At 45.2% G+C, this 121,896-nt stretch overlaps 4 protein-coding genes across 10 annotated transcripts; 1 reads left to right on the forward strand and 3 right to left on the reverse strand.

Moving 5' to 3' along the window:
- Positions 1–16,506: 16,506 nt before the first annotated feature.
- On the reverse strand, positions 16,507–18,084 carry GP1BB (glycoprotein Ib platelet subunit beta). Its single transcript, XM_083873626.1, has one exon. The coding sequence runs from the start codon at positions 17,936–17,938 to the stop codon at positions 17,348–17,350; it is 591 nt and encodes a 196-aa protein (XP_083729752.1). The 5' UTR covers positions 17,939–18,084; the 3' UTR covers positions 16,507–17,347.
- Positions 18,085–23,752: 5,668 nt separating this feature from the next.
- Positions 23,753–63,222, reverse strand: SEPTIN5 (septin 5). Of its 5 annotated transcripts, XM_083874126.1 has the most exons (12): positions 63,117–63,222; positions 62,973–62,983; positions 31,139–31,235; positions 30,543–30,629; positions 29,870–29,993; positions 29,641–29,775; positions 28,849–28,966; positions 28,382–28,483; positions 27,391–27,487; positions 25,992–26,127; positions 24,375–24,477; positions 23,753–24,073 (listed from the first exon to the last, which is right to left on the reverse strand). In XM_083874126.1, the coding sequence occupies exons 1-12, from the start codon at positions 63,157–63,159 to the stop codon at positions 24,017–24,019; spliced, it is 1,110 nt and encodes a 369-aa protein (XP_083730252.1). In that variant the 5' UTR covers positions 63,160–63,222; the 3' UTR covers positions 23,753–24,016. The 5 variants fall into 5 exon arrangements, with proteins under 5 accessions (XP_083730252.1, XP_083730254.1, XP_083730253.1 ...); XM_083874128.1 differs by lacking the exon at positions 62,973–62,983 and having other exon boundaries at positions 63,117–63,137; XM_083874127.1 differs by lacking the exons at positions 62,973–62,983; positions 63,117–63,222 and adding an exon at positions 42,456–42,520.
- A 2,882-nt stretch (positions 63,223–66,104) lies between these two features.
- LOC310916328 (septin-2) lies at positions 66,105–121,097 on the reverse strand. 3 transcript variants are annotated; one of them, XM_083873794.1, is made up of 13 exons: positions 121,034–121,097; positions 96,251–96,302; positions 95,072–95,171; positions 93,546–93,632; positions 92,824–92,947; positions 88,225–88,359; positions 87,634–87,751; positions 82,971–83,072; positions 82,015–82,160; positions 80,920–81,003; positions 79,957–80,014; positions 73,495–73,588; positions 66,105–66,904 (listed from the first exon to the last, which is right to left on the reverse strand). In XM_083873794.1, the coding sequence occupies exons 2-12, from the start codon at positions 96,275–96,277 to the stop codon at positions 73,520–73,522; spliced, it is 1,050 nt and encodes a 349-aa protein (XP_083729920.1). In that variant the 5' UTR covers positions 96,278–96,302; positions 121,034–121,097; the 3' UTR covers positions 66,105–66,904; positions 73,495–73,519. The 3 variants fall into 3 exon arrangements, with proteins under 3 accessions (XP_083729920.1, XP_083729918.1, XP_083729919.1); XM_083873792.1 differs by lacking the exon at positions 121,034–121,097 and adding an exon at positions 101,095–101,209; XM_083873793.1 differs by lacking the exon at positions 121,034–121,097 and adding an exon at positions 101,095–101,209 and having other exon boundaries at positions 66,105–66,907.
- On the forward strand, positions 110,268–113,895 carry CLDN5 (claudin 5). Its single transcript, XM_083873734.1, has one exon. It carries the CDS (start codon positions 110,342–110,344, stop codon positions 110,990–110,992), a length of 651 nt encoding a protein of 216 aa, XP_083729860.1. The 5' UTR covers positions 110,268–110,341; the 3' UTR covers positions 110,993–113,895.
- Positions 121,098–121,896: the final 799 nt, after the last annotated feature.

The raw sequence follows: 121,896 nt of genomic DNA on the forward strand, positions 1-121,896 counted from the left end.
AATCAGCCCTTCCAGATTGATTTGCCACCCTCCAGCTTACAACAGATTCAGCCCTTGGCCACCCATAGCAATTTTATATACACTTTGTTTGTTAGGGTGTCACTAGGCTGAAGGAGCCTTTTCCCTGACCTGTCTTGAAACCAGCCAACCTCAGTAAGAACCCTACAGTTCCTCACCTGCCTCAGTGCATGTAGGTGTGCATCATTCACTGCATCCCACATTTTAGGTGCCAAAGAAGAGCACTGGCCTTGGCATCTGCTCTGCAGGCCCAGGAGGTATGCAGTGAAAGACACCTGCTTTCAGGCTGTGGGAACAACCCTCTCAGGTCTCCATTAGAGAAGGCGATGACAGTTGCACTTATACAGGTGACCGGGTTTCACCCATAAGAGACAGGCAGAAGGATGCTTTAACCAAGGGCACACCAAAGCAACGCACCTTCTCTTGGCTAACCCTGCCTTCCTGGTCCTTGCCATCCACAGTGAGCTAAGGGTGATCCCTGAGGTAGAGCAACCAGTTCTGGTGGCAGAAGCTTGGCTCAGAGCAAGAGCCAGAACTTGCAATAAACTGTTCTTTATAAAAGCACTTTCCTGCATGTTTTCCCTTTGGTGGCACTGCAGCACCTCCCCTTCCCAGGTGCCCTCTCCTGGACTGGACCTCAATTAACTCACAGCCTCAGGCTATAAATCAAGTCAATAAAAGGGGCTGTAAAATAAACATGAACAGATCTTCCCCTTTCCATTCAAACGTACTGAAGTGGCAAAGGCTTTTTCCAAGCAGAGCTTAGACACTTCCCTGGCCTCACAAGAGGGAATCCAATGTGCTCCTACATTAATAGAGGTGACCTGGTCACTGGGATGCAGACAGTGCTAGGAAGTGCCCTGTGGCTTGGAGGTCAGCCTCAGGTCGCTTATTCAGAATTTCCATGGGGTGGACAGTTCTAATTTACAGCTCACAAGAGTTGGAAAATATTTTAGAGAGGGAGGTTAAATAAGCAATGTTGTTGGGTTTTATTAAAAGGCCTGGCCTACAAGAATATAAAAGCACACATTTCATCCAGCAGACCTACCTGACACCTCAAATAAGGAAGAAAAGTAGATCTTCAGCACCAGAGCCAAAATCTGCTCCAAGGGATGCCCAGGAGGTCAGTAAAGTTGGCTGCGTGACACTATCAACACAAAGGACTAAATTCTGCTGTCAAATCAGCAGCCATGAGAACTGTGACCTTTTCTAATAATTTGCAAAGAAAGAGAACAGAGGATATATAAACTATTGTTATTTGTAGTGCTCCAGTGTCTAAAGCTTCCAGCTGAAAACAGAGCCACAGCATGGCAGGTGCTGTAAGCCAAAGTGAGAGAAACAGACTGTTTTGAAGTAGTGGAATCCCTGTAGGCATGAGGGGGTGAGAAGATAAAGCAAGGAGAACAGAGCTTTGGCCTGGTTCTCCTGATCCACCCAAGGCCCTGTATACCCTCACTGGGCAATAGAGCAGGATAACTCTTCAAAGGCTGTTGGGTGGGAACAGTCTTTTAAAGTAAAAAGACCCAGTTTAGGGAAAGTTCTGCCTTTCAACCAACTCTCCACGCTGACCAACAGTACAGCAGCCTCACTCATCTGGTCTACAGAAAAGAAACCAGCTTTATTACTCCAAATCACTGCCAGTTCCCTCCATGCTCCAGAGCTGCATCAAACATTTTTATAGCCTTAAAAGCCATATGCAACCTTGAAATACATTACCCACCTTCCTGGGTCAAAACCAGCAAAGTAACAGTAACTCCCCAAATCTTTGCACTACCACACCCTTTGGAAATCATCCATCTCCCTTGTAGCTCATAATCCAGCCCCAGGGAGTGTCTAACTCATAAGAAGACTGTTTGCTTGGAGCTAAATCCTCTGCATATTATCGTTAAGAAATGGATGAGGCAACTGTAGCCTGTTTTCTTTAGCAGAGGGTCAAAAGCCTGTTCAGAACTGAGCTGCTCCTTGCATTAGGGAGTGAGTGACCATATGTGCACACACCCACAGTGGAATGAGAAGGGTTAAAATCCTTAGGTCTGTCCTTTTGTGGCTGCTCTTTCTGTGTTATTGTTGGTTGGAAAAGAAGTGCTCATTCAGAGAAGCAGGTGAGATCTTTAGAGTCATGAGATGGATCAGAAGATACAGAAAAAAAGAGTTCAAGAGAAGAAGAAAAAGCTGAAGGGGACTGAAATCTTCATTCAAGCCTTTGTCTCTCCTCTATAAATGGGGAACTGTGACAATGCTCCTGTAGTTTGTCCAGTTAATTATAGAACAATACAAGGACCTGGGCTGTGATGGATTGGTGATTTACAAGATAGGAGTGTGAGAGCAGAGAATGGCAATTACACGAGTGCTTCCACACTGCTGTAGGACAGTGTTTGACTAAGGAACAGAATCCCTCCTATCTGCCTTCCCCTGATGATAAAAGCTGAATGCCTCACAGGCCCCGGTAAACAACAGAGTTTGGCTTCACTCAGTCTGGACGGGATGCCCGTTATCCTTCCCCCCACCCGGTCCTGGAGAGGCACCTAGGGAGAAGGTGCAGCCCTGGCAACTGCTCCCCTTTCCTGCAGGGAGTAGATGCCCAGGACCAAGATAAGGATCACTGAAGTAAGGCCACAGGCAGTGGACAATGGCAGGGCTTGGGCCACAAAGCCATCCATCACCTGGGAAACAAAGCTGTTGTCAGCAGGGGCGGCTGCATCCTCCAGGCATGTCAGTTGTCGAGTGAGTTGGATGACAGGCACGTCAGGGACTGAGGAGGCCTCCGGGGAGGTGCCAGGAGGAGAAGAAAGACCATACAGTGATTGTCCCTACTCTACACCAGTGCCAGGAAAGGGCACACTGCTTCACAGATTCCTTCCAGGTGAAGAAAGCATAAATCTCTTGGTATCAGGTTTGATTTTTCTTAACTGAAGTACTTCTCCACTAGTTGAGATTGCAGCCCTTTTCCTTGGCACAAAGGAGTATTGTAACTGCACTAATTAAGGCCCTTCATATTTTCTGACCAAAAAATCCAGGCTCAAAATATTTTTGGATTTTTTTTCCCCCGTTTTCTGAATAGTGTGAACTCTATCTATAGTCTCTGAGTACCCATACATGAATCCCCACCTGCCTACAGCTCTGATACAAGTTTGCTCCAGTTACCCTGTCAAAAAATAGAGGGACATTAGAGAGTAGTGATGGTTCCACAGAGGGGCTGCAAGAGAATGGAGCTGTAAGGTGGTATAACATCTCCTCCACACCTCATGCATATCTCACACCATTACTTAGAGCTTGCCTGAGGAACAGTTCATCTGATGAGCCCCTTCAATGATTCCTCTTATTTCAGTTGGACTTCCCAACCCACTCATGCCTAATTGCCCTTGTAGACAAGCCCTTGCACAAGTAGCTTGGTATATCTGCAGTTCCGCCAAATGATCCACCTTGAGGGAATAAGCAAATTTCCAGGTCTGGCTTCCACATGAAAGTGATACAAGAAGAGCCTTTCCGAGTTCAGTACTGGCCAGAAGACAAGAATGAAACACATGTTTCTGATCATTTCAGAAGCTCCAAAAGAAGTCTGGTTCAGAGAATGGGCAAGAGTTCGAAGGGGAAGAAGGGAAACATGTGTCCTATTTGAAGTGTAAGGTCTCATTTTTTTATTAAGCCATCTTAGCCACTCTTAACACATGCACGTGAAGTGTCAGCCCAGGGCAACGTGCAGAGTAGTTCATGATGCACGTATTAGAAGTTAAGACATCCCAGAGGCTGGAAACTGCTGAATTCAGCAATGTGGTCTGAGCTCATTGTAAAGAAAGATTAAAATGAAGATGAGAGTCTGAATTTGGACTCACAAGTAACAGGGCTTAGACCAGGGTACATCTTGAATCATAGGCTGGTCTCTCTCCTTTATTTCTCTTTGTTGCAGCTCCTGAGACTTGCCTTCTCTGTGTCATGTTCGGTGACTTTTTGCTTATTTTTCTGCAGTTGGGAGAGATGCCACAAACCTGGAGCTGGGCCCTTCCACCCATTAATCAAAAGCTACAAGTGCTCTGCAGGGAGACAAAACCTCTGTGTGTTTTCTCTGATATTTCTGGAGCAAGGCATGGAGGGCAGGGGGCTGGGCCAAGGACCCCTAGTTAGATTAACATTTTATTCAGAGACCTATTAATCAAAGTCAAAAGTGGCGTGAAGCAGCACCAAGGGAGAAAAATAGCTGGACAATCAAGGCCCTTTCAAAAAAAAAAAAAAAAACCCAACTAACCACCCAACAAAAAAACCTCCTCAGTTTGTCCTGATTTACTGCAACTCACTCACAGAACTAGGTGGGAAAGGGGGGATTTGCAGCCTCTATCCAAACAGGACTGGACCATGCAGGTAAATTCTGGCTTTTTTCACTTTAAGCAAACAACTCTCTGTATCCTGCCCTCAGCACCAGTCAAAAAGGTCCCTATCTTTCTTTCTCCAGAGCATAACGTGCTTTCATGCAAGCTTATACTTTTTAATTATTATTTTTGGAAGACTGCACAATTACACTCCTTTTTCTTACAAGGAAAGACAGGCCCAGTTAACGGGAACAGGTCTGGCCAGCGTTCTGCAGGGCCTTTTGGAGAGGAGATAAATGACCTTAACAGCACAACACGGACGGGAGTCACACACTGAAGTGTTGGGAGCCTGAACAACGCCGTGTTTGTTCCCTCTGGCACCAGCATTAACTCATCGTGAGACGAAGCACAGGGACACAGGTGGTACAAGCCTGAAAACACAGAGATGCACTGGGCACAGTGCAAAAGGGGTACTTTGTTTTAAGACAGAGATCAGCCAGGGAAGAATTCAACCCTCAACTCTACAGTTTGCCTCAAGGACAGCCACTGAAACTCTGCATGACTCAGTGAGTCCAGTCCATCCCTGACTTCTGTCTCCTCAGGCTGTTGGAGGATGGTACCTCAAGGACCTCTGAAACCTCAAGGCACAGAAGGGAATTGGACCCCATAACCCCAAAGGGCGATGGCATTAAGAGCATTATTCTGTAGGGGCTCAGCCAGTAGAAGCACATAAATTAAACAGTTACCAGAGAAAAACCTTGTGCCTTCCTCTGAAAGTGGGGCAAGCCTCCTGGAAGACAGAGGGCAAGGACTAAGCTGGACAACCACAATTTGACCAGTCATGTGAAGCAGTTTGTGGGAATCTATAGCAGCTGCCTTATACAAAGACATCTTTGCCACAAGGAAAAAATGGGGAAAACTCTATCCATGCATTCCCTGCCCAGGAAAAACCAAGGCATCTCCAGCAGCTTTGGGTTGGTTTTCTCCCATGGCAAGTTCCTTTGACAGCAAGCAAACTTAGGGAACTTGATCCCTTCTCTCTTCCTGAGGCTTCTGCCCCCTCCAATCCCAAAACACAAAGATATGGAGGAAGAAACAGATTTTTCCTGTACAGATACACAAGACGCCAGGCAAAGAGAGGCTTGTGGAATGCACAGCCCAATGGATCTAGTTTCCCAGAAAGACTGGCCTAGCCTTAGCAGAGGGTTAATTAACTCTGGCAGCTCAGGGCTGGAAAACGTCCACTTCATGCACTGCAGTGCCGGGCCACGGGTGAAGAGAGGGCCAGGCAAACCATAGGGGCAAAGGTCCATCTGCAAACACGTATCAAAAGCTTGGCTGGGTTTGTGCCTGGGTCCTGCGGGAGGAACACAAGAAAGATTTAGCCAATTGCTAGAGCCAGTGCAGGGTCTTGTGGGTGCAAGGGGAGAACAACAAAACCACAAAAGAGCTACAAAAACACAGCCATGCCAGGCGTAGGTGGAGATGCATTATCATGAGAGGCAGGCGTGCACTCTGCCCTCCCCTCTCTGGGCATCACAAGTGTCTTTGTACCTCAGCCTCCAGAAGAAGTGGCTGAGACCTTGGTGGGGCTTAGAGACACATTCCTCAGTGGGTGTTGGGGTTCACAAGTAGGGAAGCCAAGTGCATCACTGTGGCATAACAAAGAAATGAAGTTACTCCAAGGCCATGCAGACCTGATGAAAGCAGGATTTGGCTTCCCTTGCACACTCTGAAAGAGGACACTGTCCCATATCTCTGTGCACGCTTGAGTGAAGTGTGTTCAAGACAGGAGACCTCTGTTCCCACTGCTAGTTTTGCACACTGCCAGACTGCAGGATACATTTCATGGTCAACAAGAACAAAGTCAGAGAGATCTTTTCCCAGTGCAGCAGCTCCCAGCTGCATCACACATGAAAAAATGCCCTTGTTCCCTGTACTCCTCTAGCACCTAGGATCTGAGTACTTTGAGAAGACTCCTGGCAGCATTTCACAAGACTTCTGTGAGGTGGCAGCAGCTGCCTATGTAAGCCCAAGGTCTGGAGACAGACACTGCTTCCCAGACCTGTAAGACCAACTCTTCCATCCTCTGACTTACTGAAACCTAGAGGGAGCTTGGCAATTAGCATAACCATGAAGAACAGGAGAGCATGGTGCCTCTTCTCCAGTGTGCCAGTAATTGAAAAGGAAGCAAGGAAGAGCTACGTGCAGAAAATACACCTTGGGCTGTGCATCCTTCCCTCTTAATTCTGAGGAAGGTGGTGCAAAATGCAGGAGTGTTCCAGTCCCAGGTTTGCTTTATTCTGGGATAGCAGGCTCTCTTCCCCTGCTTCAGTTTCTCCATCTCTGCAATAGATGTAACAACTGGTATCCAGCTTGGCAAAGCCCTCCAAGATCCATTGATCAAAAGGACTTATATGAGATAGATGGTATCATTTTACTAATTATGTTCCTCACACTTCCTAAAACAGCAGGTTCACCACAAGGTGGGGAAAAGGAGGAACTGTACCTGAAGCTATTTTAAAGTGCCCCACCATCCAAAAGATAAGAGACCAAATCCTTTATGCTGTGTTAGGATAGAACAAGGAGCAAGTTGGGAGCTTACCTATCTGCCTGGGAAAGCTGCTGTGTAGCAAATTGAGGGTGAGAAATTAACACAGAATTTCTGTGATTCCTTGGCTTGCTACTCAAGATGAGTATCACAGCCTTAAATATTTGAGGGAAATACTAAACCTAAACAAAGGAAAGTAAGGTTCAAATTGAATTGTTTGCAAAGAATAGGGAAGAAAAAGAGAATGAACACAGGCCAGGAGGCATTGGACAAGCCAAGGAAAACATTTTGAGAACACCATGCCACTTAGTGCAGTCAAATGTATTTCAAAAGCAAAGAAATAGCTTTTCAGAAGTTACTGCATAGCCCAGCTGTAGGCAGGAGATATTCTGTTGCCCCTACTTTGAACCAGACATATCCTCTCCTTCTGCCCAGCATTTTTCACTCACAAATTTCAAAGCACTTGCAGATGTTCAAACCTAACATACTTCCAAGATTAACTTTCTAGATTAAGCTTCTTGATAACCCTACTCAATAAAATAGACTTCAGCTTTTTCCTTCTTCTTACAAAAGTCCTGCAAAAGCTGCTTTGCTATGAAGTATTCACGGCAGCCCCCAAGTTCTACTGCTCTCCTCTCCATCGCAAGTGCAGCAGCTCAAATATATTTAATGTTTTATGTACAACTTGGCATAGACTGACTTGGGTACAGTGACTCCAACAGAAGAGCCTGCCTCTTCTGTGATCTGAAATAGGGCTGGATTAGCCAGAAAGGTGGGAGGGCAGGGCAAGAGGAGAGAAAGCGAGTGCCCAGACAGGCAAGGGAATCCTGGCATTCCTCTCTGAGCTGTAACCAGATCCTCCCTCCTCTGTTATTCTTGCCACTCATTTTCCATTTGTAGGAATTGCTGAGGAGACAACTAGGCCAGCTCAGTAGGCATTGATTCAGCATTTGTAAATACTCAGTAATTGGCCCAGATCAAGCCCTTCTTGCTGGGAAATTGCCCATCAGCTCTACTTCTTCATTCTGCTCACTCCTGGTCTTTTCATGGTTGTGTGCACAGACTCCATCCTGAAGGCTGTTTGCTGTCAGCTCTGCAGTGAGGTTCTTCCTTAGCTGAGCAAGGAAACCTTTTCCAGGCAGTTCACAGGGGCAAACAAACAGCCAGCAGGGAATGCTTCCACAGACCTGCCAGGAACTCCTTTATCTTTGTAGAGCCCAGGTCAGACCTTCCTGGCTCATGAAAGCCAAGGGGAAACTGCCAGGGGGAGAGCAACCCATTTCATGCCATGAGGATCACAGGAGAACCCACTCGTGGCCCAAGCACTCTGCAGAATTGTCTCAAGAACACAGTGCCCCATGGCATAAGCCACCTCCCCTCAGCAGCAGGCCATGAATTTCTGGTCGTCGCACTGCCAAAGACCAGTTACCATTTACCCCATCCTCCTCTGCAAAGACACTTCAGCAGACAGAGCCTCCTGGTTGTGCAAGATACAAAGCTGGTGGAAATCATTCTGTGAACTCTTTTTTTAATATGAAAAAATAAAAGCTTGGCATGACCAAGGAACAGTTGGTAGATGCATCTATTTTTAAGACATGGATTAAAAATATATATAAATCAGCAGACTTGATTAGATATCTGTTTTCCAGTTAACAAATAGTGAAGCTACAATTTTTGGATTAGAGTTATTTTTCACTCAGAAAGTCAAGTGTGTTGCTATTAGGCAGGCCAGTGAGCATGAAGATCAATGCATCAGTTGTATGCTCTGGGTTTCAGCTGAATCGCTTCCAAGATAGATTTTTTTTCCTCTAAGATGGGAAACATCCGAGATAATTTCCCATCCCACATGGATTTCACAATTTCCCATCCCTGGGAACACAGAGTGCCTAGTACATGGGGCCCTACAGACATATACAGATAAAGGCAAGGCAAGGTAGGAATGCTGGAAACTCACAGACAAACAGGGATTGAAATTACATGCTAATTTTTCCACAGCTAATTAATCACTGGAACAAGTTTAGGGAATATAGTGCCCAACCTTCATCCCAATTTTCTTTCATTTTGACAGGACTCAGATGCTTTCTGTGGTTTTAGAAATACTTGCCTTACTGTACATAACTAATGTTACACTACCAAAACATGCATAATCCAGTGCTCTTGCCCCACAGCTGGGCCTCCCTGCACTGGATCTTCTTGAAGAGATTCCTCTTGGCAGTTTGTGTGCACAGCCCAGCACACGCCCCAGAGGCTGAACCCTGCCTTTACTGAAGTCAATGGCACAACAGAGCAGGGCTAGGATTTCACTCCACTGCCTCCAGGTTTCACAGGTTTTCAGCAGTTGCATCTCCAAATTATTTTTTTCCTGCACATCTGGAACACAAACACTCAATTATTGCAACACAGAGCAACTTACCCACAGCTGATTTCTTCCAGAGCATGAACACCACCACAGAGTTCTGCATTTACTGAGGAGCATTCTCTCAGATATACACACAGGAAAATGTGTGTATATCTCATTTATATCTCGTTATATATTTTAAAATTACAGACAATACAATGCCCTCTCATTCTCTACCTGATGTAAGCATATCTCTTTATTCCTCTCAACAAAGAAACAGAAACCAATCCAGTATTTTAATTTTTTGCTCAAATCCAGCAATGGACAGAATATAAAACACTACCTGATGTTTCTGTAGAAATTGCATGGGAATTTGCACACTGAAATTCACACACAGCACTTTGAGAGAGTTTTCCCTTCATTCAGGCAGCACAGAAATGACAATGCTGCTTCTTGTGTTCTTTGAAGTCTCAGAAAAAAAGGAAAAGAAGCAAAGGGATCATTAAAATGCCGTTTTTGATGGATAGTGGCAAGAGGGGGACGACAGGAGAGGAAGTAATCAAGAACACCAAGGTCTTGCTTTCAGAGCCTCCTGCACTGGATGATCAAATGGAATAAGTTTGGTGGGTGGTGGGGTTTGCTGCAGTTCAGCCATTAGATAGCCAAAGAGAGGAAAGCAGCAAGCTGTATTCCATGTACAGCTTGGGAAATGCTGGCAGCACTGGGAATGGTGTGGAAGAGCAGGTACCAACAGAATAGGCAGCAGCCCACAGCAGAGCTGAGGATGAAGGCAAGAAGGACAACAGCAGTCTGGTTGGAAGTGAGCAGCCAGCCCAGGCAGGAGGCTTGGGGCTGGACCTGGAGAGAAGTGTCTAAAGGCAGAAAAACACATACAACTGCACAGGGAAATTGCCCTCCACTTTGTAAGTGTTAATAGGGACAAACTCCCTACAGCACATGGGGATTTATGGACACTAAATATAAAGCCCAAGTCCCACTGAGTCATTTTTGTCGCAGTCCCCAGAGGAAAAAAAGATTTCATGTTTTTACTTCCCCTTCTCTCTCCCTGCAGGAATCAAGGCAGCTGACCTAATATGAAGATTCACCTGTGAGAGGTACAAAACAGCCTGGGGAAAAGCCTTCATTTCACCAGCAGGTTCATTCAGAGAAGATCACGACACAGCACATAAGGGGGCCATTGTTCTGGAATAAATCTCCATTTGAGCTCTGTTCTTTGGCCATGATCAATGGGAGGGAATTAAAGTCTCATCCTGGGAAAAAAAACCAGCCTGCTAACACTGTGTTGAAAGATCAGGTAATGGAGATGCAGAGCAAGTGTGAGCACCCACATAATCCTTTGGTGAGCTTGAGAATGCTGGAGGTAAAAGCTCCTGGTGAAAAAAGGTCCCCAAACACAGGCACATCCCTTATCATCCCCTGTGAGAGACAACCAAGTCAAGGGCTAGGAGTCCTAACAGGAGTTGTTGGTATTTCACAGTCCTTTGATCCAGATTTCAGATCCCCACAGCTCCTCCAAGGGCTGGGGCATTTAAATTCCACGGGTGCCTACACAGCTGCCTGCTCAGCCTCTGCATTTTGTCCCACAGATGCACAGAGCCAACCCCAATAATTTTGAGCCCTCTGTCCTTCTTAGTCCTGGGGTATTCTGGGAGCACTTACCTCCCACACATCCTCCAGGCACCTTCCCACTTCCAACAGGCACGTCAGTGAAAAAACACTATTCTCACCACTCAGTGATGATGGCAAGGGCTTTTTCTACCACCTGCCAAAAGATGGATTTCCACCCTCCAAAGCTCATGGTACTAAACACCCAGAGAGAACCAACCCTATTTCCAGCATGGCTGCATCATGACCACCTCCTCCCCCTGTCTCTGTTTCAGGCTGTTGTTTCAAAACAACCAGAAAAGGAGCTTTTAACGCAGTAGTTACTGGTTCAAGAAGCAATGTCTGCTGCTTGGGCAACTAAGTCTGCAGCATCCCTGTCAGCCTCTGGGCAGACACGCATCACACTTGCCTTCCCCCACTCCCAGGCCCAAATCCCATGTGTATTTTACTAGTCAAAGCAAACAGGAGATTAAAAGCGATTTGCTGCCCTCTCCCGAGCGAGCCCCAGTGACTGTCAGCACTGCAGTGGCTCTGGAGACTTTCCCGGAGAGAGCACAGCTGCTGCCGTGCAAAAGGAACAGCACTGATGTGGCACCAAACTGCTGTGACAGGGCAGGTTAGAAGTGATCATTGATCATCAGCTGTGACAGACGAGGATGGCAGATCAGCCACTCAGCCTGAACCATTTGGTATCCACAGAGGGCATTCCTGGCATTTTGCTTTTGTAACTCTCAGGGAAATCTTCCTCTGTGGAAATACGAGGAAGTACCTCCCAGCATATTCTGTTCTCAATAGTCACAAACATTGCAGAGCAGAAGCAGACCATGAGGTATATACAGAAATAGAAAAAAAAATTACTTGTAGATTTAATTTGTAGGGTAATTTGAGATATTTTTGGACTAAATCTGCTTAAACTTTTTATGTTCTCCAGTAGTGCTCTATCCTGTCCTTCCAGGGAGCTTGTAACTTTAGCTAGACATACGGGATGTACACACACACTATCTTCAGAAAAAAACACTGCAGCCTGCTGCTTTCAATGCACTTCCCCAAGATAACCAATCTTTTGCAGAAGCCTGTTATATTAAATTGTGCTCTCCATTAATGCCCTCCAAAATAAGGCAAATGAACCTGAGGGAGCCTTTGTTTTCTTATGCAAATATACACATTAAAAAAAACGTAAAAGCCACTTCTAAACATTTCTAAAATCTTTGTTTTCCCATGTACCTTAGGACAGATAATCTGTCCTATGATGTGGAATCAACACTGTTTTCTTGGCACTCTCTCTAGGATAGAGTCCTGAAGGGAAATGAGGAGTTTAGAGAAAGCCATGTAGCCTCATATTCATGACCAAGAAAAACGCCTCTCAGGATTTGTAAACAAAGCAACAAATCCCAGATCAGGCTGCCACCAAGGCATCCACCAAAAGTTCTCATCTGGGCACAGGCACAGCACACAGTTCTAACTACATGAGAGGGATGTCCCACACTTCTCCAGCTCTTTCCTCCATACTGTCCCCAAGCTCTGCCTAATCTCCAAGTGCTGCATGGATTGGCCTGTCCCAGTGACCAAGCCCTGCAGTGGGTGATAATGAGTTGTTGCCTGTGTGTACATGTTATAAACCTCTCAAAACCCAGGTGGCAATGAGTAAATAAAATCTAATTTGAACCCATTAAAATTACAAAGCAAAAGCAGAACAGCACTAGAGATTTAACGAGACTCCTTCTGCCACCAGAGGCTCAGCTCACAAAATGGCATCTCTGCCTTTTATAGGCTGAGAGTGCACTGGAGTCATTAATATTCATGAGAAGTCCTCATGTCCCTCTGGCCCCGCCCACAGCCCATAGGTTTGCCCATATTTGGATACTTAGCTCCGCCCAATGCCTGTCAATCAGTCCTTCCGTGCCTTTCATTGGTGGAGCCCTTCTCCTCTCCGGATCGGCGGTGAGATGTTTCCTTGCCGGGCCTCCAGCAATAAGTGTTCCTCTATTCCTGCTGCCTCTTGCAAGGGGCAGATATTCTCCCTACATGTTTTTACAGCCCTGTCAGCTAGAGCTGCCAGGCAGGAACCACAAAATGGGAGTGGAATATTGAAGGGAGAACAGAAAAGGGTTCAAAATTATACTGGAACATCAAAAGTACATGTCAAAAGAACTGTAAACCCCAACAAAACTTCTCCCCACCATACTCAACAACTCCTTCTCATTTGCATGTGCCAATCCCCACACCTTATTCATACCATCAGATGTGATATTTTCATTGCACACTGAGGGTGCAGAACCCATAAAGGTGTAAGCAGAACAGGGGCAGGTTCCCAAGGCTCACATGGACCCAGGCAATCTGTAAACAAGGGCCTGCAGCAATCTTGAGGCAAAACAGAACCGCCATATGGTACAGGGAATGTGGAATTATGGGTTACAATTCTCTAGGCTCTAAAATCAGTTTGCTTTGCTCTCAGGCCTTCTTTTGCTCTGCAAAACATGCAGAAGTCACCATGAAGATAACAAGGCCTTTGGAGGAAGAAAAAAGCAGTGTGCCTTCCCCAGTGTCACCCACTAACCATTTGGTCCTTCACTTAGGAAGGGCTTTTTAGACACCTCAGGTTTGGAGCTCTGCACCATGGAAGCTGCAAACACCTTGATCTGGTCTCCCAGGCTTCTTTAACCTGGTAACTTTCAGAGAAAGGAGCTGTTTGGAAGCATCTGAACCTTTGGCAAGGCAGTAGACCGTCCAGCAGGCCTGGCAGCCCAGCCCTGCCTGCCACAGGTTTGGATTGGCCTCGATACTAGAAAATTATTTGCAAAGCAGCTTAATAGCTTGTGTTTATCTTTGCCATATTTCACTGCTACTTCCCCCTCGAAGCATCTGTGCATTCTTGGACAGTGTCTCCCTCCAGAACCAAAGCCAGCTCTCCTTTCAACGACATCCCAGCAGATCCTCCACTGGGTAGCAGAGCAAGAAAGCATCTGTGACATGCAGATTCCTGAGCCAGGAGAAGGCAAGATATGCAGGCTCTAGATTTATGGATTAGACATGCTGCCATAGCACACAAATCACTCTGCATCCAGTGCAATTCATTATCACACTGCCGTGGCTGCTCACATTTTTCACAGGTGCAAATAACGCCAAAAAAGTTTTTTAATTTCCATGTGCCAAGACTTAATGATGCAGAGTCAGGAGCCCTCGTGCCTGCTCAGGAAAGCAAAACCAGAGTCAGCAGTTGTTCTGTCTCTCTGGACACACTGAGCCCTGAAGGTTTTCCAGCACCCCATGGCAGTGTTAACAGACTAAGCAGACACAGGGCTGGGATTGTGCCTGCTCCCAGTCCAGCCTCTCCCAGCAGCTGAACCTGTGCCTGTCAGTACCGCCCACATGCACCAGCAGCATCTTCTAACCCAGGGAAATTCAGCTAAAAATCTGTATGCAAACCTGGGGAGTCATGCTGTAATGCCAGGACACTCTGCAAAGTCTTGGGCAAGCAAAGGGTCTTGTACATCTTTTGCATGTATTAGTAAAGGAAAAGGACTTCAACAACACACATAAAATATGAAAATAACAGTAAAATTGAATAATAGAATGAGGAGGAAGGGGTGATGGGACAATAGTGGCTTGTGCTAGTTCCTTACACAGCTGCATCTTGATTCTGGAGAAAAGGACAAAGGGGAGGAACAAGTCAGAAAATGGGCTTACTATTCCTGTGGAAAGTTAGTTCCTCTGGGGTAAAAAATATTTTAAAAAATACAGCAGTACTTAAAAATCATATTTGAGAGCATTGGGGGCCTCATGGAGCACCAACTTGGACCCCTCCACAGAGGAGGCTCCTCAGTTGGACCTGTGTCTCTCCTTGGAGGTCATGGTTATGATGATATTGCAGGGATACTGGTGCAAGAAGTGCACTGGGTAAAGTCCAGCATGGTGCAATCCCCAGAAGAAAAAATAAATCTGAGCTGGGCCCCCATTTCCTTGGGTGCCTTACTGCCACACCCCTCAGGGCACTGCACACCCCCCAGGGCACTGCCCCACCCTGCCAGGGCACTGCACACCCCCCAGGGCACTGCACACCCCACCAGGACACTGCCCCACCCTGCCAGGACACTGCACACCCCTCAGGGCACTGCCCCACCCTGCCAGGGCACTGCACACTCCCCAGGGCACTGCACACCCCTCAGGGCACTGCCCCACCCTGCCAGGGCACTGCCCACCCCCCAGGGCACTGCCCCACCCTGCCAGGACACTGCACACCCCACCAGGACACTGCCCACCCCTCAGGGCACTGCACACCCCTCAGGACACTGCACACCCCTCAGGGCACTGCCCCACCCTGCCAGGGCACTGCACACCCCCCAGGGCACTGCCCCACCCTGCCAGGACACTGCACACCCCACCAGGACACTGCCCACCCCTCAGGGCACTGCACACCCCACCAGGACACTGCCCACCCCTCAGGACACTGCCCACCCCCCAGGGCACTGCACACCCCTCAGGGCACTGCACACCCCACCAGGGCACTGCCCACCCCCCAGGGCACTGCACACCCCACCAGGACACTGCACACCCCTCAGGGCACTGCACACCCCTCAGGACACTGCCCACCCCTCAGGGCACTGCACACCCCTCAGGGCACTGCACACCCCTCAGGGCACTGCCACAGGGGTTAGTGCTGGAGGGACACGGGGCACGGCAGGGAGATGGCAGAAGGAGACCCCCAAGTGTCGCTCACCTCAGCCAGGCCGGCCCCGGCACACACAGCCCGGGAACGGCCCTCTCGGCCCTGGGCCCGCCCGCGCTGCCCTGAGGGGACTCAAGGCCTCCCTCCATCCTCCCGCTCGGCCCCATCGGCACCTGCGGCCCCCTGGGCTGAGCCGAGCTGAGGCAGCTGAGGCAGAGAATCCCCAGGACTCCCTTTTCCCCCTCAGGCGGCCCCCAAGTGCCCGCACCGGCTCCTTCAGCTCCTTCCCGCCTCACGGGCTGCCCGCGGCCTGGGGCAGCGCCCAGCGGGCCGCTAGGGGGCGCTCGGCCGCCGCGGGGTCCGGGCACTGTCCCCGCCTGTCGCCTGTGCCACCACTGTCCCCTGCCTGTGCCGTGTCCCACCAGTGTCCCCGCCTGTGCCGTGTCCCACCAGTGTCCCCGCCTGTGCCGTGTCCCACCACTGTCCCCGCCTGTGCCGTGCCCCTTCCCCCCGGCCTGTTTGGTCACTGTCCCACCCTGCCCTGTCCCCTGCCACCGCAGCCCCCGGGCGAAGGGCTCTTCTCGTGGCTGAGCCCCATTTGTGTGTGAGCTGAGTGGGGAATGGAGCCCCCGGGACGCGGGTTTGGGGGCTGAAGGGCTGCAGCAGTGACATTCTCCTGCTGGTCACCCACAGCCTGCTGGCCCCGCCAAATGCCCTCTCCATTCCAGCTGCGTTGCAAAATAAACATCCACGCGGTGGCTTTAGAAGAAACTCCCTGTTTCTCCTGGCCCATGGTAGAAGCCAGCAGCTGCCAGAGTTTAACCCTACCATGCACTCCAGTAACCTCCCCACCTACCCTCAGGATTTGTTTTGCTTGGCACAAAGTCTGAGGGTGAGGAACTCCAGGGAGCACAACTGCATGCAAGATACCCAGTGCAGAATAGAAAAATAAGCCATTTGCATCATCATCATCATGTATAATTTTATTTCAATTTTGCTTTATTTCAAAAATAATTAAGGGACATCATAAACAGCAGTAGGCACATCAGTGGGGTTTGCAGTATGAATCTCTCAAGAACAGATCTCTCATGCCAGGTGCCAGATGCCATACAGGTACAGTCAAACAATTCTTGTCTTCAGGAAGAATTTCTCATAAAGATTCAGGGGCTCAGTCTCACTCATTTAAGTCAGTATTAAAACTAAAGTAGATTAAAAGGAATGCAGATAAGGTAAAATGTGTGGGCTTCTACATATGTCCTCCCTCCCCCAAAAGAACATTGGAAAAGAAGCATCAAGCAAGAAGATATTTCCTTTCCCTTATACTTGGGAAACTAAGGCAGGAGAAGACTAAATCTCTAGTCCAAAGCTCTTAATACTGTCTGTGGTAGTAGAAGGAAACTATTTCTCCATTGTCCTAGCTCAGTACTCAAACAGTTTGCTCTGTCCTCACCTGATCCAGCACAGCTAGAAGCATCCTAGGAAATACAGCTGGAATACTGTAGGAGGGGAGGGATTGAGCACTGAAGCCCCTATGAGCTTATGAGCTTTTGAGTCAGTTCTGGTTGCTGTAGTTTATGACTTCCTTAGTCTACCAAACCACTTCCAGCTCAGAAAGCAGTCAAGATCATGCTAAAGAATTTAAAGCATTGAAAAAACATGAGATTGATTCTTTAGGAACACAGCAAGTGTCTGATCAGTTCAAGTCCTGCTGCAGACTGTAGTCAGGATTAGATGCTATACTGAATTGTCCCCTCTGGGTATCACAAACTACAGGACTTTGGCACAGCATCCCCCAAAGGGAGGAGAGTCTTCTGTCTTGGGATGTTAATCATTGTTGGAGGGGTTTATGAAGAAGATACACAAGGGTCTACCTGATGGTCTAGTTCTCGGGTGGTGCTCCGGACTTCAGCGGTCATTCTCCGAAATTTCTGCAGGTAGACAATGATGAAGATAACCAAGATACCCTGAAGGAAAAGGAGGATGAAGAGAGAGATCTGAGAGAGGAGAGCCAGGCTGCAGTACCAGTGCTGGCATGTGGAGATGATCTCATCTTCTGTCAGGTAGGCGACGATCCGGCCCCGCAGGTGCTCCGGGGAGCTGCATCTCACATCCCTGTACAGGCTGCGGTTCTGCTGCCACTGGAGCCAGGAGCGCAAGTAGAGGATGTCACAGGTGCATTCCCAAGGGTTGCCCTGCAGGTAGACTACCTGGAGGCTCCTCAGGCTGTCAAAGAGCCCGTTGGGAATAGAGGTGAGCCTGTTGGAACCGAGGTGGATGATTTCAGCCGAAGGACGGAAAGCAGTGGGCAGGTTTTCTACAGTCAGGTTTTTGGATGAGCAATCAGTAATGTTGGTGGTGCACTTGCAGGGCACAGGGCACGTGGGTATCACAAGTGGGAGGAAGCCAAGGAGGGACAAGAGAATTCCACTGTTCATTTTCACCTGCAAACACTTTCCTGGTGAGATTGGATGAGGTGGAGACCAGACACCTCGCACTCTAGGACTGACACCACAGCCAAGGTCTTTTGTTGTTTTGTTCTGAGGATGTTTCTAAAGTTGGGTGAATTTGGTGTCCTCCACTGGAGACATGAGAGCTCTGAAAAGAACAGAGTTAAAAGAGAGCAAATTCTTGGTCTCTCACTATAGTAGAGGGAATTTTCATGGTCTTCCAACTCTGGATTTGAGGAGGGATATGAATACATGGCTACTGGAAGGCTTAGCTGCAGCCATCAAATATATTTTCACTAGTCCTCAGAAGTGTACAAGAGCTGCTTGTGTTCTTGTGTTTCAGCACTACTGGAGGTGCATTATCAGAGTAGCCAAGAAAATTTCTGTCAAGGAATCAAAAACTAGAATATGAAATTTCTCATGCCTTATCATAGCTCTGGATTACATCTGTAAGCAGATCTTAGTTTATGCAAATTGCAAGAGATTCAGAAATAAATTTACTACTACCATGAGTAAAAAATAGCCTTTCCAGCCTTGAAGAAAAGTGATAAACAGTCTTTGGCTGCAGAAAGGGTGTTGACCACTGATGATGGAGGCCAGTGGAGTTTTTCATGCTAGACACTGCTCCAGCAGCTGAATAATAACCTGTGCTGGGAGACATGGTCAACAAGCTTTTTTTATATTACAGTCTCATGCCACTGAACAGGAGCTTCTGTAACTTCTCCAGGAGAACAACTACACATATCTGCAACAAGGCACCATTTTTCTGTGCTTTACAAATTCTACTTGTCAATCAATTAAAAATAAAAAAGAGTAGAAAATAGCATTGTTGACTTACCAGAGTAGTTCAATCCTTGCTTTCTTGCTGGCTTTACAACACAAGGGAAAGGTCTGGAGGCAGTCCAGCCAGTGCAAGAGTGTGTGCATAGCTGCCTTCCCGGATAATCCCCTTGCAGCTGGCTGCCAAGATAAGGGTCAGGCTCATCCCAGGGACACCTCCCACATGAGGCCTTCCTGCAAGTCTGCTGCCTGCCACCGGAAGCTGAGGCTTCATTGAGCAAGCCTTCCAAGAAACAGGAGCTGCCAGTGCTCACAAGAACACATTTGCTGGGAGAGATGCTGCCAGTACTGCTAACTGTGATTCTGGGCCCACAGGCTCAGCCCAACAGAAAGGTTACAAAGTCTCAATGGCACAGTAACTCAAAATGCACTTCAGACTGGAAGGTGATGTTACTGGTTTGTACCCTACTCCCTGAGCACTGTGACCTTTGGTTTCCCATCTCACCAGGAAAACTTGGCAGACTGGTGACACCTAGCACTTTCTGGGTGCTGACCCTCAGGTTTCCCTTGAAGCAGTGACACAAATCTACTACTTATTAGTGAAATATCCACAGATAGACATGGTCTTCCAGTCCATCCACCTTTCCAGAGAAAGGTTTTTCAGACATTTGCATCCTCTCATGATTGGTATGGGGTAAAATATAACTCTTGGCATTTCAATGCCTACATCAAAACAAAACTAGCTGGATTCACAGGAAAGCCAAGAGACTGGGAAAGACAGTGCTCTGAGGAACTGCTCTTCAGGCTGCCAAGTGAGCCTTGGCAAGTGCAGCTGCTAAGAAAGACTGGCCACATGCTTTATTCAGAAGCTGCATTACACGAATACATCAGCAGGTAAGTCCAAGGGTCAAATCGACATTCAGGCAGAATCACATCTTCTCATGGCCATGGCAGCTTCACAGACATTTCTCTGCCATCAGCCTGACCAGGCATACACTGCATTCCTTAGCCTAAGGCCACCAGAATCACCTTGTGAAACTGTTACCCCATTGAACTCAACTCTGTTACATTGTACTGTGGACATCCTAGAGAGCAGAAATGATGAATGCTCTGCATATTCTCATGTTAAGAGAATTGAGGGTGCAAGAAATGGCAGAATGTGGCCCTAACCAAGGGAAATTTTTTATGCTCTAAAGAAAACAATTAAACTTTAAATTTCTACAAAATTGGAGCAGATAATTCCAGATGTTTCACTGTGGTGGGCAGGCAGAGTGGGAAAGAAATCTTAGGCTAACAAACTAACCCTGCAAGGCCTGTTTTCCACTTGGGAGCAGCTTGACTACTGTAGGGTAAGTTTGTTCAGCAAACTTACCTCATCTCGTGTTTGGTGCTATGTTTATTCACAGGGCAGCTGTTCAGGCCAGGTGTGGCATGGAGCTGATCTAGAGTCAGACCCATGGTGACTCTGCATGCAGCATGGACTTGGCAATGCTCTCCTGGCTACTTACAAACTGGATTTCCTGGGACTGGATCTTGCCCAGCTGACCACTGATGATTTAGACACCACTCCTAAGGGAAGCTTGAATATAGAAGAACCTTCAAGATCATCTTGCTAGCTTCCGGAATAAACAGGCCAGAAATCCCATGCAGGAAGCCTGCCTGAAACCTGCTCTGACTGAATTAGATAAAAGGAGAAATAGGGTCAGTTTTGCTCTCTCCTGCCCATAATGTATCACCAATGTTGCTGAAGTGAGATGAAAATTAAACAGAAAGAGGCTGGATTTTTGAATGTATTTATTTCACTGATCAATTCAGGTAGTAAACATTAATATTAATAACAATAATCATTTAATAAAATGGATATGTTTAAAAGGTTTTGTTTTCTTTGTTCACAATGACAAAATGTTCAAACAGAAATTTACAAAAAAATATAATTATAATAACCCAACAGATGGACAGGAAACATAGAGCCTAGGAATGGAGCAGGGGGTGAGGAAGGTGCATGGCAGGAGCAAGCCAGCATTAAAGCACAGCAGAGTTTGTGAGGAAGAGCAGGGAATGCCATGGCAGAGCACAAGGAGTGGGAGCCCCTCCTTTGAGGGGAGGCATGCAAGGAGGCAGCAAGGACTGCACAGGCAGGACCAGCACAGCAGCAGCACACAAGGAGTTCATGCCATGGATCCATCCTGTCAGGCACAGGGGCCAAGATGTACCAACAGCCCCAGCTGCAGCCTGGGATAGCTGTGGAGTGGGACATCATCCCTGCAGCCACTCACTCAGCAGGGCAAAGCTTGGCAGAGGCATGGGAATGTGCCAGGGGGTGTAGGGATCAGATGTGAGGCTGTGGAGGGTTGCATGAGGGGAGGTGGTAATTTACTTTCCTATCCACACTTCTCACTGCCAGAGCCACATGGCCAAGCTCCCTGTGTTCAGGAGTCTCTTCTCCACTTACTGTGAGAACTGATGCCACAGTACAACACACTCCTTTAATACACAGATTCCACCTTCCAGGCCAGAATCTGAACCCCTGATGTCCCCAAGAATCAGTCTCTAATCCCTTTCCAAGCAGTCCCTAAATTCTGGCACTCAGGGCAGGGAACCTCCTACACAGAGACGCGATTTCAGTGGTACCACCACCCCTCTGTAGAAGCCATCTCTGGTGCCTCACTCCTGTGTGTTTTTTCCTAAATGCAACTTGAACCATCTTTGCCAGCTAGTAGCTTCAGCTCTCTGTAGAGGACAGGTTTGTGACTGTTGACTTGATGTAGGAGGCATATGCACTGAGCTGATGGAGACTTCCCCACCTGGAGGGATGGACAGATCCACCCTCAGCAACCCTGCCTGCCTGTGACCAGTGTACCCTGTGCTTTCACCAGTACACAGCACCTCTGTGCACAGCCCAGCATGAAAGATGACAGCTGCTCTATGTCCATGCTAAAGGGAAAAGGTCTCCTTTATCTTTTAGGAATGAATCTGTTTGAAAGAGGAAAATCTCCAGGTGGACAGGGCTCATTTGGAACACAACATCCTCCTCACCAAGATTAGTGTAAGAAAAGAGGGGACAGGTACTTCAAGAGGTTTCCTTTTATGCTAGCACAGACAAAGCCAAGAACTCAGCTGTCCATCCTTTTGGAAAACCTGGAAGAAGGTCCTGTTTCAGGCTACTCCACTGCTCAAGTAAGCACATCATGCAAAGAAAGGTTATACTTCCTCTCAGGTGCTTTGGTCCTTCATGTTACTGAAGTCAAGCTGAATCCTTCTGCTCTCCTTGCTCTCCTAGGATGGCACTGCCACTCATGAGCCCAAAACAGGGAGCATGAAAAAAAAAAAACAAAAAAAAACCAACCCAAATGTTGTTGAACACTGCTCTTGCCCAGCTTGCACAGTTCTGTCAAAGGCCTTCCATCCTTACTTTGTCCTTCCACGTGGTGCCAGGGTCTCTCCCCTGCCCCTACAGCCCATGCTCTGGCTAAGGAGAGGCTCTGTACAGTGAATAACTGGAACCAGCCAACCTACTCACCACCTGGACAAACCCTGACTGGGACTCTAAAGACCATGGGAGGAATCAGACAAATGCAGTGCCCAGTAACAGAATGTAGGGGCTTGGCTATTCCTGGCCAACACTGTGCTTCGTACCCAGGGAGATCTACTGGGGAGAGCCAGAGATGGAGAAGCAGATACAAAAGGGGAAAGGGGACAGAGGAGTCAGCCAAGGAGCAGAAGGGCCCAGCCCATGGCTGCACTCCCTGGAGGCAGAGGGAAGAGCCAAGTGTCTCTCCCTCTAGCAGCCCTGACTCCTGTGAGTGTGGCAGTGTTGCTGGCGAGCCCTGCCCGGCACATCACACTGCAGGGCTCTGCTCTGGCTGGACTCAAGTTAAAAATACTGCAGGAAGCAAGAACAGAACAGGAGCTGCTGCCCAAAGAGTGCTTTTATCTCTGCCCAGCAGACCCACCAGCCTTCCCAGCACTAGGGCAGGAAGAGCCAGGAAATAAGGAGGGGGAGAAGGGATGAGTGCCTGAGGGAAATGCAGAGGAGTAAGAGCCAAGCCTGCTGGGCTGTGCTCAGCCTCACTCAATGATAGTCCTGCACCTGCCAGGCTGACCCAACTCCTGCCCACACAGACTGCCTGCAGATCTCAGATACAAGCCTATAAAAACTGGCCCTTTCCCCAGGAGAAGTTCAGAGCCAGCAATATGCTGGGACTACAAAGACTGGGGGTAGAGGATGGGTCTGCATTTGGGGTTGGATTCCTGCCCTAGGGTTTCTACCCCATCCAAAGCAGTCTTGGCCAAGTGCTCTGGATGCCACAGTGCTTTTCAGAGCAGACACTGAAGACACACTGCAGCTGATGACCAGAGCTAAACCAATGAAACACCCTCACCCAGCTACTGCAGGGCCTTAGGGTTCCTCTACCACTGCCTCCAGCCTGCTCTGAGAGGAAACCATGGCAGAGAAGGTGCTCACTCCCATCACCTCCTTGCAAGCAATAGCCAACAACACAACCTCTCTGCCAGAAAGATGTAACTGGGAACAGTTTTCTTCTAACCAGCCTTGAGGCACTCAGTCTCTTGCTGCTCAGTGCAAATATCCTGGAGTTTTCTTAATAGGAAGAACAAAACCAACCAACTGAACAAAAAAAACCATAAAAACCTGGACAGGGTACCAGGCACCTGAGCAGGTCAGTGCACAAAGAAACTCCCAGCCCCAGTTCTCTGGGCCAGCACTGTCCCCAGGCTGAGAAGCCCAAGTAGCGCAGGTCAAACTCACAGGAGGGTATGGCTGCCTTTACAATGCTTGTGCTGGCCCCAGACAAGGGGGACAGGGACAGGGGCACAGCACCTCAGTTGGGAGTAAACACTTACGTGCATTGACAGAGATACTCTATAAGTTTGTACACCAGAGGAACCAGGACTTTAAATACCAGAGCATTTCCAAACAAGAGATTAGTACATAGGAAAGGAGGATCTTTTTCTTATTTTTTTAGGATACCTTAGAGATGTCCCAGGCTAGTTTCTTAAAAAAAAAAAAAAAAAGAGAGAAAAAAAAGAAATGAAAGAATTATTATTTAAAAAGAAATACACATCAGTAAACTGTTAAGTGAACAGCCTCCTCCACAATCCAGCTGGTCGAAAAGCCAGCACTGCTGCTAATAAATTAGAGGGTGCGGGTGCAGCTCTTGCCCACGAGTCTCTATACAATAGGTAACCTTTTCTAAACGTTCACAGCTCTTGCCAGGTCTCAGATGGTCACTGGGGGATCCCCTCTGCCCTCAGGGTACCTGCCTCTCACTGATCCTGCATCTGCTGCTGCATCTTCTGCAGCATCTCTTGCATCCGCCGTAACTGCAGGAAACAGAAGAGAGAGTCAGAAAGGGACCAGTAGATCCACACTGTGGCAGCCCCTTGGAGCTTAATAACCTCAGGGGGTATTATCTCCTGCCTGAGGACAGAGGCACCTGTGTCTGGGGTGGAATGGAGCTATGTTTCCATGAGGGAGGAAGTCACAGCTTTCACACCCTGTCCTCCACCCCAGGAGCCTACAGGGGGACACAGGAGGGGGAAGCCTCAGGACTGCCTCTACAGGGCAACCCTGGAGAAACTCCTGGTAATTCAGCTCCAACAACCAGGCAGAAATGGTACTCACCTCCTCATCCTTCATCTTAATCAGCTTCTCTGTCTCAGTGTCTGGTGTTGGGAGAGGCAGGATAGGAATGGGGCTTTCTATCCTGTTGTCCTGAGTCAGCTTGCTAGAGAGATGGAGAGAGGGAGTAAGAGCAGTCACTCATGGTTCAGGATGACTGGCTTTGGTGTCACCACACACTGACTGTCACTCCCCATGGCAGAGCCACCAGCAATGCAGCATTACACACCCAACCAAGTGGAGGGGCCGTAGGGCAATCCAGTCTACAGCTGTGGCATGCACATGGATGGGAGGCATGGGACAGGCACAGCACAGCAGCATTGCTCTGAGGGCTGGGGTGCCCATGACTGCAGGTAGGGGACACAGGAAGGAGGTGATTTTCTTTCAAAAGAGAGGAGCTGTCATTACATGAAGAGGGAGTGGCAGTAGCCTAAGAGGTCTGAGCTGAAATTGGAACTTCAACATGCCACTTGCATGTGTTCACCACTTGGAGTCGCCATTGGCTCATTATTGAGACAGTTCCAGCACTGGAGCTCAGGCTCTCCTACCAAAACGAGTCTCCAGAAATTGCCCTGTGCTGGTTTTATGAAACTTGTTCACTGGCAAGGAACTAATCATGGCGTGAGAAACGGTACCAAACTGAAGCTCTCTCTAGGCATAGCAACCACTTTTTCACTCTGCTCTTCTTTTAATAGACACACAGCCTACCTAAATAGCAGCTGTGACACTGCTCACCCAGCTCTAGCATTTAACATAGTTATTTTGGGACTCCATATACTTGCTGCTGAAAAAAACAGGCTTGTCTGCTATGCAAAAGTACTGGGATACACTGTGTGTCAGGAGAATGTGCCAACCTGCACGTCGGCACACAGGCAGGACTGCTCCTTGCTGAAGCACAGCCATTCTGCTCTGCAACGTGGCAGCACAGAGCTACCCAGCCAGGGCTGGCAGGAAGTAAAGGGAATGGTTCACAACAGAGAGCCAAGACCTACTTAAACCCAAATTTTTTCACCAGTATATCAGTCATGGAAGGGAGAAGGAAAAATAGATGTCTCAAATGAGAAGCCTGTGAGTGTTCTCTCTTCTGTTTTCTGATCATTCTGACTAAAACCACAGAGCATCAAATGCAAAGGGAAGACAATGCAAAGCAATCTTTGGAGATGTGTTGTCTTACTGAATGCCTGGGCCCCATTGAAACAGCAGCATCCCAAGGGTTGTGTTATTATTTAGATGTAACTGCAGACCACAGAATGCATTCCTGTTCAGCAATGCACACAGCTATCATTCACTAGAGAGAGGGTTTATCCCATTTTATTAGGCTAGATGTATTTCATCCACTGCTAGAAACAGCTCTTCAAAACAATCTCCAGGCCTATTTCTCTATATCTGCATGGAGAATCCTGAGACAGGAATGTGGATTCTCAGAAGCATTCCTGCCTTGTGTTCAGGCTGTGGGAAACATGCTTGGATTTGCTATTTTAGTTCTCAGTGCCAGTCCTGGAGGCTGCAGCCCAGCAAGTCCCGAGCAGATCCACAGCCTCCTGAGCAATGAGCTGTTGTGAGAGCAAGCCCAGCTCCACAGAGGGTGTCAGACCCCTCCCACCAGAGGTGGGGACCCACCTGGTCATTTGCTGGATGCACTGAGCTCGATAGTTCTCGTAGTGGACATCACAAGTGACGTCCTTCAGGTCATGCATGTGTGTCCGGATCAGCATGTTCCGCAGCTTCACGAAGTCGCAGTGTGCCTGGTTTTCCACTGTGGAAGCAACAATGGGACAGTGCTTGGATATCACACCTCACCAGGCCTCCCCAGGGAGCCCCTTCTCAGCTCTTGGACATGCAGACTGGACTAAAACCCCACCCCAGGGCTTCTTCCTCATCATCCCCAAACACTGCCCTGGCACAGGCCTCACTGGTGCTCTGCACTTCTCAAGACTGAGGCCAGGCTGCTGAAGGCACTCTGTTCCCAGGACTTTTTCAGTGTAAAAGCATTAATTAGGCACATAGAGCAGAGCCCTGAGAGAGGATGCCATGTACATGGGATGTTATAACCACAGTGAGCACAGCTGGTGCTGGAGGTAAATTGCTTGTCTCATCAGAAATTAGGACTTATCAAAAGGCCCCTGTAGACAAAATCAGCCCCTGAGGGGCAAAGCCAAGAGCAGGCAATGGAGAGCTGAAAGAGCTGCTGCTGCTGCCATGGGGAGCCTGGCTCCAGACAGAGCTGTGGGAAGCACTGTGCTGCCGTGATGATCTCCTTTTTGCCTCTCTGCAGGGCTGGGGAAAACCAGCTGTATCAGGCACAGGGGTTCACAGAGTTGATCCTACTGCCAAATGCCAGCATCCCAACAGACACAGCCCCCTCTGGAACCACTGAGGGAGCAGAGCCAACAGCTGGCCAGCACAAGCAGCCAGCATCAGCCCATGAGTGCAAACACAAGCTTTTGGGATCTAAAGCTGCAAGGTCTTAAAGCAACAAACCAGCAAGGACAAATCAGCAACAGCAGCAAAAGCCATTCCAGGGTTATTCTGCCTAAGGGCTTTATGAAATTTCTCCCTTTAGAAAGGAAGAAAGTTGGAAACCAATATTGTGCATCAGCACAGCCTCCAGCCCACCAATTCCAGCACTTACAGGAGCAGCAGCAGAGGAGGGAGTACATGAGGGTTTATGATTGTTTGGCTGAGGGCAACAGCTTCTCCCCAGAAAATAAACGGGCAATGCCCAGCCTGCCCTGCTTAATAAGCCATGTCCTAGTGCACATTAAAGCTCAGGCATTCATCCATTCACACTGGAGCCTCTCTTCCTCATCTGCAATGGGAAGGTGATGGATATACTCCCACTAACACAGACCTCCTGAGCCAGTCCCAGTGCCTCAGTCTGTACCATTACCTTGTCCCCTGCCATGTGCCAAAGGTGGCAGTCCCAGCTCTCCCCTGCCATCCCTGTTGGAAATGCCTGTCTGTCCTTGCCCCATCCCTGCCTGCCCCTCCTCCCAGTGGTCCCAGGCTCCATGCTTACCTTCCACAATGCCCCAGGGGTAGAGCCGTCCACGGACGCGCTGGCCTTTGGCCTCCACCACCGTGTTACTGCCGATGACGGCAAAGGGAGCACTCTCCTGGAACGAGAGCACCGCTGAGCCCGGCTCACCCCGAGCTGCACAGGGACCCCTGCACCAGGGCCAAGCTCTGCCACAGCAGAACAGCAGGAGGAACGTGCTGGTAGGAGAGGCACAGGGACATCCACATGTGCCACAGAGCAGGGTGCCACAACCCAGTGGCAGAGAAAAGCCTAAAGCACTGGGAATCTACAGGCAGCCTAGTTCCCAGCCTGACCTCAGGTTTCCTGAGGGAAGCTGTGTCTCTGCAGGTGCCTGCATCCCTTCTTTAAGGGGAAGCTCTACAAGGAAGCCAGAGCAAAGAGGCTGGGTCACCAAGCAAGTGGGACAATGTACACCAAGAGCAGCAATGTACAGGCTGTGCTCCTCTCTGCTCAGAAGGGAGTCAAAGCCCATTGTGCCTCTCTGACAGGAGAAACAAGGCTGTGCTGCATGCACACACAGGCTTGGGAGGCAGTGAAGACTGGGCTGCTGAGGCCTCCAGGTATGCCTGTATGATCATGCTGTGTCCCCCAGTGCAACTAATGTGCCACAGTAGTGCCTAATCACTCACAAATCTCTCCTCCTTGCTGATGGCATCACCCAGAAACAGGTGCTCAGAACTGTTGTACAACCCAGCTTTCATCTTAAACACACAGGCTGGGGCAGATGGAGGAAAGACTGACACTGCCTGGAAGGAGAACAGAAGGGCTGTGGGTTCATGCCACACTTGACTTTATGCTACCAGCAAGGACATCAGCACCTTCTCCAGGCCATCCACCACATGAGCCAAGGCTGTTCCCTGGGCAGCACTAGCACAGGCCTCCAGCACAAGCAGGGCAGCTGTGGTTCCTTCTGGCTGACCCACACACCCATGAGCCTGATTCCCCAGACCCTGCTGAGCAGATTCCTTACCTTCAGCTCTCTGTCTTGCTGCTTGAACTCCTCATCTTCATCAGAGTCACACTCAGGAAACTGGTACACTTTAATGCCAAATTTGTCGATCTCTTCCCGGATCTGTGTCCATGCAAGACAAAACCAAAAGGATGTAAAACTGAACAATACTGAAATTGAACAAAGAAATTGAGCAAAGAAATGCTGGGTTTATTCTGTTTATGCTACCATGGTTTGCTATAGCCTACAGATGGCAAAAGGATTTGATGTTTCTTCTACAGTCAGCCTCTCTGCTGATTTCCCTTCTCACAGCAGAGCACAGCTGCAGCTGTATGTGCAGATACTGTGTATGTGTATGTGTATATATATATACACACACACACACATAAACACACTGTATAGACACATAAACACACATATCTATCTCCCCTCCCTTCTCAGCTCATCCCTGCCACTTAAGGTATAACTGTACAGAAAGAGCATCTCACCCTCTCTTTTAGCTTCCGGATCTCGGAGGGGATCAGGCAGTCGGCTTTGGCAATCAGGGGCACAATGTTGACCTTCTCATGCAGAGCCTTCATGAACTCAACATCCACAGGCCTCAGCCTGCAGCAGGGATGAGGGACACGGTTAGCAAAGACACACTGGGCAGCTCCTCCTCCAGCCTCTCCACACACCCAGCACAAAGGGAAAAGGGAAAGGACTGTCACAAGAGCCTCTGCAGGACCACTGGGACAGCCCTCAGCTAGGGCTGTACCTTCAGGAAAGCTGTCTCCAATTTTAGCTGCTGTCTCATACAGACACAGGCTTGGTATTTGCTTCCTTGCAGGCCAAATACTGCCCAGGCCACAGCCTGGGGTCTCCCTCCAGCTGTCCTGTACCACAGGCAACCAACACAGCCCCTTCAGCTGCTCCAGGCCAGGCTGACACATGAGCCAGCGAGGGGCAGGGACTGAAGGCAGCTTAAAACTCCATTTCCTACACATCAGTCCGGCTTAGCTAGATAGGAACATCCAAGTCTGCATGGCATTATTTCTCCTGATTTTCAAATCACGTTGTAAGACCTGAGGGAGATCTGCTCTGCCTATTCACAGGGAGTCTGTCCTGCCAGTGACAGAGAAGAGAATGCTGTGATGCTTAGCAGAGGGAGCACATCCAGACAGCTCCTCTCCTGTGCCAACAGCCCTGGCAGTGTACAAGCTGCTGCAGGGCAATCCTGGGGCACAAGGGTCTTCCCTCTGGACTGAGTCACACCCCAGGCCTGCAGTGTGGGCTCTCACCCATGCCCAAAGGGAGAGATGAAGTAAAGGCAGCAATGCACTCGGTTGTCCTGGATGTTCTTCCGGTTCAGGCCACTCTCATCACGGAAATACTGTTCAAACTGCTGGTCAATGTAGTCAGTGATGGGCTTCCAGCTGTTCAATCAAAACAAAATCATCAGTAGCGTCTCCTGTCTCCTAATGACTGTGAGGTAAAAGACAAAAAGGAAGGCAGCAGTGCCGTGCTCACCACTCAGTGTTGTTAACAGCATCTCCAAAGCCTGGTGTGTCCACTATGGTCAGCTTCAGCTTGACACCCTTCTCCTCAATGTCCACCGTGTGCTTGATGATCTCCACTGTCTGGTTGATCCTCTCTTTGAACAGGAGCACATGAGTTAAAGCCAGGCTGTAATGCTGGGGTCCCCACTGCACCCATGACAAACCAGCTCCCTCTTATCACTGAACACAGAGAGTAACACAGGTTTCAAAAAGCCCAGATCATGCTATAAGGAGCCTCAAAGGGGTTGTACTGCAGGAGGCCAGCAGCAGGCAGAGAGACTCCAAGAAGATACACAAACCTCTGAAGTGCCTGTAGCCCAGTTGTTCTGAACATTTTGTCCAGTCACTGGGGAAGGGGAATCCTTACTTACTATACTCCAGCATCCAAGAACAAAAGACAAATCTCAATATCTCATCCCAAAGGGCTACTGCTGCTCTGCAGCCTCATCTTCCCTTCAAAGGACAGAAGAGCCCTACGGCCAAACCATTTTTCTTGATTCTAGTGCCTTAGAAGACACAAAGGAGAGCAGAGCCACAAACCACAGGGCTGGGATCCAGTCAAGCTTGTAGTTGCTACTGAAGCAAGGAACCAAAGTGCTCGTTCTTAGGACAGTCCCATTCACCCTGCTTTGCCCCCAACTTACCCTCTGCATTGAGGAGCTTTCTGTCTTTGTAGAGGTCTGTCAGGAACAGGCTATTCACCAGCGTGGATTTGCCCAGACCAGACTCTCCTAAGTGACAGCACAAAGGGGAGGAGAAAAAAGCAAGCAACATGACCCACTAATTGACTTACAAATGAAACTTTGAACAAGGCTTTGAATCCTGAGCCAGAGGAAGCGAGAGAGACGAGCTGTCAGGAGCTGTTCATTGGCACTACATTTTTCCAGCAGTGGAAAGACTTTTCCTGCAAAATGTCTCAATCCTCGTACAAATATGATCTCCCAGCTCCCCCGTTCTCCCTCTACTTCCTTTCCCTCAGTCTCTGTTCGACCCTGCCTTCATCACCCAGAGCAGTTGGAGGAAAAGCTTGCTGGAGAGGGCTGTGAGGGGTCAGGAGGGCTCTGCTCCTCCTGGGGGAACTGCCACAGGCTGGGGAGCAAAGCAAGGCCTGAGACAAGGACCAGAACAGAGTGAGGGGAGGATCCAGGTGCTTTGGGAGCACCTAAGGGAAGTGAGGAGAGCTGGTTCCCTTCACATACCCACCATGTGGCCCAGGACCTCCATCCACGGGCAGTCTCACCTGCAACCATCAGGGTGAAGTCAAAACCCTTCTTCACGGATTTCCGGTGGACCTGGTTGGGCAGAGTGGCAAAGCCCACGTACTGCTTCTCATGGTCCTGTGGGGCAGAGGTGGATGGCAGCAGGTCAGAGTGTGCCACTGCTTCTGCTTGAGCCTCACACACTGACAGCAAGTGGGACTCAAAAAGCCCCTGGGGCAGAGCCAAGGGCTGGAGGAGAGGCCAATCCCTGCCCTGGCAGCAGTGCAGGGCAAGACACATACTCTTCTGGGCTTAGGGACTTGGCCCTTCCCACAGGTGGCACAAAGGGACATGTCCCAGCCACCGTCCTGCTTAGCTACACTCCTTGCAGCTTCCCACTACAGAGAGCACAAGGGGAAAGGCACATCCCACCATTCCCATCAGAGAGCACATCCTGGGCTGCTGCTGACAGACAGCTTTCCTAACTGCTTTACCTGCACAGTCATAGACCCTTCTCAGCAGGGTCACCAAATGCCACCTCCCTCCAGGTCATTTCCACATCCTTCCCACCAGAGGCATGTGTGCTACATGATGGAGAGCTCTGTAATTAGCACCTCGGGGCTTGCACTGTCCTGAGCCATGTCTAAAGGAAGGTACAATGGCTCAGCTTCTGCTTGACCTGAGAGGGGATTATTTCTTGCTGTGTCACAGCCACTCCTGGCTGAATAAGAGGAAATCCTGAGTAATCTCTTGTGTTATTTCTGAAGAGACCAAAGTTCAAGGAGCATGGGAAGTGGAAGGATGTGGAAATATTGATAATAGAACTAAGATGATTTTGGTGAGGGTATTACATTTAGTTACTGGAGTGTTACCTACCACCCAACCCGCCCCCAGACACAGCCCCTTGCCACTGAGTGTTCTCTCATAGCACAAAATCCACGGGCACCCCACAAGCATGTCACATACTCTGTACAAGCACACTAAGCCATTCACAAATGCCTGAGCTAGAGACAGAATAGATTCTGCATTTCAACATCATTGAGTATAATCATACCACTGGGATTCACACCACAGACATATCCATGGAGCCAAGAGTTCCTCAAAACTGGCCCTAGTTCCTATTCCATGGATGCCTTCAAGCCCATGACTGCCCTCACCCATTCTCCAGGGACAGCAGGGAACACCTCAGTTCATAAGTTTAACTATCTCCATTCCTGGGCCACACACTCAAAGAAATACAAAATATGAACCAGGGTACCGAGCTCAGGTCAATGCTGACTTGCACCTATTTCCACACTGCAGGTGGACAATGTTGCTCCCAAGCAGCTCTCTACAGCTGCATGTCCACCTGTGTGAGAACCCCTGGGCATCTTCAGTCTGATAGACTGCAAAGTTTCACTGGGAACACTGAGCAGGGAAGACGGAGAGTGTCCTCCTCCCAATTTATGACTGCTCTGGAGCTGCCTGCTGAGATGGAACAGATGTGGCTGATGGCCATCATGGCCCAAGGACTCTGTCCTTTAGCACTGTCACTGCCTTCTGGCAATTGGTTTGGGTCTGAAACTTGGTCATTTTAGCCCTGAGTGATTGTGGGTTCTGATCTCCCTCACCTCCCGTAGCTGAAGCAATGTTGTTTCACCACCCCACAGTCCAGAAAGGCAGGAAGGGACAGAGAAAATGAAATTAGAGAAAAGGGGAGAATTAGAGAGTGCCTGAAGTGCTCCCTTGGCAGCTGCAATGACTGATCTAAAAGGCAGTGACATCCCGAGCAGCAGCACAGGGAGACCCCACAGTGATGAGTGATGGCAGCTCTGATGAGCTGCATACAGCAAAGCAATGCCTGCCTGGGGGACACCACAAACTGCTACCCAAAGGGCTCAGCAGAGGGCAAATGAGGTGCACAAAGCAGAGTGAGAAAGGTGATAATTGCAAGGTCACAAAAACAAGGAAGAAAAGACAGCTTCCAGCCTCTGTCTCTCAGTACCAGAGCTGTCTCACAGCTGCTTCACTTCCTGGTAAAACACATCCATGAGCACAGCCAAAGTGGACACGTAACAGCCAACATCTCACAGTAAAAGGTCCAGTGTTTCCCAGCAAGCACCACAAATACACAATATACTTCCCTTTTGTGCTTCTCCTGCCCTGATCTTTACCAGACTTTGGAAAGAGTACGATAACCTGCTCTCTCCAGTGATTTGACATGTGAAATAGTACTAGTAATGTGCTAATGAAACCATAGCTGAGGCTTGGGATGTGTTTTTCTTGTTTTGTTTCGTTTTTAGCCTAGATGACTAAGGGCTGACAATGGAGACACTGAGGAGCTACGCTCTGGTGCAACTCTCCTAACTTCTGCCAGGTGTAACTGGCTGAACCTGATCTCATTTCTGTACAGCTCAACCAAGAGAGTGTGGAATTGCTGTACCTGTGGTTGCCTCCCCATAGCTCCCTGGAATCATGATATTCAGAATGAGCACATCCCAGCTGTGCAGGTCACTGCCCTTTACCCATGACTCATGCAGTCATTTCCCTTGCAGAAAGGAAGGTCAATGTTGAGTGCAATACCAACAGAGGAGCTTCCCTCACTATGGGGGGCAACCAGACCTGTGAGGGGAAAAACCCTATCCCCAGCCATGTCTCCCTCAGACCTGCCATGGATATACTGCAGAGCCCTGTCAAGAGTGAAGGCAAGAGATGCAAGGCAAGTTTCCCTTCTTATAACAGCCCTCTCTCAGGAACAGCAGCATGGTCTCTGCATCAGCCTTGACTTGTGGTTCTTCACTGTAAAGGTTCACATTTCACATTCCCTTTCAGACACTCAGTGTGTGTTCCTGTGCCAGTTATATTCAGGCACCATGGCAGGTATGTACCACCACCTCTGCCAGCATGGCAATATCAGCATGGCACTTAAGGAGCCCAAGTATCCTCCTGAGCTTGGTGTGGGCCTTACTCAAAACTCTACACCACTCACCACCTCCAGGTACTATTTACAGAGCAACCATGCATGGAGTGGAGGGGCCTGGGAGGGCTACTGACAGAGGCAGGGGGCTTTCTGGGTTATGAAAAGCTAAAATCTATTCATAGATCAGAGGCTTGGATGGAAGGAGTTCCTAAATACATCACAGCCCCCTCCCCATGCTCTTGACCCTCACAAGCCAGGTCCCATCAAGCTGACAAAAGCAATGACAGCTGGTTCCTGCACTGCGCTTCCCTTGGCAGCTCCAGCTGTCAGGAAAGAGCCTCAGCCAGCCAAGCGAGCGGCACTGTGGCACAAGGAGCCCCTCTCCCACTGCCTGCTCCATGCTGCTGCCTTTGTTCCTGCTAGCATCCCGTTACCTCGTGCCTGGGAACGTGCCCCACGCACCCCACAGAGGCCACCAAGAGCTGTGGCCCATCTTTGGGACCCTGTCACAAACCAAAGCACCCCAGGCCAAGCAAAACACGGCCATACTCTCCTTTGGCACACGCTTGCTGGTTCACCAGACATTACAGCAACATGTCACATCCTCTAACACCCGGCTGAGGTGGCCAGAGCTCCCCTGGCAGCCAGTGCTCTCCCTGGGAGTTCAAACCAGGCAACAAAGCCCTGGGTGGGCTCAAGCCCTATTCCTGTTGGGGGCGTAGAAACATTCAGGATGTGTTGCACAGAACAGAAGGTGTTCACCTTGGCTGTCTGCACCTCCAAGTACAGCCTCCATCACTCCTGTCCTTCCCAATTCCCTCCTCACATCTCTGGTGGATGTGCTGTTTAAACCAACCCAGATCTGACATGACTTCACCATTCAGCCTGGGGATAAAAGGGGCCTTGCTGAGTATATTCAAAAGGGCTAAAATTAAACATCATGGGACCACAGCAAATTTGAAGAATAATCCCTATCAAGCACTGGAACAAGCCCCAGAAGTGATGGAGCTGTGCTAGGACCCTGACGCCTCTGCCTCTTCAGGGGGAAGGGCCCCTCTCGGTGTCAGAGCCTCCAGCACAAGGATCCAGCTCCCTCCCAGGCAGCCCTTCCTCCAGCCTTTCCCCTCCGGCCAGGCACGGCCGCCACATCCGCGCCTGCACGAACCAGCACAGCCCAGCCCTGCAGGACAGGCAGACCCTTCGCTTCCTTTCATTGCAGAAAGCTGAATTAATTCATAACACAAACAGACCCCGAGGCATCTGCCACGGACATCTGCTCCTCGGGCCTGGGGCTGAGCACAGGAATATCGGCAACACCGCTCGCCCACCAGCATTTGCTGAAGAGAAGGAAAGCGGCCAGCAAAACACAGCGTTAACACGGTGTTAATTAACACAAATCGGACTGCGTGTGGGCATACACAGCGCCGACTCCTGCCCCGAGCCCCCCCACGCACACAAACGCCATTCAGACAGGGAATCACAGCATCGAATAACCGCACAAAAGCGTCGCGCGTCTGGCGGCCGCCACCGCGCCCCGGGCCCTGCGCCCGCGGGGCTGCGCCCCTCTGCCTGCGCCCGCCGTCCCTCCCTTACCGGCGTCTTTCCGCCCCTCTGCTCCTCAGAGCTCTCATCTTGTGCTGCGCGCGTCTTCTCGGGCACCATCCTCCCCCCTCCTGTCCCCGCTGCTCCCCGGTGCTATAAATACATCCCTGTACCTTCAGCTTGCCTGGGTGGCTTCGCTGTGCCTGCGTCCGCGGAGACAGCAGCCGCTCCACTAACCGCTCCTGAATAATGATCGAATCCATAACCGCGGCTGGCGGGACGGACGGACGGACAGCCACCGCGGGCCAAGGGAAAAACCCCAACCCATGTGTTCCCTCCCAGCCTTCGCTAAATCCATGCGGCAGCCCCCCCGCCTACGCGTGCACACACACGCAGGGCTGGCTCGGCTCGCCTCGGTGCCGAGGCGAGGAGGAGAGCCCAGGAGAGGCGAGGAAAGGCGAGGAGGATCCCAGGCAGCTGCCCGGGATTTCCTGCCTCCGCCTGTGCCGCGGGAGGAGCCTGCCAGTGGGGACAGGACAAAGGCCACCGCGGCCGCGGGCCAGAGGCGATGTCTGTCGGGATCCCGCGGAGAGGCTGCGCACGGAGCGGATGCTGCCCCTGCCATCAGGCTGGCTCCAAGTGACAGATGGGCCTATTCAGCCGCAGGATTTCTTACATACCCTGTCTGACGCGGCCCAGACAAAGGTTTGCTGGAAGAAACCTGCTCTCAGCAAAAATGTGCTGCTTCTGGCTGTGTGGGTGAAGGTCTCAAGGGTCCAAAACACACAAAAAACAGGGTTCAGATACAACCCCCAGAGAGCAGTCCTGCTTGACGTGGATCTGTCCCCACGTGGTGCAGGCTGATCTCCTGTCTAGCCCAGGCTCTGCTGCAGCCTCATCTCTGAATCCAACTGGAACAGCAGCAGATGCATTCTGGATTTTACAGCAACCATTCAAGGTCTGGAGACTTTTCAGAATAAGGAAGTATCTGTGTGTTCATTAGGCAGATGAACCCAACCCAACAACAGCCCAGCACACCAAAAATGTCATTCAAATCTCAAGTCTGGGTTCTGAACCCTTCTATAAGATATGAAATGCCTTCCAGCTTTTCTGTGCAGCCATAGGAACTGAACAGGAAATTATATAAAACAGAAAAAAACCTCCTAATTTCATATAATCATGCCATTCTGGAAACCAGGAGGTTAATACCACAGCATGTATAATGAAGTGACAGGAGATGACAGCACTGGTGGTGCTGGAGGAACCTGTCCCTTGCCCCACGGGTTCCTGAGCAGCTTTCTGCTCACCAGTGGGAAGGACACAGGCTGCAGCCATACTCCTGCCTCGCTCTCAGCCAGAGCTCCTGCTGCTTCTCTGGGATCTGCAGGGCTCCAGCAGTGACTCCACAGACTGCCAGACCAGCAGGGCCTGTCCTGGTCACCTTGGGCCACAACCCAGGGCCTCCACCATGTACCCCAAGTCTGACTGGCACCAAGTTCTGTTATAAGGTACTGAGTCACTATAAGGTCCAGGGGCCTGAAGTCTGGGAGCAGCTGTGAGTGTGCAAAGGAAAGAAGAGGGGAAAAAACCCCAATGTTCTACCTATGCTGCCATCCTGCAAGCTAATCAAGAGTGATGTCAGAAGCCACAGACACAAGGTCCTAAAGGCTGATAAAAATAAAAGGAGGAGAACTGGGAAGCACTCCTAGAGCAGGAAAACTCCTGCCATACAACAGTTGTCATAGGACACACCTGAAACCCTCCTCCAAACCATCTTGCTTCACTAGCAGCATCCTTAATTATACCCACTGAGTTTTGTTCCCAGTTGTTTCTGTGTGTAGCAGTCAAGCAGAAAGCCTGGACTGAGATCCAGGTGTGGCAGGAATTGCCACTGCTCAGAACAAGTCCCTGTTTGGTGGCTCTGCCCTCACTCTGCAGCATTGCTCCATTCCCCAGGGAGCTGACAGCCTTGCATTGGTCTTCCAGCTCAGTGGTAGGTCAGGCCATGCTCATGACACATCTTCTTCCTCCTAGATTCACCTAATCCTTGCTTTCCAGTACTGAGGGACTCTCCCCAGGGTCTGCAACTGGCACACAACTGAGGAGCAGTGATGGCACCATGCTGCCTGCACTGGGCAGCAAGAGTAGTGGCTTGTGGCACACCCAAGGTGCATCAAAACCTTCTTAAGATAACAGGAAGTTTCACCAGTCCTTCCACACCATAAACCACAATAGCTGCAAGCAAACCCTCTCCAACCCCCATGAATTCTCATGGCTTGGAAAACCCTTGTCTGAGGGCCACAGGCCACATGGCCACCAACCACAAGCATCTTCCAAAAGCACACGGAGACACACTGTGTCCCCACGAGCCCACTGCACCAAATCAGAACATTCTTTTGGGCTGGGATCACGGATGAAGTCAACAACGATTTGGTGGCGACAAAACCACAGTGTTGTTCGTGGCCCCAGGAACTGTGCTGACAGTGCAGAGAGGAACAAGGAACTACTGTCTCCCGAGTGCCGTGAGCTCTCACACATCACACATGCTCTCAGGACTGGCAGCCAGGGAGGAATTCCAGTCAGAAGGCCATGCCTGATAACTCAGGAAGCAGATTAGGAAAAGAAACAAAAAAGTAGGTCTTGGCTACAGAGATCATCTTAAGACTGAGTGGCCAATGCTATGGCTTCCAAAATGCTGAAGAATGGTCAGCTGGTCTCAGCCTCTCTTGTCCCTCCTAGAGATGCTCATCTGGCATCCTCAGAGTCACCAAACCATAAATGACAGACTCGTTTGTGTCCCTCAGATGTGCTGCATGACACACCCAGAGCTGTTGGCTCAGGCTGATCTGTGTCCAAACTTCCTAAAGCCCAATCCAATCTTGTTTTGCCCCTGTCCTTTCTGATCACAATCCTCTTGCCACACAGCCCTTAGAAATGCCCACTGTAAATCTTGGCCTGCCCCTCCAACAATGAATCTGATGTACACCATCCTTAAAAGAAGAAAAGCAGAGGACATCTCGTGCAGTGTGCAGCAGAGCTCAGCAGGGGAAAACTTGGCACTTCCAAGATGTAGAGCAAATCCAAAGTGTTTTCTTCCACTGGCACCTCTAAGCTCCTCTCCAGGCAGGTGCTCACAGCAGCAGCTCAGGAGTCAAACTGGCTGCAGGATCCAAGTTTATGAGTGTCAGAAGAGTCAACCCCAGTCTGCCCACCCCCAGCCTGCCAAACAGTCACCAAGGGCAACACAGGGATGGGGTGCACCAAGTCCTTCCCACCCCACAGCCCAGCTCTGTCAAACTGTGGAGAACAGCAGAGAAGTCCTCCACCTGCAGGGGAGCTGTTTTCTGGCTTAGGGACTGCAGTGCTAAGGCTCCATCCTTGGTGAACAACTAGGACCATGTAATGAAAAACTTCAGCCTGATCCAGACAGACACTCTTGAGCAGCACAGAGCCAGGCAACAGGGTCCCACCAGGGATGCACCCAGCCAGCCCGGCCTGCACGGAAACTGCATATCCATGGCTTGGCACGGTCAGCAGAGTCACGTAATAACAGCATTTATGTTTCTTCCTCTGAAGCAACTAAGCTATTTTCAGAATTCCCCACAGAAGGGAGATTTTCTTCCTGGCTGTTTTCTAGGACAAAGGGAAGGGCAGCTCCACAGAAGCTGTTTGCTCAAGCTGAACAGGAGCAGCAGCAGGCAGCAAACCCATTCCCAGCTTGGACCAGGGCAATGGAGGCTGAGGAACAGCCAATGTCCTCCATGCAGGTGTATAGCTGGGAACCTCCAGGGCTGTTACCACCTTCTTCTCCTGCTGCCTCCTCTCTCACTATAAGGAACATCAGTGCTGACTTCAGACAGATGATTCTCACGGGTATCACAAGTCTGAGCTCTGCTGCTTCATCACCAGCAGAGCTGCACACTCACCCTGAGGCTCCAGCTGACCTGATCCAAGGGAAAAAGCCTTGCTGATCTAAACTCCGATGAATAATTTAACCTCAAACTTGCAAGCAAGGCTCCATGGAAGTGGCTTCTGGGAGCATCACAGCCCTGATGCTTTAGCCTGGCTTCATCCTGTGATGCTCAGGAAAAAACAAGATACCAGACAAGAAATGCAGAAATCCCAAAGCACAGGATTAATCCCCTGTATGTTCAGTGCCACAAGCACAATGTGCACAGCAGTCTTTTCTTTTCTTTTCACATCTTTTCTTTTACCTATCCCACAGGTCAAACTTCTAATTTCCGCTCAAGGGTCACTGCTGCTTTGTCACATAATCCCTCCAGAAATGTATAAAATTCTATTTCAAAGGTATTTATGCTCTCTGCTTCCACTTGAAGTGCCTCGTGCTTCCCAAGAAGTACTGTGTGACTCATGCCATGCCTCCACTTCCAGCTCTTAAAAAAGAGCCACGACCGTAATTTGCCTCCTGCTTGTTTAAACTCGTGACTTGCTCTGGAGCGAGTTCACAGAGCTTCTCACACCCAGCTCCTCATTTAGGATAATGTGCACGATAGAACAAACTGGGCAGACGTGGAGCTGGCTGGATGTCTTCCAGCAGCCCCCTGGGTCGCTGCCCGCTGCTCTCTCTCCCCGGGAGGAGCCGTGGTGCGGTACCGGAGCGTTCCGCGGGAGGGCCGTGTCCGAGCGGGGAGAGCCCAGGCGGCTTCCCCGGCCAGGGCCACAGGGAAACCAACGTACAGCTCAGACCTGCCCTGCCCTCGCTGCTTCCTCCGATTGCGAACGCATCGGTTAGCACAGGACAGAGGTTTCCAGATTTAGCTAGTTAAGACAAAAGGAGAAACCAGGTGGTGCAGGAAGTTCGGCGGCAGTCTCGGCACTACTGCTGCTCATCTCTGCCTCCGATTCATCCTCCAGCTCTGCAGCACTAATCAGGTTTAAACAGCTGTCTGGCTTCTCATCTCAAAGCTACAGCTGGAAAACCAGGGAGAGGCAGAGCAGAGCCCTGCCAGCCCTGGAAACCCAAGAACAACGTTTGGGAGGCAAACAGGTACACATCACTCTGGGGTACAGAAGCTGGCTGGGCTGAGAGTGGTTTGGTGGAAGAGGATGGAAAATAATGGTGATTTATCCTCTGCAATAGAAAGGCACTGCTTCTTCCAACTCTTGGGTTCTCCATCCAAATGACAAGAACATCAGTTTTGGAAGTTCTTGATGCATGTTAAAATACATGAATAGGAAAAGGTTGGGGACAGGATCCTACAGAAGATGCAGTTTATGTTACAGGTAGTGGTCCCAATCCTGCGATCCTTACTCACCGAGTAGTCCCTTTGAGATAGAGACGACTGCTCACGTGAGTAAGGGATGCAGGATCAGGCCTGTCTACCAAAGAGGCTGAATCCTGACCTGGAGAGGACATCATGGCCTCTGAGCACTGTGAGACACCTATGCCTGGTCCAGCAGGAGCTGATCAAAGGGCATCACAGGGGAAAACAGTCCAGGCTGAGGCACCACACCTGCAAACAGCACACTGAGCACAGACCATGGAGAGCAAGGCAGTGGACAACAAAGGTGTTCCACTCAAGCAGAAATTCTCCTGATTCATTCCCAATTCACCCATCTCATGGATACTCCTATGCCTGCAATGAGATCTTTCTTAACCCTGCTGTCCTCCCAGCAGGCTCCTGAAAACCTCATTGGGAGAATGAAAGCCAACTGCCTTGGAAGAACTCCCAACCTCTATCTTCCAGCTACGATTAGCATAACTTTAGGAGTAGCTGATGCCCACCAGACAGGAAAATAAGCCCATTCAGCTCACCAAATAATTTTAAATTTCATTAATTAAGGGGGGAAAGGCAACTCTCTAAAGAACCTTCAGTTCTGGGAGGCACCCAAAGAGTGAAAAGCTGGCCTCAGACTCTGTGAGCAATAACTTTGAAAAGCTCTGCAGAACAAGGATGTAGAGGCACCTCCTTCTTCTTCCTAGGGGGTCTCCTGCAGGTCTTCCAACAAGGACTCAAACAACCAGTCTCCAGCCACACACCCTTCCTCCCTGCTGTCAGCTGCCTCTGCACACTCAGTAACATGAAGCAGAGTCTTTGTGCACCTTGAGACAGCAGAGGCACACAGGGACCCTCCCCTTCCTCCCCACCCTCACTCCTGGGCTTGCAGCCCCAGGCCACTTATCTGAGATGAGCCTGCTGAGACGGAGCCATGCACTCACCCTCCTCCCTTTGCACCAGCACAGCTCTGCCTGAGCTCCATCCCCACACAACACAGCCATACCTGGCTGCAAAGTGCTGTCCCTCGGAGCCCCACGGGCCAATGTTCCTGGGAAAAGCAGCTATGTGCCTTCCAGTCTGCCCAGGCTCACTGTGATGTGTGCTGGACCATCTGCTATCCCACAGGGGACCCCCAGGAGCCCTTTCCCAGCCCCACCATAAAAACAGTCTGTGCAAACGTCACTGCCCACATCAGTCTGCCCAGGGCTGGGCCCTGTGTCGGGACTAGCATGTGTCTTTGCAGATGGATAATTAGATTCCCTTTCCATTCCCTTTCTCCTCCTGATGGTTTCTCTGGCTAACAATTCCCCCGCAGCCCTGCACAATCCAGCAGCATTAGTCAGAGGTAAATTCTGCTCCCTTCCTCCCCAGGATGTTGTTCTTGGTTCAATATGAACAGCAGAATGAACTGCACGATGATTTGAGTGCTTCATTGCAGTAGCATTTGTCGTTTTCAGCCTGGCAAACACAGGCTTCCCTCCCATAGCTGCACCCTGTTCCTTTTCCCCAGGTGACACAGAAATCACAGCGTGAATTCAATGAGTGTGATGTTGGCAATTGGAAGCAATTAACTAATCAGCAGGAATACACAATCAGCTGGACTGGAGTTGCAGCACACCCCTATTTATGAGCAGTGGTGCCAAACACTCCTTTTGGGCAGGGCCTAAAGAAGCGTACCTGATTCTCAGCCATGGTGAGATGCTCTCAGAAAAAGATCATAACACCCTCCTGCAGGAAACCTGAGGAAGAGATGGAGCAATGATGAAATTGGGGTAATTTAACAGAGCTGTATCTCAGAGCTCCGAGAGAAGGAGAGGATTGTGTGCCCAGATGAAGTATCCAAATAGATCCTCACTGAGCATACAAGATTTTCTGCCCTCCCCTGCCACTAAGAAGTGGCTTTCTGGGAAGCAGTACTGAAACCTGAAGCCCTGATGGTTGCACAAGCATCCCCAGGACCTGCAGAGATGCACAGACACATCAGTTCCACCTGACAGAGAGGACTTATCCTGCAGGGATCCACAACTTTCCCAGTTTCTCACTCACAGGAGATGTACAGATGGAAGCTTTCAGAGACAATCTGTCAATTCTGTCCTCTTGTACCCTGTGCCATCCTGTGTTCTCCATGGGCAATGTCCTGAATCCATGCAGAGCATGGGGCTCACAGGCCTCCAGTGCAAACCCTTAAGACTTCCAGCAGCTCCATATCAGTACCTGGACTTGGTAGCTTCTATTCTGCACCTGGCTGCAAAACCCAAACTGCTGCCTGCTCCATGCAAGGGGCTTTGAAATGCCTTTCAGAAGATTCCAGGAGCTTGCAGCCTACTCTCTCCCCCGTGGTCCATGCCAGCCCAGTGCTGGCTGCCCACCAAGAGCTGGATGGAGCATTACCCAGCTGTGCCAGGCTCACAGGCCATGAGGCTGAGACACTGCAGCCATCAAGCAGTCAGTGCCTCTTGCACCATTTGCAGCCTGGCTGGGCTTCCCAGGGCTTGGCACACACCAGTGCCCACACTGCATCATGGTGGCAGTGAGTTCCCAATGTTCCCAAAGGGCATCACAGCCCCAGCTGCCTAAGGAGGTTCCCAGCACAGCTGTGCTGGGGGCCACTGGCACAGCTGTGGGACCACCCAGGCAGATACAGAGCCTAGCAGTTTGCTGCATGAATGAAGAAGAAAAGGTAAGGGCAGCAAGGCAGCTGGGGACCAGGATTGTTCCCCACTTGCCTGTGGTTGTGCAGCCATCCAGCATTCACATCGGCTCCTTGTACCCTGCCATGGCAGACACTGAGGTTGTGCCTGGGGGGCAGCTGTCAGAATAATCAAAAACAGAATCAAGAAATGCTTTCCAACACCTTTCTCTCCCCTTCTCCATCACCTGCTTGCTCCAGCAAACACCAAGCCTGGTTACACCTTTGCTGCACAAATCACCACTTCCCTGTGCCCTGCAGTGTGACTGGAGATTTATATTTTATGTGATGATGAGAGAAAACTTCAAGTCACTGAACATCTAAATCAAACTGTGCTGTCAAAGGGAATTTAAACAAAGTTTCTTCCAAGCTTAAGAATAATAGTCAGTAACTGCTGAGTGCTGCTTCTCCATATCAGGGAGATGTTGACCAGTACGGCCAAAAAAAGAATAGTTAGTCTGAGTTTGGAGTGAAACAGAGTAAAGAACCTTAAATGAAGAAATATCTGGCTCAGCAGAGATTGTGTCAGATACTAGAGGGCTCTCCATGCCTTTCCATAAAACAGGTGTGAATTGCAAGGTCTGGAACCCACAGTAATGATGACCACACAGATCATTTACCAAGACTGGTGGACACTGACAGGTCCTGGTGGCTCTGCAGTACCCAGATGAACACCCTGCCTGAGGCTGCCGCAGGACACAGCACAGCTGGCCAGGCTGGGGGGCCAGCTCAGCAATCTTGGTGCTCTTGTGACAGAGGGACAGTAACAGGCACCCCAGCACTGAGGCAGGAGCCCAGCAGAGCCCACCAGCACAGCAGCCTTGTCTGCTTCAGTCCAGCCCCAGACTTCATTAGCAGTTTTGCAGCAGTGAGAGATTCCTACTAACCGCTGAGATGGAGCCATCTGTTTCCATTTATGTGCTGGCTCACAGGAGCAGCTACACAGCAAAAGGACTCTAGAGAGGGTTTGCTCTCCTGAGCACACAGGGAGTGAACAGCCAGCCAGCTGGGACAGAGGCTGAATTCACCCTCCTTAGTGACCTAATACCTCCCCTCTGCAAAATGAACACCTGGGAGGCACTGCAGCCCTCCCCCTTTGATTTTGTGACCAAGCTCCATCATTAATCCACCTACAGGCCACTTCCCTGAAGGCACAGAGGACTTGCTCCCAAGCACAACTACACCAAATTACTGCTCTGCATGGCACCACAGCAGAGGAGGGGTTGATAAAGCTGTTCCCACATCTCTTGGCCTGCCCTCTGAAAGCCAAAAGGAATCTGGCACTGATAAGTCAGGATCCCTAAATTAACAGCTATCATGCCCTGTTTTTTTTTTTTTTTTCTATATCAGGGTCCTGCAGAAATCATGTTATGCAAAGAAATCTTTACCCAGACACCTTTTCCATGCATTCATTTTTATGTACACACTGCTTGGGCCAACCCAAGCTGTGTGTACCCAGCCAATGTACCCAGCTGCCCCATGAAAGAGCAAAACGTGCTAGTGGTGCCTGTGCAGCACAAAAGCACAGAGTGGAGATGAAAATGGCAGCAGGTACCACGGGAGGGTCTAGGCAGCTTCCAGAAAAGGTAGAAGAGGAAAGAGATAAAAACTGGGGACACCCTGTGTGATAAGGGCAATGTAAGTATTGGTCCTGTCTGGCAGCTGAACTTTGGGAGGACTTTGCCAGCTTGCTTTACCAGTCACACCTGCTTGGGAGGGAAAATAGTCTTCTTGCTCAACAGGAGGTTTCATACTATGAAACAGATTGCTTAATTCTTGGCAGTTTGTGTTCAGCAACTACCCTTTTCCTGTATTTGCTGCTTCCTCTCTGAGCACACATTTTTTCAAAGCCAGAAGAGATATCATACTCCTCTCATCCTGCCCATGGGCCCTGCAATTCCCTTCAGAGATTCTTTCCATTTGGAAGATCTGCTGCCTGTGGTGGACTCACAACAACAGCAGAGAGCAGCAGAACATATACTAAGTTCTCCTTTCCTTCACAACAAAATCTTCCTAGTCTTGACTGGAGAGAGCAGAAGTGAATGTTCCTAGAGAACAGAGTGTTCCTGGAGAACACTGCTCTTAGGTGAGAAAGGATGGAATATCAGGACATAGCATGAACAAAATGCAGCAACAGTAACACCCTGTGATACTGCAGTAGCAGCAACTGGCTGGACCAAACTGCCACAAAACCAAAATCTTAAAGCATCTTACACAGCTTCATGGAGGGATCCTTCCCAACATGATCTTGTCTTACTGCCCCAATCCCATCACCAGCTTCTCTGCCTCACTGTGGTTTTGATTATCTCACCTCCAACCACACCCCTCTGGAGAGGGCAGTTATGGATCACTTGGCAGCACCACCATGCTCAGCCCCCCAGCAACATAGCACTGATGCTGCAGCCAGAGGTGAGAGAGCAGCCAGACCTCAGGTCCATTCTTAATAGTTGGAAAAGAGCTTTCTCTGAAGTGTATCCTCCTGTAACTCATGTGTCTGGTGTAACAGCCCAAGCACAGGAGCTTCCCTTGCTTCTCCAATCTGCCTTTGCTTTGCTATCACATATTGTCAAGCTGTCCTGCTCAGCCCTGCTCTGCTGAAATCTCCCCAGGAGACATTTCTCCTCAAAGCTCCAGATAGAGTGACACTGCCATCCTGGTCCATCACAGCCCTTCCCCATTTGCCCTGAGGCCACTCCCAGGGACTTAGTACATTGCAGAGAGCACACACAGCTTCAGGCCACAGAACACAGGGCTGCTGAACCTGAGAGACCAGGGGAGCCCTGCCTCCTGCAGTTCCCAGCCCACCGGGTAAAGCTGTGCTCAGGCAAGCAGGATCTGCTGCCAAGACCTCCCCCAGAGAGGGAAGAAACCAGTGACCCTGCCCCGAATCAGGGGAGGCCCTGAGCAGCACGGCAGGGCTGGGCACAGAGCCCTGAGTTACCATCCCAGCTCCAGAGCTGACAAACCTCCCAGCAGAGGCAGTGCCTGCTACAAAGCCTCTTTTGTTCCTGACACACGAGCCCGCTCCGGGCTGCCGCCGGGACACATCTTTATTGTGCCCTCCTGACTTCAGCAGCAGGCAAGGCTTGGGGATAATGGTCCCTTTCTGGGATGCTGCCGGGGCTCACACACGCAGGCTGCAGATGCAGGGGCTGCCAAGGTCCTGAGCCCTGCCAGGGAGCCAGCACTGGCACCATGCATCTGTCACCACTGACAGCAGCACACACCTCTCCTGGGGCTCCCCTGACCAAACTCTTTCTCAAAGACATGGCAGAGCTCCTCTGTAACCCAGCCAGCACTTGTCGCCTGTCAGTGCACTTCAGTGTCATGGGCACAGCTGTGGGATGCTGAGCAGAGGGGGGAAAAGGGGCATTTTAAACACAAAATACCTGTTTTGTTCATGCACTTTGAGATTGTTCCATCACCTACAGGCATGGAGACAATTCTGAGGCAGGAGGAAGGAAAATCTGCAAACTCTTGTCCTCACTGTGACATGGTCACAACAGGATTCATTTTCAATCTCTGCTCCCAGTTCAACAGGGAAGAGGAGCAGAAGGGCTGGACAAAGTCTCTTGATAGATCCCAAGAATGGTTAAACTCTCCCTTTTTAGCAGTGGTGGGAGGGGAATTTATATCCAAGCAAGAGTCTTGATGCCACCTGGGACAAGGCCAAGAGAAAAGCAAATTCTTCCAGTCAATTTATCCCCCTTCAATACTGCCTGCCCAGCTACAGGGAGTTTCTGCAGCCACAGAGACATGAGAAAAGACTGCTTTTATTTTCCCAGCCATAGCCTACCACAGCCCAGCATCTCTTCAGCTGAAGCCAGAAGACAACTAGACTTAAGGGGAAGTGGCTGGACACCCCCACACAGCTTATGAGACAGCACTTGGAAGCTGTCCTTACTGAAAAACACGGACATTTACTGAAATCCAGAGCTGCATCTGGCAGACCAGCTCCAGCATGCAGGATAGAGCTGGGCTTGCTGGACACCAGCAGAGTCCAAGGACAACAGGCTCCATCTGTGCAACAGAAAATCTTGGCCACCTCAAAATAGCAGACATCAAGGCAGGAGGAGGGCTCTTTGCCATGTCAGGAAGCAGAATTATCTCATAGTTTCTGCAAGTAGCATCTGTGGTCTCATGTGCCCCTCATCACTATCTGGACCTGCAGCGGACACCCCAGCTGGCTCCCACCCCATGCTCCAGATCCTCAGATCTCCAGGTTTCTCACTGACATCTGGGGTCCTAAAAAGCAAAGTCTTCAGGAGGGCTCTGATTCCCCCTTTCTGCTGATCCACAGGGTCCTCAGATTCAAAGAACCCAGCAGGGACTCTTCCATCCATGCACATACCTTCAGCACCTTTCCACACAGCACGTGAGCACACTTACGAGTGTTTTCCAGCTGGGCACAGCTCAGCACCCTGCAGGACAGGGCTGGACCTTTCATCAGGAACTAACTGCTCTGATATGTGACATGTCCAGCTGTGTTTTTTGGACTCTGCTCTCCTTCCTACTTCCCCCCACTCTAGCCTGTAGAAAGATGAGAAAGATAAAACCCCCAGAGCCATTACCCACTTCCCACCCTCTCACACAGCTGTTCACCACTGGGCAGGAGGCACAGGGCTCTCCTGGAGCCTCAGCCCCTCGCCTGCATCACTCAAAAAGTATCATAAGCTCTGGCTGGGACTCCAAACACTGCTCCACCTCAGAGCTGGAGACAGATGAGGTCACCTCCAGTCTGAAATCACTTCCCTTCTCAAACTGCTCCCAAGACTGTGCCACAGATTAAAAAGACTGGGATGGGTGGGGAGGGAAACCCAAACCAATGGAGCATGTTCCCCATTAAGAGCTCAACACTTAATTTATCTCTGCCTCCCAGTCGACTGCCATCTGAACCCTCCGCCTTCCCTCCTTCCCCTACAAGAACAAACCTGGCAGAAACTGCTTTGAGTTAACAGCAGGGTATGGCACAAGCTGCACAGGACTACACTCAACCCCCAAATCCAAACCCAAGCAGAGCAGTGGGGAAGAGTCACAGCTTCGTGTTGTCAGATGAGCTCAGCCACACTGCTCTGCCTTGTGCCAGCTCCAATTGCTGACCTGCAGCTGCAGCAGCCCAACTCTTTCTCCTCACACACATAGGGCTGGAAATGGTTTGTACTGGCAATGCAGCACTGAACACCAGCACTACAACCCTGTGGTTTCTCCAGCACAGCCCCATTGGCTGGCCAAGGTGGCAGCAGGACTCTCCCACCTGGACCCGACAGCACAAATGCCTGAGGAACCAGACTAAGAAAGGAAAATGAAAATTAAGATCACTGGGAAGGGGGAGTCCTAAGGAAAAGAGCCTTGCAGTGGGCCACACTTGGCCAGGAGAAACCAGACTGACAGTTCAGTGGCATTCTTTTAAAAACACATTGACCACAGATGAATCAGTGTCCCATTGTTAGAAGCTCTAACCCGACCGCAGTACCCAGCAGTGCCTCAGGCAGTAACGGCCACCACACATCACTGTCATCCACACACACTCCTACACAGTTATGGGTTTTTCCTCTCACCCCAGACTTTGCTCAACACAGGAAGCCACACAGGTTTTGTGGGTCTCTTCCAGAATTCCCAGTCTTGCTGCCCTGGCAGCCATTGGATGGGGCCATTTTGTCAGCAAATGCAGCTGCTGTGATCCATACAGAATCCAATCCAGTTCACACATGCACGTGGCCTTGGCCTCACTGGTGACACAGCAGCCACTGGGCACGACCCCACAGGGTGATATGAGCTATGCAAATGGCAGTGTATAGAGGAACAAGGGGCAGAGCATGCTCAAGTGCAGCTATGGATCACATGCTGCATAATTTTAGACTTTCTTCAAGCAGATGGAAGACTGGGTTGCGTGTGCTGCCAATCCTGTGATAGTTTCTTTGGATCACACAACAACCTTGGGGCTGAACAGCAGGAGAAGTACAGCATGACTGCATTTCCCAGACAGCACTTTGCTCCTCAGCCTCTTTTCACATGCCAACCCTGGACAACAACCAGTCAAAACTGCAATGAAAAAGAGACCTTTCTTCCTTGTGGGCTTCAGCCCTTCCAGAAGCAGAGTGCACCGGATAAAGGGATCTCTCTCAACCCCTGGCACCAGGCACGGACCTGGGCTGTTCAGGTAGCTCCTCTTCAGTATAGACTAGGAATAAATACACTGCAGGACAAACAGGTTTCAGCAGATGAAGCAGCAGGCTGTTCCCACCTGGCTGCATTCCCACCCGCTTCTTTCTGCCAGTTCTGGGTTCACACCTGTAACTCAGTAAGATGCCAGCAGAAGTCATCAACACAGTGGGGAAGTGATTGTCCAACAGCCAGGCTGCCTTGCAGGGGAGATGAGGAACCACAGAGCAGTGCCTGTGAGTTCCCAGTGGGACAGCTCCAACAGCAGTGAGTGGAGCAGGGTGTGCTTCACACCCACTGCCCTGAGAAACATCAACCACTGCATGGAAGGAACAGGTCTGAAGTTGAACATTTGGGCTAAGGGGAATCCTGAGGCTCAAGTGCCTCTGGAAAGCTTTAGTTGTGGTGTGATTGACTCACAGGAGAGCAGAGCCAGTCCGTCATCAAAATATGCTGTGTATCCCTAAAAATCACGGCCTCCAGACAGAAATGCCTCTAGACAGAGCTGTTATATCCTGGGCTTCAATTCCACCACCTCTGAGCATAGAGAACTTCACTGCAAACACCCACACCTGCCCTGGCTGGGACAGTACTGTCTGCTGAGCCCTTAAGGATCCTGTGCTGGAGAGCACTGAAGAAGGGTCATGTTCTTCACCCTGCACCCAGACACCCTAGAGAGCTCCAAGCCATGTTTCTGTTCCCTGCAAAAGGTATCAACACTGCAAAAGATAAGAAAAGATCTGCAAGAGCAAAGCCTGTGTGAGTTTTCCATGCTATGATGAGTCTGGGTGAAGCAGAGACAGGCACATGGGAGCATAAGGCCTCAGGGCAATGCACTGCCTGGCTCCTCAGCCCTGGATTTGTCATCCAGAGAGCAGACTGCAGTCAGGTCCATGCTCCCAGGGAGCACATTCCTGTGTCAGGGTGCTGAGCTGGAGCACAGAGGCAATGCCAGGCACAGAGAGCCCGTGCTCAGCACACAAGACAACTGCCAGCCACACAAAGCAGCCAGAAAGCAGCACAGCCACTGTGATGAACAGTGACTATCCACTAGCCAGCTCCAGCCAGGGAGACACAGGAGGGGTTTAAGGAGAAGTCTGAAGGAAAATAAAGAGGACAATTTTCAAAAGAACGTGGGATGAGCTTAACAGATTAATCTGCAGTGGAACATCTCTGCTAAATAGGTCCCTAAAATAGGAGCAGAATTGTAAAAATTTCAGTTCCAATACAGAAAACAAAATGTTAAATGGGTCTGTTACCCCTGAGCACAGCCATGATCCTTTCACAGAGCTACAACTCTCACTGATTTTTTTGAGGCAAAGATGAAAGAACCATTCAGAGCAGCCTGGAACATACCTCTTGCAGTATTTTCAGTTATTTTCCTTCAGCAACCCCTTTCCTGGACCTAATCCATGGACCACAGCACATGAAAGGCAGCTGTAAGCCTGGCACCAGGTGTGTAAATGCTGAGGCAGCAGCAGCCTCCTCATGGGAGATGGTGAGAGCTCTTGCTACACAGCAACTTGGATCAGAGAAGGATGGTGGGGGGGAAAGCGGTGACAAGGCTGTTCACCAGAGCCAAATTCATAAAAATACAGGAGGTATCTAGCTCCTCAGTTTCAAAGGAGTTAGGCACTTTCATCTGTATTAAAAGAAGGCTGGCCCTTGGTTCCTATTATTGCAAATTGCCTAAAAATTTTGCCTTTTAAATAACTACACTGTACAATGGCCTTTGTGGAAAAGCTCATGTTTCAGCCTAGTGCCTTTCATCTCCACACCACCAACCCAGACCAGAGGAATGTGTCAGCTCCTTGGTTAATCCAGAATGTGCCAACAATTCCAGAGGCACTGCAAGCAGGATCACTTCATTTGCGGCAGGAACAGCCCACAGTCCTGGACTGGCACAGTGGAAAACTGTGAGGCTGCGGCCCAGGAGAGGCTCCACAGACACCACTGCCATGCAAACACTCAGTAACTGCCATCGTGTCACAAGGCCCCACTGAGCTTCATACTGGAACAAGATCAGAGCTGCTATTATCTCACAAAAATAAGGCACTGTATAAAATACTGCAGCCAGACCAGGCAACCCAATTTAACCAGAACAGATGTGGAATATGAGTATTGTCCTGACAAGGTCTCAGGGATGGTATTTTCTACTGAATTCAAGACTGCCATTTTGCCTCTCTCCTCATCAAAAATTACAGCCTTAGAAACAAGCCTTATCACCCAACTGGACTGCAGGAGACACACACTAAAGCTGTACATCTTGCAGAGGGTTATTAAAAGACAGACATTCAAAAGTGCATTCTCTACATCTCCTAAAATCCTTTTCACCTTAAGATAACAATTTCTTCCCTGAAAAACAGAGAAAAAGCAACCACAAAAGGTTAGTGTCCCAAGCTGAATAACTACTGTCCTTGCACCAGGACCACAGCCCAATCATTGAACAAACAGGGTTCTCCATAAGATCTGTTCTTTGCTGATAATATCACTGTGACACTGGTCTTTGCTGCTATTTCAGTCTTGATTTCCACTGTAAAGTTTATCCTGTCAGTCATCAATATACTCTCTACTTGCCCTGTAGAAAAACTGTTATCAGCAACTCACTAATACAGTCCTGATTGTAAGGAACAGATAACTGTGGAATCCTCCCTCCTGAGAATTTTTCTATGGTATTGCTGATTTCATAAATTTCTTTTTGGGCTCATCTGAAAAGAACAAAAATGGTAAAGTACATGAGATGTAAGATGCTAACAGAGCAGGCACTATAGCAGGTATAGCAGAGTTCATGAAGATGTCACCTTTGAGATGATTGCATTGGATTTCTGGAAGTCAGAACGAAACCAGATTAAAAAGATATTAGAGAAGACAGAAAGTCATTTGACTGTAAACGCTGTGGCTGTTGGACACACAAGGGGCAGCAACACGCAATGTTGGAAAGAACTTGGAAGCAATGGAGTGGAAAAAATTGCATTTGCTAGACTGTGTTTTCCTACGAGGCAACCCAAAGGAAATGGAAACAGCCGTGTAGGTAAGGAGAGGAGCAAGGCAGTGTGGGGAATGCTCCACACAGTCAATGGGTTAGCAGAGAGCAGCACCCTCATGCAATGTCAGCTCAAGTGACAGCCACAACAGGCCAAGAGTAATTTGTCACCCACAGCCCTTTAACGAGAACTGGGTGCAAAATCAAATTAGATACCCACGAATAGCTCCTAGGACGTGCAGCACAGCGTGAAGTCAAACCTTTGTATGTTTTAGGAATTCAGAGATAACTGTCTTCAAGCAAAGCCTGGAACACTGTCTTATACAAAATGAGGAGGGGTTCTCTTGGGCTTCTAGCCTGGGCTCTGACTTGCTAGGCCAAACAGCAATTTCTTGGGATGTATTTTCTGGGATTTATTTTCTCAGATTTATTCTTTGTATGGGTTCTCATCTCACTGCCCCTCGCAGGCTTTTCAGGCTCTTTTATAAACCATTGCCTTGAAAATAAAAAGCAAGACCTGCTTCCTCTTCTGAAGAAAACACATCCTGGCCTATTACTGCAGGATGCCAGCCAAGAGGTGGGTGGATGCCCTAATTATTTTATTTTTTGAAAAATAATGAAGAAAAATAGTTATTTGTCATGAAGGAAAATCCCTGATGAGCTAAGAGACAAACCCTAGGTACCCAATAGACATGGATTCACTGAAGCCACAAGGAAGCTCAGCCCTCCAGCATATGCAGGGTGTCTGAGGAAAAGAGCAGCAGTCTCATCCAGACATTTCCTGGATGTCCACTACCATTAGTGTCATGATAAATGGGATCTGAGTCCTCCAAAATGTCCAATATGTGCTGTGAGCTCTAACCTGCAGGGACACACTTCAGTACCAAACACAGCCAAGTGCAAGTTGCACCACAGGAGCAGCTGATGGGAAGAAGCATCCACGCACTTTGCAAAGAACCAGAAGATGGCTCATTAAGCTTTCAGACTAACAAACCCCATGATATCCCTCATTAGCAACCCCATGCACACACTGCACTGCTGCCACATGTGGGGCAGCTCCAATAACAACATCACTTGTTTACCAAGAGAACAATTCTGCTATTGCCTGACACCTGCCCATGACAGTGCAGCCACGGGAGGAGCAGGGAGATGTTCAGATGACACTGGGCATTCAAACGAGGCAGCAAAACGCCTGGCACTGGCTGGAACCTCTGAGCAGCTGCTGAGGACCAGCCCTACCACCTCAAACAGAAAGGCTTTCACTGACATTAATGAGAGCTGCTGCAAATAATGCCATCCCACAGCTCTGAGATGGCATGCAAATCCATTTGGGGACTGGCAGCTGAACAGAGCAGGCACTGAGGAACAGGAACACTGGGCTCCATCCAGTTGTTTCTGGTTTACTCAAATTGCTGTGAGATTCAGTGCTGTGAACCTGCTGTGAGCCAAGCATGGTGGGGCAGGGCAGATGAGGCTTATCCAGGCAATAAGAGGACACACTCCTGCTGCACAGTGATGGTCATCAGGGTCCCAAGCAGGTCCAAGGGGCACTACTGGGGTGTATGCAGCAAACAGCCTCTAATCACTGACCCCCGTGGGCCTGCTCTGAACCTCTGAAGTGTCAGCCCCAGGGCTGCTGCCAGACTAGAGCTGATCCAGAGGGTCCAGCTGCTCAGTGAACCTGGAGTGCTTCCCAAGCATATGCCTGGATTAACTGCTCAGTAAAAGCACCAAGTTCTGCTAAATTACTGTCCTCCCCAATACCCACCTCTCCCATAAACACACATACTGCCAAGGGCTCCTTTCAAGGGGAGGGGAGCTCTTTAAAGCATCTGAACAGCATAGGTATAAACCTTTGAATGAGACACAAGCAGTTTATCTTCTGCTTGCTACAGCTCCAGTGCACTGCTCCAGCTGCATCACAGAAACCCTCTCTTGAGAGTCGGGGCTGCAAGAACAACTGCCAGGAGACGAGATCATCCCTGACAGCATCTCTCATTGTCCCAATGACACAACCCTGCTCATCTTGGCCCTGTGCAATCATGGCAAGGCTTTGCTGCAGACCAGTTGCATCCCTTGAATTAACTCCTGCTGCCTTGATTCAGCCCACTGCCTACAAAACAGGGCAAATCCCAGCTTCTGAAGGCTCTGATGCTTCTTCCATTACTGTCTGATCCCAGCTGGCACCAGACTCTCTAAGCAGCAGGAACCTCTGAGAATCTATAGGATCTTAAAAGCCATAAATCTCCCTGACATTTTTTACAGCAGGCCTTGAGCAGAGGAAAATTACTATTGGTCTAGATGGGCATTTCCAGTACTGCCTACCCACATTTACAGTGATTTCATATGACTTGCAGAGACTCAGGAGAGCTTTAAACCAAACAGAAAACACAGCCAAGGGGACCGTGTGTAGGGCAGGCAGATGCCTTTGTGACTCACATTTCACCTGAATATATAATTAATGTAGTATGTAATTTACTTGAAAATAAAAGTGGATGTAAGACTGCAGGATCTAAAGAGACTACACTAGTGTACGTATCACAGCAAGAATGAGCTCAGTGCGTCAGGAAGGATTAAAATAGTTCCCACACTGAGGAAACAGCAAGAAGACATTACAAAAAGCTGAAAGCAAAGTGACTCGCTTGTGAAGTAACCTTAAAAATAATTGCAATACAAACTATAGTAGTAAAAGGCCTGGCTTGTGCTCTCATGTTCTCACAGCTTCATGCACAAGGGGTCTGCAAGGAAAAATGAAACGTAATCATTGGAGCCACACCTGTACTGCCACGGGCTTTGCCTCTCAGAAAGCAGAAGGAAGATGTTAAGCCCTTGGAGCCTCTTTTCCCACAAGCTGAGTGGATCTCTTTCCCCTCCTTGCTTCTGCACTGAGAACATCCAGAGGTCAGTGGGACGGGCTTACTCCTCATGGCCAGTCTCCAGGAGCTAGCACTCATGATCCTGTAGTTTATTTGCTCAGCCTGCACTCTCAGCTCCCAGTTTCCCTGCCAGGAGTCATTCTGGGAGAACGGCACCAACTGCCTCGGGTGGGGTCAGGCAGAGACGGGCTATCCCATCTCCACACACACACCCCGGACACACTGGATAACAAGCTGCAAGACAAATGGGGCACTCCCAAAGATCCCCGGAAGAGCAAAGGGCTGAGCTGCACAAAGCTCAGGTCTCCCTGCCCTTGGCACCCAGCGGTCTCACAGCACGGGCAGGGTCAGGCAACCGCTGCCCCTCTCTCCCCAGCAGGAGTCAGGGCAGGGCGAGCACGGCTGGTACTGCCACCAGCCACTGCGCACAGAAACAATCCGGATGTAAGAGCTGGGTGAACAACTGGAGTTAACTTCTAGTAAGGGCTTCCCACCTCTGACTGACTTACAACTACACTGGCTCACACTCCACAGAGCCTCAGGCTTGCATGAACCACAGCCCAAGATCCTCCGGTGCTACATTTCCAAGTGTTAACCCCGAGCCTCCCTCAGCCCAGGCTGCCATGGCACGGCACCAGGCTGAGGGCTCCACAGCTGTATCCAGAGAGGTCCCTGCCATCCTGAGCACCCCTGCCCTGTCCTTCCCTGCCCAGCACAGCTACATCCCTCTTCCAGAACTCAACTTCAGCCTCAACTTCTCTTATTTCTTTTGACTTCAGGAGTGGACAGTTGTACTCAAGCCAGAAACTAAACAATTCTCCTCCCCCTCTTGGCGTTACACCCATGCAGATGCTTGTGCAGGGTTTCACTTCCTCTTCAGCTCTTGGCCAACACTTGGCCAAACTTTGCTTGTTAGCAAAACAGTCCCTGCATCTTCTCAGCACAGTCTCCCTTCCAGCCACCCCCGGCACTTGGCTGCTGTGATGCTGCTGGGCACCAGCCTTGTGGGCAGGGAGTGAGGACTGAGGGAAGGGATTGTAGTCTAGAGCTGGTTGTAACAGATTTCAACTAATGCACTGGAAGTACAAAGGAGAAGGAATGAAGAATATTACCCCATTCACCCCATTCAGTCCTAAAACAAAGACAGCTCTTACTTAAGTCAGAAGCAATAGATCTGTTCCACTTCCTGCAGCCCAGCCCCTATGGTCAGTACTGTACATCCAAATCTTCCTCCTCAGCGTGGAGCGCTGCCTTCCACTGTTCATGCTGAACAGTGTTTCTGGAAAGCCAAGTCATGGATGAACAGCAGCACACATATATACTGATGAAGAGCATATGTTCTGGCATCTGATCCCAGCACCACACACAAATCCAGCTCCTGAACACTTCTGTGGGAACAAGATGACTGCAAACCTCTTCACAGCTCCAGGGACAAATCTCTGGGAGAAAAGGAATGTGTAACAGCAGACAAACATTTTTTTCCTGTGCTTCAAGGCTAACCACACTGTAGACATGCACACATGCACACAAAATCCAGCCCTTGTGGGAATTATTCCAGTATGCTATGAAACAACTTGCATACCCTTCACAAACATCTGAAGTCACACATGTATTAGGGGTGCCCCACATTTCTTCTATGAATAGAACATTATCCTGTGTGGTTTCACTGTCACAGGGAAACCTCTGCCTTGGGCAAGAAGGGGACAAACACATAGTGTTGGTCAGGGAAGAAAACTCTATAGGTAAGCAAGGAATGCACCCTCCAGTTCATGCTCTGCTATACAGGAGAAAGGGTAACACAGAGACCACTTGAACTGAAAGAGAAATGGGGATAGGAGAGGAGCCCTCTCAGCTTGGCCAAGAGGTATCTCAGCAAGAAGTACCTGAAGTATTAAGGATGGAGCTGAGCTCCCCAGACTTGGTTTCAGCACATATGAGCAGTAACTGCAGCATGATTATAGGGGCCACCACTGTGGGGTGTCCCAAAACAGAGGGAACCCCTTTGGACTGAACATTTTAAACAAATTTGGCAAATCTCTAGAGACAACAGCAGGCACCCACCTGGCCTGGCACAGCAACCAACCAGCTGGCTGAGATGGAATCTCCTCTGGATTTCTAAGATGTCCATTTCATTGGGTATTTAATGAACAGTGCCTTAGACTGAAACTGGGCAACATGGGTTCTAGAAGACACTGAACTCCAACAGTTGTTTCTCTCAACTTGCCGTTCCTCAACTTTTCCAGGGAACTATCATAACACAAGCTTCTTACATTTATTGCTAGAACCATCAAATGAAGAACAGCATCAGCCTGAAGCCAGTAACATTTTTGAGAGCGTAAGTGGCTGTAAGAGACTCCTTGACTTTGGAGACTGAAAGCACCCAGGGACTGTGTTTCTCCTTTGTTCAAATGGCAGCAACATTTCCCCCTCTGCAATTGCAAGCTGTCTTTTGCAAAGCCCCAGAAATCTGGAACCCAGCAGTTGAACAAGTGTCACCAGCATCTCTTGGGGTTAAATGAAAGTTGTTCCTACTTCCTTAACATCAGCAGGGATCAGGCCCTAGCATCTGTTGAACCTACACATTTTGTTAATGTGCCTGGAACACTGGAACAGCCCTGTACAACTCTCAAAAGTGCAGCAGAATTTTGGAGTTGCCCACAAGTAGCTGGGCAGGGAAATTGAAGTGACAAAAATCCTGTGAAGGAAGCACTTACTTCTCCTTTCCATAAACTGCAGATGCAGATTGGCACTTGCACCAACAGGGCTGAACCTCTCCCCTGCTCTGCACTCACATCTGTTTCATCCATTTGGAACATAAATAATTGAAGAGAGACACCACCAGCAGCAGGAGACAGAATCTGTGCCCAACTCTCCAGTGGTTCTGTTTCACCATAAAGTCCATGCACTGACCTCTTTTTACAGCCCTTTTCCAAGCAGCCAAGCAGACAAAGAAGAATTAAAAAAAAAAAAAAAAAAAAAAAAAAAAAAAAAAAAAAAAAAAAAAAAAAAAAGTGCCCAGGATGAACTTCCCTTCCCAGCCCAGCACAGCCCATCTGTGACACAGGGCCTCCTGCAGCCAGGCTGTTTGGACAGATGCACAGCAGAAAGACAGGTAGGGCTGAACCTCCTGACCTGCTGCAGTCCCACGGCTCCCAATACACTGCTCTGAGCACGGAGCCTCTGCCCAGCTCGGAGGGCAAGGGACCAACATTATCTTTTGAAATGGGCCAAAAAAAATGAATGAAACACACAAGGCTTTTCACAGAGAAGTAAAAGCTTCCACTCCTATGCTATGTCTGGCCAAGATACACTGGGACATCAGAAAAACAAGCAGGGATGTGCTGGTTTAAGAGTGTTTCCAGTATTTACCTCCAGATTCTGTGACTAATTTGCTACTCCCTTTCTGGCAGGAGCATCTTGGTAGCCAGGATGCATGACCAGGGTTGGAAAACACAGAGGTTGGAAGAGAACATTAATGTGGGGAGTCAAAGAGAAACAGCCTCACCCAGGGCAAGCTATGACACAGTGAGAGACTATCCAGCTGTGGTGAAATATCCCATTATACAGCTGCAAACATAATTTTGCTTTCTCCGAGGGAAAAAAAAAAACAACACCTCACCACAACCACCCCGAATTGACACAGAGCAGGAACACAGATTCATACTGCTACTCCCAATGACTCAAAGAATCACAATTACAAAATAATTGGTTTAATTCTGAGAAAATTAAAGAGTCAGTGGTAGTCTGTTCTCCTTCCAGGTTCCATACTTTTCTCCACAAGCAAGAACATTCCTCTAGTCACAAGACTACAAGAATTGTTATTGTAAGAAAAATATTTAGGTTAAAGATGGCAATGCCACAAAGGAACAGTGCAGGTACAAATCCTCCAAGCTACTCCAGCAGAGACTTTGGGGACATTCTATAAAGACTAAGCTCTGGTTATGGTCTTTGTTGTACAGTTGCTGTACAAGAGAACCTACCACTCCAATGATACTTCTCTCCACATGCTTCACAAAACTCACTTAATCAATTCCCCCACATAAGTATCTACATAGAAATTGAGGGTCACATTAGGTCATATTCAACCAGCTCAAGGCACAAAGAATCACCACTTTTCCCTCCTCTTAATCTGTTCTTGGTCATCAGCAGCTGCCTGCACCGGAGTTGTCCTCAGTGTGACAGGCAGTATCTACAACTACTCTGGGTGTCTCAGCTTTATACAGAGTGCAGCCTTTCAGGGGATACACTTTCCTGTAGCCCAGCTGGGCTTATTTCTCCAAAAGCACAGCAGAGGAAAGGAGAAGGCAGTTCAGCACACTTCAACAGGGAACTGGGGGATTTCCACCAGCCAGTGCTCTTTGATAGGCAAGGCTGGGGTTGAAAGTTGACCTTAAAAATGATGTTCTGTGTTGGCACAGTTGCTATTTTAGATAGAAGACATCTCTGCTGTTGCAATATCTGCTGTTCCAGGAATGATAGAAATCTCTGCTCCATTTTTATAAGAAAAAACCAAAGGAGTCTGAATGTAAGTTTTTAACATATAAAACCCAGATCCTCAAAAACTGAAACACAAAGGCAATGAATTCAGTTCTCAATGACTTGCACTGAAACCACTCCTCCAATCAAACTACTTTTGCACAGCATCTTCTCCATATACAGCCCCCCATATATATTTTTAATGGCAAGCAGACCACTTCAAAATAAGTTCAAGTAGAAAAAAAGGACTAAGCTGAATGCAAAAGGCACAGCCCTGTAATTTCAAACCCACTGAAAGAACTGGATCCACCAGATAGTCTCTGCTCCCACACCCAAACAACTTTGCAAGTTGATAGGGTGGGGAGAGATCAACTTGGGAAGGAGAAGTTCCCATCCTCCTGATTTAAAAAGAAACAATGACTTCAAAGAACATGAGATACATGAGCCTGAATGAGCAGGAGCCAACTTCAGAGACACAGCAAGGTAACACCCCAAACACACACACGCCAACACCACCAGCTAGGAGGTATGTTGGCATGTTCTGGAGGAGTGTGCCAGGACACTCCAGTTTAGCCAGGTACTTGGGAGCTTTCACCTTTACTCCTCCCACAGCAACACCTCTGGCTTTGGCAGAGCATCCATCTGCTGTACTTGCCCTGTCAAATTCTTGACAAATTGCTGGGTTTCCCCACATGGGGCCTACTCCTCTGCACAAGGGACATTAGTCATTGCTTCATTTCCTACCCAGCTTCAACCATGAGAATCTCTTAGTGATCCAGTGGTAAATAAATTGCTAGGAGAGAAACCATCCCTCTTCAAGAGGTGCTGAACTGAGGTATAATAAAACTGAGGAGCTTGATGTCACCAGGCAACCTGCCATAGAGCTCCACATCAGCCCAAGCTCTTAAACCACAGCCCTTCCTCTGGGAATGGTGGATGCTGTGCACACAGAGACCAGTACGAAATCTCCACTGACTTCAATAATTTAGAGGTCATTCCTTGGAAATCAGAGAGGTGGAGAATCTACCGTTATCTTTTCCTGATGAATGGCAGTAATTAGGAGCCCAATCTGCAAATCAGAGTACCCTGAACCCAGACAATGCATCAGCCCTGACCATGCTGTGAGGGAGGATGAACACGCATTCTTTGACACCACATTGTTCCATTCTATGGACTCGGTAGGTCATGAATATTATTAAGACTTTCCCAAAGGCAACCCTATTTACATGCAATGTATTTGTACTACCCTCTCAGAAGCTCACTTCATTTCCCAAATATTCATTAAAATATAGCTTTTATAATATTTTTTTTTAATTAATTCAGACAAGAACTATAGCTTTAGTAAATCCTTTAAATTGTTGTCTGCTGTCAGATGCAAGAAGACTGGAAAAAAAGCAGCACAGGAAGAAAAATCCTGCTCTAAATAGATGCTAAATAAAAATATTTTATGCTTTTGCGTGTTCACTTTAATAGATTGCTTTGTGTTCACAGCTTGGTTTCCCCTTTCCATCCACAAGTGACAGGGCTGGCCCAAATCCATAATGAACTGTGCTCTGTCATGCAAGACCCACTCTACACTGAGCATAAGACACGCGGTTACACACACGCCCCCTCCACACTGAAGGAAAGACTCCTCTGCCCCAGCAGGAACTGCACTGTCCTGCACACACAAGCCTCTTTGGGGCACAGACTCCAGCCCACTTTGCCTATGCAGTGTGACAAGAGCCTTCAGGAGTTATGCTAATATCTACAACCCTGCTCTGATCTCTACCTCGCTTCTTCCCCCAGGGAATGCACAGAAAGGAGCCTTATACATAACCCGCTTCCCTCTTGATTTAAAAACATGAACTGAAGAACAGCATGGTTCTGGGGGGGTCACAAAGCTTCTCCCCACTTCACAGCTTACACTAGATGTTCATAGTGTCAGAACACATTCTGGATTGCTTTCATCCAGAAATAAAACAAGACTTAACTACAATATTCACAAATAACTACAAAATCCTAGCAAAATTTCAAGTACCTTGGGAAAAATGCATCTGGTGATCCCATTATCCTATTACCCCTAGATTTACTTTGCTCTTCTCATCACTGTGATCAACAGCTCACAAAAATGCACAATGCCCAGTCTGCATTATATAGGGAAACACCAGCTCTTGCCATGGCCAGGTGAATACCCAAGCTGCTACAAAGCTAGTTTGCTTTTCTGTGGCCTGAAAAGGTTGTGCAGTATTAGGGTCTTAGCAGGCAAGGTGTTTGCTTCATACAGAATTGGAGCCTCAGAGAAAGGCTGCACCCAAAGGCAAGTGTAAGCCAGGCTGGGAATGGATGAGGTTCTTCCCATGCACTGCTCTGCTGTGTTAACCATCACCTCCATCCCCACCCACCCTTGTGAGACAGAAAGGCTCTTCCATTTACAGCAGACTTCCCTATACCGTGATGATGGGTGCTGGGGAACACACAGACCCTGATAGTCCCTCACCTAAGCATTCAAGCTCTGCAGGAGAGGATTCCTCTTCTTTTCAAACATCCTAAATGCCTCCAAATACCAAATAGACAACAAAAAAACCTGCCGATGTCATCTGATTGCATCACCCCTCCTCTCTCTCCAGGACTCAAAGGCATGTCTCCAAATAGCTATTAGCTTCGCAAAGCAAAACAGATGTTTCCTAACACCCAAATCCTGGCCGCCTGCGAGGTGCCGATGGGCTGCAGCACCAAGGAGCGGCAGGAGCGGGGCCGTGTCTGCGCATCTGTGCTGCGGAGGGGCGAGGGATGCGAGACGTGCTCCCAATACCCAAACGCCTCTGCCAGCTCCGCGCTGCCTTTCTCCATCCCAACCCGCTCGACACACCCAAAGGCAGCGACAAAAAAGAAACCCAAGCCCAAAGCCGGGGGGATGCGGCAGGCATGAGGAAACGCCCGTTTCCCGGATGAAGGCAGCCAAGCCGCTGTGCCCAGGTAGCCGCCGCATCCCCGCGGAGAGCCGCGCCCGGCGGGAGCACACCTACCTGCTTCTCCTCTGCGGGGCGGCGCGGCCAGCGCGGGATGCCCGCGGCGGGGAGCGGCAGCGGGGAGAGAAAAGGACAGACAGTGAGGCGAGAGGGACGCGCCGAACCGCGGGGCGGAGCGGCCGCGCGTCCCCGCCGCCTCACCTGGGTTCACCAGCTTGCTCTTGTACCGCAAGCCCGTGCTCATGGTGCCTTCCCCGCAGCGACAGCCGTGCCCGTGTGTGTGTGTGTGTGTGTGTGCGAGGGTGGGTGGGGGACTGAGCGAGTGCGAGCGCCGGGGCCGCCCCCCCGCCGCCGAGGGGCCGGGGCCGCCCGGGGCCGCCAATCCCGGGAGCCGAGCCCGCCCCGGGCCCGCCCCCGCCGGGTGACAGCCGGGCCGGGGGCTGCGGGAGCCGGGCAGGGCAACGGGACCCGCCGGCACCGGCCCCGGAGCGATCCCCACTGCAGCCCCGCCCCGCCCCGCGCCGGGCCGGGCTGGGCTGATGTGCAGAATAATCCCCCCCACCCGGGCGGGCTACACCTCCCCGAAGGTTTAAACACTATAAAAGGCAGCGCTCCGTGCTCTCCAACAGAAACACAGCACCCAGAAGGAGGAATATAGTATTTAAAAAATATACAAAACCCAAACACAAATGGAATAAATAGGAAACGTGTTTCCAGATTTAGCATCTCAAAATACAGTGGGAAGTCCTGAATCATACTGCAACCGTGTTGTGTGAAGTAGGAATGTGTGCTCTCTTTCCATTAAAAAAATTAAGGAGGCTATATCGGAGTAATTTTAGGTAAAAGCTGTCAGTGTAACTCTTTAAGATGAGGCAAGAGAGAACTTAAACGAAAAGCAGCAGTTGCACATGACATTAGAACAACTCATAGAAAACTCAACAACAGAGAAGGAAGGAGAATGGGATGTGAAGACTGAGGACACCCAGATCCTTCCTTCACCTGATTCCCTGGCTGCAGGGAGGGGTCATGTCTTCCCCATTTCGAGGACAGGCAAATTATCAGATCTGAAACTCTTCTGAACACGGGACAGGATAAGCTTGGCAGGGTGATGGCTGCATAACTGAAGGGCACTGCCCTGCCTGGCAACAAATCTGACACCAATGCCACAATACCAACTTTTCAAACCCTTGTAGTCATCACAGCATTTATCTTGGCATTTCTTCCACCTTCTTATTCAAAACATCTCTCATAACAAAACAAGGAGATACTTCCAAGGCTTGGCAATCCGAGGTACACACATTTTAAAACCGCATTAGCTCACTCTGAGTTCGCTTTTAGCCATTGATTCAAAGCATCAGAAAAAAATGAATCAGGTAATTGTCAGCAAATTTTCTTGTTTTTAAATGCTAGAAAGCCACAGACCATTAGAGATTCTGCACCACAATTAAAGGCACCAATGAGCCAATCAGCCTTTCATGAGTTGTTTTATAGTCTGCCACAGCGTTTTAAAACTAATGAAGACTGAAAGGAGTGTGGTCAAATGCTCTTTGATCCTGCTGAACAGTCATTAAAAAAGTTACATGTGGGCACTTCGTCTCAGTGCTGGAAAATGTCAGTCTGGAAAAGGCCAGGATAAAATTCAGAGAAAGAAAGGGACTTGTCTTCCAAGGCCCTGGCACTGCCAACACCTATGGGAGTTGAAATGCAGAGTCAGAAAGCAGAATCTCACCAGTATCCCCTATCCAGAGAGCTCCACACTACAAAGACTTGGCTTAACAACTATATATTCCCCCACTAAGCTGTTAAGTATTTTAACAAAACCAAGTTCAAATGTAACTGAAAACTAACATCAGTCAACATCAAATAAGTGGTAGAAAGCATAAAAAAAAAAAAAATAAAACTACATTGAAAGGAAAGTACTCACATATGGAATCAACAGCTCTACAAGCCTTTCTTGAACAATTATTAAAATAGATCTCAAATTTTGAGCCAAAATGCTCCATCTGGAATCCACAAACCCAAAGAAAGTACAGACTATCAAACGGTATTCAGTACCCCCAAGTAAAAATCTTTTCACCAAGGCTTCCCACACAAGAACTGTGAGAGTGACTTTAGGTGCCTTGTTCTGAGGAGAGAGAAAAACCTCCTCTGTTTATAACAAAATTAAAGACTAGATGCTTTTGATAGTGTGCTTCCCCATTGTCCTGGCTGGCTTTGAAAGGCAAAGCTTTCATACCACCTTTGCTCACAGAGCTAATGTAGCTTGTAACTAAGGTCTCCAACTGAAGTCTGAGTTTCTCAGGAGGGGTGTGGCTGTCCTGACTTTCACAAGCACAAAAGGACAGCACATAATTAAGAGGGTTGTAAAATATGATGCAAGAAAAACAACAAGGAAGGTGCAAATAAAAGCAAACAAATTATAAGAAAAACTTTGCCATTAAATCTCTCACCTTGGCCCTCTGGGCAGACATGGTTAAATTCAAATCTTCATAGAAATGGTAGAAAATTCGTGTGAATGCAAATCTGTCACTTCATTTCTTCTTTCAACTTCGTTATAGCAGCCACTGGACTAACAATGTAACGTCCATATTATGCAGTTCAACTCCAAGCAAGCCAAATATGCATCCCAGTGATGCCAATCATTTGTGAATCCTATCTGGATTAAACACTCATTGCTAGACAGCAAAATTAGGGGTAATCATTACATGAAAGACACCTCAATTTAGTACAGAAGACAAAGTGTCTCAATCCCATATTTGGAAAGTAATTTTCACTTGTGCATATATAAAACACACAGGACTACAAAAGCATGCAGAAGAGAGCTGCAACTCAGCAGTGATGTAAAGGAAATAGCAACATTCATGAACTTATGAAGTAAGGTGTGTGATCAGATTTTTCAAGATATTCACCCATCTAAAGACATCAGTAGGAGCCTAATGAACTTTGGAAAAAAAGTAGATGCGAAGCTTTGCTACCTAACTTACAGGTAAAGTATTCTAAAAGTTGTTCTGAAATTAAATCAAAGCAGTTTGCAGGTAGACAAATTTTAGAAAACACTTTCATATCCCAGGGTAAACATCACAATTCCTTTGAATATGCACTGTGCACAATGCCATTACAACATTTCATACATCAGATTGAAAAGGCAAAATAAAACAAAACAAGAAAAATCACCCCAAAAAGAAAATCAACGTTTTCCACATTCATACAATTTATTACAAAACTTCAATGAAAAGTGTGCTATGGTATATATAAAAAATCGGTACATGCCATCGCTCAGCTGACAGATAGAAATGCCTGTGACAAATTTCTGCCATCAATACTTGAGAGCTGAAGCCAAACCTCCAGAGGCATCCACACAAGTTGTTGGTGTGTGGAGTGTTTATGGTGTTTTAAGGCACGGCGATTTAGAAAAGTCAGCTTTTTCCAATCACTGGTGAATCATCGGCGTTTCGCACATTTTTTCATACATCACACAAATGCAAATCACCAGAGATGAAGCTTCAAAAGCAACAAAAGCACAGAGAAAGTTCTGGAAAACTGATACGATACATAATAACCTAAAATGGCAGGTGAGAGTTATAATACTGTGCAAACACACATACGTTTACTGTAAACAGGCCACAAAGTCTTAGTATTAACCACATAACCATTCAGAACAACCTAGCAGATAAATGATTAATTCCTTAAACCCACCACAATGACTAGTCCAAACAGTGTACTCTTGGCAGTTTCTGAATAAAAAGGTATAGGAAGGGTAATAAAACCACATTGGTAAGTATGAAGACAGTGTTACCAAAAGAATTTTAAAAAGATACACTATAAGTTGAATAACATTGATTATATAAAACAAGCAGTTTTACAACACGATCTTCAGACTTTGTGTTTGTTTTAACGCAGGTCTTGGTCTGTGGCATCCAGCTTTTGCATTTGAACGTTACCACTCGGGCAAAGAAAACAGAGCACCCATCCACTTAGAGAACCGTATGCTGCTGGGAACAAAAGTGGAAAACAGAGCATTAGAAAGGACAAACTGTCGGCACTGTCAGAGCCCTGGGGGCAGTGGGAGCCCCTCTGAGCAAAGCAGCATAATCCAGGGAATAGGGAGTTTCAGTTCCTGCAGCACAAGGACCTGCATGACAACTAGATCAGCTGAGCAGTTTGCTCCCAAATATTTATCACTTATAAATGAAAACTTATTTTTAGCTACATAGTTTCTTAGGCACCCATACCCTCCCTGAGCCTGCAAGAACACAAGGAGAGTGTTACAGCCCCTCTCAACAGTCCTGCACACAGCACATCGACCTTGGCCTCTTCTGTGAAGCATTATTGCTGCTGAGGGAAACTCAGCTAAACAAGGCTAGCACTGGGCAACAAGCTCAACATCATGCACAAACACTGCTAAGATAAAGCAGGAAAGCAGACATTTTTTTTCAAGCATTCATACAGCAGTGTTCCCATGGCTGAAAAAAAGGGATACTGGTCTGTAATTTCAAAAATAACTATCAGGTTTGGATATTTCTACAGTTACTTGCCAATCAAAAAGGCTGCTACAAAGAAAGCAGAATCCCAGCTTTCCCTGAAAGTTGGATCCTGCTTAAAAAGTTGTGTCAGATTTGGAACTAAGGGGAAAAAACTCAAATTCTCCAGCTCCCAAAATACTCATTCCTGACAGAAAAAGTTAGCTTAATCTACTAAATGCTCATCTGGATGGAAAAAAAAAAATAGGAATATACTAAAAAACACTGTTGTGCCAACTTGTAAAATACACTGTAACACTCATCCAGACTACAGTGGGGAAAAGGAGCAATGTGCTTTGCTCTTTGCCATTCTCACTGTGGGAGTTCTGTTCAATACACAATTCCTTCTCATTTTAAGGAGCCCATCACTTCTAATAACAACTAAAACAAGCAAGCTAGCAATAAGGCTAGCTAATTAGCCCATAAATTGCTAAACAAATTCAGTATTTAAAATCAACCTGTTGTGCTACACTGCTACTTCGAGTTTGAAAGAGAAACTTGGTTTCTGCCACTGCTTGCCTAACTCTAATCTGTTACAGAAGAGACCTCAAGAAGAAACTGTAACTCACATTTCAGACTCACAAGAAGACTGGAATTTCCAATAAACATAAAAGGCTTTGGTTCTAAGCACAGCTGTGCATTGATGTTAGCTACATTAGCCCACATTTTATAAGCTCGTAGAACACACTTGGGCAAAGTATGTACTTTTAACATGGATTCATTTCACTGCTCTTTCTTCCTCATCTCCTTGTAAGGCAATATTTTATGATACAATTAGGTTGATACTATTCTTGACAAGTCTGACCTCCAGTTTTACTAGACCAACCTCATAGTCCCCCATGCTCATTTCACCAACACACAGAGTTAACAAATGCCTCCATCTGCAATGTGAGTTCATACCATCATTGAACAAAGAGGATATTTCTCCAGTGTGCCATTAAAACAAAACTCTCTCAGCAAGTAGCATAACTAGAAAGTACCACACACACCTGCACCCTGATTGTGTGGTCACACAGCTCAGAATCCTGTATTTGTGGAGATTTTTTAACACCTTGTAAAGGAAATGGGTTTGTCTCCCTCTCAGCTCTTCTAAGAACACCACTACAATGCAGGGTGACTTGACACCTGTGTTCACTTCTGAACTCCAAAGGAGAGAAATTTACTTGATAAGCAGCTCCATTTTCTCACTCACCTCAGTTTGTCTTCAAATAACACTCATTTTATGTTTTAACTACAGCCCCTTGAATGTCCCATTGTCAGCAAGAACTCTGAGAAATGGCATCTTTCCAAAAGGCAAAGGAGTATTGGATGACAGCAGAGCTGTGCTGTAGGTTTTGACTCATTTTGTCACTGCACCCCAAACATTTTGGTTTTCTGGCGTTTCAGTCACCCTCTGTTGACTTCACTGCTTCAAGTTTGTTCCCTTTCCTTTGCTGCTCTGTAGTGAGACCTCATACTTCCTCACAGCAAACATCAGCAGCCAAGCTCACAGTAAGTTACAAAATTGGCCTTTGAACTCATTACCAATGCTCATCAGTTAAATATGTTAATAGGGGTGAAAACCACAGATTCACATCTACATACCAGGATCCAAGCTTCAAAACTATCAGAAATGTTCCTCTTTTTCTTTAGGGAAAAGTGACCCTGACACATTTTCAGGTTCCCCATGTTACTGCACAATTTCCAACAGAAGCCTGTTCTCTAAAGGTGAAAAAACTGTGCCAGCCCATCAATGCAGGGTTTGCTCAACAGCTCCACATTCAGAAGAGCTGAGGAGAGCTGGACACTGACAGCACTCTCCTGGTTTAGTTTCTAGCCAGAGAAACACCCACTGGCAGTGCCAGGCAGTTGTTCCAAACACTACAAATCTGCCCAAACTTCACATTCTCTAGGCTCTCAATTTCAGCTGCCAAAAAGCTACAACATCATCTCTACTTCCTCAAATGACATTTCTCATCAGATCAATTCAGCATTCAGCAGCATCATTTTAGAAGGCTGGTTGCCATGACAGTGCTTTGTGTCGTTCTGTTAAATGATGTCAATTCATTGGTAGAAAGAAAGAGCTGCTTGGTGTCTTCAGCACTGTTCTTATCAAGAACCAGAACAGCGTTAATGTGCTCAGGAGGCTTTAAAATACTTGTGTAAATCACAAGCTATACTAAAAGAATTTTCAACATCCTACAGATATTTTAAGTGCAAGATGCTTGGGTTTCTTTTTTGTCTGAATGTATTTCCCTAACTATAACTACATTTCCAGATGGCTATATTAGCATTCCACAGCCTGGCTTCTGTTACTGATTTGTCCCAATATGATCTTGAAACTGAGTGAAGACAGATAAACCAGATTTGTAAAAATAACAAGAGGAAAACAGATTGCAAAGAGATACACATTGAGAAACAGAGAATGAAAGGGAAGAAATATCCACCAATAACCATATCGCTGGGTACAATTATTTCAGCTTTTCATAATAATTGCTCATCTGAGATGGACAAGTTCAGAAACTAGTAAATATGCTATTGGAGTTACTGTAGGCTTATTTCAAAAGCATTTCATATTTGAGCACACAGATAAAAATAAACCTGCTTTAGGTTTTGCTACCTTATTCCACCCTTCCATCTTTCTATTCAATCCTTCATGTGAACTGTCAAATATAAGAACCAATAAGCTCCTACACTTTATAGCAGTGTCTTGTGTGTAACAAGAAAAAAAAAATCTGAGGAAGATTAGTAAGGTGAGTATATCACAAGTCAGGGTAAAAAATTCATTACTTCTTATTCTAAGAATATTCTGGTGCCTAGCTGTGCTCTCATTTCCTGCTCCACCTGCACTAGTTGCACACAGAAACTATTAAATGTTTAGAGGAAAGAGACAAAAAGCATAGGTCAACACACCTTTCCAGAGCTGCACTCTAAAGATCTTAATCACCACAATCTGTTCTCACAGGCTTTTGTCAGAAGCTGCAGTTGGAAACAGGAACAACCAGAGTGCCAAAATCATCTTCCTTTCTCACCTCTAACCCAGTCTCCACCAGCATTAATCTTCATTCCCTTTCAGGATTCTACTTCTCCACAGCAAGAATTCTGTCTGTCTTCTTTGGAAACTTTGAATGTATTCCCTGCATCTAATCTTTGCTTTTGTCACTCCCCTTATTCTTCTCATACTCCAGCCTTGAAAGGAAACTGCTTGAAGTGAATTCTCCCTTTGCTCTTTCCATAAAACCTTTCAAGATGGCCCTATTCAAAAGGAATCAAGCAAACCAGATCTTCCAGTCACCCCATCTGTGTAGCACTTTTTGGTAACACAGACTTGTCAGTCTTTTTGGCAAGGATTTGAGTTTAGCACTTTTAATCATTATGCAATGCTCCTCCTAGAAAACCCCAAAGCATTCAGCAATCTCCTCCCCACCCCAAAATATAACTGAAATCAGAAGTGGGTATTTCAGATATATGGATATTAACACATTTCATTACCCTATTGTTTATTCTCCAGCTCTTACCTATGAAGGTCTTTATACCATACCACACCTCACTTTTCCCAAAATATCTGAAAACATTTGTTTATCTGTGCGTTATGCAGGGGAAAATATTTTAAGGGACTTTTGAAGAAAACACAAAAATTAGATATGTATCCAAAATAAAAAGAATAAAAATATTAATTTTAATATAAACTCTCTGTTCATAAAGTCACATATTTTTTCTCAGCACAAAGTAAGGGTGCAAAAGAGCAATGGGAGGAGAGACTGTGCTTTCAGTAGCAAAGGTGATCCTTTTAAGTTCTTGTAAAACTAGAACCTGAGAGATGTTCAAGATAAACTGTGACAGAACAAAAAGATTAATACCAACTACATTTAAATTTGTTGGCAGTTTGTTCTGCTAACCACTGTGTTAATTACAAGTTTCCTGGTTTCTCTAGAAATTGTGATCTCAATAAAATATGGCAAATAAATCTGATGGGAATGGTGAAGGTTGAACTCATTACTCCTAAGTTGCAAAGTCAGTTAACACGCATGAGAGAAACTTCTCTAAGGCTAAGCTCTGGGTGAGGATTCCCTTCCACATGTTGCCAGGACCATACAGCAACACCCTGGTGTAGGAGGACTGCATCTGCAGTCCTGACTGCATACTGGCCAACAAATTACACTTAAAACCAATCTATCACTCTCTCTCAAGGGGAACAAAACCAGAAGTTCCAAAGTCTTTCCTGAAAGCAATCTGTCAAACATGATTTCCACAGCAGCTGCAGAAATGTAGCTTAGCAAATTCCAAAGTAACAGCAGGACCTCCATGTATGAGGATCTCATTCAAATCCTTCTCAAAATCATCCATACTCAGTATTTCAGCCTAATTAACTTGACCTCCTGATTTAGTTCAAATCACAACAAGATCATGGGAACACTCAGCTAAATCTGCAGTCTCCTGCTCAGCACACAGAGTGGTCCAAGCTGCACTCCAGATTAGCAGTGTGAGGTATCTACAGAACATTTCCCTTGGACAGACATGAGCACGCTCAGAACTCTGTTTACTTACGTAGCCATGGCTGCAAATTCAGCCTGGGACAAACCATGCTCCAGTTCCTTTTTATAAAGGCCATATCCAGTATTGCCAGAAGCTGTGAAACACAGGGGATCTGGAGCCATTTCTGGCTAACCATTAATGGGAATACTACATCCCATCAGCCCTCAGATACTGATTTCACAGCAAAGCCAGCATCTAGGAACTGAGGAAAGAACTCTGAATATATTTGTACCCCTTGCCATCCTCTGCTCTGCCAACAACAACTGTGGACAAAGGTGGATTTATGGTGGTTTTTTTCTTATTGAGTATCAGTTTGAAAGTGTCATGGGATTAAATATGATTTCTAACTTCTATAAAGAACTGAGCTCCTTAGCAAAAAAACACTAACAATCATTTATACTAAAAAAGTTTTCCTACACCAAATAACCATTTCCACAAGCGGTAAGAATTTGGCCACACGACAACAAAGTCACAGTGAAAATTTGGAACCTTCAATTCAGACTATAGTATTTAACAATATTGAACAGGCTGCAAAATAACCAGCTCCTGGCCAGGGAATGAGAGCTTTCTGTCAGACACTGCCATCACACACACTGTGTGATCAGCCACAAAATTATCCTCAGTGTTTAGATTTCCAACTCTGAGAAAACATATTTTAGTATGGAAGTTGGAAGACGATGCAAAGACTCCCCTATCTGCAACAGTTGAGACTGTGACAGTAAGAAACCTGAGACTGAACTACTTATTTCCCCTAAAATACTTCACTCAAAAATAAGAGTGCACATACCAGTAAAACCATCAACTTCTGCTTAAGTGAGAATCCAGTGAATAAGTTTATTTCTTAAATTATTTTTTTCTTCTTTTTATGTAAACAGGAAGACTGAAGGTTCAAATAAAGGCAACAAAAAATCTCCTTATTTTAGGCTTGGAATGTTGGCAGCTGACACAAGGTCATAAGGGATAATATAATCCATTTTATTCAAGCTTTACATTCCACAAGACCAGCAATCACAACTAGAGTATTAAACTGAAGTATTAAGCAACAAGACTCCTCATATCCTTCCATTTTTTGTTCTTGCATTTAAAATAAAAATTCTACCAGAATAAAGAATGAGTATTTGCTACAGGAATCTTCTTCTTCATTCACTCTGATGCCCCCTAATACATCACACATGTCATCAAGAGAGTCTGTATTCAGTACATCTGATCAAAATTCTGTCTGGCTCTTTGAGAAAACTGTTACAAACTCAGCAGCCTACACACCTGACTAATATGTTTTGTTTACATATCCAATTAACTTTCTGAGTAGCTTGTGCTAACAGAAGCAAAGCCTGGTGATCCAAAAGTAAGGCACTGAACAGAAGTATTTATAGGTCTTACAAACAGCTGGAATGTAACACTGGCAAATATCTTTTCTAGTCTACTCATGACAGCACTTTTTTTTTCCTGTTAAACACAGTAAATGCAAGCCCAAAGTGTAAAACTAACAATAATCATGGCCAAAATCTTATGTGAGAGGTGAAAACAAGTCAGAAAAACAATACCTGATGCATTCAGATGTGAAGCACCTTAATCATCACCAGGCTTCATCCTCATCTGGGCCTGCATCTGGGCAATCATCTCCTGCATGCGGCGCAGCTGCAAGAGAAAGACACCCAAGAGTTCACAACAATTACAAGAGAAGCCCAAAAATCCAGGAAACCTTAAAACATTTCTTTTCCATGGTAGAAGACAGATCCTATTTTCCTCTTCACAAACTGGAAACGTTCAATGATTCACATAAATGAATACTTTGTTTGCTCCATCTCATATTCTTCAATTCAGTACATCTAACTTTCACAAAAGATTTTTAAGAATACTTACAATGAAAATTAAGCAACAGAATCCAAATCTTTTGAAGCCAGCTTTGCTTGCAGACCTCTGAATCAACATTTAACTGATAACTGCTCTGATACAGGTGCTCAAAGTACAAGATCATGTAGGAACATTCAACCTATGACAATCAGAGAACTCTGCAAATTTTTAGCAGCACTAACAGCCAAACATGGAAACAAGATTGAAAAACTATTTACAAAGAAAAATAGAAAGATGTTTATAAAATTTGGAAAGCCAGACTAAACATATTAAGCACCAATATTTTTTACATCTAAACAATTACTTTTCCTGGAAATAACTGTCTTCTTAAGGCATTTTCTTATAACACTTAAAAAGCTGGTTTCCATCTCATAAATGACCACTTTTACATAATGCTTTGTTGCTGGTTGTTTAAAAAAAAAAAAAAAAATTGGAACAAATGTCCCTAAGATAGAAGAAAGAACGCAAATACGGATTTTCAAAGTATATATGCAAATACCTCTAATTTGCTTTACAAATGACTGGGTACTTCCTTCCAAAGGCAGGTGGGGAAGCTCCACATACAGAACTACAAGAGCCCCATTTTACAAAGTGGGAAGGAAATGGGCTGCTATTTCCATGCACATTGTATAACCTATGAGTCCACCTCAAACCAGAGATCATGTAAAAATCTGAGGCTTGCATAGCAAGTTCTCTTTTTTTAATTATGTAGAGAACTGCTTTTTTTTTTATTTTCAGGGGGAAACTAACTGAAAAAGCACTCTGTCTGAGCAATTATACTCCATTTTCATCCAGCCAACCACATTAACTATTGTGATCCTCGTTACTCCACCAGGTTCAAAAGAACCTGAGACAAATGCTTCAATACAAGCCTATGGTGTTGAGCTGTTGTTTTGTTTTGTTTAAAAAAGCCCAAATAAACTGAAAGAAACATCACAGAACAAGAAAAACTAACTACAGGTGCCTACATCACTTTTTCTTGCCTGCTCTCAGACACAGATCTAGGAAAGAATAAGAAATGAAAGATTAACTAAAGAGTAAAAAGGATTGCAGCACAGCCAGCAGTACCAGAGCTTGCCTAAACTCACTGGCTTATGTATTTATCCTCTTGCTGCAGCAGCACAGGGTTCAGGAGAGGCTAATTCAGGTTCCTGTGACTGCTGCAGAGATACCCTCTCACAAAGAGAGATTCACACAGAACAAATGAGATACAGCTAAGTCTGTAAGGATTATTATAAACCCATCTACATCTTTCTGCTAAGTACTTAAAACAAAAAGCTTCTGATCAAGAAGATGGCATAACGCTGCAGGAAGGAGGAAAAAAAAACCCAGAAAGTTCTCAAAATGAGTGCTGCATTGATTTCATGATACAAGAAAAAAGAAAAGCTTCAAAGATCAACTTGTAAAAATGTAAGACACCTGGTCTTTTGAACTGCCTCTCTGCAGATTTACCACTGGAATGAAACTAGCTTTCTGGAAGCTCTCCTACTTGAGCTTTCCCAAGAGCACTCCAAGCTGAGCCATGAAACATTCCCAAAATAGAAACCATTCAGTAATCGTAGGGGGAGATACTGCTGCACACGTATTATGGTGACTGCTCAAATGCAGAATTCTGCTAATAGCCAACATCATATTTTAAGACTTAAATACAGCACTGGGAATTGTATTTTCTTAACTTTAACTGATAAAAATATGTCCATAGCACAAAATAAATCAGATGCTGCATATGACACAAATATAATGCAGCAAAAAGCCCCAGGAAAGCTATTCTGTTCCAACGTTAAGATTGTAGATTTTCCTTTTCCATCCTCATGTGGTGTTTTTGAGACCTACTGGTGAAGTCCAAGTCTTTTCCATTAGGCAAGAAATGGCAAGTTTCTGAAGCTATTTTAGAATAATTCAGTAGAAAAACTTTCAGGCACAAGGCCTGTGAAAAAAACTAGGCACATTGTAAAGTTAAAAAAGAGAATCAAGCTTTATTGTGCTCAAGTAGTAACCATGCCAGTCTCTTCAACAATTCCTCTTAGAGTAGAGGACAGGACACAAGAGCTGTTCCTCCACATTACACTACAAACCAAAACCAGCTCATGTTCACCTTACTGGACCTACTAAATAGACACAAAAAAAAGTTCTGTTCTTAATAAAAGAGAATGTAAAAGAATCACACCAAAGACTGAAATTGATGTCATGTCAACACCTGCGTTCCCTTTGCTGCTGGGGACTGCAAGCATCAAGGGCAGAAAATGACTTTGATCTTTCTCAGCAGAAAGTCCTCTCGCTTGCAAGATCAGCATTGATATATTTGTGCTCATTCCCTAAAGAACGGATGCTACAACATGACAGCATAGGGCCAATGCACATTGTGAAAAGGAAGCTAGGAAACAATGTTTGGAAATCTGTTAAAACAAATAATTCCTGTGAATTCTCAGATAACAAAAGGCAAAAGAATAAACGTAACCTTGGTATAAATGCCCCTTAGTTTACTTATGTCAGGTCTACGATCCAGTTCAAACGATCATATAACTACTGCAGCAAACCAGAAAGGAAACAAACATTTAAAATGAGAGCTAAGGTTACAGAGTTAGAAGTCAACCATACATCTCTTTAATAGCTTCCACACCCATAGCAGAAACCACAGACACACAGCTCTACTCTACCTCCAGAATTTCATCACAATACCAACAGACACTATTCCTGTAAACAATGGGAAGGGCTTCTCAGTGAATAACATGCAGGTGTCACAAGAAGAGAAATATTAAGAAAAAAACTATTTACTTCCCACTGATATGTTTCCCCTCTACCAAGTCTGATTATTTCTGCCCATGCCTTTACATAAGAAAGGCATAAGTGAAGAGGCTGCAAGAATAAGGGAAGATGGAAAACTGCAAACAGTGGATTTTCTAGTGAATGTTCCCCTAAGAGCTCTTTTGATTAAAAATACTTCCAATACCAAAGAACACAAGAAATTTTGTTAACTGAAGACAAGAAAAATATTCCTGACAATTTGGAAATGAGGCTACCATTAGGATAAATGTCTTCCACAGGACATGTTGACAGAGAGAAGAAGTTACCCTGGCCACAGTCATTGCAGTACATGAGCAGCATGTGCTGGTCCTTCAAAAAACAGCTAAAAACTACCAAAAAAAGCAATTATAAAAAAAGAAAAAGCTTTTTCATTATAATTCCTCAAGGGTTCCCATTGCTAACTGGGGTTTTCTTCTTAGGAAGTTCCCCAGGACTAAGACTGCACACTTCACAGGGCAAGGCTGAAGCATTCTGCCCACTGCACTGGGCAGTAACATCCCACAAGATAAATTCAACTTCAGACCTGGTTTTACTTCCCTCAGATCTGCAGGTCTTCATCAGCAGTCATGCTGCCTCTTCCCATAAAAGTTTGCCCCTTCTCTTTGAAGACAATGCTTTCCCAAAGCCCAGCAGCAGCAGGCAGTTACCTGCACACATCATTCCCATCCTCACCCCCCACTGCTGCTCCCCCTCCTGACTCCCACACCAACCCAGGGCCCTCTATCTCATCTGCCAAAGGGTTACAACATGTTCAGAAAGTGGAAGGACAGAGAGAAAACAACTTCAACATTGTGTTCATTCTACAATACACAGCCCAGTGCTGACCAAGTCTACTGAAAACAGAAGCATGGACAGATTTGCCCAAAGTCTCAGGGTAGCTCACTAAAGAAACCCAGAGGTGTTTATTCCTTGCTGTTTTCATGTAATCACAGCCCTAATATTTTTTCTGGAAGTACTACCTCTCAAAACCTTGAAAGGTTTTTATTAACAAGACATTTTCAGAGCAGGAAAAATATGGCAAAAAGCTACAAATGTAAAGTTTGTGCCCACTTACACTACAACATCAAAATAATCTGTTCTGCATCAAACTTACAGTAAGGAACAGGAATATCTTTATGCCTATTTTCACTTTCCAGCTCTAAAAAACCAGGTCATCACTTGCAAATGAGCAAAAGCACAACCAGACTAAGCAATAAATCCAAAATGACAGATTAGCTATTCCAAATTGGCTGAACTGGGGACCACATCCTTTGGCATAATAAAAGACCATTTAGCAAAAGTGATGCCTTGATAAAGATGATCCTGGCACTAGTTCAAGCATTCATTCCTTCCAAGGTTATATAAACCTCACAAAACTGTAAATAGAACATCAAGCACCGTTACTGATGGGAATGCAGAACAGGAGGGGAAATGGATATTTGTTTTCTCTGTGAAGGCCATGGAATGCAAGCCCATTTCCTCTGTGCCTCTTTCCTCAGATTTTTCCCAGTCTGAACCTTAGGGATGATTTGGAGATGAACAGACTTCATACCAGCTTATCTACAGAAGATTCAGCAAAGCCTCTTGATCTCTTTGGAACAATAGAATGCAGAAGTTAAAAATGTATTTGTTTTTTCAAGTTCTAACCTAATCCCCCGCAACTTCAGCAGCAATTATTCCGAGATGATTAGCCCCAGAGGAAACTTTCAAAGATTGTCCCCTGAGAAATTCAAAATTTCATCCCTTTAGCCATGTTATATAAAAGACACGTTACATATTTATATACTGGTCTATTTTGACCATTTTGTGTCAATGCATAAATAGAATATATATATGTGCATATATATAGTGCCTGTCATATCAACAGTTTCCAGGAAAAATATTTATAGGAGACTTTTTTTCAGATATAAGTCTTAAAACAAATAGTTCTACCAGGATACCCAAGACTTTACTTAACTACTAGGCATGTACAATTTACATAGTTCAAATAACAGGAGAAACAGCAGTTACAACTTAAATTCTTTAGGTCTCCTTGTCTGCTTGGAATCACTAAGGAAAAATAGAAAAACAAAAAACATTTTGAAAAAATGCTCTTGACTTTTTTGAAGCATTCAGTACTGCTGGCTATCAGCTGATGGGCTCCTGTTGCTTTGCACATGCCCCAGTAAATGGGAGGCAGTTAATTTGTGTACATAGCACTTGCAGAAGTTCCACTCTTGTATGTGCACAGCCATCAAGTGTACTTATGCTGCTGAAATGCAGTTATAGAGTGATAAATATGCAGCTCACTCAATCTCCAGTAATTCATATTATTAACTACTAATTATGCTGGTAATCAGCTGCTTCTGCACTTCCTTTAGGAAATTTTTTGCTATTTATATCAACATGCCAGGGTTAGCCAATAGCTAACCAGGGTTAGTTATTTTTAAATATGGATGCTATAAGAGAAAAAGGAAATGCACAGACCAAAGTAAATTTCAAAAATTTCCATGTATGGGAGTCAATCTTCCACCTCAGAAACACATAAAACTGCTTGTAGTTTTTTATTTTTTATTCCAAATCACTGCACATGTGAAATTATCTTTCCAGTCATGCTTTCCTGCAGTTATGGACATGGATCCAAGCTGAATTGGATAAAAGAAGGATAAAGAGAAAAAACCCACTATCTTACAATTGGCAGCAAGTCTTCAGTTTTCACACTTTAAAGTAGTAAAAGCACTGGCAGCATATTGCTAGAATTTAAATACCAGGCTAAAAATCTCTGAGTCTTTACAACTTCAACATAAATATACTAAATTAAAAGGCCTAGCAATAACTTGGAACCAGAGTGAGAAATCAGTTTGAAAACACCAAATCCATAAACTGACAGGCGCAACAAAAATACTATGATTTAAGTCAAGGTTAAGATGAAAAAACACATGTATTAATTACATTATGGGATTTTAAAGATTTTTAAGAGCCTGTTTCTACTCCATAGCCACAAGACATAAGAATAAATTTACTGGTACTGTGCTTGCAGTGAGCACATGCCCATCTGAAGTGACATGAGCCTGTCAGTATATTCCACCACAGCATGTGTAGCTGACAAACATAAATTGATTTCAATACTTAAAATAGCAAACACCCTTATGGAAAATTAGCAACTAAACAGGAAGTGATAAACATTCTGCACCAAGAGTGCACACACTACCTCCATCCACAATGCAAGTGACTGTAAAACACTGTAAGGGCAACTCGTATGGTCAGGTTAGGTCTGTCTTTCAGCTCAACCCAAATCCTACCTGCCACAGGCAGTAGCTGATGCAGAAAACTAGAATTGGAACACAGTATGTTATATTGAAGAACAAGTTTTAGAAACTTCTTCTTACCTCAGCCTCTTTCTGCTGGAGGATTCTATCCTTGTCTACCACTTCCTCTTCAACAGGCCTATTGAAGAAAAGAACACATTGACAACATAAAATATAGAAGTAAAAATCTCCAATAACAGATTCAAGACTCATATTTCAATTATTATAACATCAAAGTCTACATTCTTCCATACAGGAGAACATAGGACATTTTTAAAAGCATGCTTCCCTTTTGTAAAAGGCCATCTTTACCTCAGACTCCTGCTACTCACTCTCCATTTCTTAAAATTTGATTTCTTTACTGCTGTATGGATTATTTTGTTTTGCAATTTACTTTAATGAAGAGATTTCCTTCACTATCTATCCATGGTACAAAAATCAACTACTAAAAAGCTGTGTAGGCTATTTCCTTTCTTTTTTAACATCAAAATCCTTTGCTGAATACTTGAAGAACAAGTGGAATGTGGACAAGAGTAAGTTGCTATCCAAAAAGATGTAGCAAAGGTAGATGTAGATTTTTTCCATTAAGTTGCTAAGAATTAAAAAAAGAGATAAAAAACTCCATTTAAATAAAATCAGAAAAGATTGTTTGGTCTAAACTTCTCTCTTTAGCTACATATGAAGGAGCAAGAGAAGCAATACCTCCCTAAGCAGATGGACTGGGACCGATTTAAATTTGTCCACTAGTGTTCATTTTCTTCAAGCAGACATCATTACATAAAACCTATCTTGCCTGCAGGCACCTTCTTCCTGCACATTCCAATTAAAAGCATAGAGAAAAAGGGATTTAAGCTGTTTATAAGCACATCACTTTGCTATATAGTATTCCTCTTTGAGAAGAGCATTTCTTACAAATTTCAGAATTCCACAGACTGAAATCTCATCAGAAACTATTGTTTACAGGTGGGATTAGTCAGGAGGAAGGGAAGTCCCCTGTCAGTGGGCAGTGAGGAGCAGCAGAGCCCAGGGGCAGCACACACTCACTTGCCAGTGCGTTTTAGCCTCTCGGAACGGAAATTCTCGTAGTGCAAGTCTTGGGTCACCTCCTGCAGGTCCTGCATGTGTGTCCTAGAACATGCAAAAGGCATTGAACACTTGTCATCCTCAGCAAAGCAAAGAAAAACACCCTTTAATCTTCTGTTTATGTTTTATCTAATGGATGTATTTACCAGAAAAGTAAATCCTTACAGACCGAGCCAGCCAGAACTCTACTTTCCAGTTCATTGATCTTTAATTCATTCCTAAGTGCCCCACCAATATTATTCAAAGACCCAAAATATGCTGTCTTTGTCTTGGTCAATAATTACTTCAGACAAGTTGTTTATACTAGTTTCTGCTGTGTTAAGAACCTGGCAAAGACAGTTATTCAGAAAGATACTTTAATTCCAAAGGTACTTTATAACTCTTAAGTGCTGTCAAATATAATTTGTAACTGGGAACTAGGTGGAGCTGCTTGGCTCACACCACAGCTGACATTGCTTAACAATTTCCACTTGCCAAAAGAAAAAAGGAAAACCCGCTTGCTTCTAATGCCCAGCAGAGGGCAATCCCTGCCCGGTGCAGACTGAAATTGGAATGACACAACGGAATTCATTTCCAACAATAGCAAAACATCGTTTTTAAAAATAATCACTTAAAAGCATTTACGCAGGCAGAATATCCGTATCGGCTAAAATCATAACGGGGTGGGGTATCACATTTAACAAAGGATCTCCCATACTGCCAAGAAAATTGCACTTTGCTTTTGGAATATTCTTCGCTTTGAAGAGTATTTTAAAAGCCTCTCCACCCCACCAACTGCACTATAACAAAACATCATTTGGTAGGTACAGGCCATCAGATCAGTTCTCATAAGGCATAGAACCATCACATGTATCTGGCAACATAAAATAGAGAAAATATTTTCTGAATTCAGAGATCAGAGGGTACAGCAGGAAAACAAGCTGCAGGGGACTAAAATGTAACTCTGGGCTGCCATCAGGGCTAGTTTTAAATTAAGGAATGAACGTTGCTATAGGCTTTTAGTCATTGTGGCAGTGACGTCACCACAGGAGATGGGATCATTTTACCATTACTCACACCAGCATTGTGCGCAGCTTGAGGAAATCATTGTGCTCTGGATTTTCAACTTCAACAACTCCCCAGGGATACAGGCGGCCTCTGATTTTTTTCCCCTTCACCTCAATAAGTTGATTGGATCCAATAACAGCAAAGGGAATGCTAGCCTAGTTGAGTCAGAAAAAACAAGTTACTGCTTTGATTTTTGGCTGGTTAGTTCTTGTATTTTGCTTTGTCTTTCTTTTAAAGAAAACACAAAGATTCAAGTAACAGGCAAGAGAGGGGGAAAAGAAATGTTGACAAACACTCTACTAAAATCCTCTCACACCAGAAAACCAATGGATCCCATTCTAGGCAATGCAACCTCTCCTATGAGCACCTGTAGCTTTGTTAGGATCAATTTGTTTTAACAGAGGCCCAGAAGGAAATGACGCTTCACTTTAGGAACACTTGACTGCTGTTCAAGTACAGTCTGGGCATAATGTGTCATCTGACATAACATCATGCATGGAGAACAGCCAACAGAAACAAACTTCAGATGCAGAGTGAAGTAGCTAGAAAGAGAATTTCAGACACATTCTTCAAACACCTTTGCAAGCACAAAGAGGAAATTACTTCAGTAAAACCTTGATTATCTGCTTTAACACGAGGCAAGTTGTTAATTAGTACAGCAACCATAACACACAATCTCTCTCCTTGCTCACATGTTAAAACGTTTGAGTCAGAAAACAGACTGCAAATAATAGTTCATGGTGAACAGTGGTTTACACTTAAAGAGAAAAGAAGAGAAACTCCTGACACACTACACTTGGAATTCTGATGAAGCAGAGACTGGAATAAAAGGGATTATAATTCAGAGCCAACATACAAAGGAAACTGAATTTTTTGACACATTGTAAAAGGAATAAAGTACCTTTAGGCATGTTGTAGATTGAAGAACTACAGCAGCAAAATAATAAACTAGGAGTGAAACTTGCCTTTAAAACTCTAGTTTGTTCTTTAAACTCCTCATCTTCATCAGAATCTGCATCGGGGAGCTGATAAATCCTAATGCCATGTTCAGAAATCTCATCCAGAACCTGAAGGTTTGCAAAAAAGAAAGAATAGTATTCTTATTTCATTGAAGAGGTATTCAGTTAAAAATATATGAAATTGATTTGCTAGTCTGTAACAAATAGTCAACCTGACTCAGTGTCCAAAGTGCAAAGTAACACAAGCTTGAAGATTTTTTAAAAGGCATAAAAGATGAATGTATTTAATATATCAAATAAATCATTTAAAAATGCCAGAAGTTTTACAAGGCAAATATAGAAGCAAAGTGAGGTTAACATGAAAAAAGAGTAAAAGTAACAAGAAGGAATTCATTAGTTACAGAATCAAAACCATTCACCCCATGTCAAAGTACATTTTTGTGTATTTGATATGTTCAAAAATGTAGAAGACAGTGTCTATTGTTTCTTGAATCAAAAAAGATAAAAGCTTATTATCCACTTAAACTGGAGAAAGTCATTAAAAATCCACTAAGAAAAAGACCCTGTTCCTCAACAGTTTTCTTTGCATTAATGTCTGAGGTTAACATAAAAAATACAGTATCTGTATTCCTGGGCACATTCTTTTCCTAATGAAATCACTGCAGGGGTGAGCAGCCAGCATAACTCCAGGTCTTTGGCAGCTTCAAAAGGTGGCACAAGTCAATTCCTTTTTCAAAACCAAAGAGAACGTTTCTGCTGCCACACTACTGAACACACTTAGGACAGCTCTTGTCACTGCATCAAATGTACTTACAAGTTACTTTCAGTAAAGGAAGTGTGGTGGTATGAGGAGAGCATGAAGAATGCTGAGATTCCACAGTGACTCTCTCCAAAGGGATCTTGGGTGTTTCAGCAGGAAAGGAGAACTGTGCAAACTTCCTACAACAGCAACTGTAACCCCACCAACAGCACCTGAACTAAGCAGCTGCCCTGCTGAATGAACTCTCAGCATAGACAAAGTCTGGGCAAATTCAGGGAGAGTTTTAAAGTAATGATAAAAATGTTCAGAAGAGCCTGTGTAAGGACTTGTGATGCTATTACTGCATATACAACTGGAGATTAATTTGGTAGCACAAGCAGACTTCAAATAGAGAGGTCTTAATGAGCCTTCTCTGAGTATTGTTGGGTTCCTCCATCCTCTGTCATGATGGTAACCGACAGCTACAGTAGAAATGAAAATTGTCCAACCAGAACTGGGTTATTAAACAGGTGTTTGAAAGAAAACAATTCTCCAGACCATTAGCAGAGGAAAGACCATGTATGAGGCACAGCTGTTCCCTGAGGATGTTTTCCTGCCAGGTACATAAACATCCCCCGCACTCTCACACGCGCTCACGCTGAGTAAACGAGCCCAACATTTTATAGAGAGAAAACAAATCTGGGAGTAAGTGTTGCCAATGAGCAATTAAGATATTCACACAATGACATTTAAATCAATCGATGCTGTTACTGTTTTGCAAAATGAAAGAGACCCGAACTGTCACCAAATGACAACTAAAGATGCACAGCTGGGATGGGTGGGGCAGCACTGCAGTTCGATGCCTTTAAGTAGTTGCATAAAACAAGAAAGCACATTTAACCTGGCTGAGATCTTTGAGATAAAATGCAAGTGGAACAATAACGGGAAAGCAGACAGCAAGGGGTGCTAGAATAATATATTACAGCTGTTAAACCTAGTGCTTTCCTGAAAGGAAAAAGAATTGCAATAAAAACAAACTGTATTTTATGCTCCTAACAATGAAACAGCATTTTGCTTCTTCAAATCTGAATTTTATTGGCCTCAGAGGATTCTGTGTTCCTAAAGATTAGCCTTCCCATGGGAAATTAAAAAAAAAAGTCAAAATATTAGTTCCCCTCGCATGAAGTCATTCTTTTGAGCATGTTTCCTTAGCAGCCTTGCATGGCACAGCTTGTGAAGCTGTCGTGCATTTCTTCCCACTCAAGAGTTTTAAAAAATAACTTTGAATTCCAGAAAGCCCAAACAGGAATTACTCCAAGCTGGGTTTCCTTTGCAAGCACCACAAGCTAATCTTGCTGCTTAGTCCACAGCGGCAAAACAAAAACATTTTACTTCAGATTGACGGCCAAATGGCAGAAACATCTAAAAAAAGTAAGACTTCAAGCTGCGTCAGCAAAGCAGGACTTTGATTCCTATTCTTGATTAGAGACTCTGTTGGCCAAGATGCTTTGAGTTAGAACAATATACAGTAGCTTTGATTTTCAAAGCTTTGGAAGCACATTATACATTTGACTTAATATAAACTCAGTTTGCAGTGACCTTTGCCAGCAGTATAAAAATAATGAAAACTTGTTTACCTGCTCCCTAACCACTCCCTCAGACTACAGATGCCCTTGATCTTGTTGGACTTAGCCAGTGCATGAATGTGGTGTCCATATGTCTAAATCCAGACTGTTTTAGAGGTTAGTTAGTTAAAAGTTAAATTCCCAGGGAAATTGATTTTAAAATATTTAATGCTCCACTTAAATGCCTCCCTCAAATCTTTCAACATCATTCTGCTCCCAAATGCTGAATGAAAAAGTAAGCAACTGTGAACACTGAGCCTGAAGCACACTGCTGAAAGGGTGAATACAGGAGATTTTATAAAAAGTAGCAGCTCCACAAACAATGTGAGATAAAAATCTTTCACAAAGTCAGTATAGTAACAGAAAAGGAAAAGCAATAAAACCTGCACAATCAGCCACATTTTTGCTTTATGATTTCCCTAGGAGTTCTTTCAATTTGAATGCAATGCACCTGTTGTTACCATATAGTATTCGTGGAGGAACAAAATTAAAGCTCAAGAGCCTGGACAGAGTTTCTTCCAGCAAGATCTAAAGGTCCTTCTTGTCTCAATGAATGAACTTTTTTAAATTTCCTTCCTCCTTTCACCTGGTTCATCATAAAGCTGCTCATTTCTGTACAAGTATCTCCTCCCCTCTTCAGTGGATGTTTGCCTGCATTGCAGACAAGGTTTGTACAGTTGTAACTGTCCCCACTTTTAACTTTCTCAGCTAAGAATGATTCATTCCATTTCTTGGGCAAGTTTTATAAAGCTACATCACTGAGCTTTATAAAACACATCAGTAATGCCAGCAGCACCTCACCTTGTGAAAATGAAGTTCTTCACGTGCCCACAGAAACCATGGCCCCACCTGCCACTGTAGCACTGGTTCACTCAAAAAAGCTCCAAACAAATCCTCTGAATTTAAGTGGAGTTCAGCTAATGTGCTGCTTTGCAAGCATGATTTTATCTATATGATTTTCCCAGTTAAATAAAACTGTAACCCATCTTCAAGAAAACAGAAAAATATTCCCAGCAGGAACACCCTTGGAATAAAGATTTAATAATCATTCTAAAGGCCTACAGGAAGTCACAGAGTCACAATCAAATTGTTATGCCCTGCATGAAAATACAATATAAAAGATATCTTAGCATGAAAATGTTTACTCTGGTGTAAAATACAGACTGCAATGTAGAGGTACTAATTATCCCTACACTACTAATGACTTACTTAAGGGGTAAATCATTAAATTAGTAAAAATTCATAGGCTTTGGTGGGTTCAAACCTGTTAATTTTACAAATTACTGTGCTGGTTTTGAGTCAATTGAACCTGACAAAGCTTGTGATCTCAATAAATTTTACTGGACCACCTCTAAGCATACATAATACAATCACACCACCTACCCATTCCTTTAACAAGGTGCACAAAGTCATTCTCAATCAAAGAGAATAAACCAGAACAAATTAAATATTTACATTCATTGCTCAGATGATGTGATAAAATGGAAATTCGATTTAAGGTTTAAGACTTGTTCAGCCACAAATATTGACATTATTCCACTGGATTCACTACAATGTCATATCTGGCAAAAGCTGGGCTGTCTCGGAAAGGTTTGTCAAAAACCAAAATTTCAAGATGGCAAGTAAACCTTGCAAAGCAAAGAATGATTTTAGTACCACTGTCTGGAAAGACAGACTGTCTTCACTGCAACCCTGAGTATGTCCTGGTGTTTCAGATGAACAGATAACCCAGCAGGAAAAATGCATTATCCCATAACAACGGAGCCACAAAAGCATCCTGCTCACATATTAACCCAACTGTCCTGTCTCTGTATTAGCGTTTTAGTTTGTATCACAGGGGCACTTATTTTAAAAGTTTCCAACCAAATTTTGCTACAAACCATGCAGCAGAGTGCACAACCCAAGTACCTTCTGTATGAAACTGAAGATATGCTCTTAGAACACACCAAATGCACTCCCAGCACTAAGGGACACTCAGGGCACTGCTCTCTCAGAGCATCAGGAACATCTCCACTTCTCTCAGAATTATCTGAACGTTTGTTACAAACCATGTTGCTTAAAACCTGCCCTACTGGGTGCACTGCTCTGCTAAGATGAAGCCAAGAACAGCCACATTCTTAGCAAGTGGAACTGGCAAAGCACATCAGACCTCAGTGAAGATTTCAGTGAAGACACTTTAGGTGTGAGATGGGAAGATTAGGTCCTTGGTCAATACCATTTACCCCTCTCCAGTTTGATATTACTTTATATTTGGCTTTAACATCATACGGGTTGCTCTGTTCTCATGATCGAGAGTTAGACCTACTCTTCTCTTCAGCCTCTCCCTCTCCTTCAGCGTCAGGGTGTCAGCCTTGGCAATCACAGGGACAATGTTGACTTTTCCATGAAGAGCCTTCATGAATTCTACATCTAATGGCTTCAGTCTGCCAACAAGCAGGGAAAAAAAATTAAAATAGGCATGGGGTCTTGTGTAATTTGTTTCATAATAGACTAAATGTGTTAAAAATTATTTATTTCAAGTGTTCACATAAACAGTATTTTCATAATAAATTAAGCCATTAAACTTAATGCCCTCGCTTATCAATTTGGTTGTGCAAAGTTTAAGTTGTAATTAGAATTGTCACTATATAATGAAGTGGATATTAAAAGCATTTCTGTTTCTGGGTGATAAACAATGCCATTTATCTGACTGCCTTGAAATAATATTAAATGCCAAAGGGGACAAAGCAAAGGAGAGCACTAATCTCCACAGACTGTTTTAATTGCACTGGCTAACTGACAGGTTGCTAACTCAAATAACACTACTGCTAAGTTACCAGTTCAAGTAATGAACAGATTTATGAACTGTTATGAAAGTACAACACCCTAAAACACAAAAGCTGGAGCTTTTTCTTACCCATGCCCAAAAGGAGAGATGAAGTAGAAGCAGCAGTGGACTCTGTTGTCTATGATGTGGCGCCTGTTCAGACCACTCTCATCATGTAGGTATCGCTCAAACTGGTTGTCAATGTAGTGGATAATTGTTTTGAAGCTGTGGTATGGGAGGGGGGAGAAAGAGAGGCATCTTACATCAGCTTTAAATAATAAGGAAAGAATCATGAAAAGATAAGAACAGAAGGAGAAACATTGTTATTAAAAACACCACTGTTACAAAAAATTCAACTTCCTAGCATTTTATATGATACTGAGGAAAAATATTTTGATAATGCACGAGGGTGTTTTCATAACAACCACCAAGTGTCAACTTATGCCTAGAGCCAATTTCAAGCGCTACTCTGTTCACTGGATAAAAAGTTCAAGTGCAAGCTCAGAAAAAAAATGCTGAGACAGCACAGGAACAAAAGATTGAGGGTTTTTCTGCCTTTTTTTTCTGGGGGTAGGGGCTGAAGATTTGTTTTTAAACCAGTTGACAAATGACATATCCCGGATATCCTCTTGATTTACAATCCTGACCCTAGAGCCAGGTTTCTATAGTTACCTATGAAAATTCTGGTATTCCAGTCTGTTTGAATTAAGTACAAATACATTTGCAAGTCATGCACTCAAGCACCACATGATTTATTAAGCTATTTTTGTTACCTTACAGAATTCTTTTCTGTTGGCAAAGAAAAATAATTCCTACTTAGTTCAAGACAATTTAAAATATTCCTACAAAGAAGTAAATGAGCACAAAATCTGATCACATAGATTAATCAGGCACAGAGAGTAGTGACCAGAGAGAGAAAAGAAAACACATAACTGAGATAGTTTTAAGCTATTCCAGGGTATGCAGACACCTGCAAACACCATTAATATAAAAGAACACTTTGTATGACGTACTGTAGGGGAAGGAAAATGAGCAGCTGACGTAGATAAGGTTAGACAGATCAGTGTGTATCGTGAACATGTCTTAAACTACTTGAGAAAAAACTAAGCAGAAAGCTTAACTTGAGAAATAGGAACATCCATATTTCTTCTGCTGAGAAAGCACAAAGTTGATGAGATACATTTAAGGAGGAAACAGCAGATACAGAAAAGAAAATTAATAATTTGGAAAACTAACACAGAATGCTGGTAAACACTGCAATAGACAGCAACATCTGACCAAGGGCTGCATGGCTGAAAAGGAGATAACAAAAGAAAGTAACAACAATGATGGAAGAGATCCTGGAGGGAATTTGATTCTCCAAAGCTAAGTAAGCTTTTGGATTGAGAAGGAATAAATCCACAGTAGAATATATATACACACATTTAAATCCTTGCAAGATTTGGCTGTTCTAAGTCATACTACAGAAGACAACAAAGCAAAAGATGGAATTTATTGGGGTTTGACTTTGGTGCTACTGATTAGGAAACAGCATCTTAATACCTAAACATGCTGAAACACATCAATATTGTTTTTGCTCCTGTTAGTCTTCAATACTTCTCTTAGCTGGTAAAAGGTAACGGAACTGAAGACACACAAATAGTAGGACAGAAACCAAACACTAACAATGGGAAAGAACTATCACACATTTCTCTGGGAATGTAATTAGTTTACGTGCAGTTTTCTAGGTCTAACAGCTCTAATTTTCCCTATAAATATGGTGTGAGTGTCCTGTACCTCCTGATTTCCGGGAAACACCTGGCTCACACCACAGTGCTGTCACTGCTTAGGAGATAGCACATCCTGTATTGTAACAGCAAACAACACAAACACTGCATTTGAGCCCACTGGGGGAAAATGAACAATATTATCAAGCTGCCAAAACCCACAAAATATAGTGTTAGTCAGTTTAAAAAAAAAGAAAAAAAAAAAAAAAAAAGAAAAAAAAGAAAAAGAAAAAAATAATTTAGCAGCAGCCAAAGAGCAGCTATTAAAGAATGACCTGTGGCGCTGCAAGCAAGATGAAATCAAGAGTGTGATCAGCAACATCTAACAAGTTCACCTGTAGTCTGTTTTTGTCAACCACTTTTTTGAGACCAGACATCAAAGCAAATCTAAGTACCTAAGCATTATTTTTTCCTCCCCTGATTAGATCCCCTCTCTTCTCATAAAAGATGTTATTTTAAGGGCACGCTTCTCTCATGACCCCAATGTGCTCACACATGGAAAGATGCTGAACGTGTCAAATCTCCCACCATAAAGAATTTTGCTGTTCTCCAAACATACCCATAAACTGACGCCACGAGCAATCCTAGGCATGGGTATGATTCTAGAATACAGAACTCCATCCAGCACTAAAGCTTCCCACAAAATCTTAAAAAAAAAAAATCACCACAGTTAACTGTGGTTCACCCCCAACTTTCCTTTCATAAGTACAGCATCAAGAAAACAAGAATTACTCTGCTTCAGAAAATGCGTTGCACTAAATCTACAACAAATCATTTCCCAATCCAACACTGTTGTTTTTCCAGTCCAGTAGGCCTCCTGGACACACTCCTAGTAGCACAAAATCCTTATCAGCCCTTTTTCTTTGACACAAAATACACAAAAATTTACCTCAGCTCCCATCCATGAAAGTCAAACTCTAAAATTTAGCCCTTTCATCAAGGCACAGAGGCTAAAAGCAATTAGGGAACCTACTCAGCAGAAAGACAGTTGAAACATTCCCAGCCGTTGCTGCCTCCTAGAGACACCATGCCAGTTTGATTTATCTGTGTTCAAAAATAGCCTTAGTAAAATTAGTCACCTTGAAATACAAATCACCTTGAAAGTCCCAAAAAAGAGGCTTTATATATATTTTGGATCATCGTCAGCACTATCTACCAGTGAACCTTGACTGCAATAATGGTCCTTAACACAAACATAAGTTCAAGAACACAAACTTGCTCTTTTCTCTGAACTACCAAGGAAGGAAGATGGTTCCACTGGGTTAGTCCTCACTTCAATTCAAAACAAAGACTCTGTCCATCCAAGTCCCTGAGACATCCTGTAAAGATTAACAGACTTTGTCAAAATGACACTTGCCATGGCTGAAAGGCTTTTCATGTGACGTAACTAGACTAAAGAGACACCATGAACTGCATCTTTTTATTTTGTAAGTTGCAAGTACTATTTGTTCCTGTAGCCTATTTGATGTTTCAGATTTGTCAAAGAAAATTCCATATAAATTGTTCTGCTCAGGTCTGAATCACCATGGAATGATTCTGTTCAGAAAACCTCCAAAGAGAAAGGGGAAAATCCAAACACGTAAGTCTCTAAGAAACATCTGAGCAGAATAAACAAAGGGCATTAGAACACAATCAACAGGAAGAGCTCTCTACAACACAATGCACAGGCTGCAGAGCTCTCAGCTCCAGCGGAAGGAAGCTCTAGTCAACAGTGCACAAAATAAGCAAGACCATGATGCAGCCCAGAAAGATGGCTTTGTGTTATTCCAAAAGTTCCGTTTTTTTCAACTTACTAAAGTAGGAAAAGTGGGAGGAAAAGAAAATCTCACTAGAGCTTCACTTTCAGACTTTCATTTAGTGTATTCCAGAACTTCACTGCCTTCACTTTTGCTCTGCTCCTACATCTACACCACAGAAAGGAGCAAAACCATCTGATAATAGGAACACTGCAGACACATTATTCTGTCAATCAATCAAAGATTGCAAAACATTCTATTAGCATTATATATGTCTATTTTATCTGGTCTTATTTTATTTTTGCTGGTCTTTAACTTATAGTGCAGGACTCGAATCAACCTGTATTAGCTTTATGCTCCATTTCTCTGCACACTGATCCTTGCTTGCCTTGGGATTACCACCACCACTACCAAAAATAAAGTGTCAACAAAATTAACAACTAAGAAAAATAAATATTGTTAGCACTTCCTAAACGACAACCATGCGAAAATTCAAAGTTTTAATCCACTGAAACTAGAAGCATCCCAGTAATGATATCTCATATTTATTTGGAAAAAAATCATCAGCTTTCCGCAGTTAAAGAGAATTACCTGAATGCGATTATTTGGAAATTACATTTATGAACTCAGTAATTCTAACTTTGTTACAAATTGCCCCATTCATTTCTAGCTGCTTTAAAAATTTCTTTCTTCATAATCATTATGCTAAAGCAATTATGTATATTTTCCAGTGTATCTGCTGACAATTATTTCATCCATTAAAGATTGTCAGTTGTATTTGGGCCAGAGAGAGCAAGTGGTAACTTCATCATAAAAAAAACACCAGTTCTACCCAAATTGCTGGTAGTACACATAGAGGATAGGGAATGAAAAAAACTGTCTTAAAAACATGGAAACTGGATGGGCCAGAGACACAGAAAGTAGAAGACACAGTTTCCCCCCACCAGAATTTTGTCCTGTTGGAATGTCCATAGAGACAAAAAGCTGACTGCGGTGCTCAGAGGAACTTTTTGAAGGAGAGGCTGTTAATTTTGAAGCAGAATCATAGACACAGCCTACAAAATTTTTAAAACCATCAAAAGTGGTTAGAAAATTGAAACTGCAAGTTGTAGAAAGTACCAGACCCACTAGAATAGTGTTTGTGTAAGACACACACTCCATGAACAAAGCAGTATTTGCACACATACCAGTCCTGGCTGTTAATGGCATCTCCATATCCTGGTGTGTCAACTACAGTTAAACGCAGCTTCACCCCTCGCTCCTCTATCTCTACTGTAGAAGCTTCGATTTGAACTGTTCTCTCTATTTTCTCTAAAATAAAGGAACATTTGGATTGTTATTTGCCTATCAATTCCTGCAGAGACACCCACAGGAGAGAGCAATAGAGGAGGAACTGCAAGCTCAAGTGTGTTGTAACCTGCATGATATAAAATATTTTATCAAAATACACAAAGCAGAATTTAACATCACGTTTTGTTGTAAGTAAACAAGAAACAATGAACTAAACCATGGGTTTACTTATGACAATATGCAAAAATAGAATCATAATACTCAAAAGCAAAACAGATTCTTTGTCAAAAGGTTATTTACATCTCTAACAGGGATTTAAGACACTACAGACAAAAAGCAGTAAGAAGAAATGGGGATTAGAGCAAAACCACATTTAGGTATATTGATACCTAAAAGGTTTGGGAGCTGGTTTTTTTAAAAGCAACTGATAAAGAAACAAAAGTTGTCTTTGAAAGGAAATCCAAATAAAAAAATGGCAGCTCAACAAAATATAATTTAGAAAATTTAAATACAAGATGACAAAGTGGTGTAATGGGTGAAGAATGAAGCAATATTAACAGAAAGAACATGAAATTTTATAGGGTGAAGTGTGCTACAGGAACTGCAAAACCACATTTACCTGCAGCTCCAGGAATATAACGTTCTGGATAAAGATCAGTCAGGAACAGACTGTTAATTAAAGTGGATTTTCCTAAGCCAGACTCACCTACAAACAAAATAATTCAGGTTATTAAGCATATACACTTTTACTCCATGATTTTTAAAGCACCTTGTCTTTTTCCCAGCCCACATTATGGAGGAAAAATAATTTGTTCATCAAGATCCACCCTAGCTTTTGATATAAAAACATCAAAGGTTCAGCTAAGCACTTTGAAAACACCGGAAAAACAAGTCTCCAGTGTTTTCATAAATGTTACATGAAAATTTTAAGTTTACTGTAACAGATGTCACAATAAAAGCTGAAAGGTCATACAGCACTTGGACTATAGATCTAGAGATAGTTCAGTTACTTGAGGGAAATTACAGCTTTTTTCATTTAAACTTACAAAATCAGGGGCTGTAACTCTCCTGCTGAAAATTTTTGAAAGCTTGAAGGTTTTCCTAAGCTAGAAATTGAACCTGCAACACTGCTGGGAAGATGAATGATTAAAACAATCCCAAACTAACAGTCAAGTTTTGCACCCTCACAATTAAGCCCATATAGGTTCTATGAAAGTGAAAATCATAAAGCAAATTATTCAAAATTCACCTGAGAAGTTTCATGATTCTGTAAGTTCAAAAGACACAAATTTTGTTCTACACCTAAGTAACGAAGTTAAATGTGTAAATTTAACTACTATATCTGAGTTTCAAAAAAATCACTTGTTTCCTAACTCAAGGAATCAAAGGAGTCAGCATTTAGACCAAATGGCTGTATTTATTTTAGATGCTACTAACCTGATATTAGAGATGAAAAAGCTATATGTATTTCTCATCACAATCTACATGACACAAGAACTCCAGAATTATCACAAATTACCTTACAAACACTGCTGAATACTGTCACCAAGTAATCCACCAAATGGTACTACAGAGCACATTTTCATTTTTCACTAACTGCTACAAAAGGGTGACAGTACTGTGGACTCCCTCTGCACATGCACACCATTAAACTGATTTAATGTAAACATAATTCAACACTTGGAAGAGCTTTGTGCCTAAAGGACTCTCCATCAAGAGACTCAGAGGTGCTCATTGACAGAACAGGCAAATTACAGGTTTATCTCTGACACCAGAGTGAGTCAGTACAGAACAGCAGAAAACACAACAGCAGCATCACCATTTCAACAGCAAGATACTCACTGTGGGCAGTCATGCCTTCAATGGGGAAACCAGAGTGAAAGAAAGATTAAACAACTACCCTGTCATCTGACCATGAATTAGGAGTGCAAAAACGTCCTGTTGGCTCCAAGTCATCATCTTTATTCACTATAAATATTCCCTCCTACTAAACATGACAAAATAGTAACAGATGTAATTAGAAAGTGCACAGAAGTTCAAAGATTTTTCTACTGTTTAAGTCAATTGCTAAGTAGGAAGATGTATGCATCTATGTGAAAGAAATGTTGATCTTGTATAACAGTCAAAAATACTTAAAGAACTCACCAACCACCATGAGTGTGAATTCAAAGCCCTTCTTCACAGATTTCCTGTGAACCTGGTTGGGCAGATTAGCAAATCCCACATAGCCAGCCGAGTCGGAAAACTGACAAAAAAACAAAGGTTGAATATAAATGAGATCCCTTTCCCCCTAAAAAGCTGAAAAAGAGTTTACTTGTTTCTACACAATAAAGTGCAGGGGTATATAAAACACTAGAAAGAATAGAGATTGAAAGAATTTTTGCTGCAATAGCAAGGCAGACCTTGAAAAGGCTCATTTACCAAGCAGGCTGATATAAATAGAAATCAGATAAGTACGCAAACAAGTCTCCCCTTGGATAAAATAAAAATAAAAATCTGTAAGCTTGCAAGAACACACTATTATTAATCTTTAATAAATAAATACAGCACAAAATAAAAAATTCTGTTCAAATTTGGTGTCTGCTGCTACAGTCTTCTATAAAAATAATGGATATGCTTACAGGTAAAAACCAAGAACATTGTACTAATGGGGGGATTACTGAGATACAATCACACAGAGATGGATCATTTGCTTGTTAAGTAGTTCACCTATCTTCACAATCTTTACTTTACAACACAAAAGCAGGAAAAAGAAACATGCCTGCTGAAAAACTTACCAAAGAGATAGAGCTATAAACAGGGCAGTCTGCTCCACCATCTGTTACCCATTGACTGAAAACCTAATAGGAGCCTAAATAAGAACTGCAGCCACCTGATTTAGGGACCTATGGGCTACCTGGAACCAAATGTCTTCTTCACAGATGAGTTTATGATGAGAACAGGTTTTTTACAATGCCATACACTTCCAGTGATGTGGGGGGATACAAGGGAAATCACTTAAAAGGTAATTATTTATTTACTAACAATCCTTTTAAAGCCCATCCAGGTGGGCAAAAACATTAGAAATGAAGGTTTGTTGTATGAAATTTCCATAGGTGAAGGTACCATTTTAACTTTGTAAGCAGAGACTGAATATCTGGTGAACAGCAGAAAGTCTATCACTAGGATCACATACAATCTTTATTTCTACTAAGCAGTTACTTTTAAGAAACACATCTGAAGCAATAATTCATTCACAATTTCAGCACTGCAGTAAAATTACAAATATTTTCAGAAGTTGAATAGAGTCTAAACAAAATTTTGGCTACACAGCCATCTCTTTACCTTTACTTTTTCACCTGACTGAGACATGTTTCTTCACTTCAAGTTTCAGACACTGGAAGAAAAAAAAAAAAAGTGCATGTCAGCTGACTTGAAGATCACATTACTTTCAATTTGAACTGATAAATTGCATGTAATAATTTTATTCTAGTAGAACAAAGTGTCACATACTCAAGGAATACCAGAACAAACAAGCCATAATCAAAATGTCTTCCTTCCAAAATAAATCACAGGAGTACTTAATTTAAATACTTCAAAATTTTAAAACAGAAATATTCCTTTAAAGTGCAAAATATTAAAATTTAGTATCATAACAAACTTTCACCCATGCTGTCTTTATAGAAGGATGGTTCACAGACAGGCGAGCGTAATGCAAATGTTGTCCAAACATTACATTTGAGAATTATTACCATGTCCAAAAATTCTCATGAGAACAGGACACCTACATGATTCCCAGGTAAGGGTCAGAACATAACATCATTTTCAGCGACTTCAAAGTGCTGTTGCTGGATAGGACACTACACTTGGCTAACCCACGCTAGACACAAAAATTCATGCCAGTGTGAAGGACTATCAAAAGAGATTTGTTCTTCAGTTTCAGACACCCAGAACAGCGGGACTTTGGCAAGCCCTTATCTCTTTACTCAAGGATGTTAGCTGTGCTATAGATTAGTTATCAGGGCAATAGCAAGGCCCTTTCATTTAGAGCAGCCCCAGAGCAGGGACAGGAAACGCAGAAGCGGCAGGAGCACTTCACAGCTTGCTTTGTTGACAATGCAGCTCTCGGCCTGGGGAAGCAGGGAAGTGACCTATGCAGGCACCTGTGTGTTCAGACTTTCCTGTTGGGTAGCACGAGTCATTTTAGCAGGACACAGTCCAGTTTCTGACACTGGCAGTTTGACGGTCAAATCCTGGCAGAGATACACCAAGCTCTGGACTGAAGGAAAAGTCGAAGTTGGCGCAATTGCTGCTTGGAGTTTTAAAGAAAACAGATCTTCAGATCCCATGGGATTTCACTTGCCCTGCAGCAGGCATTTAAAACCCTGGCAGCTGTGCAGGTACCAGCTACCCTATGAGCAAGGAAAGTTGTTTTTTCCCTCCTCCAACTACTTTTCCCCCATACACAGCTCATTTGCTTACTAATGAAAGTCCAATGCATCCATTGCCTGGAAAATAGGGAGGTCCTGATTCTAACCATCTTCTGTCAGCCTCTAACTGTGTATTCCCCAAAACATTCTTGAAAACATCCCTTAAGAACAGTTTTGAAAAACAGAGCTTACTTTCCTTTGACCAGCATGCAAAGGCTCATTCCAGCCTTCAGCCAACCATTGTCACAGATCCTTAAAGACACTCACAATCCCACGGACAGAAGTAACTCATTGCTCTGTTGACATCTTGTTTCTAAGTTTGGAAACCTCTGTTGTCACCTTGTCAATAAAATTAGTAACATAGTTCAAGAATTTAGAAAAGCTCGTAGTTACTGAGTGCCCATGCAGATATACCTGAACCATTTCTCACAGTAATGCCAGAGGAGAAGTCACCCAGGCCCACTGTCCATAGATAAAGGAGAGACAGGGGAGTGATTTAGGTTTTAATATGCATGGCAAATTCCCTACTTCTGCTTTCAACTGACAGTATAGTCACATCCATTGTAGCATTACTCAAGTTATTTGATTAAAAAGCAGAAGAGTCAAAATTGTTGTCAACTGATTATGACACATTCAGCTTCAAAATTAGCCCGTCATCTCATAAAGAACATTTCTTTTCATAAAACCATTTGTTCCACAATTGCAGCTTACAAAATCTGTTTCCTACAAGGCAAACCACATCACCTTGTCTCTTACTCTGACTGCAAAGTTGCTGTAGCCAAAGCAGCAGCCAGGAGCTCTGATCACATCATGACTGCAGCTCACACTTTGAGTTAGTAATCTCCCAAGGTCTTTTGTTAGAATAGAAATGTGCGAGCTAAAAGTTACCTCAACAACAACAAACCCCACAGAAACACCTGCTGTTCTACAACACCTAAGGCACCGGGGTTCATCTGGGAGCTCACTTGCTCAGCCTTGACATTTTGCAATTCCTAATACTGCCCTCAAGAGGTTTCCTCGAAAATCATTCCACCAAACAACTTCCCCGGATGACCACGTGCTGCCTTCCCGAAGCTCTACCACACAGCACAACCCAAAACTTTGGACTTAACAAAACCTTAAATCTTCTTCCAGCACCGAAGAACCACAGCACTGTCAGCACTGCTCACAGGTGAGAGCTTGGCCCTGGACCAGTCCCCGCTGCGCATCAGTGGCCACAGAAACGCTCAGCTCTGTCTGCACACAGCTGACTCAAACCAAAACAACACGAAGCTCAGTCTCTGATAACACTCTAGGTAGTTCCCACACCTGGAAATTGTAACATCTAATTTCTTATCAACTGTCCTGAACAAAATGTGTGTAAAATCCCCAAACTAAGGCAAACCAGAGCAAGAGCTGTATCTGTTCTGTTCTCTTTAGATTTTCAAAGTACTCTTTCAATCAGTATGAGATAAGCAAAACAGCACATACAAAACAGCTCAAGGAGAAAGGAAGAGATAAGATACATCTGCAACAACTTGCAAAAAGCAGTGAAACTTTATCTGTAAATAATGCTGGGCCATACTTAGCAGGCCTAGCAGAAAAAAAAAAAGAGACACTGTGCTACAGCACAGGAATGTCCAAATCTGGTTTTGAACAGTGGATAACATAACAAAGTTTCATTTTGGATTCCAACAAATTCCTATCCTGAACAATATGATGCTGGCAATGCAAAGGAGCAAAGTGCCACCAAGCTCAGCTGCAGCTGGAACATGCCATCCCACCACCCTCTGTTAAGAGCAGTATTCTGGTGAGAGAGAAAGAGAGGGGAAGGAAAATGGGTCATTTCCTTTGTTCCTGTCAGGATGCAAGAAGTAAACTGTGAGGAACAGGCAGACTGGGAGCTTCTTAATAGGAACCAGCACAAAGAAAGCACCACTGAACATGTACAAAGAGCGTGTCCATATAAGGATATCAAACAACATTTTTAAATAATCACTTCAGAGTGACCTTACAACCATCTCGACAAGCAGAACAGCCCTCCTGATTTCTCAAATGAGGCTTCTTCCTTTCCATCAGAGGCTACAGAACTCAGATAATTTTTTTTTTTTTGCAGTATTTAATAGCCATAAACAGGAGTAAAGACTTAAACAGGTTTCCCAGTGCTGGAAATGGTCTCAAAAACATCAGCATTCTGAACTTCTCAGAACTCAAGCAGACAGAAACATCAAGATATGTCAGTAAAACAGTAGTAGTTGTGGTTTCTCACTAAAAGAACAACAAAACCCAAGGAAGTGTTAAATATTGAGTCACATCAATAATAATAGAAAAAAAATGCACAATTCTGTGACTCATAGTGCTAACAAGTGTGTCCAGCACAGCCTATTCTGTATGTCATGCTTTGTTCCTGGCATGTTCTCACCTCCACTGCGGGAAACCCCCTCCCCTCACTCCCTCTAGATCAAAAACCCCAGGTGATTTCATTTTTCTTCATTAGAAATATGAATGCTCTTTTACACACTAACCATTCTGCCTTACTCTTATTCAGGAAAATGACTGCATCACTTCCACCAAAGACAGAATTACAGAAATTGCAACAACCCACCTGTGACCTTTGCAGACAGACCACACTAAGTGTGAGCCACTGCTCTGGCTTGGAATTGATGTTCACAGCTTGTAAGGTCTACAGACTTCCTTCTGGTATTGTATTTGAACCAGAGAAACTGTACAGGAATTACTACTGGAGTGCATCAAAATTTGGAGCATCCCTCTGACTCTACAGCACACATATGCACAGCAAAAGGAACAAGGGCTGAGTTCAACCACTTGTATGAGCACTATTCTTAAAAGGTCAAGAAAAAGCAATGCACGAACCTAAAGCTCTAATCTTAAATAGTTTATTTAAAGTTCCATTTCAATGCTAACATATGACTCTAAACAACTTCCTTTCATACTTTTTTTTTTTTTTTTTTCAACTAATACAGTTACTTGAAGCACGTAAAGGAGGCAGTGATACCGTTTTGTAAATGATCAGGTTCAGGGATGATGTTGCTCCTATGCAAGCAGCTTTTGACAGTATTTTTGCCGTGTTACTGTGTCAAAAAAGCACTGTTAAACAGACCTATAATTGTGAAAAACTGGGGCTTTTTAAAATTAAAAATATAAGCATATTAGCCACGATCACCCATCAGGAAAGAGGCAGCTCCGCCTCACACCCACAGAGCTTAAATATAACCGTGTACAGTCCGCCAACGCACAGCAGACTGGTAAGTTTGCATTTAAATCATTCCCAAGTCGTGCTTAAAGTCTCACGATACCGTGAAGTCTCTGACCCACATGTGAACAATAATTAAAGACAAAAAAAAAACCCAAAAAAGTAAAACCCGGGTTAGTGTGTTGCCAGGGCAGGCCCGGGTCGCCCCGAGCAGCCGCGCTCCCACGGCGGGGGCCGCGATTTTAAAAGCATCCGAGGAATGCCCAGTGGAGACAGCACTTCCTGCTCGCATCTCCGGCTACCCCAGCACCGCGCGGCCTTGTCCGTATCTCAAATTAATCCTTGCCTCGCTTTAAAAAAAAAAATAAAATCAAGGTGTGCGCGAAGCGGCCCGACCGCGGCGTCCCGGGGCTCCTGCCCCCCTCGGGTGTATTCTCCCGTCCCCACAGAGCGGCCGCACAAACCCCGCCGGCAGCGGCGGCGGGCGGCAGGGCCGGGGCCGTGCCCGGCGCGGGGAGCCCGCACAGCGCTGTGGGCGGGGGACGCGGCCCCTTCCCGCCGCTCACCTGAGGCCGCGGCCGCTCCCGCCGCCAGGCCGCGATCCGCCGCTCCGCCCCACGGCCCTCCCGCATCCCACCAGCCACCTCGGCGGAGCGCCCGCCTACCCCGCGCTACTCTATGGTCCGGGGCCCTGCCAGAGACGGCAGAGAGAGGCGGCTCCGGGAGCAGCGAGAGGAGGGACAGAGCGTCCTCCGCCCGCCCCGCCGGGCGCGGCCATGGCGGCCCGTGGGCGAGGGCTGCCGCCGGACCGTGTTCAGAAGTGCCACATCTACACTTAATGGTTTGGCTTCTGTTTTCTGCCCAAACGTCGTTGTGTTTTGGGATTGCTCCACTTACAGCGGGTTTTAGCGTTACTCCTCAGTGCAAAACTTGGTTGGTGTGATAAACGGGAGGAAATCGAGTTTAAACTTTGTGCTGTTTGACTGTAATGCAGCGTGCAACACCAGCCTGGTTGGTCTGCAGATCCTCATTCACACATGAAGCAAATTCCTGTCCCGAACAAAAGATCCAAGGCGCTTGTTTTACGTACCCTGTTCTCTCCCCAGGCTTTCCCCCCGGATCTGTTCCTGTGGGAGCCCTGGTCGCTCGAAGGGCCGAAGGGCCGAGGGCGGGTCTCGCCTGCAGCTTCTCTGAGGTGTCAAACCTGGAGTGCAGCTGGTACCCACAGTTAGAGTACAGAAACAGATCGCTTTCCCACATGAAACAGTGATACGTAGTCCAAACTCTAAATGCAACACTGTCAAAACTAAAACACATACTGGCAGAAGTACTAGAAAGGCTTTTTCTGACATTCCAGTGGCGAGAACTGTGTTCAGGAAAGTTCCTAGACTTCCATCCACACATTTTGCGAGGGCAGCTTGTATGTGTGACCTAGCAGCAAATCCTTTGACTTAACATTCTGAAGACCAAGAGACATTTCTCTTATGCCTGTATTCCCATCCATTAAGGAAACAGGGTTGCAGCTCACAACAGGAAAATGTGGAAGTGAAACAAATGCCCCTGAAGGCAGACTGGCTTTATTTGTGTTATAAATGTATATTATAAAATTGGCTTTTCACAAATATTAAGGTGAATGCTGTATGTATAATAACTTTGCTGTAAGGATAGAGTTATTTCTGCTATTAGCAAAACTTAGACATGGTAGTGGGATAGCTGATATATAGTTATAGTTATGGTTGTAATTTGGTTGGGATAACATCCAGCAAACATTTGGGGAGCACCCTGCTGCTGACATCAACATGAACCATCTGTGGAAGATGAGGACCAAGGCCCAAGATGCAGGTGATAACAAAGACACAGCCAAGAAACACACGTGTTCTAAAAAGGAGGACCCAAGGAGGAACCATGCTAAACAGTTCCTAGAATATGGAAACTAGTTTGAATATGCAAGACTGATGCAATATAAAGAATATTTAAAGAAGGCCTCTGAAATAGCAGGCCGTGCACTTGGCTGAATGCCAAGTCACCCAACCTGGCCTTACTTTGCTTTTTCTGTCTCCTAATTGTCTTTTCTTTTTTCCTTTTTTTTTTAAATTAAACCTATTTCTTAAAATTTACCAAGAAAGTGAACTTCATTTTTGACATTTGCAATTCACATTGTGCTCACATTATCAACTGGGCATTGATGGGATCTGAGTAAGAACAAGATAAAAGCCAGTGAAAGCACAAGCAAGTTCCATTTCCTAGGACAAAATGTAATGTTATTACTCAGAGTTCTGATACATACTTCCTTCCTGGAGGAGTTAAAAGATGGCATTTCAGTCTTCTTTAGAATTTAAGGTTTTATTTTAAATTATTCCATGGATTTCCATATATGTCTTTTGTACTATCACCAGAGGAACAACAACTGTGGCAGTTTTTCTTTCACAAAATTAGAACACTGTGATGCACAAAAGGTTTTGCACACATGTGCTGCTATTGTAAACAACTGCTTAGTATTTGAAGAAATTGGCACAGACAATGCTGAACTACAGACTCCCATAAACACAGAGACAGGTGGAAGGTAGTGCTTTCCCATGACTGTCACTCCTTTCCTTTAGAAGGATTTAGTACAAGGGGTGAAAAAGTCTCCAGAAATCTCAAATCCTTCGCTCTTGAGGCATACCCAAGTCATGGCTGAATCAGCTCGCTGACCAATTGTGACACAAAATGTTCAGGGAAGCAACAATCCTCCCGAAGAGGTGCCATTAGGCCAGAAAGTGATGTAAGGGAGGGCACTTGGGGTAAGAGCTGTGGTCAGTCCCAGGCAGTGCCCTGCCCCTGCAGTGCCCAGGAGCAGATGCTGAGGAAAAGATAAAGGTGCCTGTGTATCCTCCCGGCTTCCGGCAATCTGGAGCTCAGCAGCTTCCTGAGCCAGAAGCTTTATCTTGATAGTTCTCCCTTCCATGAATTTTTCTTCTTGCTTTTTGAACCCATCCCAACTTCTGGCATTAAAGAGCATCCTGTGACAATGAGTGATACAGTGGGTTACTCACTTGATGAAAATCTACTTTTGTTACTTTTGAAACGTGTTATGAGACTCGTTATAAAACTGCAGTTCACAGGAATGTCAGGCAACAGAAGTGGAATGGTTTAGGTGTGTGTGGCTGAGCAGTGCTGCACTGCAGACACCTACAGCAAATGCAGCCCCCCAAACACATGCTGCATGTTTATTTCTCACATCAATATTAGCAGAGGTGCAAACAGAAGAAATGCTGAAGAACACGGGTTAAATAGTCTAGAAATGTTCATGCTGTGAACAGCAGTCTGACTGTGAATCACTCATTCCCAGAATTATTATTTTTGAAAGAATTTTGTTTAGTTTTTTCCTCTGGAAGTTCCAGTGCTTTTTCTTAAAGTTCCTGATACATCAGGGTTTACATTATCAAAACACAAAAGTCCTTCCTTGAATTCAAATCTCAGCTTTGTGTAGAGTCACATCTTAGTAAGTGAGAAATTTGCTTATACATTCAGCAAAAGACATTATGTATGTCTTTTGTTCCAGTTCTTACCAGAAAAAATGGTGATACTGATTATAATGAAATAAGTACAGCCAAAACCTAAAACCTAAACTGAGTTTTGATAGATAAACCAACTCCACATTCCTTGACATTACTTTCCTTAAGATATGCTGCTTAAAACGTGTTTTTTTGTTGTTGTTGTTTTTTGGTTTTGTTTTTTTGTTTGTTTGTTTTTGTTTTGTTTTTTTGTTTTTGTTTTGGTTTTTGGTTTTTTGGGGTTTTTTTTGTTTTTTTCAGTTGTGAGATCCCTTTTAACTTGATTTTCTTTCAGGGCAGTCTTTTCCTCACATGGATGAATGTTTGGTTTTTGAGCCTAAAATTCTGAGTGATTGCTGTAATGGCTGCACTATAAAAGCAGTTAATGGAGGTATTGACTCACTACTGTAAGACACTGAGCATTTTGAACTCTCCCAGTCCTCTCTGGAGATAAAATTGCCCATGGACTGATTAAACAACTTAATCATATACATAAATCCTTTTCATTACCATGAGATTTCAGTTTGTGTTTGATTCGAAGTATTTGTGTATGCTTTGCCAAGTTACAGTACATGGCTCCAGGTCCAAACCTTTTAGAAATAAATCTGCTGCACACTGTGGGTGACATCCTCTTTTAAAGGATTACCAGAGAAAAAAGTACTTTGAATGTAGCTATTGGGAATGTCAGTCAGATGAAGTAATTTAGATATTCCCTGGGTTAATTTGTAGGATTTGGGTGTGCTGAAAGACAGAAAATTAAGGGTGAAGTTCCCACTGATTTAATCAAAATACTCTTTTGTGCCGGGCTTTATCTATGGAATCACCAATGGGGAGAACCTTTCTAACATCTTGAATTTCCTCATTTTTGCAGACATGCTGCATCAGGAACCAGAGCTGTCAGGCCCAGGGAAAGCTGGTCTCACTGATGAGCCCTTCTGAGACCTGCAGCTCAGAGCTGGAGCCTGGGCAGGGTCTGAACAGGAAGCCACTATGTGTGCACACACCAGGATTTACTGACACAGGCTACTTTACAAGAAAATCTGCAACAGATAAGTATTTTCCCTGCTGCAAAAAGATGTCCAAGCCTCATTTTCAGTGACGCACTGCAGGAAATGAAGATTATATTTGATTTATAGTAGCCTCAGAGGAACAGAAGTGTTTCTTTTCCATTTACAGGCGCCTACAAGCCCTCCTTTTCAAGATGCTACTTATGGCAATGAAGAAGCAATAAGAAAAGCCTACAAATATTCTTCACTACAAGAGACATTTTGCACCTTTTCACCAATAACAGCCACTTTCCTCTTTTTGTTTCCTCTTACTGGAAACAAAGCTCCCTTTTAAGAAGAAAATCAGGATTGACCAAACAGATGTGTGTTATTCCCAAAAGCAGGACTTGTCTGGGACACGTAGGGGCTGCACTGCCGAGAAGAGGGGTCCTAGACCTCCCACACCTTCTCAGCAATGCACATTTCTTGAAACACAAGATAAATGTAGTATATTTCCCATCACTAACCCTGACTAGTTTTCAGTAACTTCATGGTCATGTCTTTATTAATTACTTTCGACATCTGCAATATATATTTAAAACAATGGCATTTGTCCTTGCTGACGCTGCTCTTTACAAACTGACATCTCATGTGATTTCCCAAGAATTACATGGGAAAGAGATCTAGCAGGAACCTGGTACACCACAATCTGTGGAAGGAGGCTAACTCTGGAAGAGGACAAAATTAAACTATAGTTGTCCTGAAGGAAACATGATGTAGAATGGACCATTAGGCATGAAACAATGTGTATTTCCTATAGCTTCCCCTCCATCCTGCCTATGCAAGCTTTAATATGTTATGTTCTCAAGATCTGTCCATAGCATTAGAGAGAAGTATTTGAAGTGGCATGGCCTAAGCATATATCCAGTGGGATCTTCTGATGAGTGGGATGATCAAACTCATCTGCATGACATTCTAAACTTTAGGAAAGGGCCTTCATTGATTGACCATATTAAGTGCCCTGGAACACCATTAACATGAGGTTATGTCCAGTGACACCACAGTGTTCTCTGCAAAGTTAAATCCAGAAAACAAGGTGCTGAAGGGTTGGGTGCCCAGCAGCTCACCAGTGCAGCCCAGCTGGTCCTGACTGGGGTGACTGGAAATGTTCTCAGCAGGGCGTGTTTTAACAGACATGAAGATCAATTCCAACACTAGGAAGTTTCAAGTGCTGCTCTGTGTGCAAAGAAATTCAAGAGGGGCCATGTGGAACTTAGTTTTAATGATGGTTTACCACTATTGTTTTCCTCATTGAGTGAGGAAAGCACCTGTAACACTGTCTGAGCATTCCCACTGGCTGCACTCAGGCAGAGGATGTGTGTAAAGAGCAGAGACTGATACAGGGCTAGGGCCACTGTGTCTGGAAAGGGATCTACAGCAGCAAATATATGAAGCCTGGAAGCACATTTATAACTTCTTTCAGTGTTTTTCCAGCTACATATATCCATTTCCTTCCTTTCTTTTATCTGAGTCTAGTCACATCAGCACTGAGAGGGAACAGGGCATCCATTTCTCAATCCTGACGGGCAGCAGCAACACTTGTACTAAAAAAAAGTGTTGGATGCCACATCATTAGCACCAGTTACTGAGAACTCGTTCTTGCAAAATTCTGGTCTGGTTTTCTCTTTACTCAAAAGATGATCTAAGAGAAGTGACAATTTTGTGTTAACCACTTCAGCTTGTTTCCAAAAAAATCATCTCAAAATAAACCCAGTGGTGAAATTGACCACTTTCATTTTGTAATAACCTGTTCATTTGACAAGGACTCATTTCCTATGTGCCAGTCTTGTGTCATGTAACACTGAGGACACATTGGCACTGCTGACACACAGGAACTTCCTGGAGCCCTATCCTAGTATGGAATCTCTTCTGTTGGGAAAAGAAATGCATTTTAATGGAAAATTCAGAAAGAAGTAATCTTCACTGAGAAACCTCAGGCTTTCCAAATAAAGAACAGCCTTTGCCTAACCCTTCTGTGTTTGTAAATCTCCCAGCCTTTATTTCAGCACTAATTAGAATACAAAATATGGCACAAAATCTATCCCTAATAGGATTCCTAATTCTTCACCTTTGCTTATGTCTGATCCAAAAGTTATGGTAAGCTGCCTTGAGATCATTGGGATTTAATTAATCTTTTGACTCATTCTCCATTTTATACACACAAACAATACAAGGTTTGTGCATAAGATTGATCCCAAATGTCATTTCCCCCTCTGTCTTCCAGATGCTTATTAATTTAGGGATTAGAAAGAGCAGAAGCACTTTGGTAAGGGACACTCCACAAATTATAAACCAAGTGTGCTCTGCACACTACATTTCAGGTCCCCAAAGGCAAATATATCCAAACATTGCTGGTGGGAAGCCTTGGGGCTGAGCAAAGCTCTGGCAAGGCTGGATGGCTGGGCACAGCAGGTCTGTGCCATGGGTCAGGGTTCATACACAAGGACAAGCAGTCCTGATGAGAGCCTGGACCCCCCATTAACAGCCCTCCCAGTAACTCTGTGCCTGGTGTTTGTCCTGATTGTCAGGAAAGGAGCAAAACCACAATCACCTCTAATCCCAGAGCCCCTCTTGCTATAGTATGGCTCCTGTGCAATTGTTCTCAGCTTGAATACCACTTCCGCCCATTTTCACAGGCTGTAAAGCCCCCCTATGTATCCCCTTAGAATGATTTAATTAATACATAGCTGAAGCAGAAATGGATGTAATGACAGGAATGGTCATTTGTTAAAGAGCTACTTTGCTGTAAGAACATTGTGCCTTTGAGTTTAAAGAGATCCAGACTTTTCCAGCAAGGGTTTAACTTACAAGGAGCAATTTTCTTTGCTTAACACCCCAAATAAAACATCATGCTGATTTGTACTTCCTTTTATGAAAGCAGAATCTTTTCATTTCTGGGAATTTAATTTCCAGTGTTTTGACATTAACACGTAAGAAACCACAATGTGCTGAGGCTGATGATGTCCTCAGGGGCCCCAGCAGCTGTTTCAGTCAAGGTAGCAGCAAGTCAAGTAAGCAAACCTTTTAGCACCTTGCACCAGTGGTCCCATTATGGGCAGTCTGTGCAAGAAACTTTTAGGATCAGGGAATAGAGTAATTAAAAATGGAGGTTGTTGCCAGTAACCAGGATAAAAGCTAATATCTGGGATAATGCAAAGAAACAGACAAAAGTGAAATACCAGGAATGGAAATGCCTCTAAGCAGAAAGGTTCAGTTGCCCTGTGATTATTAAGCATGTGTTTCCCCAGAGAAATAATTGCCTTGGATTAAGTGATTTGTAGGACTCTGTTGCTGGGTTACAGGTGGGAAGGGAAGGTGGGGTGAGGGTTGCAGAGGTAAAACAAGCCATGGGTTGGTTTCTCTTCTCAGCCCAAAGGCCCGGGCAGCTGTGCCGGCCCCACGAGTGCCTCCCCGGCGGCACAAGAGCACACACAGCCGTGTATCGGAGGAAACCCGGAGTTCCGTGCTCCCGGGCGAGTGGCAAGGGTGGGGCTTTCCTGTGCTTATGGGCTAAGATAACTGGCATTTCTCTCCCCTTTCTTAATTGTTCTTCTGTGCTGTTTTCTATATAATCATTATTATCATCATAAATACAGATGTATTCAGTTTCAGCTGGTGTTCTGGGTTTCTTTCCTGTTCACCTCTGAGATATCTCTGTCTCTATGGATGGCTTTTTTGCACATTCTCCTCTCCCTGACACCAGGGACTCTCCTGAGTGATTGTAAGCAGCCCCAGTTTGACAAACTGCACAGCCCCAGTCACACATTCCTCCTGGACTTGCACACTGGAATTTGCAGTTTTGAATAATTGAAGTAAACTCTATGTATTTTATATACAACTGGAAGAGGAGATAAATCCTCTGAACTCTGTTTAACAGGCAGTGTTTGTTAGGAAGACATTTTCCATGCTAGAATTGTTTACAGCTTCTCAGGCAGAGATAATCAAAAGGCTGCAGTCATCATGTGTCAGCATGTCCAACTCCATGACAGTCCACGAGCTCCTGATGTTCTTGTGATTCTTTTTCTGGGTGTCTTGTGGCTTTGCACTGGGTGTCCTGAGAAAGGCTTGTTTTGATTGCAATAGGGTCAATGTTTTAGACAAGATGGAAAGTTGTATTCATGGTGACATTTGAATTGATTTGACTAGATTTAGTTTCAGTTAGCCTAAAGTGTCCTTCCAGTGTAGAGGAGATCACAGAGTAGAAAAGAACACATTTCCTGCCCCCTATGTAAGTGGTTTTATCTGTTGTACAAAAATGCACAGCACGTACTGTGGCATGCAGAGGTTTGTGATCCAAATCTCAAGATTGACACAGATGCAGCATGAATGGAAAAGTGCACATGTGAAGCAGAAGCAGCAGAAGAAAGAACAAGCAAAGGTCAAAGGAATCACATGGGTTGACAGCTGAGGATGTAACTCCTGAGGCAACCAGGAGCAATGCCCTGAGCACATCCTGACAGGTGACTTCAGCAGAGGACCCCAGGGTAGTAACAGGAGGATGACAACAAGGTCACAGCACACTGAATATGGCCTTTCCTTATTCTAGCGACCAGAGCAGTTATTCTTCCTGGACCAATCTAAGAATCTGTCTACTGGTACTGACAGATGACATGCAGATCCCATATCCAAGGCTCTTATATTTTTTGGTGGTTCCTAAGCATTTAATGCTGGTTTTTTAAAAGTTCGCCTGACACAGTGTGCAGGAGAGAGTTGTGCCTCTCCATCAGTGCTTAGTCTTCTGAAAAATTATCAATTAGATTCCAATAACCAGGACTTCTACACTGCTGGGTGCCTGTATTGGCAAGACCTCTCTGAAAATCTGGCTGCGGACTTTATCAGTAAATAGGAAATACACAGATAACGGCACTAAAAGGAATTTGAGCAGCCGAGACGAGATGCTTAATTGGGAACGGGCAGCGTCCCTGCCTGCGAACTCCTCCCGGAGCAGAGAGCCGGGGCGAGCTCGAAGGGACCCCCCGAGCAGGAGGGAGGAGGGCGGGACACCGGCCCCATCCCCGGCCCCGGCGGGCGGTGCTGCTGCCGGGCAGGGCAGGGCCGGGCCGGGCCGGGCCGGGCGGGACGGGGGCGGGGTCGGGCGCCCCGCGGCTTCTCAAATAGCCCTGCCCGCGGCCGCGGCGCTCAGAGCCGGCTCGGCAGCCGCCCGGGGCAACGGAGCGGACCCGCCGCGCCTTCCTTCCTGCCGAGCCCGTGGGACAGCGCCGGCGAGCAGCATGACTTCGGCGGCGGTGGAAATTTTGGGGCTGGGGCTGGGCATCCTGGGCTGGGTGGGGGTGATCCTGGCCTGCGGGCTGCCCATGTGGCAGGTGTCGGCCTTCATCGACGTGAACATCGTGGTGGCGCAGACCATCTGGGAAGGGCTGTGGATGAACTGCGTGGTGCAGAGCACGGGGCAGATGCAGTGCAAGGTGTACGACTCCATCCTGGCGCTGCCGCCCGAGGTGCAGGCGGGCCGGGCGCTCACCGTCATCGTGGCGCTGCTGGGGCTGGTGGCGCTGATGGTCACCGTGGTGGGCGCGCAGTGCACCAACTGCATCCGGCCCGGCAAGATGAAATCCCGCATCGTGATCGCCGGCGGGGCCATTTACATCCTCTGCGGGGTCCTGGTCCTCATCCCGCTCTGCTGGTTCGCCAACATCGTCATCAGCGACTTCTACGACCCCACCGTGCCGTCGTCCAAGAAGCGGGAGATGGGGGCCGCGCTCTACATCGGCTGGGCGGCCACGGCCCTGCTGCTCTTCGGGGGCTGCCTCATCTGCTGCTGCTCCTGCTCCCAGCGCGACGAGAGCTCCTTCCCCGTCAAGTACTCGGCGCCGCGGCGGCCCACGTCCAACGGCGAGTACGACAAGAAGAACTACGTGTGAGCGGGGCCGGCCCGCTCCGCGGGGCACGGACAGACGGCTGCGGCCCGGGAGCGTCTGCGGGGAGCTCCAGCGCCCCCCTGCCTGGAGGCTTTTCTGAGCGGGGACCCCCGTGAAGCGGCGGCCCAGGCAGGGCAGGGCAGGGCAGCCCGGCTCCCCGGCGGGTCGGGTCGGGCCGCTCCGCTGCGGGCAGCGCCGCCGGCTCCCGGTACTGACCCACCGCGGCCGCCCGGAGCAGCAGAACCAGCGTGTCCCCGGCCCGGGGAACCGAGGAGCCCGGGCGAGTCACGGCGGCGTTTACCGGGACGCCCCGTCCGGGCTCCTTCGCCGCCCCTGCCCGCCCGGCTCCTGCCGCGGGGCCCGGCGTTACCGGGACACTCGTGAGTACTGTACCGCCCGCTGCCCCGGGGCACCGGAGCCGAGGAGCAGCTTCCATCCTCTTCATCTCCCCCCAAGGCGGCATCCGGCAGCTCCTGCTCGGACTCACAAGCGGGGGTTTGATCTGTTTGGGCAATTCAAATAGGGATCCTGTCCAAAGCGTGAAACTAACCTCGGTCCTTAATCCCACAAGCAGTAACTGCTTGGAGAAAGTTATCTGGCTTTCTTCAGTTGTTTCAGTCCCTCAGTGAAGTGTATTGGTCTGTGGGTGTTTGAAACTTTGAAAGAGATTTCAGGTAGTTGCTGTCCTTTAGTGGAGTACAAATCAGATAATACTAGCTTGTCTCTTGAGGTTCTTCATCTCTTCTTCAGCTTATGCTCTGTTTTTACTTGAATATGAACTCATTGCCAGAATTATTTGAGGACTAGGTTAAGAAATCTAGGAGCTCACTGATGTCCTGACTCCAGCAGGGTCTCTGCTCCTCTCATCTGCACTACAGGAGACTGGAAACATAAAAATTGCCCCAGATATTGTTGGTTGGGGGGAATGATGTCTTTGTGGCCTTCTTGCCAAGCTCTGCTTGCTGCCAGTTTTGAAATGTGTGTTCAGTTGGACGTGGGCTTGGTTGGCTCCCCACTGTGATTTTATTAACATGTGCTTTCCTTCATTTACCAAATCAAGCAAAAAATTGCTAAAGAATTTTACCAAAAATATCTTGACTGAGACTTTATGCCGGGTGATCAGTTGTGAAGTCATGACTCTCACAGCTCTCAGCTCCTCTGCATTGCCCTGGTAACACTCTGCAGACTGGGAGGAAGATGGTTTGGGCAACATAACTCTAATTTTCCTGAGGTCAACAACTGAACTTCACCACAGTCTGAAATGTTAGCTTACACTTTTTTATTTTATACTGCAGAGACAAACTTTAAGGGAGGGGCTTAAGGGGATGGTGTGATACTTCTCCAATCTTGTAAATTAATTTGGTCTTCTTAATTACTTGTAAATCCACACGGGATTATGCCACTGACTGTGGCAGCATCTGCATTGCCATAAGGAGATTTCTGCCAAGAGTTAGGGAGGAAATGTGCTGTTTATACTCCTCAGAGAACAAAACTACCACCTCATAGGTCCTCACAATCACACAGCAGTACAGTGCACACCTGACCTGAGCATTAACTCTTACAGCTTTCTGGTAACACCAAACTTAGGGACAAACCATAACTGTGGGTCTGACAGATTTACATTGACTCTGTTCTTGCCTTCCTTAGCAAACTTAAAACCCTGGAGGTATCAGCAATTCATAAACTGGAATGAGAGACTAAAGCCTTGCCCTTGAAAATTTTGATGTTGAATATTGAGCACATGATTTATCCTTTTGAAGATAACTGCTTTTGTTTTTTAAACACATAAATAGCAGGGTCTGAGCTCATCAGAGAATTCAAAAGCAGAGCAATATGTCTACAACTTCTTCTGCTCTATGAAGAGGTGCAGTTCTAATACTGTCTCCATTTAAATAAAAGCTGTAATATTGTTTTTATGATGTGATATGTAGTTTTGGTACCAGAGTGAAATATTCTGTGTTTCATCATTGCAACTTTTTAAAAAGTGTAACCTTGTAAACTCTTAATGTATTTAAATGCATATATTTTGCAAGAAATCTACCAAAGTTGGCTTGTTATGTGGTTTGGTGCCTTAATTTGTTTCATGACTGCTTTATTTTAAATTGTAACATCCAACTGTATTTGTCACTCACCCTCACTCAGCTCTTTGGTGTCTAGTAAATGAGTCCACAGATATTAGCCCAAATCCTGGACTTCACTCTCTTGTGTCTCAAGTTAAAGAACTAAACCCCACTGACAAAAATGTCTGCATGTCTGTGAAGATTAGAGCCTTCAGAAGTGTTGCAGCATTTGAGGTGTGATCAAAAGATGAAATCTTTCTGGACAATGCATCCCTAGCATTTCAAATCAAAACTGGTGTCTTTGGGAGAGGGAGGGAAACCCATGCCTTAGAAGGGAATTTTAACAAGCCAAATTTTTGTATCAAGGCAGGGCTGGATCCTCTTATAGCCAAAATCTGAAAAAAATGTCACAGAAAGACCTTTTGGAAGAAGCCCATGCTAATTGTGCATGTGCCACTAACCACAGCATCATCCTACCAAAACTAACTGTGGCTGAGATCAGTGGGGCAGCACCCAACAATACTTGCAGAAAGTGAGGCTCATTTAAAAAAAAATATTTTTATATGTAATCTCATCCTTCAGTATCCTTAGTTGTTGCTGTGCTTTAAAAGATAACCTGAGAGAATGCTGTTACTGATGTCACTGACTTCAGGGTAAAAGTCTAAGTTGGTTTTTGCTATGATTTGTTTTCTAAGAACAAAGACCTAGTCCTGAACTCAAAACCTTGGAAGTGCTCAGGATCAGGCCTGAACCTCATCCCAATGAAAAGATAAATCTATAGCACTTGTTTACTATTTTTATTTTGTATTTATGATTTCGCATAAAAAATAAAAACATGTAAACCAATCCCTGAACAGGGTCAATGTGTTTTGTGAAAGCCACTGGACTGTTTGGGCTCAGGAAGGTGGGGTGTGATATTAGTGCCCAGAGGGAAATTACCTGGGCTGCCTCTGGGGAGGAGAGCTGGGTCACCTCTGGGGAAGAAGGAAGGGCTGCTCCCTTGCAGAGCAGGCAGCATCTCAGCTCTCCACCGAAGCCTCAGACAAAAGAGAGCAAAGCAGCAGCAGTTGGTCTTGTGATGTGAGCACATTAGGAAGTGGAGTGTGAGTCCCAGCTATTTTGGGAACAGCTCTAAGCATGAAGCTTTTAAGGCTTTCAATTTCTACACGTTTAAACTAAAAGGGAAAAAATGCTGCTGCTTGGATCAGCCCCAACCTGACCTGATACCCTAATTCTTTCTGCCAACCATTTCTTTTTTTTTTTTTTTCAAAAGTGCATTCAAGCTGGGGAAAAAAACATTTTCACAGATGCAGCAGAACAGACCCTAAAAAAATCCCCCTAAACCAATAAAGACTGGTAAAGTAAATTATACAGAGACTAATTGCTAGTGGAGAAATTTGCCTAAGTTACGTAACTGCCAGGGAGGACATTCAATATTTTGCAGATTTTTTTTTTTTTTTGCAAGACTTTCAAGCTTTTTTCTAACAAACTGTTGCTTTAAAAATGAAGAAAAAACATCTTCAAAGCCTTCATTTTGCAGCATACTTGCCAGCTCGGTTGAGATTAACAAAAGCTCCTTGCCACCCTCCCATTGCTATGCACATGCTGAGCTGGAAAAAGGGTGTCTGTCGGCTTGGCCTTTGTCCTGCTAAACGAACCATTTCATAGTTATGAATTTGAAAGTAACCTGCAGTTCATACCCTGCAAATCTGGTTAGATCCTGTCTATGCAAAGAAGGGAAATGCACCAGGCAGAGGGAAAAGGAAGCTCAATCAGTCACGTTTGCTGCAGGATGTTTAAGGAAATATTTCCTTTTCCTGTACAAAGATGTTTGTTGAGCATCTGCTCTTTGGAACATACAAAACATTTTACTCTTGAAGTGAGAAAGCAGTGTAATTTTAGATTTTTATTTAAAATCTATTCTCTGATCAAATATTATGCAAGCAATTTGTTCTTTTTCCTTGGCTGTCTTTCAAACCCCAAATGCAGGTATCCTCCAACTCATCCATATATCTAATGCTAAAAGATAGCCCTGCCTGTCAGGAGCCATATGCCACATTCATGCATATATTGAACAATGTATTAATGCAGTATTCAGCATCAGATGGTACCCAGAATCCATCCCTTTCTGTGTGTGCACTGAAGAAGAAAATCATTCATTAGGTACACGTGTTCAAAGATTTGCTTTTATAAGTCTGCTTGGTAAGACGTAACAAATATTCCTGCTGTATTAGATTAATTGGGTGAAAGCAGGTGAATTCTCTTTTCAGGTCAAATGCTGCATTTGTTTTACTTGTAGCCTGATTGTGATAAGACAAATAATTTCAAAAACAAAGCTTCAAGAGGTTCTTATATCTCGGACATGACTGACTTCTATAATTTTTATTTTGTTTGGACCTTTGTTTGTGTCTGTCTATGTGTGTGTGTGACTGCTCCAGACTGTTATAAGTCTCTGTTTAGAAACCTCTTTCTTCTACCTATTACAATCCTCAGCCAGAAGAAAAAGAGAACTTCAACCACTGCATCACTGATGAAACCTCCCACAGTAACCGTGAAGGCTTTATAGTTGCTTGGATACACGAGACTTGCTTCACCTTAAACACAGATTGAGACATCATGAATCAATTGAGCAGTATCCTTTGTCTGTGGCATTTGGAGGTTTTGTTTACAACACTAAGCTTTCCCCTCCTTCCAAAGCTCACCATGTGGATTCAACCCAAAATGGGACAGAGAAAGGTAAGGAGTAGTAGGACTCAGCATGGAAACACCAGTGTTGTGCTGAAGGCATCTGCCCAGGGCTCATGCCAGTCTTCTCATCATGCTCGACCCCAGCTTCACCCTGGCCACTCATCTACTGCCCTGAGGGAGAGCTTTGCCTCTCTGAAACTGGCACCTATGCTTTGGGTTGCTGGCCACTGCATCCAAATAAGCTCAGGGTAATGGGGGATCAAATCACACAAACTTTACCATTTCAAATGTTAAATTACTCCTCAGAATCAGAGTCTGTTTTAAAAGCGATACAGGAAAATGAGGATAGGAATGAGTCTGGATGTCGACCATCCTGACAAGAATGAACTGGTGCATTAACTGAACTGCTGGCTTTAGCTTTTTGATTTGAGAACAATAGAATCATACAGCATGGGGTACTGCATATACAGCACTGATTAAATCAAAAGAAGAATTAGCCTTGAGACTACTATCCAGCTGTTTTGGTCTCAGGCTACAAAAGGAAAAAGAAAGGGAAACACACCTTACTCCACAAGACACAGTCTTTTCAACAAGGCACACAAATCTCATTACATTAATTATAGAGAGTAAACGACAAGACCACCTCTGATACCCGGTACAAAAGGACTTTGGCCATCTAGAAAACCAGGCAGAAAATAAAATAACCTGCATCTTTTACTCTGATCCTCCTTAGAGCATCTAGAATGGCAAAAGGCACTCACATTGACTAAACCTCTGGCAGCAGCTGGTACAAGGTCTTCCTGAAGCCCAGTTGATTATGTCATCCACACAAGTCACTCCTTCTTTTGGAAAAAAATAGCCTTAGTTTAGGCATGATGAAATGCCTCAGTGCTATTATGTACAGCAATAGCAGTGGATCCATTCCTTACTACACCTCAGCTCCAAATCCAGGGATGTTCCCTTCTGGTGGATCCTCCAGGCTGCACCAGCCAGGCAGAGGCTTTGCATGGCCCAGGGAGGTGCTCTGGTGCACACAAACAAAACAGATGAGATGAAGCCTGTTCATGTTTATTTACAGTGGAGAACAAAAGTAAATGTTTAAAATAGCTGATTTTTCCAGGCAAACAATAGATAACCCTCCCAAAATGACTCTGATCCAGTGAGCAAGCTGTGAGCTCTGTGCCAGTTGTATCATCCAGTGCATCTCTCATTGCTGGCTATGTCCTGCAAGGAGGAAAGTTACACATGTGCACATTTTGGGTCTTTAACACCAGCTGGGCTGTCTGTGGAATATTTTTGGGTTTTTTAAGATAAGCAGAAGATTTTCCTGGGTTGAACAAATGCACTAAAAAGCTAGGAGATGCACAAAACCAGATCCCACAACAATTTTAATCTGGTAGCAAACAGTTTGCAATGGTAAATGCATGTTGGGTTTCAGCTGTGTATGTTCCTACAGTTCCAATGAAGCAGGTTAGCTGACAGAGCTCTGAGTGACATTCCTCTTGATCCCATGCCAGGTACTCTGACAATCAATCTAACCATATGTGGGTGCCTCTGGGCTCTGTTCCCACTCTCAAACACATTCTGAGCTGAATTGATTCCCCTCTGTTACACTCATGCATAACTCATTAGCATTAACTGTGTTTGTTATCAGAACACTTCCACAGAAGGTTGAACCTTAAGAGAATTTACTCTTGGGCATAAAAGATCACTCAGGAAAGGAAAATAGGCACTGCCTGACAAGAACATATGTGAAATCTCAAAATGGTAGGATTCAGTTTCAATATACCTTCACATATTTGAAGGATTGGGACAAAAATCAACAATCACCAATTCTTATCAGCTCTAACAAGTGCCTAGCACCACAGAATTCTTGCACTATGTATATTTTTAGATTTCTCTCCCAGTTATAACGTTCTGTCCTTACTGTATATCTTTTGTTAGAATTAGGATATCTGCTGCAGCAGCCTGGATAACCTTTAGCCTGAGCTACAAAACCTTTAACAGTTTCCAATTATAACAGCAATCTTTCATTCTATAATATAAATAAACCCAAGTGTTATCTCGACACAGAAGACTCACATGAATACCCAATGACTACAGAATGATTTCACCATTTTTTTCCTCTATAATTTCCTGCTATTATTTCATTGGAATTGACTGCCAAGATCCAAGCAACATAATACATTTCACTGTTTACATCTACTTTATTTTTGTTATACTGTTGACATTTCAAAATGTTGACATACAAGGCAAGTTTTAAAAATTTATCAGCTACTTGAATTCCATTATGTTCTTGAACCCTTAAATTATTTTTAGGCTGTCCCATTTTCTCCTGATTTTCTTGTCTTGACCAGTTGAGACTATCTATGCACCCAAATACATGTCAATTTTATGAAACCTTAACTCCCACAGCTTGTGCCATGGAAGAGGAGTTTCAGTTTTTCAGAAAGGTATAAGACACAGTAATGTCACTTCTCAGGCATATGGAACTAGTTTCCCCATAAATATTATCTTTGTCTACTCTAACAATGTGGATTGGGCTGAAGTTAGGAGACAGTTCCATTGGGTGGGAATTCCATTAGGAAGAAACTAAACAAAGACATAATTAAAGCAGTTATTCTGGAACTATAGATAGTGGGTATTCCCAGAAGTCAATATCATTCTGAGACTCCAGGGGTAAAATGCTGTTGTTTGGATAATATTTAAAGAGACTTCTTGTCTACCTGAGGTTATTAATGACCACAACTATTTAAGACATCCATATCATCATTAGAGTGTCCCTCCTAAAAGGAAAGCTATTATCCATGGCATCGTGCCCAGATTCCTGCAGAGCTGATTACATTCTTTAGAACCTGCACTTTTAGCTCAGTACAGCAATCCTGACTTCATACCTGGATGCTGTATGGGCTCATTTCACACTCTGAAGCTGTTACTGACATCTGTCCTAAAGGCTGACCATGGGTGGTGGGAAGAGCAATCCCTTTTTCCCCTGGCCTCTCTCACAAGGTTGGAGATTGTTTTTGCTTTCTGGCAAAATGCATTCACAGCCTTTCAGAAATGGCCTCTGGCAGATTGTAGTGCAAGTATTGAACTCCACTGGTGTGTAGAAAACAAGCCCACTTCAAAGACAGGGTGGGAGGGGGTGCTAAATTGTAAGGCCAAGTTTTTTCCCCTTAATGGAGTTACTGAAATCTGAGTCATGTCACAACAAGAAATTGAGAATTTCAGTTTTAGCACCTGTGGCTACACAGGCATTCAGATTGTGAAGGAAAGGGCAAACTGCAATCCTTCTCCTGAACCAGAATGTCTTAGGTCTGTCCTGACCTCATAACATGGGCAGGCAGGATGCAGGAGCTCTTAAACTGCTGTGACACTTCACTTTGTGACCTTGCAAGGAAGTTTGAATTAAACAGATGGGTCTTAACTCAGAGGAAGAAAAAGGAAAGAAATAATGTTAGTGTTTTATAATGAGCAAAGTGGGGTAAGACCCCACACTGCTGTAGGCACCAAACTGAGTGTCTGAGGTGACAGTGAAAGCACAGACACACCACACTGATAAAGGTAACAGGAATGAGAGCCTGGAAACGGAAATGAACATATCCAGGGCAGAAGCAAAAACTAAAGAGCTCAATTAACTTAGAATGTAAATATAGAACTACAATTGCCTTTGTTTCAGATTGGACTCAAGCTGAAAGTACAGTAGGAAAGGATTTTTTTAACAACTAGAAAATAGTACACATAACGTGTGTAAGTAAGGTAGAGAATGCTCTGGACCCTGGGAGGGTTTAAAACTGATCTCAGCAATGTACAAGTTTTTTTATTCTAAAAACGAAAGGAGAGAACTACTATGAGTGACTGGACACTGGATAAAAACCAGCACAAGTGACTAAATATAAAGGCATGAGATGAGACTAGATACTGCTTAGCTAATAACTAATTAATCTGTCACAGTAATGCCCTTTTGGGTGTCCCTGTGCATTTGCATGAGGCGCTCTCTAACATCCATTCTGATGAAGGAAGAAGGTGAGGCAAAGAGGAAATACAAAGTTTAATAAAAGAAAAGACCACAAAAATGTGCTGAATAACAAAAAAATGAGGGATCATCACATTTCTCTCCTAAAGGCTGTAATCAGGGAGGAGGAGGGATAGCAGCGATTCTTGCATAGTTTCTGTCAAGTCAGTGCAGTACTCTTGGAGACATACACTGTATTTGTATCTTTGAAAGGCTCAGAGAAGAGACCCTTTCTGAAAGGAATCATTTACTGGTTCTTTGGAGATAATGGAACAGATGAGTAAGCAGATATATACATACATGGAGACTTGTCAGAATGTGATGTTGGCCCAGAACACAAACAATATCTACATTTACTGGCAAAAATTCCCCGTGAGAATTGAGATAGTTGAGAGTTTATTAGATGATATGAGTTAAAATAAAAAGAAGACAAGCTAGTAAGACAACAATGCTGGCTTTAGCTTCTAACCAAAAGGCATATCTCTTCCAAAAAAGGTGTATCTCTTCCAAACAGATCTTGTTGGCTCCTATCACCTATCTGTGGAATGAGATGAGGGTTTTCAGACTGGGTAAATGACCCCTGTGCAGCTGTGCTACATTTCATTCTCTCTTTTGTTGCACAGACAGTTTAGTGGGACACACTCCCGTATCCTATTCCCTTTCCCTGGTTATTCACAGCAGAACCTTTCACTTAGCATTTCTAATAGCACCATGTAGTGCTGTCGTTTCAGGAAATGCCTGGCTGTATTCACTGCTAAATCAAGCAGGAGTCGTGCTGGCAATTCAAGGAACACCTCATCAGAGGGAAAAAAGCAATTGCTGCTGAGCTATTGTTTTCCATTTCATTTCACACACTCAAAGGGCTCTGGTGACCACCCAGTGGGTGCCCTGAAACACAGATTCCAAGACACCTTCCTGAGCTGGAAAGGCAAACCGGATTTACTGCCTACCCTCTATTGTTACCCAGTCTCTCTTTTCCTCTTAGTTCTTTATTTTCTATTTTTGTACTTCACCCTGTCATTTTCAGTCCTTTTCAGGTCCCCTTCTCAGTTTTGTATGCAACAGTTGGAAAGCTGTGTCCCTTTGACACAGCGTGCTATGCTCAAGGACTTGTCTTAGAGGATATTCTACAACAGGAGCCAGCAATTCAGTGTGAGTCAGAAAAAATGAGTCAGAATTCAGTAGCTTTTGCAAGGAAAAAGTCTCATAAAAAAGATATGTTCATCAGGTTATTGTTTTAATTACTCTGTCCTTAACAGTGATATCAGCTAATCTACTTACATGGCTGCACAGCAAGTGGAACCAGCTGAAACAACAATACTCTTCCCCTTCTTCATGAAACAGCACACACTGGATTTGCAAAGCAGGTAACCAAATCCAACACCCATGTATGCTGTTTTTGTGGGTGTGAACAAACTGCAGCCCAATAACAGGATAAAGAAACCTAAACACTGGAGGGAGATTCAGTCCTTTGGTAGGAAGAATGGGAGGCAGTTTTGCTTAACGTTAGTGGCAGATAACACAGAGGCAGAAAAATCTCACAAGGAGAGAAAACAGGCAGGCAGAGGGGGAAAAACTGTTTGGCTTTTCCTCAGAATGTTTTAGGGGGACAGTATTTCCCTCCCTAGAACAGACACATCTGGGAAATTCCACAAGTGCCTTACAATATGTGCATACAGGTCTTTAAAGGATTGTGCTTAATTTTTCAAAATGTAACTTTTACAGAGTCCAGAAATGGTGCTGTTCTGATAGCACACACTTGCAGAGCCATTAACCCAGGAGGGTAATACATTTTACTGACAAGAGCTATAAATAATGAAGAGCATACCAGGTTTTATATTTTCAAAGCAGAAAATGTTTTCAGCCCTGAAGATTGTGGTAAGTGAGAAAGTAAAGGTTGGTATGACAGACAACATCTTAAACTTCCCAAGGAAAATACCACAATCAGTGTTGGGTGGTAATCTGGTCTGGTACTAGATAGTTGCCTGAACTCTCAATTATAGACAAAACTGGATTTCTAGAAATCTGAACATATCTGAAAACTGGATAATGATTTAACCTAGTAAGCAATGACTGTAATTGAGGCAAACATGGATAGTGTAAATTAAACACTGAACAAGCCCTGGCTCTGTTTAGAAAGCAAT

The sequence above is a fragment of the Zosterops lateralis genome (genome assembly GCF_965231275.1).
Source record: "Zosterops lateralis genome assembly, chromosome: 17".
NCBI classification, from domain to species: Eukaryota; Metazoa; Chordata; class Aves; order Passeriformes; family Zosteropidae; genus Zosterops; species Zosterops lateralis.

What these genes read in the sequence shown, in the direction of transcription:
- GP1BB (XM_083873626.1), bottom strand. Translation starts at nt 17,938, where the DNA reads ATGAACAGTGGAATTCTCTTGTCCCTCCTTGGCTTCCTCCCACTTGTG.
- CLDN5 (XM_083873734.1), top strand. Translation starts at nt 110,342, where the DNA reads ATGACTTCGGCGGCGGTGGAAATTTTGGGGCTGGGGCTGGGCATCCTG.
- LOC310916328 (XM_083873794.1), bottom strand. Translation starts at nt 96,277, where the DNA reads ATGTCTCAGTCAGGTGAAAAAGTAAAG. An exon ending in AGTCAGGTGAAAAAGTAAAG is followed by an intron (nt 95,172 to 96,250) that starts GTAAAGAGATGG and finishes TTTTTTTGTCAG; the next exon opens with TTTTCCGACTCGGCTGGCTA. An exon ending in ATCTCTCCTTTTGGGCATGG is followed by an intron (nt 87,752 to 88,224) that starts GTAAGAAAAAGC and finishes GCTTGTTGGCAG; the next exon opens with ACTGAAGCCATTAGATGTAG.
- SEPTIN5 (XM_083874124.1), bottom strand. Translation starts at nt 35,801, where the DNA reads ATGGATTCGATCATTATTCAGGAGCGGTTAGTGGAGCGGCTGCTGTCT. An exon ending in CTTCACCCTGATGGTTGCAG is followed by an intron (nt 30,630 to 31,138) that starts GTGAGACTGCCC and finishes GCTGTCACTTAG; the next exon opens with GAGAGTCTGGTCTGGGCAAA. An exon ending in AGCAAGACAGAGAGCTGAAG is followed by an intron (nt 27,488 to 28,381) that starts GTAAGGAATCTG and finishes CTCTCGTTCCAG; the next exon opens with GAGAGTGCTCCCTTTGCCGT.